The sequence below is a fragment of the Oncorhynchus mykiss genome, chromosome 16 (genome assembly GCF_057628025.1).
Source record: "Oncorhynchus mykiss isolate SJ-2025 chromosome 16, ASM5762802v1, whole genome shotgun sequence".
NCBI lineage: Eukaryota > Metazoa > Chordata > Actinopteri > Salmoniformes > Salmonidae > Oncorhynchus > Oncorhynchus mykiss.
In genome coordinates this window covers 73,634,721-73,755,559 of record NC_143037.1, presented here as the reverse complement: position 1 = coordinate 73,755,559, position 120,839 = coordinate 73,634,721, and the positions used below count along the sequence as shown (strand labels likewise).

The 120,839-nt window shown below is 40.5% G+C and overlaps 37 non-coding genes across 37 annotated transcripts; 33 read left to right on the top strand and 4 right to left on the bottom strand.

Moving 5' to 3' along the window:
* The first annotated feature begins 2,917 nt into the window (after nt 1–2,917).
* trnah-gug (transfer RNA histidin (anticodon GUG)) lies at nt 2,918–2,989 on the top strand. The gene has a single exon. It is a non-coding gene; the product is annotated as a tRNA-His (tRNA).
* A 946-nt stretch (nt 2,990–3,935) lies between these two features.
* On the top strand, nt 3,936–4,009 carry trnat-agu (transfer RNA threonine (anticodon AGU)). The gene has a single exon. It is a non-coding gene; the product is annotated as a tRNA-Thr (tRNA).
* Nucleotides 4,010–5,296: 1,287 nt separating this feature from the next.
* On the top strand, nt 5,297–5,370 carry trnat-agu (transfer RNA threonine (anticodon AGU)). Its single transcript has one exon. It is a non-coding gene; the product is annotated as a tRNA-Thr (tRNA).
* Nucleotides 5,371–5,654: 284 nt separating this feature from the next.
* Nucleotides 5,655–5,726, top strand: trnah-gug (transfer RNA histidin (anticodon GUG)). Its single transcript has one exon. It is a non-coding gene; the product is annotated as a tRNA-His (tRNA).
* A 1,304-nt stretch (nt 5,727–7,030) lies between these two features.
* trnah-gug (transfer RNA histidin (anticodon GUG)) lies at nt 7,031–7,102 on the top strand. Its single transcript has one exon. It is a non-coding gene; the product is annotated as a tRNA-His (tRNA).
* Nucleotides 7,103–8,048: 946 nt separating this feature from the next.
* trnat-agu (transfer RNA threonine (anticodon AGU)) lies at nt 8,049–8,122 on the top strand. The gene has a single exon. It is a non-coding gene; the product is annotated as a tRNA-Thr (tRNA).
* Nucleotides 8,123–8,406: 284 nt separating this feature from the next.
* Nucleotides 8,407–8,478, top strand: trnah-gug (transfer RNA histidin (anticodon GUG)). Its single transcript has one exon. It is a non-coding gene; the product is annotated as a tRNA-His (tRNA).
* A 946-nt stretch (nt 8,479–9,424) lies between these two features.
* trnat-agu (transfer RNA threonine (anticodon AGU)) lies at nt 9,425–9,498 on the top strand. The gene has a single exon. It is a non-coding gene; the product is annotated as a tRNA-Thr (tRNA).
* A 1,287-nt stretch (nt 9,499–10,785) lies between these two features.
* On the top strand, nt 10,786–10,859 carry trnat-agu (transfer RNA threonine (anticodon AGU)). The gene has a single exon. It is a non-coding gene; the product is annotated as a tRNA-Thr (tRNA).
* Nucleotides 10,860–12,146: 1,287 nt separating this feature from the next.
* On the top strand, nt 12,147–12,220 carry trnat-agu (transfer RNA threonine (anticodon AGU)). The gene has a single exon. It is a non-coding gene; the product is annotated as a tRNA-Thr (tRNA).
* Nucleotides 12,221–12,504: 284 nt separating this feature from the next.
* On the top strand, nt 12,505–12,576 carry trnah-gug (transfer RNA histidin (anticodon GUG)). Its single transcript has one exon. It is a non-coding gene; the product is annotated as a tRNA-His (tRNA).
* A 1,304-nt stretch (nt 12,577–13,880) lies between these two features.
* Nucleotides 13,881–13,952, top strand: trnah-gug (transfer RNA histidin (anticodon GUG)). The gene has a single exon. It is a non-coding gene; the product is annotated as a tRNA-His (tRNA).
* A 946-nt stretch (nt 13,953–14,898) lies between these two features.
* trnat-agu (transfer RNA threonine (anticodon AGU)) lies at nt 14,899–14,972 on the top strand. Its single transcript has one exon. It is a non-coding gene; the product is annotated as a tRNA-Thr (tRNA).
* Nucleotides 14,973–15,256: 284 nt separating this feature from the next.
* trnah-gug (transfer RNA histidin (anticodon GUG)) lies at nt 15,257–15,328 on the top strand. Its single transcript has one exon. It is a non-coding gene; the product is annotated as a tRNA-His (tRNA).
* Nucleotides 15,329–16,274: 946 nt separating this feature from the next.
* trnat-agu (transfer RNA threonine (anticodon AGU)) lies at nt 16,275–16,348 on the top strand. Its single transcript has one exon. It is a non-coding gene; the product is annotated as a tRNA-Thr (tRNA).
* A 284-nt stretch (nt 16,349–16,632) lies between these two features.
* Nucleotides 16,633–16,704, top strand: trnah-gug (transfer RNA histidin (anticodon GUG)). The gene has a single exon. It is a non-coding gene; the product is annotated as a tRNA-His (tRNA).
* Nucleotides 16,705–18,007: 1,303 nt separating this feature from the next.
* trnah-gug (transfer RNA histidin (anticodon GUG)) lies at nt 18,008–18,079 on the top strand. Its single transcript has one exon. It is a non-coding gene; the product is annotated as a tRNA-His (tRNA).
* Nucleotides 18,080–19,382: 1,303 nt separating this feature from the next.
* trnah-gug (transfer RNA histidin (anticodon GUG)) lies at nt 19,383–19,454 on the top strand. The gene has a single exon. It is a non-coding gene; the product is annotated as a tRNA-His (tRNA).
* Nucleotides 19,455–20,757: 1,303 nt separating this feature from the next.
* On the top strand, nt 20,758–20,829 carry trnah-gug (transfer RNA histidin (anticodon GUG)). Its single transcript has one exon. It is a non-coding gene; the product is annotated as a tRNA-His (tRNA).
* Nucleotides 20,830–22,132: 1,303 nt separating this feature from the next.
* Nucleotides 22,133–22,204, top strand: trnah-gug (transfer RNA histidin (anticodon GUG)). Its single transcript has one exon. It is a non-coding gene; the product is annotated as a tRNA-His (tRNA).
* A 1,303-nt stretch (nt 22,205–23,507) lies between these two features.
* On the top strand, nt 23,508–23,579 carry trnah-gug (transfer RNA histidin (anticodon GUG)). Its single transcript has one exon. It is a non-coding gene; the product is annotated as a tRNA-His (tRNA).
* A 1,303-nt stretch (nt 23,580–24,882) lies between these two features.
* trnah-gug (transfer RNA histidin (anticodon GUG)) lies at nt 24,883–24,954 on the top strand. The gene has a single exon. It is a non-coding gene; the product is annotated as a tRNA-His (tRNA).
* Nucleotides 24,955–28,643: 3,689 nt separating this feature from the next.
* On the top strand, nt 28,644–28,717 carry trnat-agu (transfer RNA threonine (anticodon AGU)). The gene has a single exon. It is a non-coding gene; the product is annotated as a tRNA-Thr (tRNA).
* Nucleotides 28,718–30,004: 1,287 nt separating this feature from the next.
* trnat-agu (transfer RNA threonine (anticodon AGU)) lies at nt 30,005–30,078 on the top strand. The gene has a single exon. It is a non-coding gene; the product is annotated as a tRNA-Thr (tRNA).
* A 1,287-nt stretch (nt 30,079–31,365) lies between these two features.
* On the top strand, nt 31,366–31,439 carry trnat-agu (transfer RNA threonine (anticodon AGU)). Its single transcript has one exon. It is a non-coding gene; the product is annotated as a tRNA-Thr (tRNA).
* A 284-nt stretch (nt 31,440–31,723) lies between these two features.
* Nucleotides 31,724–31,795, top strand: trnah-gug (transfer RNA histidin (anticodon GUG)). The gene has a single exon. It is a non-coding gene; the product is annotated as a tRNA-His (tRNA).
* A 2,322-nt stretch (nt 31,796–34,117) lies between these two features.
* Nucleotides 34,118–34,191, top strand: trnat-agu (transfer RNA threonine (anticodon AGU)). Its single transcript has one exon. It is a non-coding gene; the product is annotated as a tRNA-Thr (tRNA).
* A 284-nt stretch (nt 34,192–34,475) lies between these two features.
* trnah-gug (transfer RNA histidin (anticodon GUG)) lies at nt 34,476–34,547 on the top strand. The gene has a single exon. It is a non-coding gene; the product is annotated as a tRNA-His (tRNA).
* A 946-nt stretch (nt 34,548–35,493) lies between these two features.
* Nucleotides 35,494–35,567, top strand: trnat-agu (transfer RNA threonine (anticodon AGU)). Its single transcript has one exon. It is a non-coding gene; the product is annotated as a tRNA-Thr (tRNA).
* A 1,287-nt stretch (nt 35,568–36,854) lies between these two features.
* trnat-agu (transfer RNA threonine (anticodon AGU)) lies at nt 36,855–36,928 on the top strand. The gene has a single exon. It is a non-coding gene; the product is annotated as a tRNA-Thr (tRNA).
* Nucleotides 36,929–37,212: 284 nt separating this feature from the next.
* Nucleotides 37,213–37,284, top strand: trnah-gug (transfer RNA histidin (anticodon GUG)). Its single transcript has one exon. It is a non-coding gene; the product is annotated as a tRNA-His (tRNA).
* Nucleotides 37,285–38,588: 1,304 nt separating this feature from the next.
* trnah-gug (transfer RNA histidin (anticodon GUG)) lies at nt 38,589–38,660 on the top strand. The gene has a single exon. It is a non-coding gene; the product is annotated as a tRNA-His (tRNA).
* Nucleotides 38,661–39,606: 946 nt separating this feature from the next.
* trnat-agu (transfer RNA threonine (anticodon AGU)) lies at nt 39,607–39,680 on the top strand. The gene has a single exon. It is a non-coding gene; the product is annotated as a tRNA-Thr (tRNA).
* A 3,443-nt stretch (nt 39,681–43,123) lies between these two features.
* Nucleotides 43,124–43,194, bottom strand: trnan-auu (transfer RNA asparagine (anticodon AUU)). The gene has a single exon. It is a non-coding gene; the product is annotated as a tRNA-Asn (tRNA).
* A 23,563-nt stretch (nt 43,195–66,757) lies between these two features.
* trnap-agg (transfer RNA proline (anticodon AGG)) lies at nt 66,758–66,831 on the bottom strand. Its single transcript has one exon. It is a non-coding gene; the product is annotated as a tRNA-Pro (tRNA).
* A 3,126-nt stretch (nt 66,832–69,957) lies between these two features.
* Nucleotides 69,958–70,031, bottom strand: trnat-cgu (transfer RNA threonine (anticodon CGU)). Its single transcript has one exon. It is a non-coding gene; the product is annotated as a tRNA-Thr (tRNA).
* A 973-nt stretch (nt 70,032–71,004) lies between these two features.
* On the bottom strand, nt 71,005–71,078 carry trnat-cgu (transfer RNA threonine (anticodon CGU)). The gene has a single exon. It is a non-coding gene; the product is annotated as a tRNA-Thr (tRNA).
* Nucleotides 71,079–120,839: the final 49,761 nt, after the last annotated feature.

Here is a 120,839-nt window from a genome sequence, read left to right as displayed (position 1 = left end):
ATATTCCAATGTCACGGAAAAAGGGCACTTTTTGAATGAGAACAAACCTACCGACTGTGTAAAGCTCCACTGTTTCTTCAGTTTATTCATTATCGAGACCAAAATGAAAAGAGTTTAGCCAGCTTGTGCACATCACTTTCACAGCCTATGTAGGCTTTACAAAGCCAGCTCTTGTAGCCGGCCGTGATCGTATAGTGGTTAGTACTCTGCGTTGTGGTCGCACGGTTCGAATCTGGGTCACGGCACTGCAATGTAATTTTAGAAGGGTTGTTTTTTGAATGAGTTAAGACTTACTATGCAAGCTAAGAAACTCAGCAACTCTGCCGTTTGACAAAGTTCCCCACCATATTGTAGGTTAATTACTTACACGAAATGATTCATCTGCTGTTTCAGACGTTTTTACAATTTTTAAGCTTCAGAGCCAAATGAGAAATGCAGTGTCCTCGAACGACCAACATTATGAAGAAATAGTGTATGATTCTGAATGTTCACTCATATCTCGCGACCCACCTATGACATGTTAATAACCGCTTTGGGTCCCAAATCATAGTTTAAGAATTCATGTCAGAGGTTCTTGAGTTTATTCATCTCGAGACCCAAATGAAAAATGTACTGTCCTCGAATGATCATAGTTACGAAGAAATAGTATGTGATTACCATTGATTACTGATATCTCGCTACCCACCTCTCACCAGTGTTGCCAACTTAGCGACTTTGTCGCTATATTTAGTGAGTATTCAGAAAAAAGACAAGAATCGACAGAAGAAAGTTCAATTGTAGTTCTAAACATACTTAGGGTGTTTTTTACTCACTTTTTGTCTCTCCCGAGACGTTATTCCTCTCTCCTACAGCGTCAATCACAATTACATCCACTTGCCAATTATGAAAATTATGTGATGACGTCATTTAGCGACTTCTAGCTACTTTTAGGACCAGCAATAGCTACTTTCCTTCCTGAGGATTTGGCAACACTGCCTCTCACATGCTCAGGCCCACTTTGCGTCCCAAAACGTAGCTTAAGAAACCCTGTTGCTAGACAATTGAAGGTGTCTGTATCGTTTCCAATATTAGTAAAATACATCTCTTTTGTGATGTGATTTTGCTAGACAGAGATGTGGGTTAAATTAATGAGACTGGTTTGATTCAAATAGGTGTTGGTGTTCACATCTGCAACAGATATGACTTTTATGGGTGCTGTGGCTTAGTTGGTTAAAGTGCCTGTCTAGTAAACAGGAGATCCTGAGTTCAAATCTCAGTAGTACCTTTTTATTGTTCACATTGGTGGAGAAGGTCAGAGGGGAGGGCACTCAGGTTTTCTCACCAATGGGTTTAGAGAATTAGAGATGACGTGAGGAGGATGCAATTGAGATATTCCAATGTCACGGAAAAAGGGCACTTTTTGAATGAGAACAAACCTACCGACTGTGTAAAGCTCCACTGTTTCTTCAGTTTATTCATTATCGAGACCAAAATGAAAAGAGTTTAGCCAGCTTGTGCACATCACTTTCACAGCCTATGTAGGCTTTACAAAGCCAGCTCTTGTAGCCGGCCGTGATCGTATAGTGGTTAGTACTCTGCGTTGTGGTCGCACGGTTCGAATCTGGGTCACGGCACTGCAATGTAATTTTAGAAGGGTTGTTTTTTGAATGAGTTAAGACTTACTATGCAAGCTAAGAAACTCAGCAACTCTGCCGTTTGACAAAGTTCCCCACCATATTGTAGGTTAATTACTTACACGAAATGATTCATCTGCTGTTTCAGACGTTTTTACAATTTTTAAGCTTCAGAGCCAAATGAGAAATGCAGTGTCCTCGAACGACCAACATTATGAAGAAATAGTGTATGATTCTGAATGTTCACTCATATCTCGCGACCCACCTATGACATGTTAATAACCGCTTTGGGTCCCAAATCATAGTTTAAGAATTCATGTCAGAGGTTCTTGAGTTTATTCATCTCGAGACCCAAATGAAAAATGTACTGTCCTCGAATGATCATAGTTACGAAGAAATAGTATGTGATTAACATTGATTACTGATATCTCGCTACCCACCTCTCACCAGTGTTGCCAACTTAGCGACTTTGTCGCTATATTTAGTGAGTATTCAGAAAAAAGACAAGAATCGACAGAAGAAAGTTCAATTGTAGTTCTAAACATACTTAGGGTGTTTTTTACTCACTTTTTGTCTCTCCCGAGACGTTATTCCTCTCTCCTACAGCGTCAATCACAATTACATCCACTTGGCCAATTATGAAAATTATGTGATGACGTCATTTAGCGACTTCTAGCTACTTTTAGGACCAGCAATAGCTACTTTCCTTCCTGAGGATTTGGCAACACTGCCTCTCACATGCACAGGCCCACTTTGCGTCCCAAAACGTAGCTTAAGAAACCCTGTTGCTAGACAATTGAAGGTGTCTGTATCGTTTCCAATATTAGTAAAAGACATCTCTTTTGTGATGTGATTTTGCTAGACAGAGATGTGGGTTAAATTAATGAGACTGGTTTGATTCAAATAGGTGTGGGTGTTCACATCTGCAACATATATGACTTTTATGGGTGCTGTGGCTTATTTGGTTAAAGTACCTGTCTAGTAAACAGGAGATCCTGAGTTCAAATCTCAGCAGTACCTTTTTATTGTTCACATTGGTGGAGAAGGTCAGAGGGGAGGGCACTCAGGTTTTCTCACCAATGGGTTTAGAGAATTAGAGATGACGTGAGGAGGATGCAATTGAGATATTCCAATGTCACGGAAAAAGGGCACTTTTTGAATGAGAAAAAACCTACCGACTGTGTAAAGCTCCACTGTTTCTTCAGTTTATTCATTATCGAGACCAAAATGAAAAGAGTTTAGCCAGCTTGTGCACATCACTTTCACAGCCTATGTAGGCTTTACAAAGCCAGATCTTTAAGCCGGCCGTGATCGTATAGTGGTTAGTACTCTGCGTTGTGGTCGCAGCAACCCCGGTTCGAATCCGGGTCACGGCACTGCAATGTAATTTTAGAAGGGTTGTTTTTTGAATGAGTTAAGACTTACTATGCAAGCTAAGAAACTCAGCAACTCTGCCGTTTGACAAAGTTCCCCACCATATTGTAGGTTAATTACTTACACGAAATGATTAATCTGCTGTTTCAGACGTTTTTAAAATTTTTAAGCTCCAGAGCCAAATGAGAAATGCAGTGTCCTCGAACGACCAACATTATGAAGAAATAGTGTATGATTCTGAATGTTCACTCATATCTCGCGACCCACCTATGACATGTTAATAACCGCTTTGGGTCCCAAATCATAGTTTAAGAATTCATGTCAGAGGTTCTTGAGTTTATTCATCTCGAGACCCAAATGAAAAATGTACTGTCCTCGAATGATCATAGTTACGAAGAAATAGTATGTGATTACCATTGATTACTGATATCTCGCTACCCACCTCTCACCAGTGTTGCCAACTTAGCGACTTTGTCGCTATATTTAGGAGGTATTCAGAAAAAAGACAAGAATCGACAGAAGAAAGTTCAATTGTAGTTCTAAACATACTTAGGGTGTTTTTTACTCACTTTTTGTCTCTCCCGAGACGTTATTCCTCTCTCCTACAGCGTCAATCACAATTACATCCACTTGGCCAATTATGAAAATGATGTGATGACGTCATTTAGCGACTTCTAGCTACTTTTAGGACCAGCAATAGCTACTTTCCTTCCTGAGGATTTGGCAACACTGCCTCTCACATGCTCAGGCCCACTTTGCGTCCCAAAACGTAGCTTAAGAAACCCTGTTGCTAGACAATTGAAGGTGTCTGTATCGTTTCCAATATTAGTAAAAGACATCTCTTTTGTGATGTGATTTTGCTAGACAGAGATGTGGGTTAAATTAATGAGACTGGTTTGATTCAAATAGGTGTGGGTGTTCACATCTGCAACATATATGACTTTTATGGGTGCTGTGGCTTAGTTGGTTAAAGTGCCTGTCTAGTAAACAGGAGATCCTGAGTTCAAATCTCAGCAGTACCTTTTTATTGTTCACATTGGTGGAGAAGGTCAGAGGGGAGGGCACTCAGGTTTTCTCACCAATGGGTTTAGAGAATTAGAGATGACGTGAGGAGGATGCAATTGAGATATTCCAATGTCACGGAAAAAGGGCACTTTTTGAATGAGAAAAAACCTACCGACTGTGTAAAGCTCCACTGTTTCTTCAGTTTATTCATTATCGAGACCAAAATGAAAAGAGTTTAGCCAGCTTGTGCACATCACTTTCACAGCTTTACAAAGCCAGCTCTTGAAGCCGGCCGTGATCGTATAGTGGTTAGTACTCTGCGTTGTGGTCGCAGCAACCCCGGTTCGAATCCGGGTCAAGGCAATGTAACTTTAGAAGGGTTGTTTTTTGAATGAGTTAATACTTACTATGCAAGCTAAGAAACTCAGCAACTCTGCCGTTTGACAAAGTTCCCCACCATATTGTAGGTTAATTACTTACACGAAATGATTCATCTGCTGTTTCAGACGTTTTTACAATTTTTAAGCTCCAGAGCCAAATGAGAAATGCAGTGTCCTCGAACGACCAACATTATGAAGAAATAGTGTATGATTCTGAATGTTCACTCATATCTCGCGACCCACCTATGACATGTTAATAACCGCTTTGGGTCCCAAATCATAGTTTAAGAATTCATGTCAGAGGTTCTTGAGTTTATTCATCTCGAGACCCAAATGAAAAATGTACTGTCCTCGAATGATCATAGTTACGAAGAAATAGTATGTGATTACCATTGATTACTGATATCTCGCTACCCACCTCTCACCAGTGTTGCCAACTTAGCGACTTTGTCGCTATATTTAGGAGGTATTCAGAAAAAAGACAAGAATCGACAGAAGAAAGTTCAATTGTAGTTCTAAACATACTTAGGGTGTTTTTTACTCACTTTTTGTCTCTCCCGAGACGTTATTCCTCTCTCCTACAGCGTCAATCACAATTACATCCACTTGGCCAATTATGAAAATGATGTGATGACGTCATTTAGCGACTTCTAGCTACTTTTAGGACCAGCAATAGCTACTTTCCTTCCTGAGGATTTGGCAACACTGCCTCTCACATGCTCAGGCCCACTTTGCGTCCCAAAACGTAGCTTAAGAAACCCTGTTGCTAGACAATTGAAGGTGTCTGTATCGTTTCCAATATTAGTAAAAGACATCTCTTTTGTGATGTGATTTTGCTAGACAGAGATGTGGGTTAAATTAATGAGACTGGTTTGATTCAAATAGGTGTGGGTGTTCACATCTGCAACATATATGACTTTTATGGGTGCTGTGGCTTAGTTGGTTAAAGTGCCTGTCTAGTAAACAGGAGAACCTGAGTTCAAATCTCAGCAGTACCTTTTTATTGTTCACATTGGTGGAGAAGGTCAGAGGGGAGGGCACTCAGGTTTTCTCACCAATGGGTTTAGAGAATTAGAGATGACGTGAGGAGGATGCAATTGAGATATTCCAATGTCACGGAAAAAGGGCACTTTTTGAATGAGAAAAAACCTACCGACTGTGTAAAGCTCCACTGTTTCTTCAGTTTATTCATTATCGAGACCAAAATGAAAAGAGTTTAGCCAGCTTGTGCACATCACTTTCACAGCCTATGTAGGCTTTACAAAGCCAGCTCTTGTAGCCGGCCGTGATCGTATAGTGGTTAGTACTCTGCGTTGTGGTCGCAGCAACCCCGGTTCGAATCCGGGTCACGGCACTGCAATGTAATTTTAGAAGGGTTGTTTTTTGAATGAGTTAAGACTTACTATGCAAGCTAAGAAACTCAGCAACTCTGCCGTTTGACAAAGTTCCCCACCATATTGTAGGTTAATTACTTACACGAAATGATTAATCTGCTGTTTCAGACGTTTTTACAATTTTTAAGCTCCAGAGCCAAATGAGAAATGCAGTGTCCTCGAACGACCAACATTATGAAGAAATAGTGTATGATTCTGAATGTTCACTCATATCTCGCGACCCACCTATGACATGTTAATAACCGCTTTGGGTCCCAAATCATAGTTTAAGAATTCATGTCAGAGGTTCTTGAGTTTATTCATCTCGAGACCCAAATGAAAAATGTACTGTCCTCGAATGATCATAGTTACGAAGAAATAGTATGTGATTACCATTGATTACTGATATCTCGCTACCCACCTCTCACCAGTGTTGCCAACTTAGCGACTTTGTCGCTATATTTAGGAGGTATTCAGAAAAAAGACAAGAATCGACAGAAGAAAGTTCAATTGTAGTTCTAAACATACTTAGGGTGTTTTTTACTCACTTTTTGTCTCTCCCGAGACGTTATTCCTCTCTCCTACAGCGTCAATCACAATTACATCCACTTGGCCAATTATGAAAATGATGTGATGACGTCATTTAGCGACTTCTAGCTACTTTTAGGACCAGCAATAGCTACTTTCCTTCCTGAGGATTTGGCAACACTGCCTCTCACATGCTCAGGCCCACTTTGCGTCCCAAAACGTAGCTTAAGAAACCCTGTTGCTAGACAATTGAAGGTGTCTGTATCGTTTCCAATATTAGTAAAAGACATCTCTTTTGTGATGTGATTTTGCTAGACAGAGATGTGGGTTAAATTAATGAGACTGGTTTGATTCAAATAGGTGTGGGTGTTCACATCTGCAACATATATGACTTTTATGGGTGCTGTGGCTTAGTTGGTTAAAGTACCTGTCTAGTAAACAGGAGATCCTGAGTTCAAATCTCAGCAGTACCTTTTTATTGTTCACATTGGTGGAGAAGGTCAGAGGGGAGGGCACTCAGGTTTTCTCACCAATGGGTTTAGAGAATTAGAGATGACGTGAGGAGGATGCAATTGAGATATTCCAATGTCACGGAAAAAGGGCACTTTTTGAATGAGAAAAAACCTACCGACTGTGTAAAGCTCCACTGTTTCTTCAGTTTATTCATTATCGAGACCAAAATGAAAAGAGTTTAGCCAGCTTGTGCACATCACTTTCACAGCCTATGTAGGCTTTACAAAGCCAGATCTTGAAGCCGGCCGTGATCGTATAGTGGTTAGTACTCTGCGTTGTGGTCGCAGCAACCCCGGTTCGAATCCGGGTCACGGCACTGCAATGTAATTTTAGAAGGGTTGTTTTTTGAATGAGTTAAGACTTACTATGCAAGCTAAGAAACTCAGCAACTCTGCCGTTTGACAAAGTTCCCCACCATATTGTAGGTTAATTACTTACACGAAATGATTAATCTGCTGTTTCAGACGTTTTTACAATTTTTAAGCTCCAGAGCCAAATGAGAAATGCAGTGTCCTCGAACGACCAACATTATGAAGAAATAGTGTATGATTCTGAATGTTCACTCATATCTCGCGACCCACCTATGACATGTTAATAACCGCTTTGGGTCCCAAATCATAGTTTAAGAATTCATGTCAGAGGTTCTTGAGTTTATTCATCTCGAGACCCAAATGAAAAATGTACTGTCCTCGAATGATCATAGTTACGAAGAAATAGTATGTGATTACCATTGATTACTGATATCTCGCTACCCACCTCTCACCAGTGTTGCCAACTTAGCGACTTTGTCGCTATATTTAGGAGGTATTCAGAAAAAAGACAAGAATCGACAGAAGAAAGTTCAATTGTAGTTCTAAACATACTTAGGGTGTTTTTTACTCACTTTTTGTCTCTCCCGAGACGTTATTCCTCTCTCCTACAGCGTCAATCACAATTACATCCACTTGGCCAATTATGAAAATTATGTGATGACGTCATTTAGCGACTTCTAGCTACTTTTAGGACCAGCAATAGCTACTTTCCTTCCTGAGGATTTGGCAACACTGCCTCTCACATGCTCAGGCCCACTTTGCGTCCCAAAACGTAGCTTAAGAAACCCTGTTGCTAGACAATTGAAGGTGTCTGTATCGTTTCCAATATTAGTAAAAGACATCTCTTTTGTGATGTGATTTTGCTAGACAGAGATGTGGGTTAAATTAATGAGACTGGTTTGATTCAAATAGGTGTGGGTGTTCACATCTGCAACATATATGACTTTTATGGGTGCTGTGGCTTAGTTGGTTAAAGTGCCTGTCTAGTAAACAGGAGATCCTGAGTTCAAATCTCAGCAGTACCTTTTTATTGTTCACATTGGTGGAGAAGGTCAGAGGGGAGGGCACTCAGGTTTTCTCACCAATGGATTTAGAGAATTAGAGATGACGTGAGGAGGATGCAATTGAGATATTCCAATGTCACGGAAAAAGGGCACTTTTTGAATGAGAAAAAACCTACCGACTGTGTAAAGCTCCACTGTTTCTTCAGTTTATTCATTATCGAGACCAAAATGAAAAGAGTTTAGCCAGCTTGTGCACATCACTTTCACAGCCTATGTAGGCTTTACAAAGCCAGCTCTTGTAGCCGGCCGTGATCGTATAGTGGTTAGTACTCTGCGTTGTGGTCGCAGCAACCCCGGTTCGAATCCGGGTCACGGCACTGCAATGTAATTTTAGAAGGGTTGTTTTTTGAATGAGTTAAGACTTACTATGCAAGCTAAGAAACTCAGCAACTCTGCCGTTTGACAAAGTTCCCCACCATATTGTAGGTTAATTACTTACACGAAATGATTCATCTGCTGTTTCAGACGTTTTTACAATTTTTAAGCTCCAGAGCCAAATGAGAAATGCAGTGTCCTCGAACGACCAACATTATGAAGAAATAGTATATGATTCTGAATGTTCACTCATATCTCGCGACCCACCTATGACATGTTAATAACCGCTTTGGGTCCCAAATCATAGTTTAAGAATTCATGTCAGAGGTTCTTGAGTTTATTCATCTCGAGACCCAAATGAAAAATGTACTGTCCTCGAATGATCATAGTTACGAAGAAATAGTATGTGATTACCATTGATTACTGATATCTCGCTACCCACCTCTCACCAGTGTTGCCAACTTAGCGACTTTGTCGCTATATTTAGTGAGTATTCAGAAAAAAGACAAGAATCGACAGAAGAAAGTTCAATTGTAGTTCTAAACATACTTAGGGTGTTTTTTACTCACTTTTTGTCTCTCCCGAGACGTTATTCCTCTCTCCTACAGCGTCAATCACAATTACATCCACTTGGCCAATTATGAAAATGATGTGATGACGTCATTTAGCGACTTCTAGCTACTTTTAGGACCAGCAATAGCTACTTTCCTTCCTGAGGATTTGGCAACACTGCCTCTCACATGCTCAGGCCCACTTTGCGTCCCAAAACGTAGCTTAAGAAACCCTGTTGCTAGACAATTGAAGGTGTCTGTATCGTTTCCAATATTAGTAAAAGACATCTCTTTTGTGATGTGATTTTGCTAGACAGAGATGTGGGTTAAATTAATGAGACTGGTTTGATTCAAATAGGTGTGGGTGTTCACATCTGCAACATATATGACTTTTATGGGTGCTGTGGCTTAGTTGGTTAAAGTGCCTGTCTAGTAAACAGGAGATCCTGAGTTCAAATCTCAGCAGTACCTTTTTATTGTTCACATTGGTGGAGAAGGTCAGAGGGGAGGGCACTCAGGTTTTCTCACCAATGGGTTTAGAGAATTAGAGATGACGTGAGGAGGATGCAATTGAGATATTCCAATGTCACGGAAAAAGGGCACTTTTTGAATGAGAAAAAACCTACCGACTGTGTAAAGCTCCACTGTTTCTTCAGTTTATTCATTATCGAGACCAAAATGAAAAGAGTTTAGCCAGCTTGTGCACATCACTTTCACAGCTTTACAAAGCCAGCTCTTGAAGCCGGCCGTGATCGTATAGTGGTTAGTACTCTGCGTTGTGGTCGCAGCAACCCCGGTTCGAATCCGGGTCATGGCAATGTAACTTTAGAAGGGTTGTTTTTTGAATGAGTTAATACTTACTATGCAAGCTAAGAAACTCAGCAACTCTGCCGTTTGACAAAGTTCCCCACCATATTGTAGGTTAATTACTTACACGAAATGATTCATCTGCTGTTTCAGACGTTTTTACAATTTTTAAGCTCCAGAGCCAAATGAGAAATGCAGTGTCCTCGAACGACCAACATTATGAAGAAATAGTGTATGATTCTGAATGTTCACTCATATCTCGCGACCCACCTATGACATGTTAATAACCGCTTTGGGTCCCAAATCATAGTTTAAGAATTCATGTCAGAGGTTCTTGAGTTTATTCATCTCGAGACCCAAATGAAAAATGTACTGTCCTCGAATGATCATAGTTACGAAGAAATAGTATGTGATTACCATTGATTACTGATATCTCGCTACCCACCTCTCACCAGTGTTGCCAACTTAGCGACTTTGTCGCTATATTTAGGAGGTATTCAGAAAAAAGACAAGAATCGACAGAAGAAAGTTCAATTGTAGTTCTAAACATACTTAGGGTGTTTTTTACTCACTTTTTGTCTCTCCCGAGACGTTATTCCTCTCTCCTACAGCGTCAATCACAATTACATCCACTTGGCCAATTATGAAAATGATGTGATGACGTCATTTAGCGACTTCTAGCTACTTTTAGGACCAGCAATAGCTACTTTCCTTCCTGAGGATTTGGCAACACTGCCTCTCACATGCTCAGGCCCACTTTGCGTCCCAAAACGTAGCTTAAGAAACCCTGTTGCTAGACAATTGAAGGTGTCTGTATCGTTTCCAATATTAGTAAAAGACATCTCTTTTGTGATGTGATTTTGCTAGACAGAGATGTGGGTTAAATTAATGAGACTGGTTTGATTCAAATAGGTGTGGGTGTTCACATCTGCAACATATATGACTTTTATGGGTGCTGTGGCTTAGTTGGTTAAAGTGCCTGTCTAGTAAACAGGAGATCCTGAGTTCAAATCTCAGCAGTACCTTTTTATTGTTCACATTGGTGGAGAAGGTCAGAGGGGAGGGCACTCAGGTTTTCTCACCAATGGGTTTAGAGAATTAGAGATGACGTGAGGAGGATGCAATTGAGATATTCCAATGTCACGGAAAAAGGGCACTTTTTGAATGAGAAAAAACCTACCGACTGTGTAAAGCTCCACTGTTTCTTCAGTTTATTCATTATCGAGACCAAAATGAAAAGAGTTTAGCCAGCTTGTGCACATCACTTTCACAGCTTTACAAAGCCAGCTCTTGAAGCCGGCCGTGATCGTATAGTGGTTAGTACTCTGCTTTGTGGTCGCAGCAACCCTGGTTCGAATCCGGGTCAAGGCAATGTAACTTTAGAAGGGTTGTTTTTTGAATGAGTTAATACTTACTATGCAAGCTAAGAAACTCAGCAACTCTGCCGTTTGACAAAGTTCCCCACCATATTGTAGGTTAATTACTTACACGAAATGATTCATCTGCTGTTTCAGACGTTTTTACAATTTTTAAGCTCCAGAGCCAAATGAGAAATGCAGTGTCCTCGAACGACCAACATTATGAAGAAATAGTGTATGATTCTGAATGTTCACTCATATCTCGCGACCCACCTATGACATGTTAATAACCGCTTTGGGTCCCAAATCATAGTTTAAGAATTAATGTCAGAGGTTCTTGAGTTTATTCATCTCGAGACCCAAATGAAAAATGTACTGTCCTCGAATGATCATAGTTACGAAGAAATAGTATGTGATTACCATTGATTACTGATATCTCGCTACCCACCTCTCACCAGTGTTGCCAACTTAGCGACTTTGTCGCTATATTTAGGAGGTATTCAGAAAAAAGACAAGAATCGACAGAAGAAAGTTCAATTGTAGTTCTAAACATACTTAGGGTGTTTTTTACTCACTTTTTGTCTCTCCCGAGACGTTATTCCTCTCTCCTACAGCGTCAATCACAATTACATCCACTTGGCCAATTATGAAAATTATGTGATGACGTCATTTAGCGACTTCTAGCTACTTTTAGGACCAGCAATAGCTACTTTCCTTCCTGAGGATTTGGCAACACTGCCTCTCACATGCTCAGGCCCACTTTGCGTCCCAAAACGTAGCTTAAGAAACCCTGTTGCTAGACAATTGAAGGTGTCTGTATCGTTTCCAATATTAGTAAAATACATCTCTTTTGTGATGTGATTTTGCTAGACAGAGATGTGGGTTAAATTAATGAGACTGGTTTGATTCAAATAGGTGTGGGTGTTCACATCTGCAACATATATGACTTTTAAGGGTGCTGTGGCTTAGTTGGTTAAAGTGCCTGTCTAGTAAACAGGAGATCCTGAGTTCAAATCTCAGCAGTACCTTTTTATTGTTCACATTGGTGGAGAAGGTCAGAGGGGAGGGCACTCAGGTTTTCTCACCAATGGGTTTAGAGAATTAGAGATGACGTGAGGAGGATGCAATTGAGATATTCCAATGTCACGGAAAAAGGGCACTTTTTGAATGAGAAAAAACCTACCGACTGTGTAAAGCTCCACTGTTTCTTCAGTTTATTCATTATCGAGACCAAAATGAAAAGAGTTTAGCCAGCTTGTGCACATCACTTTCACAGCCTATGTAGGCTTTACAAAGCCAGCTCTTGAAGCCGGCCGTGATCGTATAGTGGTTAGTACTCTGCGTTGTGGTCGCAGCAACCCCGGTTCGAATCCGGGTCACGGCACTGCAATGTAATTTTAGAAGGGTTGTTTTTTGAATGAGTTAAGACTAACTATGCAAGCTAAGAAACTCAGCAACTCTGCCGTTTGACAAAGTTCCCCACCATATTGTAGGTTAATTACTTACACGAAATGATTCATCTGCTGTTTCAGACGTTTTTAAAATTTTTAAGCTCCAGAGCCAAATGAGAAATGCAGTGTCCTCGAACGACCAACATTATGAAGAAATAGTATATGATTCTGAATGTTCACTCATATCTCGCGACCCACCTATGACATGTTAATAACCGCTTTGGGTCCCAAATCATAGTTTAAGAATTCATGTCAGAGGTTCTTGAGTTTATTCATCTCGAGACCCAAATGAAAAATGTACTGTCCTCGAATGATCATAGTTACGAAGAAATAGTATGTGATTAACATTGATTACTGATATCTCGCTACCCACCTCTCACCAGTGTTGCCAACTTAGCGACTTTGTCGCTATATTTAGTGAGTATTCAGAAAAAAGACAAGAATCGACAGAAGAAAGTTCAATTGTAGTTCTAAACATACTTAGGGTGTTTTTTACTCACTTTTTGTCTCTCCCGAGACGTTATTCCTCTCTCCTACAGCGTCAATCACAATTACATCCACTTGGCCAATTATGAAAATTATGTGATGACGTCATTTAGCGACTTCTAGCTACTTTTAGGACCAGCAATAGCTACTTTCCTTCCTGAGGATTTGGCAACACTGCCTCTCACATGCTCAGGCCCACTTTGCGTCCCAAAACGTAGCTTAAGAAACCCTGTTGCTAGACAATTGAAGGTGTCTGTATCGTTTCCAATATTAGTAAAAGACATCTCTTTTGTGATGTGATTTTGCTGGACAGAGATGTGGGTTAAATTAATGAGACTGGTTTGATTCAAATAGGTGTGGGTGTTCACATCTGCAACATATATGACTTTTATGGGTGCTGTGGCTTAGTTGGTTAAAGTACCTGTCTAGTAAACAGGAGATACTGAGTTCAAATCTCAGCAGTACCTTTTTATTGTTCACATTGGTGGAGAAGGTCAGAGGGGAGGGCACTCAGGTTTTCTCACCAATGGGTTTAGAGAATTAGAGATGACGTGAGGAGGATGCAATTGAGATATTCCAATGTCACGGAAAAAGGGCACTTTTTGAATGAGAAAAAACCTACCGACTGTGTAAAGCTCCACTGTTTCTTCAGTTTATTCATTATCGAGACCAAAATGAAAAGAGTTTAGCCAGCTTGTGCACATCACTTTCACAGCCTATGTAGGCTTTACAAAGCCAGATCTTGAAGCCGGCCGTGATCGTATAGTGGTTAGTACTCTGCGTTGTGGTCGCAGCAACCCCGGTTCGAATCCGGGTCACGGCACTGCAATGTAATTTTAGAAGGGTTGTTTTTTGAATGAGTTAAGACTTACTATGCAAGCTAAGAAACTCAGCAACTCTGCCGTTTGACAAAGTTCCCCACCATATTGTAGGTTAATTACTTACACGAAATGATTAATCTGCTGTTTCAGACGTTTTTACAATTTTTAAGCTCCAGAGCCAAATGAGAAATGCAGTGTCCTCGAACGACCAACATTATGAAGAAATAGTGTATGATTCTGAATGTTCACTCATATCTCGCGACCCACCTATGACATGTTAATAACCGCTTTGGGTCCCAAATCATAGTTTAAGAATTCATGTCAGAGGTTCTTGAGTTTATTCATCTCGAGACCCAAATGAAAAATGTACTGTCCTCGAATGATCATAGATACGAAGAAATAGTATGTGATTACCATTGATTACTGATATCTCGCTACCCACCTCTCACCAGTGTTGCCAACTTAGCGACTTTGTCGCTATATTTAGTGAGTATTCAGAAAAAAGACAAGAATCGACAGAAGAAAGTTCAATTGTAGTTCTAAACATACTTAGGGTGTTTTTTACTCACTTTTTGTCTCTCCCGAGACGTTATTCCTCTCTCCTACAGCGTCAATCACAATTACATCCACTTGGCCAATTATGAAAATTATGTGATGACGTCATTTAGCGACTTCTAGCTACTTTTAGGACCAGCAATAGCTACTTTCCTTCCTGAGGATTTGGCAACACTGCCTCTCACATGCTCAGGCCCACTTTGCGTCCCAAAACGTAGCTTAAGAAACCCTGTTGCTAGACAATTGAAGGTGTCTGTATCGTTTCCAATATTAGTAAAAGACATCTCTTTTGTGATGTGATTTTGCTAGACAGAGATGTGGGTTAAATTAATGAGACTGGTTTGATTCAAATAGGTGTGGGTGTTCACATCTGCAACATATACGACTTTTATGGGTGCTGTGGCTTAGTTGGTTAAAGTGCCTGTCTAGTAAACAGGAGATCCTGAGTTCAAATCTCAGCAGTACCTTTTTATTGTTCACATTGGTGGAGAAGGTCAGAGGGGAGGGCACTCAGGTTTTCTCACCAATGGGTTTAGAGAATTAGAGATGACGTGAGGAGGATGCAATTGAGATATTCCAATGTCACGGAAAAAGGGCACTTTTTGAATGAGAACAAACCTACCGACTGTGTAAAGCTCCATGGTTTCTTCAGTTTATTCATTATCGAGACCAAAATGAAAAGAGTTTAGCCAGCTTGTGCACATCACTTTCACAGCCTATGTAGGCTTTACAAAGCCAGCTCTTGAAGCCGGCCGTGATCGTATAGTGGTTAGTACTCTGCGTTGTGGTCGCAGCAACCCCGGTTCGAATCCGGGTCACGGCACTGCAATGTAATTTTAGAAGGGTTGTTTTTTGAATGAGTTAAGACTTACTATGCAAGCTAAGAAACTCAGCAACTCTGCCGTTTGACAAAGTTCCCCACCATATTGTAGGTTAATTACTTACACGAAATGATTCATCTGCTGTTTCAGACGTTTTTACCATTTTTAAGCTCCAGAGCCAAATGAGAAATGCAGTGTCCTCGAACGACCAACATTATGAAGAAATAGTGTATGATTCTGAATGTTCACTCATATCTCGCGACCCACCTATGACATGTTAATAACCGCTTTGGGTCCCAAATCATAGTTTAAGAATTCATGTCAGAGGTTCTTGAGTTTATTCATCTCGAGACCCAAATGAAAAATGTACTGTCCTCGAATGATCATAGTTACGAAGAAATAGTATGTGATTACCATTGATTACTGATATCTCGCTACCCACCTCTCACCAGTGTTGCCAACTTAGCGACTTTGTCGCTATATTTAGTGAGTATTCAGAAAAAAGACAAGAATCGACAGAAGAAAGTTCAATTGTAGTTCTAAACATACTTAGGGTGTTTTTTACTCACTTTTTGTCTCTCCCGAGACGTTATTCCTCTCTCCTACAGCGTCAATCACAATTACATCCACTTGGCCAATTATGAAAATTATGTGATGACGTCATTTAGCGACTTCTAGCTACTTTTAGGACCAGCAATAGCTACTTTCCTTCCTGAGGATTTGGCAACACTGCCTCTCACATGCTCAGGCCCACTTTGCGTCCCAAAACGTAGCTTAAGAAACCCTGTTGCTAGACAATTGAAGGTGTCTGTATCGTTTCCAATATTAGTAAAAGACATCTCTTTTGTGATGTGATTTTGCTAGACAGAGATGTGGGTTAAATTAATGAGACTGGTTTGATTCAAATAGGTGTGGGTGTTCACATCTGCAACATATACGACTTTTATGGGTGCTGTGGCTTAGTTGGTTAAAGTGCCTGTCTAGTAAACAGGAGATCCTGAGTTCAAATCTCAGCAGTACCTTTTTATTGTTCACATTGGTGGAGAAGGTCAGAGGGGAGGGCACTCAGGTTTTCTCACCAATGGGTTTAGAGAATTAGAGATGACGTGAGGAGGATGCAATTGAGATATTCCAATGTCACGGAAAAAGGGCACTTTTTGAATGAGAACAAACCTACCGACTGTGTAAAGCTCCATGGTTTCTTCAGTTTATTCATTATCGAGACCAAAATGAAAAGAGTTTAGCCAGCTTGTGCACATCACTTTCACAGCCTATGTAGGCTTTACAAAGCCAGCTCTTGAAGCCGGCCGTGATCGTATAGTGGTTAGTACTCTGCGTTGTGGTCGCAGCAACCCCGGTTCGAATCCGGGTCACGGCACTGCAATGTAATTTTAGAAGGGTTGTTTTTTGAATGAGTTAAGACTTACTATGCAAGCTAAGAAACTCAGCAACTCTGCCGTTTGACAAAGTTCCCCACCATATTGTAGGTTAATTACTTACACGAAATGATTCATCTGCTGTTTCAGACGTTTTTACCATTTTTAAGCTCCAGAGCCAAATGAGAAATGCAGTGTCCTCGAACGACCAACATTATGAAGAAATAGTGTATGATTCTGAATGTTCACTCATATCTCGCGACCCACCTATGACATGTTAATAACCGCTTTGGGTCCCAAATCATAGTTTAAGAATTCATGTCAGAGGTTCTTGAGTTTATTCATCTCGAGACCCAAATGAAAAATGTACTGTCCTCGAATGATCATAGTTACGAAGAAATAGTATGTGATTACCATTGATTACTGATATCTCGCTACCCACCTCTCACCAGTGTTGCCAACTTAGCGACTTTGTCGCTATATTTAGTGAGTATTCAGAAAAAAGACAAGAATCGACAGAAGAAAGTTCAATTGTAGTTCTAAACATACTTAGGGTGTTTTTTACTCACTTTTTGTCTCTCCCGAGACGTTATTCCTCTCTCCTACAGCGTCAATCACAATTACATCCACTTGCCAATTATGAAAATTATGTGATGACGTCATTTAGCGACTTCTAGCTACTTTTAGGACCAGCAATAGCTACTTTCCTTCCTGAGGATTTGGCAACACTGCCTCTCACATGCTCAGGCCCACTTTGCGTCCCAAAACGTAGCTTAAGAAACCCTGTTGCTAGACAATTGAAGGTGTCTGTATCGTTTCCAATATTAGTAAAAGACATCTCTTTTGTGATGTGATTTTGCTAGACAGAGATGTGGGTTAAATTAATGAGACTGGTTTGATTCAAATAGGTGTTGGTGTTCACATCTGCAACATATATGACTTTTATGGGTGCTGTGGCTTAGTTGGTTAAAGTGCCTGTCTAGTAAACAGGAGATCCTGAGTTCAAATCTCAGTAGTACCTTTTTATTGTTCACATTGGTGGAGAAGGTCAGAGGGGAGGGCACTCAGGTTTTCTCACCAATGGGTTTAGAGAATTAGAGATGACGTGAGGAGGATGCAATTGAGATATTCCAATGTCACGGAAAAAGGGCACTTTTTGAATGAGAACAAACCTACCGACTGTGTAAAGCTCCATGGTTTCTTCAGTTTATTCATTATCGAGACCAAAATGAAAAGAGTTTAGCCAGCTTGTGCACATCACTTTCACAGCCTATGTAGGCTTTACAAAGCCAGCTCTTGAAGCCGGCCGTGATCGTATAGTGGTTAGTACTCTGCGTTGTGGTCGCAGCAACCCCGGTTCGAATCCGGGTCACGGCACTGCAATGTAATTTTAGAAGGGTTGTTTTTTGAATGAGTTAAGACTTACTATGCAAGCTAAGAAACTCAGCAACTCTGCCGTTTGACAAAGTTCCCCACCATATTGTAGGTTAATTACTTACACGAAATGATTCATCTGCTGTTTCAGACGTTTTTACCATTTTTAAGCTCCAGAGCCAAATGAGAAATGCAGTGTCCTCGAACGACCAACATTATGAAGAAATAGTGTATGATTCTGAATGTTCACTCATATCTCGCGACCCACCTATGACATGTTAATAACCGCTTTGGGTCCCAAATCATAGTTTAAGAATTCATGTCAGAGGTTCTTGAGTTTATTCATCTCGAGACCCAAATGAAAAATGTACTGTCCTCGAATGATCATAGTTACGAAGAAATAGTATGTGATTACCATTGATTACTGATATCTCGCTACCCACCTCTCACCAGTGTTGCCAACTTAGCGACTTTGTCGCTATATTTAGTGAGTATTCAGAAAAAAGACAAGAATCGACAGAAGAAAGTTCAATTGTAGTTCTAAACATACTTAGGGTGTTTTTTACTCACTTTTTGTCTCTCCCGAGACGTTATTCCTCTCTCCTACAGCGTCAATCACAATTACATCCACTTGCCAATTATGAAAATTATGTGATGACGTCATTTAGCGACTTCTAGCTACTTTTAGGACCAGCAATAGCTACTTTCCTTCCTGAGGATTTGGCAACACTGCCTCTCACATGCTCAGGCCCACTTTGCGTCCCAAAACGTAGCTTAAGAAACCCTGTTGCTAGACAATTGAAGGTGTCTGTATCGTTTCCAATATTAGTAAAAGACATCTCTTTTGTGATGTGATTTTGCTAGACAGAGATGTGGGTTAAATTAATGAGACTGGTTTGATTCAAATAGGTGTTGGTGTTCACATCTGCAACATATATGACTTTTATGGGTGCTGTGGCTTAGTTGGTTAAAGTGCCTGTCTAGTAAACAGGAGATCCTGAGTTCAAATCTCAGTAGTACCTTTTTATTGTTCACATTGGTGGAGAAGGTCAGAGGGGAGGGCACTCAGGTTTTCTCACCAATGGGTTTAGAGAATTAGAGATGACGTGAGGAGGATGCAATTGAGATATTCCAATGTCACGGAAAAAGGGCACTTTTTGAATGAGAACAAACCTACCGACTGTGTAAAGCTCCATGGTTTCTTCAGTTTATTCATTATCGAGACCAAAATGAAAAGAGTTTAGCCAGCTTGTGCACATCACTTTCACAGCCTATGTAGGCTTTACAAAGCCAGCTCCTGAAGCCGGCCGTGATCGTATAGTGGTTAGTACTCTGCGTTGTGGTCGCAGCAACCCCGGTTCGAATCCGGGTCACGGCACTGCAATGTAATTTTAGAAGGGTTGTTTTTTGAATGAGTTAAGACTTACTATGCAAGCTAAGAAACTCAGCAACTCTGCCGTTTGACAAAGTTCCCCACCATATTGTAGGTTAATTACTTACACGAAATGATTCATCTGCTGTTTCAGACGTTTTTACCATTTTTAAGCTCCAGAGCCAAATGAGAAATGCAGTGTCCTCGAACGACCAACATTATGAAGAAATAGTGTATGATTCTGAATGTTCACTCATATCTCGCGACCCACCTATGACATGTTAATAACCGCTTTGGGTCCCAAATCATAGTTTAAGAATTCATGTCAGAGGTTCTTGAGTTTATTCATCTCGAGACCCAAATGAAAAATGTACTGTCCTCGAATGATCATAGTTACGAAGAAATAGTATGTGATTACCATTGATTACTGATATCTCGCTACCCACCTCTCACCAGTGTTGCCAACTTAGCGACTTTGTCGCTATATTTAGTGAGTATTCAGAAAAAAGACAAGAATCGACAGAAGAAAGTTCAATTGTAGTTCTAAACATACTTAGGGTGTTTTTTACTCACTTTTTGTCTCTCCCGAGACGTTATTCCTCTCTCCTACAGCGTCAATCACAATTACATCCACTTGCCAATTATGAAAATTATGTGATGACGTCATTTAGCGACTTCTAGCTACTTTTAGGACCAGCAATAGCTACTTTCCTTCCTGAGGATTTGGCAACACTGCCTCTCACATGCTCAGGCCCACTTTGCGTCCCAAAACGTAGCTTAAGAAACCCTGTTGCTAGACAATTGAAGGTGTCTGTATCGTTTCCAATATTAGTAAAATACATCTCTTTTGTGATGTGATTTTGCTAGACAGAGATGTGGGTTAAATTAATGAGACTGGTTTGATTCAAATAGGTGTTGGTGTTCACATCTGCAACATATATGACTTTTATGGGTGCTGTGGCTTAGTTGGTTAAAGTGCCTGTCTAGTAAACAGGAGATCCTGAGTTCAAATCTCAGTAGTACCTTTTTATTGTTCACATTGGTGGAGAAGGTCAGAGGGGAGGGCACTCAGGTTTTCTCACCAATGGGTTTAGAGAATTAGAGATGACGTGAGGAGGATGCAATTGAGATATTCCAATGTCACGGAAAAAGGGCACTTTTTGAATGAGAACAAACCTACCGACTGTGTAAAGCTCCATGGTTTCTTCAGTTTATTCATTATCGAGACCAAAATGAAAAGAGTTTAGCCAGCTTGTGCACATCACTTTCACAGCCTATGTAGGCTTTACAAAGCCAGCTCTTGAAGCCGGCCGTGATCGTATAGTGGTTAGTACTCTGCGTTGTGGTCGCAGCAACCCCGGTTCGAATCCGGGTCACGGCACTGCAATGTAATTTTAGAAGGGTTGTTTTTTGAATGAGTTAAGACTTACTATGCAAGCTAAGAAACTCAGCAACTCTGCCGTTTGACAAAGTTCCCCACCATATTGTAGGTTAATTACTTACACGAAATGATTCATCTGCTGTTTCAGACGTTTTTACCATTTTTAAGCTCCAGAGCCAAATGAGAAATGCAGTGTCCTCGAACGACCAACATTATGAAGAAATAGTGTATGATTCTGAATGTTCACTCATATCTCGCGACCCACCTATGACATGTTAATAACCGCTTTGGGTCCCAAATCATAGTTTAAGAATTCATGTCAGAGGTTCTTGAGTTTATTCATCTCGAGACCCAAATGAAAAATGTACTGTCCTCGAATGATCATAGTTACGAAGAAATAGTATGTGATTACCATTGATTACTGATATCTCGCTACCCACCTCTCACCAGTGTTGCCAACTTAGCGACTTTGTCGCTATATTTAGTGAGTATTCAGAAAAAAGACAAGAATCGACAGAAGAAAGTTCAATTGTAGTTCTAAACATACTTAGGGTGTTTTTTACTCACTTTTTGTCTCTCCCGAGACGTTATTCCTCTCTCCTACAGCGTCAATCACAATTACATCCACTTGCCAATTATGAAAATTATGTGATGACGTCATTTAGCGACTTCTAGCTACTTTTAGGACCAGCAATAGCTACTTTCCTTCCTGAGGATTTGGCAACACTGCCTCTCACATGCTCAGGCCCACTTTGCGTCCCAAAACGTAGCTTAAGAAACCCTGTTGCTAGACAATTGAAGGTGTCTGTATCGTTTCCAATATTAGTAAAAGACATCTCTTTTGTGATGTGATTTTGCTAGACAGAGATGTGGGTTAAATTAATGAGACTGGTTTGATTCAAATAGGTGTTGGTGTTCACATCTGCAACATATATGACTTTTATGGGTGCTGTGGCTTAGTTGGTTAAAGTGCCTGTCTAGTAAACAGGAGATCCTGAGTTCAAATCTCAGTAGTACCTTTTTATTGTTCACATTGGTGGAGAAGGTCAGAGGGGAGGGCACTCAGGTTTTCTCACCAATGGGTTTAGAGAATTAGAGATGACGTGAGGAGGATGCAATTGAGATATTCCAATGTCACGGAAAAAGGGCACTTTTTGAATGAGAACAAACCTACCGACTGTGTAAAGCTCCATGGTTTCTTCAGTTTATTCATTATCGAGACCAAAATGAAAAGAGTTTAGCCAGCTTGTGCACATCACTTTCACAGCCTATGTAGGCTTTACAAAGCCAGCTCTTGAAGCCGGCCGTGATCGTATAGTGGTTAGTACTCTGCGTTGTGGTCGCAGCAACCCCGGTTCGAATCCGGGTCACGGCACTGCAATGTAATTTTAGAAGGGTTGTTTTTTGAATGAGTTAAGACTTACTATGCAAGCTAAGAAACTCAGCAACTCTGCCGTTTGACAAAGTTCCCCACCATATTGTAGGTTAATTACTTACACGAAATGATTAATCTGCTGTTTCAGACGTTTTTACCATTTTTAAGCTCCAGAGCCAAATGAGAAATGCAGTGTCCTCGAACGACCAACATTATGAAGAAATAGTGTATGATTCTGAATGTTCACTCATATCTCGCGACCCACCTATGACATGTTAATAACCGCTTTGGGTCCCAAATCATAGTTTAAGAATTCATGTCAGAGGTTCTTGAGTTTATTCATCTCGAGACCCAAATGAAAAATGTACTGTCCTCGAATGATCATAGTTACGAAGAAATAGTATGTGATTACCATTGATTACTGATATCTCGCTACCCACCTCTCACCAGTGTTGCCAACTTAGCGACTTTGTCGCTATATTTAGTGAGTATTCAGAAAAAAGACAAGAATCGACAGAAGAAAGTTCAATTGTAGTTCTAAACATACTTAGGGTGTTTTTTACTCACTTTTTGTCTCTCCCGAGACGTTATTCCTCTCTCCTACAGCGTCAATCACAATTACATCCACTTGCCAATTATGAAAATTATGTGATGACGTCATTTAGCGACTTCTAGCTACTTTTAGGACCAGCAATAGCTACTTTCCTTCCTGAGGATTTGGCAACACTGCCTCTCACATGCTCAGGCCCACTTTGCGTCCCAAAACGTAGCTTAAGAAACCCTGTTGCTAGACAATTGAAGGTGTCTGTATCGTTTCCAATATTAGTAAAATACATCTCTTTTGTGATGTGATTTTGCTAGACAGAGATGTGGGTTAAATTAATGAGACTGGTTTGATTCAAATAGGTGTTGGTGTTCACATCTGCAACATATATGACTTTTATGGGTGCTGTGGCTTAGTTGGTTAAAGTGCCTGTCTAGTAAACAGGAGATCCTGAGTTCAAATCTCAGTAGTACCTTTTTATTGTTCACATTGGTGGAGAAGGTCAGAGGGGAGGGCACTCAGGTTTTCTCACCAATGGGTTTAGAGAATTAGAGATGACGTGAGGAGGATGCAATTGAGATATTCCAATGTCACGGAAAAAGGGCACTTTTTGAATGAGAACAAACCTACCGACTGTGTAAAGCTCCATGGTTTCTTCAGTTTATTCATTATCGAGACCAAAATGAAAAGAGTTTAGCCAGCTTGTGCACATCACTTTCACAGCCTATGTAGGCTTTACAAAGCCAGCTCTTGAAGCCGGCCGTGATCGTATAGTGGTTAGTACTCTGCGTTGTGGTCGCAGCAACCCCGGTTCGAATCCGGGTCACGGCACTGCAATGTAATTTTAGAAGGGTTGTTTTTTGAATGAGTTAAGACTTACTATGCAAGCTAAGAAACTCAGCAACTCTGCCGTTTGACAAAGTTCCCCACCATATTGTAGGTTAATTACTTACACGAAATGATTCATCTGCTGTTTCAGACGTTTTTACCATTTTTAAGCTCCAGAGCCAAATGAGAAATGCAGTGTCCTCGAACGACCAACATTATGAAGAAATAGTGTATGATTCTGAATGTTCACTCATATCTCGCGACCCACCTATGACATGTTAATAACCGCTTTGGGTCCCAAATCATAGTTTAAGAATTCATGTCAGAGGTTCTTGAGTTTATTCATCTCGAGACCCAAATGAAAAATGTACTGTCCTCGAATGATCATAGTTACGAAGAAATAGTATGTGATTACCATTGATTACTGATATCTCGCTACCCACCTCTCACCAGTGTTGCCAACTTAGCGACTTTGTCGCTATATTTAGTGAGTATTCAGAAAAAAGACAAGAATCGACAGAAGAAAGTTCAATTGTAGTTCTAAACATACTTAGGGTGTTTTTTACTCACTTTTTGTCTCTCCCGAGACGTTATTCCTCTCTCCTACAGCGTCAATCACAATTACATCCACTTGCCAATTATGAAAATTATGTGATGACGTCATTTAGCGACTTCTAGCTACTTTTAGGACCAGCAATAGCTACTTTCCTTCCTGAGGATTTGGCAACACTGCCTCTCACATGCTCAGGCCCACTTTGCGTCCCAAAACGTAGCTTAAGAAACCCTGTTGCTAGACAATTGAAGGTGTCTGTATCGTTTCCAATATTAGTAAAATACATCTCTTTTGTGATGTGATTTTGCTAGACAGAGATGTGGGTTAAATTAATGAGACTGGTTTGATTCAAATAGGTGTTGGTGTTCACATCTACAACATATATGACTTTTATGGGTGCTGTGGCTTAGTTGGTTAAAGTGCCTGTCTAGTAAACAGGAGATCCTGAGTTCAAATCTCAGTAGTACCTTTTTATTGTTCACATTGGTGGAGAAGGTCAGAGGGGAGGGCACTCAGGTTTTCTCACCAATGGGTTTAGAGAATTAGAGATGACGTGAGGAGGATGCAATTGAGATATTCCAATGTCACGGAAAAAGGGCACTTTTTGAATGAGAACAAACCTACCGACTGTGTAAAGCTCCATGGTTTCTTCAGTTTATTCATTATCGAGACCAAAATGAAAAGAGTTTAGCCAGCTTGTGCACATCACTTTCACAGCCTATGTAGGCTTTACAAAGCCAGCTCTTGAAGCCGGCCGTGATCGTATAGTGGTTAGTACTCTGCGTTGTGGTCGCAGCAACCCCGGTTCGAATCCGGGTCACGGCACTGCAATGTAATTTTAGAAGGGTTGTTTTTTGAATGAGTTAAGACTTACTATGCAAGCTAAGAAACTCAGCAACTCTGCCGTTTGACAAAGTTCCCCACCATATTGTAGGTTAATTACTTACACGAAATGATTCATCTGCTGTTTCAGACGTTTTTACCATTTTTAAGCTCCAGAGCCAAATGAGAAATGCAGTGTCCTCGAACGACCAACATTATGAAGAAATAGTGTATGATTCTGAATGTTCACTCATATCTCGCGACCCACCTATGACATGTTAATAACCGCTTTGGGTCCCAAATCATAGTTTAAGAATTCATGTCAGAGGTTCTTGAGTTTATTCATCTCGAGACCCAAATGAAAAATGTACTGTCCTCGAATGATCATAGTTACGAAGAAATAGTATGTGATTACCATTGATTACTGATATCTCGCTACCCACCTCTCACCAGTGTTGCCAACTTAGCGACTTTGTCGCTATATTTAGTGAGTATTCAGAAAAAAGACAAGAATCGACAGAAGAAAGTTCAATTGTAGTTCTAAACATACTTAGGGTGTTTTTTACTCACTTTTTGTCTCTCCCGAGACGTTATTCCTCTCTCCTACAGCGTCAATCACAATTACATCCACTTGCCAATTATGAAAATTATGTGATGACGTCATTTAGCGACTTCTAGCTACTTTTAGGACCAGCAATAGCTACTTTCCTTCCTGAGGATTTGGCAACACTGCCTCTCACATGCTCAGGCCCACTTTGCGTCCCAAAACGTAGCTTAAGAAACCCTGTTGCTAGACAATTGAAGGTGTCTGTATCGTTTCCAATATTAGTAAAATACATCTCTTTTGTGATGTGATTTTGCTAGACAGAGATGTGGGTTAAATTAATGAGACTGGTTTGATTCAAATAGGTGTTGGTGTTCACATCTGCAACAGATATGACTTTTATGGGTGCTGTGGCTTAGTTGGTTAAAGTGCCTGTCTAGTAAACAGGAGATCCTGAGTTCAAATCTCAGTAGTACCTTTTTATTGTTCACATTGGTGGAGAAGGTCAGAGGGGAGGGCACTCAGGTTTTCTCACCAATGGGTTTAGAGAATTAGAGATGACGTGAGGAGGATGCAATTGAGATATTCCAATGTCACGGAAAAAGGGCACTTTTTGAATGAGAACAAACCTACCGACTGTGTAAAGCTCCACTGTTTCTTCAGTTTATTCATTATCGAGACCAAAATGAAAAGAGTTTAGCCAGCTTGTGCACATCACTTTCACAGCCTATGTAGGCTTTACAAAGCCAGCTCTTGTAGCCGGCCGTGATCGTATAGTGGTTAGTACTCTGCGTTGTGGTCGCACGGTTCGAATCTGGGTCACGGCACTGCAATGTAATTTTAGAAGGGTTGTTTTTTGAATGAGTTAAGACTTACTATGCAAGCTAAGAAACTCAGCAACTCTGCCGTTTGACAAAGTTCCCCACCATATTGTAGGTTAATTACTTACACGAAATGATTCATCTGCTGTTTCAGACGTTTTTACAATTTTTAAGCTTCAGAGCCAAATGAGAAATGCAGTGTCCTCGAACGACCAACATTATGAAGAAATAGTGTATGATTCTGAATGTTCACTCATATCTCGCGACCCACCTATGACATGTTAATAACCGCTTTGGGTCCCAAATCATAGTTTAAGAATTCATGTCAGAGGTTCTTGAGTTTATTCATCTCGAGACCCAAATGAAAAATGTACTGTCCTCGAATGATCATAGTTACGAAGAAATAGTATGTGATTACCATTGATTACTGATATCTCGCTACCCACCTCTCACCAGTGTTGCCAACTTAGCGACTTTGTCGCTATATTTAGTGAGTATTCAGAAAAAAGACAAGAATCGACAGAAGAAAGTTCAATTGTAGTTCTAAACATACTTAGGGTGTTTTTTACTCACTTTTTGTCTCTCCCGAGACGTTATTCCTCTCTCCTACAGCGTCAATCACAATTACATCCACTTGCCAATTATGAAAATTATGTGATGACGTCATTTAGCGACTTCTAGCTACTTTTAGGACCAGCAATAGCTACTTTCCTTCCTGAGGATTTGGCAACACTGCCTCTCACATGCTCAGGCCCACTTTGCGTCCCAAAACGTAGCTTAAGAAACCCTGTTGCTAGACAATTGAAGGTGTCTGTATCGTTTCCAATATTAGTAAAATACATCTCTTTTGTGATGTGATTTTGCTAGACAGAGATGTGGGTTAAATTAATGAGACTGGTTTGATTCAAATAGGTGTTGGTGTTCACATCTGCAACAGATATGACTTTTATGGGTGCTGTGGCTTAGTTGGTTAAAGTGCCTGTCTAGTAAACAGGAGATCCTGAGTTCAAATCTCAGTAGTACCTTTTTATTGTTCACATTGGTGGAGAAGGTCAGAGGGGAGGGCACTCAGGTTTTCTCACCAATGGGTTTAGAGAATTAGAGATGACGTGAGGAGGATGCAATTGAGATATTCCAATGTCACGGAAAAAGGGCACTTTTTGAATGAGAACAAACCTACCGACTGTGTAAAGCTCCACTGTTTCTTCAGTTTATTCATTATCGAGACCAAAATGAAAAGAGTTTAGCCAGCTTGTGCACATCACTTTCACAGCCTATGTAGGCTTTACAAAGCCAGCTCTTGTAGCCGGCCGTGATCGTATAGTGGTTAGTACTCTGCGTTGTGGTCGCAGCAACCCCGGTTCGAATCTGGGTCACGGCACTGCAATGTAATTTTAGAAGGGTTGTTTTTTGAATGAGTTAAGACTTACTATGCAAGCTAAGAAACTCAGCAACTCTGCCGTTTGACAAAGTTCCCCACCATATTGTAGGTTAATTACTTACACGAAATGATTAATCTGCTGTTTCAGACGTTTTTACAATTTTTAAGCTCCAGAGCCAAATGAGAAATGCAGTGTCCTCGAACGACCAACATTATGAAGAAATAGTGTATGATTCTGAATGTTCACTCATATCTCGCGACCCACCTATGACATGTTAATAACCGCTTTGGGTCCCAAATCATAGTTTAAGAATTCATGTCAGAGGTTCTTGAGTTTATTCATCTCGAGACCCAAATGAAAAATGTACTGTCCTCGAATGATCATAGTTACGAAGAAATAGTATGTGATTACCATTGATTACTGATATCTCGCTACCCACCTCTCACCAGTGTTGCCAACTTAGCGACTTTGTCGCTATATTTAGGAGGTATTCAGAAAAAAGACAAGAATCGACAGAAGAAAGTTCAATTGTAGTTCTAAACATACTTAGGGTGTTTTTTACTCACTTTTTGTCTCTCCCGAGACGTTATTCCTCTCTCCTACAGCGTCAATCACAATTACATCCACTTGGCCAATTATGAAAATGATGTGATGACGTCATTTAGCGACTTCTAGCTACTTTTAGGACCAGCAATAGCTACTTTCCTTCCTGAGGATTTGGCAACACTGCCTCTCACATGCTCAGGCCCACTTTGCGTCCCAAAACGTAGCTTAAGAAACCCTGTTGCTAGACAATTGAAGGTGTCTGTATCGTTTCCAATATTAGTAAAAGACATCTCTTTTGTGATGTGATTTTGCTAGACAGAGATGTGGGTTAAATTAATGAGACTGGTTTGATTCAAATAGGTGTGGGTGTTCACATCTGCAACATATATGACTTTTATGGGTGCTGTGGCTTAGTTGGTTAAAGTGCCTGTCTAGTAAACAGGAGATCCTGAGTTCAAATCTCAGCAGTACCTTTTTATTGTTCACATTGGTGGAGAAGGTCAGAGGGGAGGGCACTCAGGTTTTCTCACCAATGGGTTTAGAGAATTAGAGATGACGTGAGGAGGATGCAATTGAGATATTCCAATGTCACGGAAAAAGGGCACTTTTTGAATGAGAAAAAACCTACCGACTGTGTAAAGCTCCACTGTTTCTTCAGTTTATTCATTATCGAGACCAAAATGAAAAGAGTTTAGCCAGCTTGTGCACATCACTTTCACAGCTTTACAAAGCCAGCTCTTGAAGCCGGCCGTGATCGTATAGTGGTTAGTACTCTGCGTTGTGGTCGCAGCAACCCCGGTTCGAATCCGGGTCAAGGCAATGTAACTTTAGAAGGGTTGTTTTTTGAATGAGTTAATACTTACTATGCAAGCTAAGAAACTCAGCAACTCTGCCGTTTGACAAAGTTCCCCACCATATTGTAGGTTAATTACTTACACGAAATGATTAATCTGCTGTTTCAGACGTTTTTACAATTTTTAAGCTCCAGAGCCAAATGAGAAATGCAGTGTCCTCGAACGACCAACATTATGAAGAAATAGTGTATGATTCTGAATGTTCACTCATATCTCGCGACCCACCTATGACATGTTAATAACCGCTTTGGGTCCCAAATCATAGTTTAAGAATTCATGTCAGAGGTTCTTGAGTTTATTCATCTCGAGACCCAAATGAAAAATGTACTGTCCTCGAATGATCATAGTTACGAAGAAATAGTATGTGATTACCATTGATTACTGATATCTCGCTACCCACCTCTCACCAGTGTTGCCAACTTAGCGACTTTGTCGCTATATTTAGGAGGTATTCAGAAAAAAGACAAGAATCGACAGAAGAAAGTTCAATTGTAGTTCTAAACATACTTAGGGTGTTTTTTACTCACTTTTTGTCTCTCCCGAGACGTTATTCCTCTCTCCTACAGCGTCAATCACAATTACATCCACTTGGCCAATTATGAAAATGATGTGATGACGTCATTTAGCGACTTCTAGCTACTTTTAGGACCAGCAATAGCTACTTTCCTTCCTGAGGATTTGGCAACACTGCCTCTCACATGCTCAGGCCCACTTTGCGTCCCAAAACGTAGCTTAAGAAACCCTGTTGCTAGACAATTGAAGGTGTCTGTATCGTTTCCAATATTAGTAAAAGACATCTCTTTTGTGATGTGATTTTGCTAGACAGAGATGTGGGTTAAATTAATGAGACTGGTTTGATTCAAATAGGTGTGGGTGTTCACATCTGCAACATATATGACTTTTATGGGTGCTGTGGCTTAGTTGGTTAAAGTGCCTGTCTAGTAAACAGGAGATCCTGAGTTCAAATCTCAGCAGTACCTTTTTATTGTTCACATTGGTGGAGAAGGTCAGAGGGGAGGGCACTCAGGTTTTCTCACCAATGGGTTTAGAGAATTAGAGATGACGTGAGGAGGATGCAATTGAGATATTCCAATGTCACGGAAAAAGGGCACTTTTTGAATGAGAAAAAACCTACCGACTGTGTAAAGCTCCACTGTTTCTTCAGTTTATTCATTATCGAGACCAAAATGAAAAGAGTTTAGCCAGCTTGTGCACATCACTTTCACAGCTTTACAAAGCCAGCTCTTGAAGCCGGCCGTGATCGTATAGTGGTTAGTACTCTGCGTTGTGGTCGCAGCAACCCCGGTTCGAATCCGGGTCAAGGCAATGTAACTTTAGAAGGGTTGTTTTTTGAATGAGTTAATACTTACTATGCAAGCTAAGAAACTCAGCAACTCTGCCGTTTGACAAAGTTCCCCACCATATTGTAGGTTAATTACTTACACGAAATGATTCATCTGCTGTTTCAGACGTTTTTACAATTTTTAAGCTCCAGAGCCAAATGAGAAATGCAGTGTCCTCGAACGACCAACATTATGAAGAAATAGTGTATGATTCTGAATGTTCACTCATATCTCGCGACCCACCTATGACATGTTAATAACCGCTTTGGGTCCCAAATCATAGTTTAAGAATTCATGTCAGAGGTTCTTGAGTTTATTCATCTCGAGACCCAAATGAAAAATGTACTGTCCTCGAATGATCATAGTTACGAAGAAATAGTATGTGATTACCATTGATTACTGATATCTCGCTACCCACCTCTCACCAGTGTTGCCAACTTAGCGACTTTGTCGCTATATTTAGGAGGTATTCAGAAAAAAGACAAGAATCGACAGAAGAAAGTTCAATTGTAGTTCTAAACATACTTAGGGTGTTTTTTACTCACTTTTTGTCTCTCCCGAGACGTTATTCCTCTCTCCTACAGCGTCAATCACAATTACATCCACTTGGCCAATTATGAAAATGATGTGATGACGTCATTTAGCGACTTCTAGCTACTTTTAGGACCAGCAATAGCTACTTTCCTTCCTGAGGATTTGGCAACACTGCCTCTCACATGCTCAGGCCCACTTTGCGTCCCAAAACGTAGCTTAAGAAACCCTGTTGCTAGACAATTGAAGGTGTCTGTATCGTTTCCAATATTAGTAAAAGACATCTCTTTTGTGATGTGATTTTGCTAGACAGAGATGTGGGTTAAATTAATGAGACTGGTTTGATTCAAATAGGTGTGGGTGTTCACATCTGCAACATATATGACTTTTATGGGTGCTGTGGCTTAGTTGGTTAAAGTGCCTGTCTAGTAAACAGGAGAACCTGAGTTCAAATCTCAGCAGTACCTTTTTATTGTTCACATTGGTGGAGAAGGTCAGAGGGGAGGGCACTCAGGTTTTCTCACCAATGGGTTTAGAGAATTAGAGATGACGTGAGGAGGATGCAATTGAGATATTCCAATGTCACGGAAAAAGGGCACTTTTTGAATGAGAAAAAACCTACCGACTGTGTAAAGCTCCACTGTTTCTTCAGTTTATTCATTATCGAGACCAAAATGAAAAGAGTTTAGCCAGCTTGTGCACATCACTTTCACAGCCTATGTAGGCTTTACAAAGCCAGCTCTTGTAGCCGGCCGTGATCGTATAGTGGTTAGTACTCTGCGTTGTGGTCGCAGCAACCCCGGTTCGAATCCGGGTCACGGCACTGCAATGTAATTTTAGAAGGGTTGTTTTTTGAATGAGTTAAGACTTACTATGCAAGCTAAGAAACTCAGCAACTCTGCCGTTTGACAAAGTTCCCCACCATATTGTAGGTTAATTACTTACACGAAATGATTAATCTGCTGTTTCAGACGTTTTTACAATTTTTAAGCTCCAGAGCCAAATGAGAAATGCAGTGTCCTCGAACGACCAACATTATGAAGAAATAGTGTATGATTCTGAATGTTCACTCATATCTCGCGACCCACCTATGACATGTTAATAACCGCTTTGGGTCCCAAATCATAGTTTAAGAATTCATGTCAGAGGTTCTTGAGTTTATTCATCTCGAGACCCAAATGAAAAATGTACTGTCCTCGAATGATCATAGTTACGAAGAAATAGTATGTGATTACCATTGATTACTGATATCTCGCTACCCACCTCTCACCAGTGTTGCCAACTTAGCGACTTTGTCGCTATATTTAGGAGGTATTCAGAAAAAAGACAAGAATCGACAGAAGAAAGTTCAATTGTAGTTCTAAACATACTTAGGGTGTTTTTTACTCACTTTTTGTCTCTCCCGAGACGTTATTCCTCTCTCCTACAGCGTCAATCACAATTACATCCACTTGGCCAATTATGAAAATGATGTGATGACGTCATTTAGCGACTTCTAGCTACTTTTAGGACCAGCAATAGCTACTTTCCTTCCTGAGGATTTGGCAACACTGCCTCTCACATGCTCAGGCCCACTTTGCGTCCCAAAACGTAGCTTAAGAAACCCTGTTGCTAGACAATTGAAGGTGTCTGTATCGTTTCCAATATTAGTAAAAGACATCTCTTTTGTGATGTGATTTTGCTAGACAGAGATGTGGGTTAAATTAATGAGACTGGTTTGATTCAAATAGGTGTGGGTGTTCACATCTGCAACATATATGACTTTTATGGGTGCTGTGGCTTAGTTGGTTAAAGTACCTGTCTAGTAAACAGGAGATCCTGAGTTCAAATCTCAGCAGTACCTTTTTATTGTTCACATTGGTGGAGAAGGTCAGAGGGGAGGGCACTCAGGTTTTCTCACCAATGGGTTTAGAGAATTAGAGATGACGTGAGGAGGATGCAATTGAGATATTCCAATGTCACGGAAAAAGGGCACTTTTTGAATGAGAAAAAACCTACCGACTGTGTAAAGCTCCACTGTTTCTTCAGTTTATTCATTATCGAGACCAAAATGAAAAGAGTTTAGCCAGCTTGTGCACATCACTTTCACAGCCTATGTAGGCTTTACAAAGCCAGATCTTGAAGCCGGCCGTGATCGTATAGTGGTTAGTACTCTGCGTTGTGGTCGCAGCAACCCCGGTTCGAATCCGGGTCACAGCACTGCAATGTAATTTTAGAAGGGTTGTTTTTTGAATGAGTTAAGACTTACTATGCAAGCTAAGAAACTCAGCAACTCTGCCGTTTGACAAAGTTCCCCACCATATTGTAGGTTAATTACTTACACGAAATGATTAATCTGCTGTTTCAGACGTTTTTACAATTTTTAAGCTCCAGAGCCAAATGAGAAATGCAGTGTCCTCGAACGACCAACATTATGAAGAAATAGTGTATGATTCTGAATGTTCACTCATATCTCGCGACCCACCTATGACATGTTAATAACCGCTTTGGGTCCCAAATCATAGTTTAAGAATTCATGTCAGAGGTTCTTGAGTTTATTCATCTCGAGACCCAAATGAAAAATGTACTGTCCTCGAATGATCATAGTTACGAAGAAATAGTATGTGATTACCATTGATTACTGATATCTCGCTACCCACCTCTCACCAGTGTTGCCAACTTAGCGACTTTGTCGCTATATTTAGGAGGTATTCAGAAAAAAGACAAGAATCGACAGAAGAAAGTTCAATTGTAGTTCTAAACATACTTAGGGTGTTTTTTACTCACTTTTTGTCTCTCCCGAGACGTTATTCCTCTCTCCTACAGCGTCAATCACAATTACATCCACTTGGCCAATTATGAAAATTATGTGATGACGTCATTTAGCGACTTCTAGCTACTTTTAGGACCAGCAATAGCTACTTTCCTTCCTGAGGATTTGGCAACACTGCCTCTCACATGCTCAGGCCCACTTTGCGTCCCAAAACGTAGCTTAAGAAACCCTGTTGCTAGACAATTGAAGGTGTCTGTATCGTTTCCAATATTAGTAAAAGACATCTCTTTTGTGATGTGATTTTGCTAGACAGAGATGTGGGTTAAATTAATGAGACTGGTTTGATTCAAATAGGTGTGGGTGTTCACATCTGCAACATATATGACTTTTATAGGTGCTGTGGCTTAGTTGGTTAAAGTGCCTGTCTAGTAAACAGGAGATCCTGAGTTCAAATCTCAGCAGTACCTTTTTATTGTTCACATTGGTGGAGAAGGTCAGAGGGGAGGGCACTCAGGTTTTCTCACCAATGGATTTAGAGAATTAGAGATGACGTGAGGAGGATGCAATTGAGATATTCCAATGTCACGGAAAAAGGGCACTTTTTGAATGAGAAAAAACCTACCGACTGTGTAAAGCTCCACTGTTTCTTCAGTTTATTCATTATCGAGACCAAAATGAAAAGAGTTTAGCCAGCTTGTGCACATCACTTTCACAGCCTATGTAGGCTTTACAAAGCCAGCTCTTGTAGCCGGCCGTGATCGTATAGTGGTTAGTACTCTGCGTTGTGGTCGCAGCAACCCCGGTTCGAATCCGGGTCACGGCACTGCAATGTAATTTTAGAAGGGTTGTTTTTTGAATGAGTTAAGACTTACTATGCAAGCTAAGAAACTCAGCAACTCTGCCGTTTGACAAAGTTCCCCACCATATTGTAGGTTAATTACTTACACGAAATGATTCATCTGCTGTTTCAGACGTTTTTACAATTTTTAAGCTCCAGAGCCAAATGAGAAATGCAGTGTCCTCGAACGACCAACATTATGAAGAAATAGTATATGATTCTGAATGTTCACTCATATCTCGCGACCCACCTATGACATGTTAATAACCGCTTTGGGTCCCAAATCATAGTTTAAGAATTCATGTCAGAGGTTCTTGAGTTTATTCATCTCGAGACCCAAATGAAAAATGTACTGTCCTCGAATGATCATAGTTACGAAGAAATAGTATGTGATTACCATTGATTACTGATATCTCGCTACCCACCTCTCACCAGTGTTGCCAACTTAGCGACTTTGTCGCTATATTTAGTGAGTATTCAGAAAAAAGACAAGAATCGACAGAAGAAAGTTCAATTGTAGTTCTAAACATACTTAGGGTGTTTTTTACTCACTTTTTGTCTCTCCCGAGACGTTATTCCTCTCTCCTACAGCGTCAATCACAATTACATCCACTTGGCCAATTATGAAAATGATGTGATGACGTCATTTAGCGACTTCTAGCTACTTTTAGGACCAGCAATAGCTACTTTCCTTCCTGAGGATTTGGCAACACTGCCTCTCACATGCTCAGGCCCACTTTGCGTCCCAAAACGTAGCTTAAGAAACCCTGTTGCTAGACAATTGAAGGTGTCTGTATCGTTTCCAATATTAGTAAAAGACATCTCTTTTGTGATGTGATTTTGCTAGACAGAGATGTGGGTTAAATTAATGAGACTGGTTTGATTCAAATAGGTGTGGGTGTTCACATCTGCAACATATATGACTTTTATGGGTGCTGTGGCTTAGTTGGTTAAAGTGCCTGTCTAGTAAACAGGAGATCCTGAGTTCAAATCTCAGCAGTACCTTTTTATTGTTCACATTGGTGGAGAAGGTCAGAGGGGAGGGCACTCAGGTTTTCTCACCAATGGGTTTAGAGAATTAGAGATGACGTGAGGAGGATGCAATTGAGATATTCCAATGTCACGGAAAAAGGGCACTTTTTGAATGAGAAAAAACCTACCGACTGTGTAAAGCTCCACTGTTTCTTCAGTTTATTCATTATCGAGACCAAAATGAAAAGAGTTTAGCCAGCTTGTGCACATCACTTTCACAGCTTTACAAAGCCAGCTCTTGAAGCCGGCCGTGATCGTATAGTGGTTAGTACTCTGCGTTGTGGTCGCAGCAACCCCGGTTCGAATCCGGGTCAAGGCAATGTAACTTTAGAAGGGTTGTTTTTTGAATGAGTTAATACTTACTATGCAAGCTAAGAAACTCAGCAACTCTGCCGTTTGACAAAGTTCCCCACCATATTGTAGGTTAATTACTTACACGAAATGATTCATCTGCTGTTTCAGACGTTTTTACAATTTTTAAGCTCCAGAGCCAAATGAGAAATGCAGTGTCCTCGAACGACCAACATTATGAAGAAATAGTGTATGATTCTGAATGTTCACTCATATCTCGCGACCCACCTATGACATGTTAATAACCGCTTTGGGTCCCAAATCATAGTTTAAGAATTCATGTCAGAGGTTCTTGAGTTTATTCATCTCGAGACCCAAATGAAAAATGTACTGTCCTCGAATGATCATAGTTACGAAGAAATAGTATGTGATTACCATTGATTACTGATATCTCGCTACCCACCTCTCACCAGTGTTGCCAACTTAGCGACTTTGTCGCTATATTTAGGAGGTATTCAGAAAAAAGACAAGAATCGACAGAAGAAAGTTCAATTGTAGTTCTAAACATACTTAGGGTGTTTTTTACTCACTTTTTGTCTCTCCCGAGACGTTATTCCTCTCTCCTACAGCGTCAATCACAATTACATCCACTTGGCCAATTATGAAAATGATGTGATGACGTCATTTAGCGACTTCTAGCTACTTTTAGGACCAGCAATAGCTACTTTCCTTCCTGAGGATTTGGCAACACTGCCTCTCACATGCTCAGGCCCACTTTGCGTCCCAAAACGTAGCTTAAGAAACCCTGTTGCTAGACAATTGAAGGTGTCTGTATCGTTTCCAATATTAGTAAAAGACATCTCTTTTGTGATGTGATTTTGCTAGACAGAGATGTGGGTTAAATTAATGAGACTGGTTTGATTCAAATAGGTGTGGGTGTTCACATCTGCAACATATATGGCTTTAATGGGTGCTGTGGCTTAGTTGGTTAAAGTGCCTGTCTAGTAAACAGGAGATCCTGAGTTCAAATCTCAGCAGTACCTTTTTATTGTTCACATTGGTGGAGAAGGTCAGAGGGGAGGGCACTCAGGTTTTCTCACCAATGGGTTTAGAGAATTAGAGATGACGTGAGGAGGATGCAATTGAGATATTCCAATGTCACGGAAAAAGGGCACTTTTTGAATGAGAAAAAACCTACCGACTGTGTAAAGCTCCACTGTTTCTTCAGTTTATTCATTATCGAGACCAAAATGAAAAGAGTTTAGCCAGCTTGTGCACATCACTTTCACAGCCTATGTAGGCTTTACAAAGCCAGCTCTTGAAGCCGGCCGTGATCGTATAGTGGTTAGTACTCTGCGTTGTGGTCGCAGCAACCCCGGTTCGAATCCGGGTCACGGCACTGCAATGTAATTTTAGAAGGGTTGTTTTTTGAATGAGTTAAGACTAACTATGCAAGCTAAGAAACTCAGCAACTCTGCCGTTTGACAAAGTTCCCCACCATATTGTAGGTTAATTACTTACACGAAATGATTCATCTGCTGTTTCAGACGTTTTTAAAATTTTTAAGCTCCAGAGCCAAATGAGAAATGCAGTGTCCTCGAACGACCAACATTATGAAGAAATAGTATATGATTCTGAATGTTCACTCATATCTCGCGACCCACCTATGACATGTTAATAACCGCTTTGGGTCCCAAATCATAGTTTAAGAATTCATGTCAGAGGTTCTTGAGTTTATTCATCTCGAGACCCAAATGAAAAATGTACTGTCCTCGAATGATCATAGTTACGAAGAAATAGTATGTGATTAACATTGATTACTGATATCTCGCTACCCACCTCTCACCAGTGTTGCCAACTTAGCGACTTTGTCGCTATATTTAGTGAGTATTCAGAAAAAAGACAAGAATCGACAGAAGAAAGTTCAATTGTAGTTCTAAACATACTTAGGGTGTTTTTTACTCACTTTTTGTCTCTCCCGAGACGTTATTCCTCTCTCCTACAGCGTCAATCACAATTACATCCACTTGGCCAATTATGAAAATTATGTGATGACGTCATTTAGCGACTTCTAGCTACTTTTAGGACCAGCAATAGCTACTTTCCTTCCTGAGGATTTGGCAACACTGCCTCTCACATGCTCAGGCCCACTTTGCGTCCCAAAACGTAGCTTAAGAAACCCTGTTGCTAGACAATTGAAGGTGTCTGTATCGTTTCCAATATTAGTAAAAGACATCTCTTTTGTGATGTGATTTTGCTGGACAGAGATGTGGGTTAAATTAATGAGACTGGTTTGATTCAAATAGGTGTGGGTGTTCACATCTGCAACATATATGACTTTTATGGGTGCTGTGGCTTAGTTGGTTAAAGTACCTGTCTAGTAAACAGGAGATACTGAGTTCAAATCTCAGCAGTACCTTTTTATTGTTCACATTGGTGGAGAAGGTCAGAGGGGAGGGCACTCAGGTTTTCTCACCAATGGGTTTAGAGAATTAGAGATGACGTGAGGAGGATGCAATTGAGATATTCCAATGTCACGGAAAAAGGGCACTTTTTGAATGAGAAAAAACCTACCGACTGTGTAAAGCTCCACTGTTTCTTCAGTTTATTCATTATCGAGACCAAAATGAAAAGAGTTTAGCCAGCTTGTGCACATCACTTTCACAGCCTATGTAGGCTTTACAAAGCCAGATCTTGAAGCCGGCCGTGATCGTATAGTGGTTAGTACTCTGCGTTGTGGTCGCAGCAACCCCGGTTCGAATCCGGGTCACGGCACTGCAATGTAATTTTAGAAGGGTTGTTTTTTGAATGAGTTAAGACTTACTATGCAAGCTAAGAAACTCAGCAACTCTGCCGTTTGACAAAGTTCCCCACCATATTGTAGGTTAATTACTTACACGAAATGATTAATCTGCTGTTTCAGACGTTTTTACAATTTTTAAGCTCCAGAGCCAAATGAGAAATGCAGTGTCCTCGAACGACCAACATTATGAAGAAATAGTGTATGATTCTGAATGTTCACTCATATCTCGCGACCCACCTATGACATGTTAATAACCGCTTTGGGTCCCAAATCATAGTTTAAGAATTCATGTCAGAGGTTCTTGAGTTTATTCATCTCGAGACCCAAATGAAAAATGTACTGTCCTCGAATGATCATAGATACGAAGAAATAGTATGTGATTACCATTGATTACTGATATCTCGCTACCCACCTCTCACCAGTGTTGCCAACTTAGCGACTTTGTCGCTATATTTAGGAGGTATTCAGAAAAAAGACAAGAATCGACAGAAGAAAGTTCAATTGTAGTTCTAAACATACTTAGGGTGTTTTTTACTCACTTTTTGTCTCTCCCGAGACGTTATTCCTCTCTCCTACAGCGTCAATCACAATTACATCCACTTGGCCAATTATGAAAATTATGTGATGACGTCATTTAGCGACTTCTAGCTACTTTTAGGACCAGCAATAGCTACTTTCCTTCCTGAGGATTTGGCAACACTGCCTCTCACATGCTCAGGCCCACTTTGCGTCCCAAAACGTAGCTTAAGAAACCCTGTTGCTAGACAATTGAAGGTGTCTGTATCGTTTCCAATATTAGTAAAAGACATCTCTTTTGTGATGTGATTTTGCTAGACAGAGATGTGGGTTAAATTAATGAGACTGGTTTGATTCAAATAGGTGTGGGTGTTCACATCTGCAACATATATGACTTTTATGGGTGCTGTGGCTTAGTTGGTTAAAGTGCCTGTCTAGTAAACAGGAGATCCTGAGTTCAAATCTCAGCAGTACCTTTTTATTGTTCACATTGGTGGAGAAGGTCAGAGGGGAGGGCACTCAGGTTTTCTCACCAATGGGTTTAGAGAATTAGAGATGACGTGAGGAGGATGCAATTGAGATATTCCAATGTCACGGAAAAAGGGCACTTTTTGAATGAGAAAAAACCTACCGACTGTGTAAAGCTCCACTGTTTCTTCAGTTTATTCATTATCGAGACCAAAATGAAAAGAGTTTAGCCAGCTTGTGCACATCACTTTCACAGCCTATGTAGGCTTTACAACGCCAGCTCTTGTAGCTGGCCGTGATCGTATAGTGGTTAGTACTCTGTGTTGTGGTCGCAGCAACCCCGGTTCGAATCCGTGTCACGGCACTGCAATGTAATTTTAGAAGGGTTGTTTTTTGAATGAGTTAAGACTTACTATGCAAGCTAAGAAACTCAGCAACTCTGCCGTTTGACAAAGTTCCCCACCATATTGTAGGTTAATTACTTACACGAAATGATTCATCTGCTGTTTCAGACGTTTTTACAATTTTTAAGCTCGAGAGCCAAATGAGAAATGTCCTCGAATGACCAACATTATGAAGAAATAGTGTATGATTCTGAATGTTCACTCATATCTCGCGACCCACCTATGACAATTTTTAAGCTCGAGAGCCAAATGAGAAATGTCCTCGAACGACCAACATTATGAAGAAATAGTGTATGATTCTGAATGTTCACTCATATCTCGCGACCCACCTATGACATGTTAATAACCGCTTTGGGTCCCAAATCATAGTTTAAGAATTCATGTCAGAGATTAAAAATGGTAAAAACCTAAGAAAAAGCAGATGAATCAGTTAATGTAAGTAATTAACCTACCATGAGATGGGGACTTTGTCAAATGGAAGAGTTATTGAGTTTCTTAGCTCACACAGGAGGTTTCAACTCATTCAAAATGCAACCCTTTTGAAATGGCAATTCTTTGCCGTGACCCGGATTCAGACCGGGGTTCCTGCGGCCACAACGCAGAGTACTAAACACTATACGATCACAGCGAGCTACCAAATATTGCTTGTAAAGCCTACTCATGCTCTGACAGAGACCTGTAAAAGCTGTCTGAACTCTTCATTTAGCGCTCGAAATGAATCAACTGAAGAACCAGCTGAACTTGAGACAGTTGGTACGTTGCAATTCTTTGAAAAACTTCCCTTTTTCCGTGAAATTGGAATATCTCAATTGCATCCTCCTCACATCTTTTATCCTCTCATCACTCCAAATTCTCAAGACTCATTGGTTGAGAAAAGCAGAACACTCTCCACCAATGTGTTCAATGACATGTTTGAAAAGGCTCTGCTGAGATTCGAACTCAGGATCTCCTGTTTACTAGACAGGCGCTTTAACCAACTAAGCCACAGCGCCTGCAGATGCCAAGTATGTTGCAGGTAAGAAACCGCCACACGTATTTATATCAAACATGTCTCATTCATTTAACCCATATCTCTGTCTTGCAAAATCACGTCACAAAACAGATGTTATTTACTAATATTGGAATCGATATGGACTCCTTCAATTGTCTAGCAACAGGGTTTCTTAAGCTATGTTTTGGGACCCAAAGTGGGCCTGAGTATGTGAGAGGTGGGCAGCGCGATATCATTAAACATTTTGAGTCACAAGCTATTTCTTCTTAATTTCGGTCATCCGAGGACAGTACATTTTTCATTTGGGTCTCGAACTGAATAAACTCAAGATACTCTGACATGGATTCTTAAACTATGGTTTGGGACCCAAAGTGGGAATATCGCGAGATATGAGTAAACATTCAGAATCATACACAATTTCTTCATCATTTTGGTTGTTTCGGGGAAACTACATTTTTCAGTTGGATCTCGAGATTAAAAGTTGTAAAAACCTAAGAAAAAGCAGATGAATCAGTTAATGTAAGTAATTAACCTACCATGAGATGGGGACTTTGTCAAATGGAAGAGTTATTGAGTTTCTTAGCTCACACAGGAGGTTTCAACTCATTCAAAATACAACCCTTTTGAAATGGCAATTCTTTGCCGTGACCCGGATTCAGACCGGGGTTCCTGCGGCCACAACGCAGAGTACTAAACACTATACGATCACAGCGAGCTACCAAATATTGCTTGTAAAGCCTACTCATGCTCTGACAGAGAACTGTAAAAGCTGGCTGAACTCTTCATTTAGCGCTCGAAATGAATCAACTGAAGAACCAGCTGAACTTGAGACAGTTGGTACGTTGCAATTCTTTGAAAAACTTCCCTTTTTCCGTGAAATTGGAATATCTCAATTGCATCCTCCTCACATCTTTTATCCTCTCATCACTCCAAATTCTCAAGACTCATTGGTTGAGAAAAGCAGAACACTCTCCACCAATGTGTTCAATGACATGTTTGAAAAGGCTCTGCTGAGATTCGAACTGTTTACTAGACAGGCGCTTTAACCAACTAAGCCACAGCGCCTGCAGATGCCAAGTATGTTGCAGGTAAGAAACCGCCACACGTATTTATATCAAACATGTCTCATTCATTTAACCCATATCTCTGTCTTGCAAAATCACGTCACAAAACAGATGTTATTTACTAATATTGGAATCGATATGGACTCCTTCAATTGTCTAGCAACAGGGTTTCTTAAGCTATGTTTTGAGACCCAAAGTGGGCCTGAGTATGTGAGAGGTGGGCAGCGCGATATCATTAAACATTTTGAGTCACAAGCTATTTCTTCTTAATTTCGGTCATCCGAGGACAGTACATTTTTCATTTGGGTCTCGAACTGAATAAACTCAAGATACTCTGACATGGATTCTTAAACTATGGTTTGGGACCCAAAGTGGGAATATCGCGAGATATGAGTAAACATTCAGAATCATACACAATTTCTTCATCATTTTGGTCGTTTCGGGGAAACTACATTTTTCAGTTGGATCTCGAGATTAAAAATTGTAAAAACCTAAGAAAAAGCAGATGAATCAGTTAATGTAAGTAATTAACCTACCATGAGATGGAGACTTTGTCAAATGGAAGAGTTATTGAGTTTCTTAGCTCACACAGGAGGTTTCAACTCATTCAAAATACAACCCTTTTGAAATGGCAATTCTTTGCCGTGACCCGGATTCAGACCGGGATTCCTGCGGCCACAACGCAGAGTACTAAACACTATACGATCACAGCGAGCTACCAAAGATTGCTTGTAAAGCTTACTCATGCTCTGACAGAGAGCTGTACAAGCTGGCTGAACTCTTCATTTAGCGCTCAAAATGAATCAACTGAAGAACCAGCTGAACTTGAGACGGTTAGTACGTTGTAATTCTGTGAAAAAGGTCCCTTTTTCCGTGAAATTGGAATATCTCAATTGCATCCTCCTCACATCACTCCAAATTCTCAAGACTCATTGGTTGAGAAAAGCAGAACAGTCTCCACTCTGACCTTTCCACCAATGACATGTTTGAAAAGGATCTGCTGAGATTCGAACTCAGGATCTCCTGTTTAATAGACAGGAGCTTTAACCAACTAAGCCACAGCGCCTGCAGCTGCCAAGTATGTTCCAGGTAAGAACACCGCCACACGTATTTATATCAAACATGTCTCATTCATTTAACCCATATCTCTGTCTTGCAAAATCACGTCACAAAACAGATGTTATTTACTAATATTGGAATCGATATGGACTCCTTCAATTGTCTAGCAACAGGGTTTCTTAAGCTATGTTTTGGGACCCAAAGTGGGCCTGAGTATGTGAGAGGTGGGCAGCGCGATATCATTAAACATTTTGAGTCACAAGCTATTTCTTCTTAATTTCGGTCATCCGAGGACAGTACATTTTTCATTTGGGTCTCGAACTGAATAAACTCAAGATACTCTGACATGGATTCTTAAACTATGGTTTGGGACCCAAAGTGGGAATATCGCGAGATATGAGTAAACATTCAGAATCATACACAATTTCTTCATCATTTTGGTTGTTTCGGGGAAACTACATTTTTCCGTTGGATCTCGAGATTAAAAGTTGTAAAAACCTAAGAAAAAGCAGATGAATCAGTTAATGTAAGTAATTAACCTACCATGAGATGGGGACTTTGTCAAATGGAAGAGTTATTGAGTTTCTTAGCTCACACAGGAGGTTTCAACTCATTCAAAATACAACCCTTTTGAAATGGCAATTCTTTGCCGTGACCCGGATTCAGACCGGGGTTCCTGCGGCCACAACGCAGAGTACTAAACACTATACGATCACAGCGAGCTACCAAATATTGCTTGTAAAGCCTACTCATGCTCTGACAGAGACCTGTAAAAGCTGGCTGAACTCTTCATTTAGCGCTCGAAATGAATCAACTGAAGAACCAGCTGAACTTGAGACAGTTGGTACGTTGCAATTCTTTGAAAAACTTCCCTTTTTCCGTGAAATTGGAATATCTCAATTGCATCCTCCTCACATCTTTTATCCTCTCATCACTCCAAATTCTCAAGACTCATTGGTTGAGAAAAGCAGAACACTCTCCACCAATGTGTTCAATGACATGTTTGAAAAGGCTCTGCTGAGATTCGAACTGTTTACTAGACAGGCGCTTTAACCAACTAAGCCACAGCGCCTGCAGATGCCAAGTATGTTGCAGGTAAGAAACCGCCACACGTATTTATATCAAACATGTCTCATTCATTTAACCCATATCTCTGTCTTGCAAAATCACGTCACAAAACAGATGTTATTTACTAATATTGGAATCGATATGGACTCCTTCAATTGTCTAGCAACAGGGTTTCTTAAGCTATGTTTTGAGACCCAAAGTGGGCCTGAGTATGTGAGAGGTGGGCAGCGCGATATCATTAAACATTTTGAGTCACAAGCTATTTCTTCTTAATTTCGGTCATCCGAGGACAGTACATTTTTCACTTGGGTCTCGAACTGAATAAACTCAAGATACTCTGACATGGATTCTTAAACTATGGTTTGGGACCCAAAGTGGGAATATCGCGAGATATGAGTAAACATTCAGAATCATACACAATTTCTTCATCATTTTGGTCGTTTCGGGGAAACTACATTTTTCAGTTGGATCTCGAGATTAAAAATTGTAAAAACCTAAGAAAAAGCAGATGAATCAGTTAATGTAAGTAATTAACCTACCATGAGATGGAGACTTTGTCAAATGGAAGAGTTATTGAGTTTCTTAGCTCACACAGGAGGTTTCAACTCATTCAAAATACAACCCTTTTGAAATGGCAATTCTTTGCCGTGACCCGGATTCAGACCGGGATTCCTGCGGCCACAACGCAGAGTACTAAACACTATACGATCACAGCGAGCTACCAAAGATTGCTTGTAAAGCTTACTCATGCTCTGACAGAGACCTGTACAAGCTGGCTGAACTCTTCATTTAGCGCTCAAAATGAATCAACTGAAGAACCAGCTGAACTTGAGACGGTTAGTACGTTGTAATTCTGTGAAAAAGGTCCCTTTTTCCGTGAAATTGGAATATCTCAATTGCATCCTCCTCACATCACTCCAAATTCTCAAGACTCATTGGTTGAGAAAAGCAGAACAGTCTCCACTCTGACCTTTCCACCAATGACATGTTTGAAAAGGATCTGCTGAGATTCGAACTCAGGATGTCCTGTTTACTAGACAGGCGCTTTAACCAACTAAGCCACAGCGCCTGCATACTGCAAGTATGTTGCAGGTAAGAACACCGCCACACGTATTTATATCAAACATGTCTCATTCATTTAACCCATATCTCTGTCTTGCAAAATCACGTCACAAAACAGATGTTATTTACTAATATTGGAATCGATATGGACTCCTTCAATTGTCTAGCAACAGGGTTTCTTAAGCTATGTTTTGGGACCCAAAGTGGGCCTGAGTATGTGAGAGGTGGGCAGCGCGATATCAGTAAACATTTTGAGTCACAAGCTATCTCTTCTTAATTTCGGTCATCCGAGGACAGTACATTTTTCATTTGGGTCTCGAACTGAATAAACTCAAGATACTCTGACATGGATTCTTAAACTATGGTTTGGGACCCAAAGTGGGAATATCGCGAGATATGAGTAAACATTCAGAATCATACACGATTTCTTCATCATCTTGGTCGTTTCGGGGAAACTACATTTCTCAGTTGGATCTCGAGATTAAAAATGGTAAAAACCTAAGAAAAAGCAGATGAATCAGTTAATGTAAGTAATTAACCTAGCATGAGATGGGGACTTTGTCAAATGGAAGAGTTATTGAGTTTCTTAGCTCACACAAGAGGTTTCAACTCATTCAAAATACAACCCTTTTGAAATGGCAATTCTTTGTCGTGACCCGGATTCAGACCGGGGTTCCTGTGGCCACAACGCAGAGTACTAAACACTATACGATCACAGCGAGCTACCAAAGATTGCTTGTAAAGCCTACTCATGCTCTGACAGAGACCTGTACAAGCTGGCTGAAATCTTCATTTAGCGCTCAAAATGATTCAACTGAAGAACCAGTTGAAGTTGAGACAGTTGGTACGTTGTAATTCTTTGAAAAAGTTCCCTTTTTCCGATTAATTGGAATATCTCAATTGCATCCTCCTCACATATTTTCTCCTCTCTCCAAATTCTCAAGACTCATTGGTTGAGAAAAGCAGAACACTCTCCACCAATGTGTTCAATGACATGTTTGAAAAGGCTCTGCTGAGATTCGAACTCAGGATCTCCTGTTTACTAGACAGGCGCTTTAACCAACTAAGCCACAGCGCCTGCAGCTGCAAATTATGCTGCAGGTAAGAACACCGCCACACGTATTTATATCAAACATGTCTCATTCATTTAACCCATATCTCTGTCTTGCAAAATCACGTCACAAAACAGATGTTATTTACTAATATTGGAATCGATATGGACTCCTTCAATTGTCTAGCAACAGGGTTTCTTAAGCTATGTTTTGGGACCCAAAGTGGGCCTGAGTATGTGAGAGGTGGGCAGCGCGATATCAGTAAACATTTTGAGTCACAAGCTATCTCTTCTTAATTTCGGTCATCCGAGGACAGTACATTTTTCATTTGGGTCTCGAACTGAATAAACTCAAGATACTCTGACATGGATTCTTAAACTATGGTTTGGGACCCAAAGTGGGAATATCGCGAGATATGAGTAAACATTCAGAATCATACACGATTTCTTCATCATCTTGGTCGTTTCGGGGAAACTACATTTCTCAGTTGGATCTCGAGATTAAAAATGGTAAAAACCTAAGAAAAAGCAGATGAATCAGTTAATGTAAGTAATTAACCTAGCATGAGATGGGGACTTTGTCAAATGGAAGAGTTATTGAGTTTCTTAGCTCACACAAGAGGTTTCAACTCATTCAAAATACAACCCTTTTGAAATGGCAATTCTTTGTCGTGACCCGGATTCAGACCGGGGTTCCTGTGGCCACAACGCAGAGTACTAAACACTATACGATCACAGCGAGCTACCAAAGATTGCTTGTAAAGCCTACTCATGCTCTGACAGAGACCTGTACAAGCTGGCTGAAATCTTCATTTAGCGCTCAAAATGATTCAACTGAAGAACCAGTTGAAGTTGAGACAGTTGGTACGTTGTAATTCTTTGAAAAAGTTCCCTTTTTCCGATTAATTGGAATATCTCAATTGCATCCTCCTCACATATTTTCTCCTCTCTCCAAATTCTCAAGACTCATTGGTTGAGAAAAGCAGAACACTCTCCACCAATGTGTTCAATGACATGTTTGAAAAGGCTCTGCTGAGATTCGAACTCAGGATCTCCTGTTTACTAGACAGGCGCTTTAACCAACTAAGCCACAGCGCCTGCAGCTGCAAATTATGCTGCAGGTAAGAACACCGCCACACGTATTTATATCAAACATGTCTCATTCATTTAACCCATATCTCTGTCTTGCAAAATCACGTCACAAAACAGATGTTATTTACTAATATTGGAATCGATATGGACTCCTTCAATTGTCTAGCAACAGGGTTTCTTAAGCTATGTTTTGGGACCCAAAGTGGGCCTGAGTATGTGAGAGGTGGGCAGCGCGATATCAGTAAGCATTTTGAGTCACAAGCTATTTCTTCTTAATTTCGGTCATCCGAGGACAGTACATTTTTCATTTGGGTCTCGAACTGAATAACCTCAAGATACTCTGACATGGATTCTTAAACTATGGTTTGGGACCCAAAGTGGGAATATCGCGAGATATGAGTAAACATTCAGAATCATACACGATTTCTTCATCATTTTGGTCGTTTCGGGGAAACTACATTTCTCAGTTGGATCTCGAGATTAAAAGTTGTAAAAACCTAAGAAAAAGCAGATGAATCAGTTAATGTAAGTAATTAACCTACCATGAGATGGGGACTTTGTCAAATGGAAGAGTTATTGAGTTTCTTAGCTCACACAGGAGGTTTCAACTCATTCAAAATACAACCCTTTTGAAATGGCAATTCTTTGCCGTGACCCGGATTCAGACCGGGGTTCCTGCGGCCACAACGCAGAGTACTAAACACTATACTATCACAGCGAGCTACCAAAGATTGCTTGTAAAGCCTACTCATGTTCTGACAGAGACCTGTACAAGCTGGCTGAACTCATCATTTAGCGCTCGAAATGAATCAACTGAAGAACCAGCTGAACTTGAGACAGTTGGTACGTTGCAATTCTTTGAAAAACTTCCCTTTTTCCGTGAAATTGGAATATCTCCATTGCATCCTCCTCACATCTTTTCTCCTCTCATCACTCCAAATTCTCAAGACTCATTGGTTGAGAAAAGCAGAACACTCTCCACCAATGTGTTCAACGACATGTTTGAAAAGGCTCTGCTGAGATTCGAACTCAGGATCTCCTGTTTACTAGACAGGCGCTTTAACCAACTAAGCCACGGCGCCTGCAGCTGCCAAGTATGCTGCAGGTAAGAACACCGCCACACGTATTTATATCAAACATGTCTCATTCATTTAACCCATATCTCTGTCTTGCAAAATCACGTCACAAAACAGATGTTATTTACTAATATTGGAATCGATATGGACTCCTTCAATTGTCTAGCAACAGGGTTTCTTAAGCTATGTTTTGGGACCCAAAGTGGGCCTGAGTATGTGAGAGGTGGGCAGCGCGATATCAGTAAACATTTTGAGTCACAAGCTATCTCTTCTTAATTTCGGTCATCCGAGGACAGTACATTTTTCATTTGGGTCTCGAACTGAATAAACTCAAGATACTCTGACATGGATTCTTAAACTATGGTTTGGGACCCAAAGTGGGAATATCGCGAGATATGAGTAAACATTCAGAATCATACACGATTTCTTCATCATCTTGGTCGTTTCGGGGAAACTACATTTCTCAGTTGGATCTCGAGATTAAAAATGGTAAAAACCTAAGAAAAAGCAGATGAATCAGTTAATGTAAGTAATTAACCTAGCATGAGATGGGGACTTTGTCAAATGGAAGAGTTATTGAGTTTCTTAGCTCACACAAGAGGTTTCAACTCATTCAAAATACAACCCTTTTGAAATGGCAATTCTTTGTCGTGACCCGGATTCAGACCGGGGTTCCTGTGGCCACAACGCAGAGTACTAAACACTATACGATCACAGCGAGCTACCAAAGATTGCTTGTAAAGCCTACTCATGCTCTGACAGAGACCTGTACAAGCTGGCTGAAATCTTCATTTAGCGCTCAAAATGATTCAACTGAAGAACCAGTTGAAGTTGAGACAGTTGGTACGTTGTAATTCTTTGAAAAAGTTCCCTTTTTCCGATTAATTGGAATATCTCAATTGCATCCTCCTCACATATTTTCTCCTCTCTCCAAATTCTCAAGACTCATTGGTTGAGAAAAGCAGAACACTCTCCACCAATGTGTTCAATGACATGTTTGAAAAGGCTCTGCTGAGATTCGAACTCAGGATCTCCTGTTTACTAGACAGGCGCTTTAAGCAACTAAGCCACAGCGCCTGCAGCTGCAAATTATGCTGCAGGTAAGAACACCGCCACACGTATTTATATCAAACATGTCTCATTCATTTAACCCATATCTCTGTCTTGCAAAATCACGTCACAAAACAGATGTTATTTACTAATATTGGAATCGATATGGACTCCTTCAATTGTCTAGCAACAGGGTTTCTTAAGCTATGTTTTGGGACCCAAAGTGGGCCTGAGTATGTGAGAGGTGGGCAGCGCGATATCAGTAAGCATTTTGAGTCACAAGCTATTTCTTCTTAATTTCGGTCATCCGAGGACAGTACATTTTTCATTTGGGTCTCGAACTGAATAACCTCAAGATACTCTGACATGGATTCTTAAACTATGGTTTGGGACCCAAAGTGGGAATATCGCGAGATATGAGTAAACATTCAGAATCATACACGATTTCTTCATCATTTTGGTCGTTTCGGGGAAACTACATTTCTCAGTTGGATCTCGAGATTAAAAGTTGTAAAAACCTAAGAAAAAGCAGATGAATCAGTTAATGTAAGTAATTAACCTACCATGAGATGGGGACTTTGTCAAATGGAAGAGTTATTGAGTTTCTTAGCTCACACAGGAGGTTTCAACTCATTCAAAATACAACCCTTTTGAAATGGCAATTCTTTGCCGTGACCCGGATTCAGACCGGGGTTCCTGCGGCCACAACTATACGATCACAGCGAGCTACCAAAGATTGCTTGTAAAGCCTACTCATGCTCTGACAGAGACCTGTACAAGCTGGCTGAACTCTTCATTTAGCACTCGAAATGAATCAACTGAAGTACCAGCTGAACTTGAGACAGTTGGTACGTTGTAATTCTTTGAAAAAGTTCCCTTTTTCCGCTTTAACCAACTAAGCCACAGCGCCTGCAGCTGCAAATTATGCTGCAGGTAAGAACACCGCCACACGTATTTATATCAAACATGTCTCATTCATTTAACCCATATCTCTGTCTTGCAAAATCACGTCACAAAACAGATGTTATTTACTAATATTGGAATCGATATGGACTCCTTCAATTGTCTAGCAACAGGGTTTCTTAAGCTATGTTTTGGGACCCAAAGTGGGCCTGAGTATGTGAGAGGTGGGCAGCGCGATATCAGTAAGCATTTTGAGTCACAAGCTATTTCTTCTTAATTTCGGTCATCCGAGGACAGTACATTTTTCATTTGGGTCTCGAACTGAATAACCTCAAGATACTCTGACATGGATTCTTAAACTATGGTTTGGGACCCAAAGTGGGAATATCGCGAGATATGAGTAAACATTCAGAATCATACACGATTTCTTCATCATTTTGGTCGTTTCGGGGAAACTACATTTCTCAGTTGGATCTCGAGATTAAAAGTTGTAAAAACCTAAGAAAAAGCAGATGAATCAGTTAATGTAAGTAATTAACCTACCATGAGATGGGGACTTTGTCAAATGGAAGAGTTATTGAGTTTCTTAGCTCACACAGGAGGTTTCAACTCATTCAAAATACAACCCTTTTGAAATGGCAATTCTTTGCCGTGACCCGGATTCAGACCGGGGTTCCTGCGGCCACAACTATACGATCACAGCGAGCTACCAAAGATTGCTTGTAAAGCCTACTCATGCTCTGACAGAGACCTGTACAAGCTGGCTGAACTCTTCATTTAGCACTCGAAATGAATCAACTGAAGTACCAGCTGAACTTGAGACAGTTGGTACGTTGTAATTCTTTGAAAAAGTTCCCTTTTTCCGCTTTAACCAACTAAGCCACAGCGCCTGCAGCTGCAAATTATGCTGCAGGTAAGAACACCGCCACACGTATTTATATCAAACATGTCTCATTCATTTAACCCATATCTCTGTCTTGCAAAATCACGTCACAAAACAGATGTTATTTACTAATATTGGAATCGATATGGACTCCTTCAATTGTCTAGCAACAGGGTTTCTTAAGCTATGTTTTGGGACCCAAAGTGGGCCTGAGTATGTGAGAGGTGGGCAGCGCGATATCAGTAAGCATTTTGAGTCACAAGCTATTTCTTCTTAATTTCGGTCATCCGAGGACAGTACATTTTTCATTTGGGTCTCGAACTGAATAACCTCAAGATACTCTGACATGGATTCTTAAACTATGGTTTGGGACCCAAAGTGGGAATATCGCGAGATATGAGTAAACATTCAGAATCATACACGATTTCTTCATCATTTTGGTCGTTTCGGGGAAACTACATTTCTCAGTTGGATCTCGAGATTAAAAGTTGTAAAAACCTAAGAAAAAGCAGATGAATCAGTTAATGTAAGTAATTAACCTACCATGAGATGGGGACTTTGTCAAATGGAAGAGTTATTGAGTTTCTTAGCTCACACAGGAGGTTTCAACTCATTCAAAATACAACCCTTTTGAAATGGCAATTCTTTGCCGTGACCCGGATTCAGACCGGGGTTCCTGCGGCCACAACGCAGAGTACTAAACACTATACTATCACAGCGAGCTACCAAAGATTGCTTGTAAAGCCTACTCATGTTCTGACAGAGACCTGTACAAGCTGGCTGAACTCATCATTTAGCGCTCGAAATGAATCAACTGAAGAACCAGCTGAACTTGAGACAGTTGGTACGTTGCAATTCTTTGAAAAACTTCCCTTTTTCCGTGAAATTGGAATATCTCCATTGCATCCTCCTCACATCTTTTCTCCTCTCATCACTCCAAATTCTCAAGACTCATTGGTTGAGAAAAGCAGAACACTCTCCACCAATGTGTTCAACGACATGTTTGAAAAGGCTCTGCTGAGATTCGAACTCAGGATGTCCTGTTTACTAGACAGGCGCTTTAACCAACTAAGCCACAGCGCCTGCATACTGCAAGTATGTTGCAGGTAAGAACACCGCCACACGTATTTATATCAAACATGTCTCATTCATTTAACCCATATCTCTGTCTTGCAAAATCACGTCACAAAACAGATGTTATTTACTAATATTGGAATCGATATGGACTCCTTCAATTGTCTAGCAACAGGGTTTCTTAAGCTATGTTTTGGGACCCAAAGTGGGCCTGAGTATGTGAGAGGTGGGCAGCGCGATATCAGTAAACATTTTGAGTCACAAGCTATCTCTTCTTAATTTCGGTCATCCGAGGACAGTACATTTTTCATTTGGGTCTCGAACTGAATAAACTCAAGATACTCTGACATGGATTCTTAAACTATGGTTTGGGACCCAAAGTGGGAATATCGCGAGATATGAGTAAACATTCAGAATCATACACGATTTCTTCATCATCTTGGTCGTTTCGGGGAAACTACATTTCTCAGTTGGATCTCGAGATTAAAAATGGTAAAAACCTAAGAAAAAGCAGATGAATCAGTTAATGTAAGTAATTAACCTAGCATGAGATGGGGACTTTGTCAAATGGAAGAGTTATTGAGTTTCTTAGCTCACACAAGAGGTTTCAACTCATTCAAAATACAACCCTTTTGAAATGGCAATTCTTTGTCGTGACCCGGATTCAGACCGGGGTTCCTGTGGCCACAACGCAGAGTACTAAACACTATACGATCACAGCGAGCTACCAAAGATTGCTTGTAAAGCCTACTCATGCTCTGACAGAGACCTGTACAAGCTGGCTGAAATCTTCATTTAGCGCTCAAAATGATTCAACTGAAGAACCAGTTGAAGTTGAGACAGTTGGTACGTTGTAATTCTTTGAAAAAGTTCCCTTTTTCCGATTAATTGGAATATCTCAATTGCATCCTCCTCACATATTTTCTCCTCTCTCCAAATTCTCAAGACTCATTGGTTGAGAAAAGCAGAACACTCTCCACCAATGTGTTCAATGACATGTTTGAAAAGGCTCTGCTGAGATTCGAACTCAGGATCTCCTGTTTACTAGACAGGCGCTTTAAGCAACTAAGCCACAGCGCCTGCAGCTGCAAATCATGCTGCAGGTAAGAACACCGCCACACGTATTTATATCAAACATGTCTCATTCATTTAACCCATATCTCTGTCTTGCAAAATCACGTCACAAAACAGATGTTATTTACTAATATTGGAATCGATATGGACTCCTTCAATTGTCTAGCAACAGGGTTTCTTAAGCTATGTTTTGGGACCCAAAGTGGGCCTGAGTATGTGAGAGGTGGGCAGCGCGATATCAGTAAGCATTTTGAGTCACAAGCTATTTCTTCTTAATTTCGGTCATCCGAGGACAGTACATTTTTCATTTGGGTCTCGAACTGAATAACCTCAAGATACTCTGACATGGATTCTTAAACTATGGTTTGGGACCCAAAGTGGGAATATCGCGAGATATGAGTAAACATTCAGAATCATACACGATTTCTTCATCATTTTGGTCGTTTCGGGGAAACTACATTTCTCAGTTGGATCTCGAGATTAAAAGTTGTAAAAACCTAAGAAAAAGCAGATGAATCAGTTAATGTAAGTAATTAACCTACCATGAGATGGGGACTTTGTCAAATGGAAGAGTTATTGAGTTTCTTAGCTCACACAGGAGGTTTCAACTCATTCAAAATACAACCCTTTTGAAATGGCAATTCTTTGCCGTGACCCGGATTCAGACCGGGGTTCCTGCGGCCACAACTATACGATCACAGCGAGCTACCAAAGATTGCTTGTAAAGCCTACTCATGCTCTGACAGAGACCTGTACAAGCTGGCTGAACTCTTCATTTAGCACTCGAAATGAATCAACTGAAGTACCAGCTGAACTTGAGACAGTTGGTACGTTGTAATTCTTTGAAAAAGTTCCCTTTTTCCGCTTTAACCAACTAAGCCACAGCGCCTGCAGCTGCAAATTATGCTGCAGGTAAGAACACCGCCACACGTATTTATATCAAACATGTCTCATTCATTTAACCCATATCTCTGTCTTGCAAAATCACGTCACAAAACAGATGTTATTTACTAATATTGGAATCGATATGGACTCCTTCAATTGTCTAGCAACAGGGTTTCTTAAGCTATGTTTTGGGACCCAAAGTGGGCCTGAGTATGTGAGAGGTGGGCAGCGCGATATCAGTAAGCATTTTGAGTCACAAGCTATTTCTTCTTAATTTCGGTCATCCGAGGACAGTACATTTTTCATTTGGGTCTCGAACTGAATAACCTCAAGATACTCTGACATGGATTCTTAAACTATGGTTTGGGACCCAAAGTGGGAATATCGCGAGATATGAGTAAACATTCAGAATCATACACGATTTCTTCATCATTTTGGTCGTTTCGGGGAAACTACATTTCTCAGTTGGATCTCGAGATTAAAAGTTGTAAAAACCTAAGAAAAAGCAGATGAATCAGTTAATGTAAGTAATTAACCTACCATGAGATGGGGACTTTGTCAAATGGAAGAGTTATTGAGTTTCTTAGCTCACACAGGAGGTTTCAACTCATTCAAAATACAACCCTTTTGAAATGGCAATTCTTTGCCGTGACCCGGATTCAGACCGGGGTTCCTGCGGCCACAACTATACGATCACAGCGAGCTACCAAAGATTGCTTGTAAAGCCTACTCATGCTCTGACAGAGACCTGTACAAGCTGGCTGAACTCTTCATTTAGCACTCGAAATGAATCAACTGAAGTACCAGCTGAACTTGAGACAGTTGGTACGTTGTAATTCTTTGAAAAAGTTCCCTTTTTCCGCTTTAACCAACTAAGCCACAGCGCCTGCAGCTGCAAATTATGCTGCAGGTAAGAACACCGCCACACGTATTTATATCAAACATGTCTCATTCATTTAACCCATATCTCTGTCTTGCAAAATCACGTCACAAAACAGATGTTATTTACTAATATTGGAATCGATATGGACTCCTTCAATTGTCTAGCAACAGGGTTTCTTAAGCTATGTTTTGGGACCCAAAGTGGGCCTGAGTATGTGAGAGGTGGGCAGCGCGATATCAGTAAGCATTTTGAGTCACAAGCTATTTCTTCTTAATTTCGGTCATCCGAGGACAGTACATTTTTCATTTGCGTCTCGAACTGAATAACCTCAAGATACTCTGACATGGATTCTTAAACTATGGTTTGGGACCCAAAGTGGGAATATCGCGAGATATGAGTAAACATTCAGAATCATTCACGATTTCTTCATCATTTTGGTAGTTTCGGGGAAACTACATTTCTCAGTTGGATCTCGAGATTAAAAGTTGTAAAAACCTAAGAAAAAGCAGATGAATCAGTTAATGTAAGTAATTAACCTACCATGAGATGGGGACTTTGTCAAATGGAAGAGTTATTGAGTTTCTTAGCTCACACAGGAGGTTTCAACTCATTCAAAATACAACCCTTTTGAAATGGCAATTCTTTGCCGTGACCCGGATTCAGACCGGGGTTCCTGCGGCCACAACTATACGATCACAGCGAGCTACCAAAGATTGCTTGTAAAGCCTACTCATGCTCTGACAGAGACCTGTACAAGCTGGCTGAACTCTTCATTTAGCACTCGAAATGAATCAACTGAAGTACCAGCTGAACTTGAGAAAGTTGGTACGTTGTAATTCTTTGAAAAAGTTCCCTTTTTCCGTGAAATTGGAATATCTCAATTGCATCCTCCTCACATCTTTTCTCCTCTCATCACTCCAAATTCTCAAGACTCATTGGTTGAGAAAAGCAGAACACTCTCCACTCTGACCTTTCCACCAATGACATGTTTGAAAAGGCTCTGCTGAGATTCGAACTCAGGATCTCCTATTTACTAGACAGGCGCTTTAACCAACTAAGCCACAGCGCCTGTAGATGCCAAGTATGTTCCAGGTAAGAACACCGCCACATGTATTTATATCAAACATGTCTCATTAATTTAACCCATATCTCTGTCTTGCAAAATCACGTCACAAAACAGATGTTATTTACTAATATTGGAATCGATATGGACTCCTTCAATTGTCTAGCAACAGGGTTTCTTAAACTATGTTTTGGGACCCAAAGTGGGCCTGAGTATGTGAGAGGTGGGCAGCGCGATGTCAGTAAACATTTTGAGTCACAAGCTATTTCTTCTTAATTTCGGTCATCCGAGGACAGTACATTTTTCATTTGGGTCTCGAACTGAATAAACTCAAGATACTCTGACATGGATTCTTAAACTATGGTTTGGGACCCAAAGTGGGAATATCGCGAGATATGAGTAAACATTCAGAATCATACACGATTTCTTCATCATTTTGGTCGTTTCGGGGAAACTACATTTCTCAGTTGGATCTCGAGATTAAAAATGGTAAAAACCTAAGAAAAAGCAGATGAATCAGTTAATGTAAGTAATTAACCTAGCATGAGATGGGGACTTTGTCAAATGGAAGAGTTATTGAGTTTCTTAGCTCACACAGGAGGTTTCAACTCATTCAAAATACAAACCTTTTGAAATTTGCAATTCTTTGTCGTGACCCGGATTCAGACCGGGGTTCCTGCGGCCACAATGCAGAGTACTAAACACTATACGATCACAGCGAGCTACCAAAGATTGCTTGTAAAGCCTACTCATGTTCTGACAGAGACCTGTACAAGCTGGCTGAACTCTTCATTTAGCGCTCGAAATGAATCAACTGAAGAACCAGCTGAACTTGATACAGTGGTACGTTGCAATTCTTTGAAAAACTTCCCTTTTTCCGTGAAATTGGAATATCTCAATTGCATCCTCCTCACATATTTTCTCCTCTCTCCAAATTCTCAAGACTCATTGGTTGAGAAAAGCAGAACACTCTCCACCAATGTGTTCAATGACATGTTTGAAAAGGCTCTGCTGAGATTCGAACTCAGGATCTCCTGTTTACTAGACAGGCGCTTTAACCAACTAAGCCACAGCGCCTGCAGCTGCAAATTATGCTGCAGGTAAGAACACCGCCACACGTATTTATATCAAACATGTCTCATTCATTTAACCCATATCTCTGTCTTGCAAAATCACGTCACAAAACAGATGTTATTTACTAATATTGGAATCGATATGGACTCCTTCAATTGTCTAGCAACAGGGTTTCTTAAGCTATGTTTTGGGACCCAAAGTGGGCCTGAGTATGTGAGAGGTGGGCAGCGCGATATCAGTAAGCATTTTGAGTCACAAGCTATTTCTTCTTAATTTCGGTCATCCGAGGACAGTACATTTTTCATTTGGGTCTCGAACTGAATAACCTCAAGATACTCTGACATGGATTCTTAAACTATGGTTTGGGACCCAAAGTGGGAATATCGCGAGATATGAGTAAACATTCAGAATCATACACGATTTCTTCATCATTTTGGTCGTTTCGGGGAAACTACATTTCTCAGTTGGATCTCGAGATTAAAAGTTGTAAAAACCTAAGAAAAAGCAGATGAATCAGTTAATGTAAGTAATTAACCTACCATGAGATGGGGACTTTGTCAAATGGAAGAGTTATTGAGTTTCTTAGCTCACACAGGAGGTTTCAACTCATTCAAAATACAACCCTTTTGAAATGGCAATTCTTTGCCGTGACCCGGATTCAGACCGGGGTTCCTGCGGCCACAACTATACGATCACAGCGAGCTACCAAAGATTGCTTGTAAAGCCTACTCATGCTCTGACAGAGACCTGTACAAGCTGGCTGAACTCTTCATTTAGCACTCGAAATGAATCAACTGAAGTACCAGCTGAACTTGAGACAGTTGGTACGTTGTAATTCTTTGAAAAAGTTCCCTTTTTCCGCTTTAACCAACTAAGCCACAGCGCCTGCAGCTGCAAATTATGCTGCAGGTAAGAACACCGCCACACGTATTTATATCAAACATGTCTCATTCATTTAACCCATATCTCTGTCTTGCAAAATCACGTCACAAAACAGATGTTATTTACTAATATTGGAATCGATATGGACTCCTTCAATTGTCTAGCAACAGGGTTTCTTAAGCTATGTTTTGGGACCCAAAGTGGGCCTGAGTATGTGAGAGGTGGGCAGCGCGATATCAGTAAGCATTTTGAGTCACAAGCTATTTCTTCTTAATTTCGGTCATCCGAGGACAGTACATTTTTCATTTGCGTCTCGAACTGAATAACCTCAAGATACTCTGACATGGATTCTTAAACTATGGTTTGGGACCCAAAGTGGGAATATCGCGAGATATGAGTAAACATTCAGAATCATACACGATTTCTTCATCATTTTGGTAGTTTCGGGGAAACTACATTTCTCAGTTGGATCTCGAGATTAAAAGTTGTAAAAACCTAAGAAAAAGCAGATGAATCAGTTAATGTAAGTAATTAACCTACCATGAGATGGGGACTTTGTCAAATGGAAGAGTTATTGAGTTTCTTAGCTCACACAGGAGGTTTCAACTCATTCAAAATACAACCCTTTTGAAATGGCAATTCTTTGCCGTGACCCGGATTCAGACCGGGGTTCCTGCGGCCACAACTATACGATCACAGCGAGCTACCAAAGATTGCTTGTAAAGCCTACTCATGCTCTGACAGAGACCTGTACAAGCTGGCTGAACTCTTCATTTAGCACTCGAAATGAATCAACTGAAGTACCAGCTGAACTTGAGAAAGTTGGTACGTTGTAATTCTTTGAAAAAGTTCCCTTTTTCCGTGAAATTGGAATATCTCAATTGCATCCTCCTCACATCTTTTCTCCTCTCATCACTCCAAATTCTCAAGACTCATTGGTTGAGAAAAGCAGAACACTCTCCACTCTGACCTTTCCACCAATGACATGTTTGAAAAGGCTCTGCTGAGATTCGAACTCAGGATCTCCTATTTACTAGACAGGCGCTTTAACCAACTAAGCCACAGCGCCTGTAGATGCCAAGTATGTTCCAGGTAAGAACACCGCCACATGTATTTATATCAAACATGTCTCATTAATTTAACCCATATCTCTGTCTTGCAAAATCACGTCACAAAACAGATGTTATTTACTAATATTGGAATCGATATGGACTCCTTCAATTGTCTAGCAACAGGGTTTCTTAAACTATGTTTTGGGACCCAAAGTGGGCCTGAGTATGTGAGAGGTGGGCAGCGCGATATCAGTAAACATTTTGAGTCACAAGCTATTTCTTCTTAATTTCGGTCATCCGAGGACAGTACATTTTTCATTTGGGTCTCGAACTGAATAAACTCAAGATACTCTGACATGGATTCTTAAACTATGGTTTGGGACCCAAAGTGGGAATATCGCGAGATATGAGTAAACATTCAGAATCATACACGATTTCTTCATCATTTTGGTCGTTTCGGGGAAACTACATTTCTCAGTTGGATCTCGAGATTAAAAATGGTAAAAACCTAAGAAAAAGCAGATGAATCAGTTAATGTAAGTAATTAACCTAGCATGAGATGGGGACTTTGTCAAATGGAAGAGTTATTGAGTTTCTTAGCTCACACAGGAGGTTTCAACTCATTCAAAATACAAACCTTTTGAAATTTGCAATTCTTTGTCGTGACCCGGATTCAGACCGGGGTTCCTGCGGCCACAATGCAGAGTACTAAACACTATACGATCACAGCGAGCTACCAAAGATTGCTTGTAAAGCCTACTCATGTTCTGACAGAGACCTGTACAAGCTGGCTGAACTCTTCATTTAGCGCTCGAAATGAATCAACTGAAGAACCAACTGAACTTGATACAGTGGTACGTTGTAATTCTTTGAAAAACTTCCCTTTTTCCGTGAAATTGGAATATCTCAATTGCATCCTCCTCACATCTTTTATCCTCTCATCACTCCAAATTCTCAAGACTCATTGGTTGAGAAAAGCAAAACACTCTCCACCAATGTGTTCAATGACATGTTTGAAAAGGCTCTGCTGAGGTTCGAACTCAGGATGTCCTGTTTACTAGACAGGCGCTTTAACCAACTAAGCCACAGCGCCTGTAGATGCCAAGTATGTTCCAGGTAAGAACACCGCCACATGTATTTATATCAAACATGTCTCATTCATTTAACCCATATCTCTGTCTTGCAAAATCACGTCACAAAACAGATTTTATATACTAATATTGGAATCGATATGGACTCCTTCAATTGTCTAGCAACAGGGTTTCTTAAGCTATGTTTTGGGACCCAAAGTGGGCCTGAGTATGTGAGAGGTGGGCAGCGCGATATCAGTAAGCATTTTGAGTCACAAGCTATTTCTTCTTAATTTCGGTCATCCGCGGACAGTACATTTTTCATTTGGGTCTCGAACTGAATAACCTCAAGATACTCTGACATGGATTCTTAAACTATGGTTTGGGACCCAAAGTGGGAATATCGCGAGATATGAGTAAACATTCAGAATCATACACGATTTCTTCATCATTTTGGTCGTTTCGGGGAAACTACATTTCTCAGTTGGATCTCGAGATTAAAAGTTGTAAAAACCTAAGAAAAAGCAGATGAATCAGTTAATGTAAGTAATTAACCTACCATGAGATGGGGACTTTGTCAAATGGAAGAGTTATTGAGTTTCTTAGCTCACACAGGAGGTTTCAACTCATTCAAAATACAACCCTTTTGAAATGGCAATTCTTTGCCGTGACCCGGATTCAGACCGGGGTTCCTGCGGCCACAACACAGAGTACTAAACACTATACGATCACAGCGAGCTACCAAAGATTGCTTGTAAAGCCTACTCATGCTCTGACAGAGACCTGTACAAGCTGGCTGAACTCTTCATTTAGCTCTCGAAATGAATCAACTGAAGAACCAGTTGAAGTTGAGACATTTGGTACCTTGTAATTCTTTGAAAAAGTCCCCTTTTCCGTGAAATTGGAATATCTCAATTGCATCCTCCTCACATATTTTCTCCTCTCTCCAAATTCTCAAGACTCATTGGTTGAGAAAGCAGAACACCAATGTGTTCAATGACATGTTTGAAAAGGCTCTGCTGAGATTCGAACTCAGGATCTCCTGTTTACTAGACAGGCGCTTTAACCAACTAAGCCACAGCGCCTGTAGATACCAAGTATGTTCCAGGTAAGAACACCGCCACATGTATTTATATCAAACATGTCTCATTCATTTAACCCATATCTCTGTCTTGCAAAATCACGTCACAAAACAGATTTTATATACTAATATTGGAATCGATATGGACTCCTTCAATTGTCTAGCAACAGGGTTTCTTAAGCTATGTTTTGGGACCCAAAGTGGGCCTGAGTATGTGAGAGGTGTGCAGCGCGATATCAGTAAGCATTTTGAGTCACAAGCTATTTCTTCTTAATTTCGGTCATCCGAGGACAGTACATTTTTCATTTGGGTCTCGAACTGAATAACCTCAAGATACTCTGACATGGATTCTTAAACTATGGTTTGGGACCCAAAGTGGGAATATCGCGAGATATGAGTAAACATTCAGAATCATACACGATTTCTTCATCATTTTGGTCGTTTCGGGGAAACTACATTTCTCAGTTGGATCTCGAGATTAAAAGTTGTAAAAACCTAAGAAAAAGCAGATGAATCAGTTAATGTAAGTAATTAACCTACCATGAGATGGGGACTTTGTCAAATGGAAGAGTTATTGAGTTTCTTAGCTCACACAGGAGGTTTCAACTCATTCAAAATACAACCCTTTTGAAATGGCAATTCTTTGCCGTGACCCGGATTCAGACCGGGGTTCCTGCGGCCACAACGCAGAGTACTAAACACTATACGATCACAGCGAGCTACCAAAGATTGCTTGTAAAGCCTACTCATGCTCTGACAGAGACCTGTACAAGCTGGCTGAACTCTTCATTTAGCTCTCGAAATGAATCAAATGAAGAACCAGTTGAAGTTGAGACATTTGGTACCTTGTAATTCTTTGAAAAAGTCCCCTTTTCCGTGAAATTGGAATATCTCAATTGCATCCTCCTCACATATTTTCTCCTCTCTCCAAATTCTCAAGACTCATTGGTTGAGAAAGCAGAACACTCTCCACCAATGTGTTCAATGACATGTTTGAAAAGGCTCTGCTGAGATTCGAACTCAGGATCTCCTGTTTACTAGACAGGCGCTTTAACCAACTAAGCCACAGCGCCTGTAGATGCCAAGTATGTTCCAGGTAAGAACACCGCCACATGTATTTATATCAAACATGTCTCATTCATTTAACCCATATCTCTGTCTTGCAAAATCACGTCACAAAACAGATTTTATATACTAATATTGCAATCGATATGGACTCCTTCAATTGTCTAGCAACAGGGTTTCTTAAGCTATGTTTTGGGACCCAAAGTGGGCCTGAGTATGTGAGAGGTGGGCAGCGCGATATCAGTAAGCATTTTGAGTCACAAGCTATTTCTTCTTAATTTCGGTCATCCGAGGACAGTACATTTTTAATTTGGGTCTCGAACTGAATAAACTCAAGATACTCTGACATGGATTCTTAAACTATGGTTTGGGACCCAAAGTGGGAATATCGCGAGATATGAGTAAACATTCAGAATCATACGCGATTTCTTCATCATCTTGGTCGTTTCGGGGAAACTACATTTCTCAGTTGGATCTCGAGATTAAAAATGGTAAAAACCTAAGAAAAAGCAGATTAATCAGTTAATGTAAGTAATTAACCTAGCATGAGATGGGGACTTTGTCAAATGGAAGAGTTATTGAGTTTCTTAGCTCACACAAGAGGTTTCAACTCATTCAAAATGCAACCCTTTTGAAATGGCAATTCTTTGTCGTGACCCGGATTCAGACCGGGGTTCCTGCGGCCACAACGCAGAGTACTAAACACTATACGATCACAGCGAGCTACCAAAGATTGCTTGTAAAGCCTACTCATGCTCTGACAGAGACCTGTACAAGCTGGCTGAAATCTTCATTTAGCGCTCGAAATGATTCAACTGAAGAACCAGTTGAAGTTGAGACAGTTGGTACGTTGTAATTCTTTGAAAAAGTTCCCTTTTTCCGATAAATTGGAATATCTCAATTGCATCCTCCTCACATATTTTCTCCTCTCATCACTCCAAATTCTCAAGACTCATTGGTTGAGAAAGCAGAACACTCTCCACCAATGTGTTCAATGACATGTTTGAAAAGGCTCTGCTGAGATTCGAACTCAGGATCTCCTGTTTACTAGACAGGCGCTTTAACCAACTAAGCCACAGCGCCTGTAGATGCCATGTATGTTCCAGGTAAGAACACCGCCACATGTATTTATATCAAACATGTCTCATTCATTTAACCCATATCTCTGTCTTGCAAAATCACGTCACAAAACAGATTTTATATACTAATATTGGAATCGATATGGACTCCTTCAATTGTCTAGCAACAGGGTTTCTTAAGCTATGTTTTGGGACCCAAAGTGGGCCTGAGTATGTGAGAGGTGGGCAGCGCGATATCAGTAAGCATTTTGAGTCACAAGCTATTTCTTCTTAATTTCGGTCATCCGAGGACAGTACATTTTTCATTTGGGTCTCGAACTGAATAACCTCAAGATACTCTGACATGGATTCTTAAACTATGGTTTGGGACCCAAAGTGGGAATATCGCGAGATATGAGTAAACATTCAGAATCATACACGATTTCTTCATCATTTTGGTCGTTTCGGGGAAACTACATTTCTCAGTTGGATCTCGAGATTAAAAGTTGTAAAAATCTAAGAAAAAGCAGATGAATCAGTTAATGTAAGTAATTAACCTACCATGAGATGGGGACTTTGTCAAATGGAAGAGTTATTGAGTTTCTTAGCTCACACAGGAGGTTTCAACTCATTCAAAATACAACCCTTTTGAAATGGCAATTCTTTGCCGTGACCCGGATTCAGACCGGGGTTCCTGCGGCCACAACGCAGAGTACTAAACACTATACGATCACAGCGAGCTACCAAAGATTGCTTGTAAAGCCTACTCATGCTCTGACAGAGACCTGTACAAGCTCTCGAAATGAATCAACTGAAGAACCAGTTGAAGTTGAGACATTTGGTACCTTGTAATTCTTTGAAAAAGTCCCCTTTTCTGTGAAATTGGAATATCTCAATTGCATCCTCCTCACATATTTTCTCCTCTCTCCAAATTCTCCAGACTCACTGGTTGAGAAAGCAGAACACTCTCCACCAATGTGTTCAATGACATGTTTGAAAAGGCTCTGCTGAGATTCGAACTCAGGATCTCCTGTTTACTAGACAGGCGCTTTAACCAACTAAGCCACAGCGCCTGTAGATGCCAAGTATGTTCCAGGTAAGAACACCGCCACATGTATTTATATCAAACATGTCTCATTAATTTAACCCATATCTCTGTCTTGCAAAATCACGTCACAAAACAGATTGTATATACTAATATTGCAATCGATATGGACTCCTTCAATTGTCTAGCAACAGGGTTTCTTAAGCTATGTTTTGGGACCCAAAGTGGGCCTGAGTATGTGAGAGGTGGGCAGCGCGATATCAGTAAGCATTTTGAGTCACAAGCTATTTCTTCTTAATTTCGGTCATCCGAGGACAGTACATTTTTCATTTGGGTCTCGAACTGAATAACCTCAAGATACTCTGACATGGATTCTTAAACTATGGTTTGGGACCCAAAGTGGGAATATCGCGAGATATGAGTAAACATTCAGAATCATACACGATTTCTTCATCATTTTGGTCGTTTCGGGGAAACTACATTTCTCAGTTGGATCTCGAGATTAAAAGTTGTAAAAACCTAAGAAAAAGCAGATGAATCAGTTAATGTAAGTAATTAACCTACCATGAGATGGGGACTTTGTCAAATGGAAGAGTTATTGAGTTTCTTAGCTCACACAGGAGGTTTCAACTCATTCAAAATACAACCCTTTTGAAATGGCAATTCTTTGCCGTGACCCGGATTCAGACCGGGGTTCCTGCGGCCACAACGCAGAGTACTAAACACTATACGATCACAGCGAGCTACCAAAGATTGCTTGTAAAGCCTACTCATGCTCTGACAGAGACCTGTACAAGCTGGCTGAACTCTTCATTTAGCTCTCGAAATGAATCAACTGAAGAACCAGTTGAAGTTGAGACATTTGGTACCTTGTAATTCTTTGAAAAAGTCCCCTTTTCCGTGAAATTGGAATATCTCAATTGCATCCTTCTCACATATTTTCTCCTCTCATCACTCCAAATTCTCAAGACTCATTGGTTGAGAAAGCAGAACACTCTCCACCAATGTGTTCAATGACATGTTTGAAAAGGCTCTGCTGAGATTCGAACTCAGGATCTCCTGTTTACTAGACAGGCGCTTTAACCAACTAAGCCACAGCGCCTGTAGATGCCATGTATGTTCCAGGTAAGAACACCGCCACATGTATTTATATCAAACATGTCTCATTCATTTAACCCATATCTCTGTCTTGCAAAATCACGTCACAAAACAGATTTTATATACTAATATTGGAATCGATATGGACTCCTTCAATTGTCTAGCAACAGGGTTTCTTAAGCTATGTTTTGGGACCCAAAGTGGGCCTGAGTATGTGAGAGGTGGGCAGCGCGATATCAGTAAGCATTTTGAGTCACAAGCTATTTCTTCTTAATTTCGGTCATCCGAGGACAGTACATTTTTCATTTGGGTCTCGAACTGAATAACCTCAAGATACTCTGACATGGATTCTTAAACTATGGTTTGGGACCCAAAGTGGGAATATCGCGAGATATGAGTAAACATTCAGAATCATACACGATTTCTTCATCATTTTGGTCGTTTCGGGGAAACTACATTTCTCAGTTGGATCTCGAGATTAAAAGTTGTAAAAACCTAAGAAAAAGCAGATGAATCAGTTAATGTAAGTAATTAACCTACCATGAGATGGGGACTTTGTCAAATGGAAGAGTTATTGAGTTTCTTAGCTCACACAGGAGGTTTCAACTCATTCAAAATACAACCCTTTTGAAATGGCAATTCTTTGCCGTGACCCGGATTCAGACCGTGGTTCCTGCGGCCACAACGCAGAGTACTAAACACTATACGATCACAGCGAGCTACCAAAGATTGCTTGTAAAGCCTACTCATGCTCTGACAGAGACCTGTACAAGCTCTCGAAATGAATCAACTGAAGAACCAGTTGAAGTTGAGACATTTGGTACCTTGTAATTCTTTGAAAAAGTCCCCTTTTCTGTGAAATTGGAATATCTCAATTGCATCGTCCTCACATATTTTCTCCTCTCTCCAAATTCTCAAGACTCATTGGTTGAGAAAGCAGAACACTCTCCACCAATGTGTTCAATGACATGTTTGAAAAGGCTCTGCTGAGATTCGAACTCAGGATCTCCTGTTTCCTAGACAGGCGCTTTAACCAACTAAGCCACAGCGCCTGTAGATGCCAAGTATGTTCCAGGTAAGAACACCGCCACATGTATTTATATCAAACATGTCTCATTAATTTAACCCATATCTCTGTCTTGCAAAATCACGTCACAAAACAGATTTTATATACTAATATTGCAATCGATATGGACTCCTTCAATTGTCTAGCAACAGGGTTTCTTAAGCTATGTTTTGGGACCCAAAGTGGGCCTGAGTATGTGAGAGGTGGGCAGCGCGATATCAGTAAGCATTTTGAGTCACAAGCTATTTCTTCTTAATTTCGGTCATCCGAGGACAGTACATTTTTCATTTGGGTCTCGAACTGAATAACCTCAAGATACTCTGACATGGATTCTTAAACTATGGTTTGGGACCCAAAGTGGGAATATCGCGAGATATGAGTAAACATTCAGAATCATACACGATTTCTTCATCATTTTGGTCGTTTCGGGGAAACTACATTTCTCAGTTGGATCTCGAGATTAAAAGTTGTAAAAACCTAAGAAAAAGCAGATGAATCAGTTAATGTAAGTAATTAACCTACCATGAGATGGGGACTTTGTCAAATGGAAGAGTTATTGAGTTTCTTAGCTCACACAGGAGGTTTCAACTCATTCAAAATACAACCCTTTTGAAATGGCAATTCTTTGCCGTGACCCGGATTCAGACCGGGGTTCCTGCGGCCACAACGCAGAGTACTAAACACTATACGATCACAGCGAGCTACCAAAGATTGCTTGTAAAGCCTACTCATGCTCTGACAGAGACCTGTACAAGCTGGCTGAACTCTTCATTTAGCTCTCGAAATGAATCAACTGAAGAACCAGTTGAAGTTGAGACATTTGGTACCTTGTAATTCTTTGAAAAAGTCCCCTTTTCCGTGAAATTGGAATATCTCAATTGCATCCTCCTCACATATTTTCTCCTCTCATCACTCCAAATTCTCAAGACTCATTGGTTGAGAAAGCAGAACACTCTCCACCAATGTGTTCAATGACATGTTTGAAAAGGCTCTGCTGAGATTCGCACTCAGGATCTCCTGTTTACTAGACAGGCGCTTTAACCAACTAAGCCACAGCGCCTGTAGATGCCAAGTATGTTCCAGGTAAGAACACCGCCACATGTATTTATATCAAACATGTCTCATTAATTTAACCCATATCTCTGTCTTGCAAAATCACGTCACAAAACAGATTTTATATACTAATATTGGAATCGATATGGACTCCTTCAATTGTCTAGCAACAGGGTTTCTTAAGCTATGTTTTGGGACCCAAAGTGGGCCTGAGTATGTGAGAGGTGGGCAGCGCGATATCAGTAAGCATTTTGAGTCACAAGCTATTTCTTCTTAATTTCGGTCATCCGAGGACAGTACATTTTTCATTTGGGTCTCGAACTGAATAACCTCAAGATACTCTGACATGGATTCTTAAACTATGGTTTGGGACCCAAAGTGGGAATATCGCGAGATATGAGTAAACATTCAGAATCATACACGATTTCTTCATCATTTTGGTCGTTTCGGGGAAACTACATTTCTCAGTTGGATCTCGAGATTAAAAGTTGTAAAAACCTAAGAAAAAGCAGATGAATCAGTTAATGTAAGTAATTAACCTACCATGAGATGGGGACTTTGTCAAATGGAAGAGTTATTGAGTTTCTTAGCTCACACAGGAGGTTTCAACTCATTCAAAATACAACCCTTTTGAAATGGCAATTCTTTGCCGTGACCCGGATTCAGACCGGGGTTCCTGCGGCCACAACGCAGAGTACTAAACACTATACGATCACAGCGAGCTACCAAAGATTGCTTGTAAAGCCTACTCATACTCTGACAGAGACCTGTACAAGCTGGCTGAACTCTTCATTTAGCTCTCGAAATGAATAAACTGAAGAACCAGTTGAAGTTGAGACATTTGGTACCTTGTAATTCTTTGAAAAAGTTCCCTTTTCCATGAAATTGGAATATCTCAATTGCATCCTCCTCACGTCTTTTCTCCTCTCATCACTCATTGGTTGAGAAAGCAGAACACTCTCCACCAATGTGTTCAATGACATGTTTGAAAAGGCTCTGCTGAGATTCGAACTCAGGATCTCCTGTTTACTAGACAGGCGCTTTAACCAACTAAGCCACAGCGCCTGTAGATGCCAAGTATGTTCCAGGTAAGAACAGCGTCACATGTATTTATATCAAACATGTCTCATTCATTTAACCCATATCTCTGTCTTGCAAAATCACGTCACAAAACAGATGTTATTTACTAATATTGGAATCGATATGGACTCCTTCAATTGTCTAGCAACAGGGTTTCTTAAACTATGTTTTGGGACCCAAAGTGGGCCTGAGTATGTGAGAGGTGGGCAGCGCGATATCAGTAAGCATTTTGAGTCACAAGCTATTTCTTCTTAATTTCGGTCATCCGAGGACAGTACATTTTTCATTTGGGTCTCGAACTGAATAAACTCAAGATACTCTGACATGGATTCTTAAACTATGGTTTGGGACCCAAAGTGGGAATATCGCGAGATATGAGTAAACATTCAGAATCATACACGATTTCTTCATCATTTTGGTCGTTTCGGGGAAACTACATTTCTCAGTTGGATCTCGAGATTAAAAGTTGTAAAAACCTAAGAAAAAGCAGATGAATCAGTTAATGTAAGTAATTAACCTACCATGAGATGGGGACTTTGTCAAATGGAAGAGTTATTGAGTTTCTTAGCTCACACAGGAGGTTTCAACTCATTCAAAATACAACCCTTTTGAAATGGCAATTCTTTGCCGTGACCCGGATTCAGACCGGGGTTCCTGCGGCCACAACGCAGAGTACTAAACACTATACGATCACAGCGAGCTACCAAAGATTGCTTGTAAAGCCTACTCATACTCTGACAGAGACCTGTACAAGCTGGCTGAACTCTTCATTTAGCTCTCGAAATGAATCAACTGAAGAACCAGTTGAAGTTGAGACATTTGGTACCTTGTAATTCTTTGAAAAAGTTCCCTTTTCCGTGAAATATCTCAATTGCATCCTCCTCACATATTTTCTCCTCTCATCACTCCAAATTCTCAAGACTCATTGGTTGAGAAAGCAGAACACTCTCCACCAATGTGTTCAATGACATGTTTGAAAAGGCTCTGCTGAGATTCGAACTCAGGATCTCCTGTTTACGAGACAGGCGCTTTAACCAACTAAGCCAGAGCGCCTGTAGATGCTAAGTATGTTCCAGGTAAGAACACCGCCACACGTATTTATATCAAACATGTCTCATTCATTTAACCCATATCTCTGTCTTGCAAAATCACGTCACAAAACAGATGTTATTTACTAATATTGGAATCGATATGGACTCCTTCAATTGTCTAGCAACAGGGTTTCTTAAGCTATGTTTTGGGACCCAAAGTGGGCCTGAGTATGTGAGAGGTGGGCAGCGCGATATCAGTAAACATTTTGAGTCACAAGCGATTTCTTCTTAATTTCGGTCATCCGAGGACAGTACATTTTTCATTTGGGTCTCGAACTGAATAAACTCAAGATACTCTGACATGGATTCTTAAACTATGGTTTGGGACCCAAAGTGGGAATATCGCGAGATATGAGTAAACATTCAGAATCATACACGATTTCTTCATCATTTTGGTCGTTTCGGGGAAACTACATCTCTCAGTTGGATCTCGAGATTAAAAATGGTAAAAACCTAAGAAAAAGCAGATGAATCAGTTAATGTAAGTAATTAACCTACCATGAGATGGGGACTTTGTCAAATGGAAGAGTTATTGAGTTTCTTAGCTCACACAGGAGGTTTCAACTCATTCAAAATACAACCCTTTTGAAATGGCAATTCTTTGCCGTGACCCGGATTCAGACCGGGGTTCCTGCGGCCACAACGCAGAGTACTAAACACTATACGATCACAGCGAGCTACCAAAGATTGCTTGTAAAGCCTACTCATGCTCTGACAGAGACCTGTACAAGCTGGCTGAACTCTTCATTTAGCACTCGAAATGAATCAACTGAAGAACCAGCTGAACATGAGATAGTTGGTACGTTGTAATTCTTTGAAAAAGTTCCCTTTTTCCGTGAAATTGGAATATCTCAATTGCATCCTCCTCACATCACTCCAAATTCTCAAGACTCATTGGTTGAGAAAAGCAGAACACTCTCCACCAATGTTTGAAAAGGCTCTGCTGAGATTTGAACTCAGGATCTCCTGTTTACGAGACAGGCGCTTTAACCAACTAAGCCAGAGCGCCTGTAGATGCCAAGTATGTTCCAGGTAAGAACACCGCCACACGTATTTATATCAAACATGTCTCATTCATTTAACCCATATCTCTGTCTTGCAAAATCACGTCACAAAACAGATGTTATTTACTAATATTGGAATCGATATGGACTCCTTCAATTGTCTAGCAACAGGGTTTCTTAAGCTATGTTTTGGGACCCAAAGTGGGCCTGAGTATGTGAGAGGTGGGCAGCGCGATATCAGTAAACATTTTGAGTCACAAGCGATTTCTTCTTAATTTCGGTCATCCGAGGACAGTACATTTTTCATTTGGGTCTCGAACTGAATAAACTGAAGATACTCTGACATGGATTCTTAAACTATGGTTTGGGACCCAAAGTGGGAATATCGCGAGATATGAGTAAACATTCAGAATCATACACGATTTCTTCATCATTTTGGTCGTTTCGGGGAAACTACATTTCTCAGTTGGATCTCGAGATTAAAAATGGTAAAAACCTAAGAAAAAGCAGATGAATCAGTTAATGTAAGTAATTAACCTACCATGAGATGGGGACTTTGTCAAATGGAAGAGTTATTGAGTTTCTTAGCTCACACAGGAGGTTTCAACTCATTCAAAATACAACCCTTTTGAAATGGCAATTCTTTGCCGTGACCCGGATTCAGACCGGGGTTCCTGCGGCCACAACGCAGAGTACTAAACACTATACGATCACAGCGAGCTACCAAAGATTGCTTGTAAAGCCTACTCATGCTCTGACAGAGACCTGTACAAGCTGGCTGAACTATTCATTTAGCACTCGAAATGAATCAACTGAAGAACCAGCTGAACTTGAGATAGTTGGTACGTTGTAATTCTTTGAAAAAGTTCCCTTTTTCCATGAAATTGGAATATCTCAATTGCATCCTCCTCACGTCTTTTCTCCTCTCATCACTCCAAATTCTCAAGACTCATTGGTTGAGAAATGCAGAACACTCTCCACCAATGTTTGAAAATGCTCTGCTGAGATTCGAACTCAGGATCTCCTGTTTACTAGACAGGCACTTTAACCAACTAAGCCACAGCACATGTAGATGCCAAGTATGTTCCAGGTAAGAACACCGCCACACGTATTTATATCAAACATGTCTCATTCATTTAACCCATATCTCTGTCTTGCAAAATCACGTCACAAAACAGATGTTATTTACTAATATTGGAATCGATAGGGACTCCTTCAATTGTCTAGCAACAGGGTTTCTTAAACTATGTTTTGGGACCCAAAGTGGGCCTGAGTATGTGAGAGGTGGGCAGCGCGATATCAGTAAACATTTTGAGTCACAAGCTATTTCTTCTTAATTTCGGTCATCCGAGGACAGTACATTTTTCATTTGGGTCTCGAACTGAATAAACTCAAGATACTCTGACATGGATTCTTAAACTATGATCTTGGACCCAAAGTGGGAATATCGCGAGATATGAGTAAACATTCAGAATCATACACGATTTCTTTATCATTTTGGTCGTTTCGGGGAAACTACATTTCTCAGTTGGATCTCGAGATTAAAAATGGTAAAAACCTAAGAAAAAGCAGATGAATCAGTTAATGTAAGTAATTAACCTACCATGAGATGGGGACTTTGTCAAATGGAAGAGTTATTGAGTTTCTTAGCTCACACAGGAGGTTTCAACTCATTCAAAATACAACCCTTTTGAAATGGCAATTCTTTGCCGTGACCCGGATTCAGACCGGGGTTCCTGCGGCCACAACACAGAGTACTAAACACTATACGATCACAGCGAGCTACCAAAGATTGCTTGTAAGCCTACTCATGCTCTGACAGAGACCTGTACAAGCTGGCTGAACTCTTCATTTAGCACTCGAAATGAATCAACTGAAGAACCAGCTGAACTTGAGATAGTTGGTACGTTGTAATTCTTTGAAAAAGTTCCCTTTTTCCATGAAATTGGAATATCTCAATCGCATCCTCCTCACATCTTTTCTCCTCTCATCACTCCAAATTCTCAAGACTCATTGGTTGAGAAAAGCAGAACACTCTCCACCAATGTTTGAAAAGGCTCTGCTGAGATTCGAACTCAGGATCTCCTGTTTACTAGACAGGCGCTTTAACCAACTAAGCCACAGCGCCTGTAGATGCCAAGTATGTTCCAGGTAAGAACACCGCCACACGTATTTATATCAAACATGTCTCATTCATTTAACCCATATCTCTGTCTTGCAAAATCACGTCACAAAACAGATGTTATTTACTAATATTGGAATCGATATGGACTCCTTCAATTGTCTAGCAACAGGGTTTCTTAAGCTATGTTTTGGGACCCAAAGTGGGCCTGAGTATGTGAGAGGTGGGCAGCGCGATATCAGTAAACATTTTGAGTCACAAGCTATTTCTTCTTAATTTCGGTCATCCGAGGACAGTACATTTTTCATTTGGGTCTCGAACTGAATAAACTCAAGATACTCTGACATGGATTCTTAAACTATGGTTTGGGACCCAAAGTGGGAATATCGCGAGATATGAGTAAACATTCAGAATCATACACGATTTCTTCATCATTTTGGTCGTTTCGGGGAAACTACATTTCTCAGTTGGATCTCGAGATTAAAAATGGTAAAAACCTAAGAAAAAGCAGATGAATCAGTTAATGTAAGTAATTAACCTACCATGAGATGGAGACTTTGTCAAATTGAAGAGTTATTGAGTTTCTTAGCTCACACAGGAGGTTTCAACTCATTCAAAATACAACCCTTTTGAAATGGCAATTCTTTGCCGTGACCCGGATTCAGACCGGGGTTCCTGCGGCCACAACGCAGAGTACTAAACACTATACGATCACAGCGAGCTACCAAAGATTGCTTGTAAAAGCCTACTCATGTTCTGACAGAGACCTGTACAAGCTGGCTGAACTCTTCATTTAGCACTCGAAATGAATCAACTGAAGAACCAGCTGAACTTGAGACAGTTGGTACGTTGTAATTCTTTGAAAAAGTTCCCTTTTTCCATGAAATTGGAATATCTCAATTGCATCCTCCTCACATCTTTTCTCCTCTCATCACTCCAAATTCTCAAGACTCATTGGTTGAGAAAAGCAGAACACTCTCCACTCTGACCTTTCCACCAATGACATGTTTGAAAAGGTTCTGCTGAGATTCGAACTCAGGATCTCCTGTTTACTAGACAGGCGCTTTAACCAACTAAGCCACAGCGCCTGTAGATGCCAAGTATGTTCCAGGTAAGAACACCGCCACACGTATTTATATCAAACATGTCTCATTAATTTAACCCATATCTCTGTCTTGCAAAATCACGTCACAAAACATATGTTATTTACTAATATTGGAATCGATATGGACTCCTTCAATTGTCTAGCAACAGGGTTTCTTAAGCTATGTTTTGGGACCCAAAGTGGGCCTGAGTATGTGAGAGGTGGGCAGCGCGATATCAGTAAACATTTTGAGTCACAAGCTATTTCTTCTTAATTTCGGTCATCCGAGGACAGTACATTTTTCATTTGGGTCTCGAACTGAATAAACTCAAGATACTCTGACATGGATTCTTAAACTATGGTTTGGGACCCAAAGTGGGAATATCGCGAGATATGAGTAAACATTCAGAATCATACACGATTTCTTCATCATTTTGGTCGTTTCGGGGAAACTACATTTCTCAGTTGGATCTCGAGATTAAAAATGGTAAAAACCTAAGAAAAAGCAGATGAATCAGTTAATGTAAGTAATTAACCTACCATGAGATGGAGACTTTGTCAAATGGAAGAGTTATTGAGTTTCTTAGCTCACACAGGAGGTTTCAACTCATTCAAAATACAACCCTTTTGAAATGGCAATTCTTTGCCGTGACCCGGATTCAGACCGGGGTTCCTGCGGCCACAACGCAGAGTACTAAACACTATACGATCACAGCGAGCTACCAAAGATTGCTTGTAAAGCCTACTCATGCTCTGACAGAGACCTGTACAAGCTGGCTGAACTCTTCATTTAGCACTCGAAATGAATCAACTGAAGAACCAGCTGAACTTGAGATAGTTGGTACGTTGTAATTCTTTGAAAAAGCTCCCTTTTTCCGTGAAATTGGAATATCTCAATTGCATCCTCCTCATGTCTTTTCTCCTCTCATCACTCCAAATTCTCAAGACTCATTGGTTGAGAAAAGCAGAACACTCTCCACCAATGTTTGAAAAGGCTCTGCTGAGATTCGAACTCAGGATCTCCTGTTTACTAGACAGGCGCTTTAACCAACTAAGCCACAGCGCCTGTAGATGGCAAGTATGTTCCAGGTAAGAACACCGCTACACGTATTTATATCAAACATGTCTCATTCATTTAACCCATATCTCTGTCTTGCAAAATCACGTCACAAAACATATGTTATTTACTAATATTGGAATCGATATGGACTCCTTCAATTGTCTAGCAACAGGGTTTCTTAAGCTATGTTTTGGGACCCAAAGTGGGCCTGAGTATGTGAGACGTGGGCAGCGCGATATCAGTAAACATTTTGAGTCACAAGCTATTTCTTCTTAATTTCGGTCATCCGAGGACAGTACATTTTTCATTTGGGTCTCGAACTGAATAAACTCAAGATACTCTGACATGGATTCTTAAACTATGGTTTGGGACCCAAAGTGGGAATATCGCGAGATATGAGTAAACATTCAGAATCATACACGATTTCTTCATCATTTTGGTCGTTTCGGGGAAACTACATTTCTCAGTTGGATCTCGAGATTAAAAATGGTAAAAACCTAAGAAAAAGCAGATGAATCAGTTAATGTAAGTAATTAACCTACCATGAGATGGGGACTTTGTCAAATGGAAGAGTTATTGAGTTTCTTAGCTCACACAGGAGGTTTCAACTCATTCAAAATACAACCCTTTTGAAATGGCAATTCTTTGCCGTGACCCGGATTCAGACCGGGGTTCCTGCGGCCACAACGCAGAGTACTAAACACTATACGATCACAGCGAGCTACCAAAGATTGCTTGTAAAGCCTACTCATGTTCTGACAGAGACCTGTACAAGCTGGCTGAACTCTTCATTTAGCACTCGAAATGAATCAACTGAAGAACCAGCTGAACTTGAGACAGTTGGTACGTTGTAATTCTTTGAAAAAGTTCCCTTTTTCCGTGAAATTGGAATATCTCAATTGCATCCTCCTCACGTCTTTTCTCCTCTCATCACTCCAAATTCTCAAGACTCATTGGTTGAGAAAAGCAGAACACTCTCCACCAATGTTTGAAAAGGCTCTGCTGAGATTCGAACTCAGGATCTCCTGTTTACTAGACAGGCGCTTTAACCAACTAAGCCACAGCGCCTGTAGATGCCAAGTATGTTCCAAGTAAGAACACCGCCACACGTATTTATATCAAACATGTCTCATTCATTTAACCCATATCTCTGTCTTGCAAAATCACGTCACAAAACAGATGTTATTTACTAATATTGGAATCGATATGGACTCCTTCAATTGTCTAGCAACAGGGTTTCTTAAGCTATGTTTTGGGACCCAAAGTGGGCCTGAGTATGTGAGAGGTGGGCAGCGCGATATCAGTAAACATTTTGAGTCACAAGCTATTTCTTCTTAATTTCGGTCATCCGAGGACAGTACATTTTTCATTTGGGTCTCGAACTGAATAAACTCAAGATACTCTGACATGGATTCTTAAACTATGGTTTGGGACCCAAAGTGGGAATATCGCGAGATATGGGTAAACATTCAGAATCATACACGATTTCTTCATCATTTTGGTCGTTTCGGGGAAACTACATTTCTCAGTTGGATCTCGAGATTAAAAATGGTAAAAACCTAAGAAAAAGCAGATGAATCAGTTAATGTAAGTAATTAACCTACCATGAGATGGAGACTTTGTCAAATGGAAGAGTTATTGAGTTTCTTAGCTCACACAGGAGGTTTCAACTCATTCAAAATACAACCCTTTTGAAATGGCAATTCTTTGCCGTGACCCGGATTCAGACCGGGGTTCCTGCGGCCACAACGCAGAGTACTAAACACTATACGATCACAGCGAGCTACCAAAGATTGCTTGTAAAGCCTACTCATGTTCTGACAGAGACCTGTACAAGCTGGCTGAACTCTTCATTTAGCACTCGAAATGAATCAACTGAAGAACCAGCTGAACTTGAGACAGTTGGTACGTTGTAATTCTTTGAAAAAGTTCCCTTTTTCCGTGAAAATGGAATATCTCAATTGCATCCTCCTCACGTCTTTTCTCCTCTCATCACTCCAAATTCTCAAGACTCATTGGTTGAGAAAAGCAGAACACTCTCCACCAATGTTTGAAAAGGCTCTGCTGAGATTTGAACTCAGGATCTCCTGTTTACTAGACAGGCACTTTAACCAACTAAGCCACAGCGCCTGTAGATGCCTAGTATGTTCCAGGTAAGAACACCGCCACACGTATTTATATCAAACATGTCTCATTCATTTAACCCATATCTCTGTCTTGCAAAATCACGTCACAAAACATATGTTATTTACTAATATTGGAATCGATATGGACTCCTTCAATTGTCTAGCAACAGGGTTTCTTAAGCTATGTTTTGGGACCCAAAGTGGGCCTGAGTATGTGAGAGGTGGGCAGCGCGATATCAGTAAACATTTTGAGTCACAAGCTATTTCTTCTTAATTTCGGTCATCCGAGGACAGTACATTTTTCATTTGGGTCTCGAACTGAATAAACTCAAGATACTCTGACATGGATTCTTAAACTATGGTTTGGGACCCAAAGTGGGAATATCGCGAGATATGGGTAAACATTCAGAATCATACACGATTTCTTCATCATTTTGGTCGTTTCGGGGAAACTACATTTCTCAGTTGGATCTCGAGATTAAAAATGGTAAAAACCTAAGAAAAAGCAGATGAATCAGTTAATGTAAGTAATTAACCTACCATGAGATGGAGACTTTGTCAAATGGAAGAGTTATTGAGTTTCTTAGCTCACACAGGAGGTTTCAACTCATTCAAAATACAACCCTTTTGAAATGGCAATTCTTTGCCGTGACCCGGATTCAGACCGGGGTTCCTGCGGCCACAACGCAGAGTACTAAACACTATACGATCACAGCGAGCTACCAAAGATTGCTTGTAAAGCCTACTCATGTTCTGACAGAGACCTGTACAAGCTGGCTGAACTCTTCATTTAGCACTCGAAATGAATCAACTGAAGAACCAGCTGAACTTGAGATAGTTGGTACGTTGTAATTCTTTGAAAAAGTTCCCTTTTTCCGTGAAAATGGAATATCTCAATTGCATCCTCCTCACGTCTTTTCTCCTCTCATCACTCCAAATTCTCAAGACTCATTGGTTGAGAAAAGCAGAACACTCTCCACCAATGTTTGAAAAGGCTCTGCTGAGATTTGAACTCAGGATCTCCTGTTTACTAGACAGGCGCTTTAACCAACTAAGCCACAGCGCCTGTAGATGCCAAGTATGTTCCAGGTAAGAACACCGCCACACGTATTTATATCAAACATGTCTCATTCATTTAACCCATATCTCTGTCTTGCAAAATCACGTCACAAAACAGATGTTATTTACTAATATTGGAATCGATATGGACTCCTTCAATTGTCTAGCAACAGGGTTTCTTAAGCTATGTTTTGGGACCCAAAGTGGGCCTGAGTATGTGAGAGGTGGGCAGCGCGATATCAGTAAACATTTTGAGTCACAAGCTATTTCTTCTTAATTTTGGTCATCCGAGGACAGTACATTTTTCATTTGGGTCTCGAACTGAATAAACTCAAGATACTCTGACATGGATTCTTAAACTATGGTTTGGGACCCAAAGTGGGAATATCGCGAGATATGAGTAAACATTCAGAATCATACACGATTTCTTCATCATTTTGGTCGTTTCGGGGAAACTACATTTCTCAGTTGGATCTCGAGATTAAAAATGGTAAAAACCTAAGAAAAAGCAGATGAATCAGTTAATGTAAGTAATTAACCTACCATGAGATGGAGACTTTGTCAAATGGAAGAGTTATTGAGTTTCTTAGCTCACACAGGAGGTTTCAACTCATTCAAAATACAACCCTTTTGAAATGGCAATTCTTTGCCGTGACCCGGATTCAGACCGGGGTTCCTGCGGCCACAACGCAGAGTACTAAACACTATACGATCACAGCGAGCTACCAAAGATTGCTTGTAAAGCCTACTCATGCTCTGACAGAGACCTGTACAAGCTGGCTGAACTCTTCATTTAGCACTCGAAATGAATCAACTGAAGAACCAGTTGAACTTGAGATAGTTGGTACGTTGTAATTCTTTGAAAAAGTTCCCTTTTTCCGTGAAATTGGAATATCTCAATTGCATCCTCCTCACGTCTTTTCTCCTCTCATCACTCCAAATTCTCAAGACTCATTGGTTGAGAAAAGCAGAACACTCTCCACCAATGTCTGAAAAGGCTCTGCTGAGATTCGATCTCAGGATCTCCTGTTTACTAGACAGGCGCTTTAACCAACTAAGCCACAGCGCCTGTAGATGCCAAGTATGTTTCAGGTAAGAACACCGCCACACGTATTTATATCAAACATGTCTCATTCATTTAACCCATATCTCTGTCTTGCAAAATCACGTCACAAAACAGATGTTATTTACTAATATTGGAATCGATATGGACTCCTTCAATTGTCTAGCAACAGGGTTTCTTAAGCTATGTTTTGGGACCCAAAGTGGGCCTGAGTATGTGAGAGGTGGGCAGCGCGATATCAGTAAACATTTTGAGTCACAAGCTATTTCTTCTTAATTTCGGTCATCCGAGGACAGTACATTTTTCATTTGGGTCTCGAACTGAATAAACTCAAGATACTCTGACATGGATTCTTAAACTATGGTTTGGGACCCAAAGTGGGAATATCGCGAGATATGGGTAAACATTCAGAATCATACACGATTTCTTCATCATTTTGGTCGTTTCGGGGAAACTACATTTCTCAGTTGGATCTCGAGATTAAAAATGGTAAAAACCTAAGAAAAAGCAGATGAATCAGTTAATGTAAGTAATTAACCTACCATGAGATGGAGACTTTGTCAAATGGAAGAGTTATTGAGTTTCTTAGCTCACACAGGAGGTTTCAACTCATTCAAAATACAACCCTTTTGAAATGGCAATTCTTTGCCGTGACTCAAGATACTCTGACATGGATTCTTAAACTATGGTTTGGGACCCAAAGTGGGAATATCGCGAGATATGGGTAAACATTCAGAATCATACACGATTTCTTCATCATTTTGGTCGTTTCGGGGAAACTACATTTCTCAGTTGGATCTCGAGATTAAAAATGGTAAAAACCTAAGAAAAAGCAGATTAATCAGTTAATGTAAGTAATTAACCGACCATGAGATGGAGACTTTGTCAAATGGAAGAGTTATTGAGTTTCTTAGCTCACACAGGAGGTTTCAACTCATTCAAAATACAACCCTTTTGAAATGGCAATTCAAATGGAAGAGTTATTGAGTTTCTTAGCTCACACAGGAGGTTTCAACTCATTCAAAATACAACCCTTTTGAAATGGCAATTCTTTGCCGTGACCCGGATTCAGACCGGGGTTCCTGCGGCCACAACGCAGAGTACTAAACACTATACGATCACAGCGAGCTACCAAAGATTGCTTGTAAAGCCTACTCATGCTCTGACAGAGACCTGTACAAGCTGGCTGAACTCTTCATTTAGCACTCGAAATGAATCAACTGAAGAACCAGCTGAACTTGAGACAGTTGGTACGTTGTAATTCTTTGAAAAAGTTCCCTTTTTCCGTGAAAATGGAATATCTCAATTGCATCCTCCTCACGTCTTTTCTCCTCTCATCACTCCAAATTCTCAAGACTCATTGGTTGAGAAAAGCAGAACACTCTCCACCAATGTTTGAAAAGGCTCTGCTGAGATTCGAACTCAGGATCTCCTGTTTACTAGACAGGCGCTTTAACCAACTAAGCCACAGCACCTGTAGATGCCTAGTATGTTCCAGGTAAGAACACCGCCACACGTATTTATATCAAACATGTCTCATTCATTTAACCCATATCTCTGTCTTGCAAAATCACGTCACAAAACAGATGTTATTTACTAATATTGGAATCGATATGGACTCCTTCAATTGTCTAGCAACAGGGTTTCTTAAGCTATGTTTTGGGACCCAAAGTGGGCCTGAGTATGTGAGAGGTGGGCAGCGCGATATCAGTAAACATTTTGAGTCACAAGCTATTTCTTCTTAATTTCGGTCATCCGAGGACAGTACATTTTTCATTTGGGTCTCGAACTGAATAAACTCAAGATACTCTGACATGGATTCTTAAACTATGGTTTGGGACCCAAAGTGGGAATATCGCGAGATATGGGTAAACATTCAGAATCATACACGATTTCTTCATCATTTTGGTCGTTTCGGGGAAACTACATTTCTCAGTTGGATCTCGAGATTAAAAATTGTAAAAACCTAAGAAAAAGCAGATGAATCAGTTAATGTAAGTAATTAACCTACCATGAGATGGAGACTTTGTCAAATGGAAGAGTTATTGAGTTTCTTAGCTCACACAGGAGGTTTCAACTCATTCAAAATACAACCCTTTTGAAATGGCAATTCTTTGCCGTGACCCGGATTCAGACCGGGGTTCCTGCGGCCACAACGCAGAGTACTAAACACTATACGATCACAGCGAGCTACCAAAGATTGCTTGTAAAGCCTACTCATGCTCTGACAGAGACCTGTACAAGCTGGCTGAACTCTTCATTTAGCACTCAAAATGAATCAACTGAAGAACCAGTTGAACTTGAGATAGTTGGTACGTTGTAATTCTTTGAAAAAGTTCCCTTTTTCCGTGAAATTGGAATATCTCAATTGCATCCTCCTCACGTCTTTTCTCCTCTTATCACTCCAAATTCTCAAGACTCATTGGTTGAGAAAAGCAGAACACTCTCCACCAATGTTTGAAAAGGCTCTGCTGAGATTCGAACTCAGGATCTCCTGTTTACTAGACAGGCGCTTTAACCAACTAAGCCACAGCGCCTGTAGATGCCAAGTATGTTCCAGGTAAGAACACCGCCACACGTATTTATATCAAACATGTCTCATTCATTTAACCCATATCTCTGTCTTGCAAAATCACGTCACAAAACAGATGTTATTTACTAATATTGGAATCGATATGGACTCCTTCAATTGTCTAGCAACAGGGTTTCTTAAGCTATGTTTTGGGACCCAAAGTGGGCCTGAGTATGTGAGAGGTGGGCAGCGCGATATCAGTAAACATTTTGAGTCACAAGCTATTTCTTCTTAATTTCGGTCATCCGAGGACAGTACATTTTTCATTTGGGTCTCGAACTGAATAAACTCAAGATACTCTGACATGGATTCTTAAACTATGGTTTGGGACCCAAAGTGGGAATATCGCGAGATATGAGTAAACATTCAGAATCATACACGATTTCTTCATCATTTTGGTCGTTTCGGGGAAACTACATTTCTCAGTTGGATCTCGAGATTAAAAATGGTAAAAACCTAAGAAAAAGCAGATGAATCAGTTAATGTAAGTAATTAACCTACCATGAGATGGGGACTTTGTCAAATGGAAGAGTTATTGAGTTTCTTAGCTCACACAGGAGGTTTCAACTCATTCAAAATACAACCCTTTTGAAATGGCAATTCTTTGCCGTGACCCGGATTCAGACCGGGGTTCCTGCGGCAACAACGCAGAGTACTAAACACTATACGATCACAGCGAGCTACCAAAGATTGCTTGTAAAGCCTACTCATGTTCTGACAGAGACCTGTACAAGCTGGCTGAACTCTTCATTTAGCACTCGAAATGAATCAACTGAAGAACCAGCTGAACTTGAGACAGTTGGTACGTTGTAATTCTTTGAAAAAGTTCCCTTTTTCCGTGAAATTGGAATATCTCAATTGCATCCTCCTCACGTCTTTTCTCCTCTCATCACTCCAAATTCTCAAGACTCATTGGTTGAGAAAAGCAGAACACTCTCCACCAATTTTTGAAAAGGCTCTGCTGAGATTCGAACTCAGGATCTCCTGTTTACTAGACAGGCGCTTTAACCAACTAAGCCACAGTGCCTGTAGATGCCAAGTATGTTCCAGGTAAGAACACCGCCACACGTATTTATATCAAACATGTCTCATTCATTTAACCCATATCTCTGTCTTGCAAAATCACGTCACAAAACAGATGTTATTTACTAATATTGGAATCGATATGGACTCCTTCAATTGTCTAGCAACAGGGTTTCTTAAACTATGTTTTGGGACCCAAAGTGGGCCTGAGTATGTGAGAGGTGGGCAGCGCGATATCAGTAAACATTTTGAGTCACAAGCTATTTCTTCTTAATTTTGGTCATCCGAGGACAGTACATTTTTCATTTGGGTCTCGAACTGAATAAACTCAAGATACTCTGACATGGATTCTTAAACTATGGTTTGGGACCCAAAGTGGGAATATCGCGAGATATGAGTAAACATTCAGAATCATACACGATTTCTTCATCATTTTGGTCGTTTCGGGGAAACTACATTTCTCAGTTGGATCTCGAGATTAAAAATGGTAAAAACCTAAGAAAAAGCAGATGAATCAGTTAATGTAAGTAATTAACCTACCATGAGATGGAGACTTTGTCAAATGGAAGAGTTATTGAGTTTCTTAGCTCACACAGGAGGTTTCAACTCATTCAAAATACAACCCTTTTGAAATGGCAATTCTTTGCCGTGACCCGGATTCAGACCGGGGTTCCTGCGGCCACAACGCAGAGTACTAAACACTATACGATCACAGCGAGCTACCAAAGATTGCTTGTAAAGCCTACTCATGCTCTGACAGAGACCTGTACAAGCTGGCTGAACTCTTCATTTAGCACTCGAAATGAATCAACTGAAGAACCAGTTGAACTTGAGATAGTTGGTACGTTGTAATTCTTTGAAAAAGTTCCCTTTTTCCGTGAAATTGGAATATCTCAATTGCATCCTCCTCACGTCTTTTCTCCTCTCATCACTCCAAATTCTCAAGACTCATTGGTTGAGAAAAGCAGAACACTCTCCACCAATGTCTGAAAAGGCTCTGCTGAGATTCGATCTCAGGATCTCCTGTTTACTAGACAGGCGCTTTAACCAACTAAGCCACAGCGCCTGTAGATGCCAAGTATGTTTCAGGTAAGAACACCGCCACACGTATTTATATCAAACATGTCTCATTCATTTAACCCATATCTCTGTCTTGCAAAATCACGTCACAAAACAGATGTTATTTACTAATATTGGAATCGATATGGACTCCTTCAATTGTCTAGCAACAGGGTTTCTTAAGCTATGTTTTGGGACCCAAAGTGGGCCTGAGTATGTGAGAGGTGGGCAGCGCGATATCAGTAAACATTTTGAGTCACAAGCTATTTCTTCTTAATTTCGGTCATCCGAGGACAGTACATTTTTCATTTGGGTCTCGAACTGAATAAACTCAAGATACTCTGACATGGATTCTTAAACTATGGTTTGGGACCCAAAGTGGGAATATCGCGAGATATGGGTAAACATTCAGAATCATACACGATTTCTTCATCATTTTGGTCGTTTCGGGGAAACTACATTTCTCAGTTGGATCTCGAGATTAAAAATGGTAAAAACCTAAGAAAAAGCAGATGAATCAGTTAATGTAAGTAATTAACCTACCATGAGATGGAGACTTTGTCAAATGGAAGAGTTATTGAGTTTCTTAGCTCACACAGGAGGTTTCAACTCATTCAAAATACAACCCTTTTGAAATGGCAATTCTTTGCCGTGACTCAAGATACTCTGACATGGATTCTTAAACTATGGTTTGGGACCCAAAGTGGGAATATCGCGAGATATGGGTAAACATTCAGAATCATACACGATTTCTTCATCATTTTGGTCGTTTCGGGGAAACTACATTTCTCAGTTGGATCTCGAGATTAAAAATGGTAAAAACCTAAGAAAAAGCAGATGAATCAGTTAATGTAAGTAATTAACCGACCATGAGATGGAGACTTTGTCAAATGGAAGAGTTATTGAGTTTCTTAGCTCACACAGGACGTTTCAACTCATTCAAAATACAACCCTTTTGAAATGGCAATTCAAATGGAAGAGTTATTGAGTTTCTTAGCTCACACAGGAGGTTTCAACTCATTCAAAATACAACCCTTTTGAAATGGCAATTCTTTGCCGTGACCCGGATTCAGACCGGGGTTCCTGCGGCCACAACGCAGAGTACTAAACACTATACGATCACAGCGAGCTACCAAAGATTGCTTGTAAAGCCTACTCATGCTCTGACAGAGACCTGTACAAGCTGGCTGAACTCTTCATTTAGCACTCGAAATGAATCACCTGAAGAACCAGTTGAACTTGAGATAGTTGGTACGTTGTAATTCTTTGAAAAAGTTCCCTTTTTCCGTGAAATTGGAATATCTCAATTGCATCCTCCTCACGTCTTTTCTCCTCTCATCACTCCAAATTCTCAAGACTCATTGGTTGAGAAAAGCAGAACACTCTCCACCAATGTTTGAAAAGGCTCTGCTGAGATTCGATCTCAGGATCTCCTGTTTACTAGACAGGCGCTTTAACCAACTAAGCCACAGCGCCTGTAGATGCCAAGTATGTTTCAGGTAAGAACACCGCCACACGTATTTATATCAAACATGTCTCATTCATTTAACCCATATCTCTGTCTTGCAAAATCACGTCACAAAACAGATGTTATTTACTAATATTGGAATCGATATGGACTCCTTCAATTGTCTAGCAACAGGGTTTCTTAAGCTATGTTTTGGGACCCAAAGTGGGCCTGAGTATGTGAGAGGTGGGCAGCGCGATATCAGTAAACATTTTGAGTCACAAGCTATTTCTTCTTAATTTCGGTCATCCGAGGACAGTACATTTTTCATTTGGGTCTCGAACTGAATAAACTCAAGATACTCTGACATGGATTCTTAAACTATGGTTTGGGACCCAAAGTGGGAATATCGCGAGATATGGGTAAACATTCAGAATCATACACGATTTCTTCATCATTTTGGTCGTTTCGGGGAAACTACATTTCTCAGTTGGATCTCGAGATTAAAAATGGTAAAAACCTAAGAAAAAGCAGATGAATCAGTTAATGTAAGTAATTAACCTACCATGAGATGGGGACTTTGTCAAATGGAAGAGTTATTGAGTTTCTTAGCTCACACAGGAGGTTTCAACTCATTCAAAATACAACCCTTTTGAAATGGCAATTCTTTGCCGTGACCCGGATTCAGACCGGGGTTCCTGCGGCCACAACGCAGAGTACTAAACACTATACGATCACAGCGAGCTACCAAAGATTGCTTGTAAAGCCTACTCATGCTCTGACAGAGACCTGTACAAGCTGGCTGAACTCTTCATTTAGCACTCGAAATGAATCAACTGAAGAACCAGTTGAACTTGAGATAGTTGGTACGTTGTAATTCTTTGAAAAAGTTCCCTTTTTCCGTGAAATTGGAATATCTCAATTGCATCCTCCTCACGTCTTTTCTCCTCTTATCACTCCAAATTCTCAAGACTCATTGGTTGAGAAAAGCAGAACACTCTCCACCAATGTTTGAAAAGGCTCTGCTGAGATTCGAACTCAGGATCTGCTGTTTACTAGACAGGCGCTTTAACCAACTAAGCCACAGCGCCTGTAGATGCCAAGTATGTTCCAGGTAAGAACACCGCCACACGTATTTATATCAAACATGTCTCATTCATTTAACCCATATCTCTGTCTTGCAAAATCACGTCACAAAACAGATGTTATTTACTAATATTGGAATCGATATGGACTCCTTCAATTGTCTAGCAACAGGGTTTCTTAAGCTATGTTTTGGGACCCAAAGTGGGCCTGAGTATGTGAGAGGTGGGCAGCGCGATATCAGTAAACATTTTGAGTCACAAGCTATTTCTTCTTAATTTCGGTCATCCGAGGACAGTACATTTTTCATTTGGGTCTCGAACTGAATAAACTCAAGATACTCTGACATGGATTCTTAAACTATGGTTTGGGACCCAAAGTGGGAATATCGCGAGATATGGGTAAACATTCAGAATCATACACGATTTCTTCATCATTTTGGTCGTTTCGGGGAAACTACATTTCTCAGTTGGATCTCGAGATTAAAAATGGTAAAAACCTAAGAAAAAGCAGATGAATCAGTTAATGTAAGTAATTAACCTACCATGAGATGGGGACTTTGTCAAATGGAAGAGTTATTGAGTTTCTTAGCTCACACAGGAGGTTTCAACTCATTCAAAATACAACCCTTTTGAAATGGCAATTCTTTGCCGTGACCCGGATTCAGACCGGGGTTCCTGCGGCCACAACGCAGAGTACTAAACACTATACGATCACAGCGAGCTACCAAAGATTGCTTGTAAAGCCTACTCATGTTCTGACAGAGACCTGTACAAGCTGGCTGAACTCTTCATTTAGCACTCGAAATGAATCAACTGAAGAACCAGCTGAACTTGAGATAGTTGGTACGTTGTAATTCTTTGAAAAAGTTCCCTTTTTCCGTGAAATTGGAATATCTCAATTGCATCCTCCTCACGTCTTTTCTCCTCTCATCACTCCAAATTCTCAAGACTCATTGGTTGAGAAAAGCAGAACACTCTCCACCAATTTTTGAAAAGGCTCTGCTGAGATTCGAACTCAGGATCTCCTGTTTACTAGACAGGCGCTTTAACCAACTAAGCCACAGCGCCTGTAGATGCCAAGTATGTTCCAGGTAAGAACACCGCCACACGTATTTATATCAAACATGTCTCATTCATTTAACCCATATCTCTGTCTTGCAAAATCACGTCACAAAACAGATGTTATTTACTAATATTGGAATCGATATGGACTCCTTCAATTGTCTAGCAACAGGGTTTCTTTCAGCGCGATATCAGTAAACATTTTGAGTCACAAGCTATTTCTTCTTAATTTTGGTCATCCGAGGACAGTACATTTTTCATTTGGGTCTCGAACTGAATAAACTCAAGATACTCTGACATGGATTCTTAAACTATGGTTTGGGACCCAAAGTGGGAATATCGCGAGATATGAGTAAACATTCAGAATCATACACGATTTCTTCATCATTTTGGTCGTTTCGGGGAAACTACATTTCTCAGTTGGATCTCGAGATTAAAAATGGTAAAAACCTAAGAAAAAGCAGATGAATCAGTTAATGTAAGTAATTAACCTACCATGAGACGGAGACTTTGTCAAATGGAAGAGTTATTGAGTTTCTTAGCTCACACAGGAGGTTTCAACTCATTCAAAATACAACCCTTTTGAAATGGCAATTCTTTGCCGTGACCCGGATTCAGACCGGGGTTCCTGCGGCCACAACGCAGAGTACTAAACACTATACGATCACAGCGAGCTACCAAAGATTGCTTGTAAAGCCTACTCATGCTCTGACAGAGACCTGTACAAGCTGGCTGAACTCTTCATTTAGCACTCGAAATGAATCAACTGAAGAACCAGTTGAACTTGAGATAGTTGGTACGTTGTAATTCTTTGAAAAAGTTCCCTTTTTCCGTGAAATTGGAATATCTCAATTGCATCCTCCTCACGTCTTTTCTCCTCTCATCACATCACTCCAAATTCTCAAGACTCATTGGTTGAGAAAAGCAGAACACTCTCCACCAATGTCTGAAAAGGCTCTGCTGAGATTCGATCTCAGGATCTCCTGTTTACTAGACAGGCGCTTTAACCAACTAAGCCACAGCGCCTGTAGATGCCAAGTATGTTTCAGGTAAGAACACCGCCACACGTATTTATATCAAACATGTCTCATTCATTTAACCCATATCTCTGTCTTGCAAAATCACGTCACAAAACAGATGTTATTTACTAATATTGGAATCGATATGGACTCCTTCAATTGTCTAGCAACAGGGTTTCTTAAGCTATGTTTTGGGACCCAAAGTGGGCCTGAGTATGTGAGAGGTGGGCAGCGCGATATCAGTAAACATTTTGAGTCACAAGCTATTTCTTCTTAATTTCGGTCATCCGAGGACAGTACATTTTTCATTTGGGTCTCGAACTGAATAAACTCAAGATACTCTGACATGGATTCTTAAACTATGGTTTGGGACCCAAAGTGGGAATATCGCGAGATATGGGTAAACATTCAGAATCATACACGATTTCTTCATCATTTTGGTCGTTTCGGGGAAACTACATTTCTCAGTTGGATCTCGAGATTAAAAATGGTAAAAACCTAAGAAAAAGCAGATGAATCAGTTAATGTAAGTAATTAACCTACCATGAGATGGAGACTTTGTCAAATGGAAGAGTTATTGAGTTTCTTAGCTCACACAGGAGGTTTCAACTCATTCAAAATACAACCCTTTTGAAATGGCAATTCTTTGCCGTGACTCAAGATACTCTGACATGGATTCTTAAACTATGGTTTGGGACCCAAAGTGGGAATATCGCGAGATATGGGTAAACATTCAGAATCATACACGATTTCTTCATCATTTTGGTCGTTTCGGGGAAACTACATTTCTCAGTTGGATCTCGAGATTAAAAATGGTAAAAACCTAAGAAAAAGCAGATGAATCAGTTAATGTAAGTAATTAACCGACCATGAGATGGAGACTTTGTCAAATGGAAGAGTTATTGAGTTTCTTAGCTCACACAGGAGGTTTCAACTCATTCAAAATACAACCCTTTTGAAATGGCAATTCAAATGGAAGAGTTATTGAGTTTCTTAGCTCACACAGGAGGTTTCAACTCATTCAAAATACAACCCTTTTGAAATGGCAATTCTTTGCCGTGACCCGGATTCAGACCGGGGTTCCTGCGGCCACAACGCAGAGTACTAAACACTATACGATCACAGCGAGCTACCAAAGATTGCTTGTAAAGCCTACTCATGCTCTGACAGAGACCTGTACAAGCTGGCTGAACTCTTCATTTAGCACTCGAAATGAATCAACTGAAGAACCAGTTGAACTTGAGATAGTTGGTACGTTGTAATTCTTTGAAAAAGTTCCCTTTTTCCGTGAAATTGGAATATCTCAATTGCATCCTCCTCACGTCTTTTCTCCTCTCATCACTCCAAATTCTCAAGACTCATTGGTTGAGAAAAGCAGAACACTCTCCACCAATGTTTGAAAAGGCTCTGCTGAGATTCGATCTCAGGATCTCCTGTTTACTAGACAGGCGCTTTAACCAACTAAGCAACAGCGCCTGTAGATGCCAAGTATATTTCAGGTAAGAACACCGCCACACGTATTTATATCAAACATGTCTCATTCATTTAACCCATATCTCTGTCTTGCAAAATCACGTCACAAAACAGATGTTATTTACTAATATTGGAATCGATATGGACTCCTTCAATTGTCTAGCAACAGGGTTTCTTAAGCTATGTTTTGGGACCCAAAGTGGGCCTGAGTATGTGAGAGGTGGGCAGCGCGATATCAGTAAACATTTTGAGTCACAAGCTATTTCTTCTTAATTTCGGTCATCCGAGGACAGTACATTTTTCATTTGGGTCTCGAACTGAATAAACTCAAGATACTCTGACATGGATTCTTAAACTATGGTTTGGGACCCAAAGTGGGAATATCGCGAGATATGGGTAAACATTCAGAATCATACACGATTTCTTCATCATTTTGGTCGTTTCGGGGAAACTACATTTCTCAGTTGGATCTCGAGATTAAAAATGGTAAAAACCTAAGAAAAAGCAGATGAATCAGTTAATGTAAGTAATTAACCTACCATGAGATGGGGACTTTGTCAAATGGAAGAGTTATTGAGTTTCTTAGCTCACACAGGAGGTTTCAACTCATTCAAAATACAACCCTTTTGAAATGGCAATTCTTTGCCGTGACCCGGATTCAGACCGGGGTTCCTGCGGCCACAACGCAGAGTACTAAACACTATACGATCACAGCGAGCTAGCAAAGATTGCTTGTAAAGCCTACTCATGCTCTGACAGAGACCTGTACAAGCTGGCTGAACTCTTCATTTAGCACTCGAAATGAATCAACTGAAGAACCAGCTGAACTTGAGATAGTTGGTACGTTGTAATTCTTTGAAAAAGCTCCCTTTTTCCGTGAAATTGGAATATCTCAATTGCATCCTCCTCACGTCTTTTCTCCTCTCATCACTCCAAATTCTCAAGACTCATTGGTTGAGAAAAGCAGAACACTCTCCACCAATTTTTGAAAAGGCTCTGCTGAGATTCGAACTCAGGATCTCCTGTTTACTAGACAGGCGCTTTAACCAACTAAGCCACAGCGCCTGTAGATGCCAAGTATGTTCCAGGTAAGAACACCGCCACACGTATTTATATCAAACATGTCTCATTCATTTAACCCATATCTCTGTCTTGCAAAATCACGTCACAAAACAGATGTTATTTACTAATATTGGAATCGATATGGACTCCTTCAATTGTCTAGCAACAGGGTTTCTTAAACTATGTTTTGGGACCCAAAGTGGGCCTGAGTATGTGAGAGGTGGGCAGCGCGATATCAGTAAACATTTTGAGTCACAAGCTATTTCTTCTTAATTTTGGTCATCCGAGGTCAGTACATTTTTCATTTGGGTCTCGAACTGAATAAACTCAAGATACTCTGACATGGATTCTTAAACTATGGTTTGGGACCCAAAGTGGGAATATCGCGAGATATGAGTAAACATTCAGAATCATACACGATTTCTTCATCATTTTGGTCGTTTCGGGGAAACTACATTTCTCAGTTGGATCTCGAGATTAAAAATGGTAAAAACCTAAGAAAAAGCAGATGAATCAGTTAATGTAAGTAATTAACCTACCATGAGATGGAGACTTTGTCAAATGGAAGAGTTATTGAGTTTCTTAGCTCACACAGGAGGTTTCAACTCATTCAAAATACAACCCTTTTGAAATGGCAATTCTTTGCCGTGACCCGGATTCAGACCGGGGTTCCTGCGGCCACAACGCAGAGTACTAAACACTATACGATCACAGCGAGCTACCAAAGATTGCTTGTAAAGCCTACTCATGCTCTGACAGAGACCTGTACAAGCTGGCTGAACTCTTCATTTAGCACTCGAAATGAATCAACTGAAGAACCAGTTGAACTTGAGATAGTTGGTACGTTGTAATTCTTTGAAAAAGTTCCCTTTTTCCGTGAAATTGGAATATCTCAATTGCATCCTCCTCACGTCTTTTCTCCTCTCATCACTCCAAATTCTCAAGACTCATTGGTTGAGAAAAGCAGAACACTCTCCACCAATGTCTGAAAAGGCTCTGCTGAGATTCGATCTCAGGATCTCCTGTTTACTAGACAGGGGCTTTAACCAACTAAGCCACAGCGCCTGTAGATGCCAAGTATGTTTCAGGTAAGAACACCGCCACACGTATTTATATCAAACATGTCTCATTCATTTAACCCATATCTCTGTCTTGCAAAATCACGTCACAAAACAGATGTTATTTACTAATATTGGAATCGATATGGACTCCTTCAATTGTCTAGCAACAGGGTTTCTTAAGCTATGTTTTGGGACCCAAAGTGGGCCTGAGTATGTGAGAGGTGGGCAGCGCGATATCAGTAAACATTTTGAGTCACAAGCTATTTCTTCTTAATTTCGGTCATCCGAGGACAGTACATTTTTCATTTGGGTCTCGAACTGAATAAACTCAAGATACTCTGACATGGATTCTTAAACTATGGTTTGGGACCCAAAGTGGGAATATCGCGAGATATGGGTAAACATTCAGAATCATACACGATTTCTTCATCATTTTGGTCGTTTCGGGGAAACTACATTTCTCAGTTGGATCTCGAGATTAAAAATGGTAAAAACCTAAGAAAAAGCAGATGAATCAGTTAATGTAAGTAATTAACCTACCATGAGATGGAGACTTTGTCAAATGGAAGAGTTATTGAGTTTCTTAGCTCACACAGGAGGTTTCAACTCATTCAAAATACAACCCTTTTGAAATGGCAATTCTTTGCCGTGACTCAAGATACTCTGACATGGATTCTTAAACTATGGTTTGGGACCCAAAGTGGGAATATCGCGAGATATGGGTAAACATTCAGAATCATACACGATTTCTTCATCATTTTGGTCGTTTCGGGGAAACTACATTTCTCAGTTGGATCTCGAGATTAAAAATGGTAAAAACCTAAGAAAAAGCAGATGAATCAGTTAATGTAAGTAATTAACCGACCATGAGATGGAGACTTTGTCAAATGGAAGAGTTATTGAGTTTCTTAGCTCACACAGGAGGTTTCAACTCATTCAAAATACAACCCTTTTGAAATGGCAATTCAAATGGAAGAGTTATTGAGTTTCTTAGCTCACACAGGAGGTTTCAACTCATTCAAAATACAACCCTTTTGAAATGGCAATTCTTTGCCGTGACCCGGATTCAGACCGGGGTTCCTGCGGCCACAACGCAGAGTACTAAACACTATACGATCACAGCGAGCTACCAAAGATTGCTTGTAAAGCCTACTCATGCTCTGACAGAGACCTGTACAAGCTGGCTGAACTCTTCATTTAGCACTCGAAATGAATCAACTGAAGAACCAGTTGAACTTGAGATAGTTGGTACGTTGTAATTCTTTGAAAAAGTTCCCTTTTTCCGTGAAATTGGAATATCTCAATTGCATCCTCCTCACGTCTTTTCTCCTCTCATCACTCCAAATTCTCAAGACTCATTGGTTGAGAAAAGCAGAACACTCTCCACCAATGTTTGAAAAGGCTCTGCTGAGATTCGATCTCAGGATCTCCTGTTTACTAGACCGGCGCTTTAACCAACTAAGCCACAGCGCCTGTAGATGCCAAGTATGTTTCAGGTAAGAACACCGCCACACGTATTTATATCAAACATGTCTCATTCATTTAACCCATATCTCTGTCTTGCAAAATCACGTCACAAAACAGATGTTATTTACTAATATTGGAATCGATATGGACTCCTTCAATTGTCTAGCAACAGGGTTTCTTAAGCTATGTTTTGGGACCCAAAGTGGGCCTGAGTATGTGAGAGGTGGGCAGCGCGATATCAGTAAACATTTTGAGTCACAAGCTATTTCTTCTTAATTTCGGTCATCCGAGGACAGTACATTTTTCATTTGGGTCTCGAACTGAATAAACTCAAGATACTCTGACATGGATTCTTAAACTATGGTTTGGGACCCAAAGTGGGAATATCGCGAGATATGGGTAAACATTCAGAATCATACACGATTTCTTCATCATTTTGGTCGTTTCGGGGAAACTACATTTCTCAGTTGGATCTCGAGATTAAAAATGGTAAAAACCTAAGAAAAAGCAGATGAATCAGTTAATGTAAGTAATTAACCTACCATGAGATGGAGACTTTGTCAAATGGAAGAGTTATTGAGTTTCTTAGCTCACACAGGAGGTTTCAACTCATTCAAAATACAACCCTTTTGAAATGGCAATTCTTTGCCGTGACTCAAGATACTCTGACATGGATTCTTAAACTATGGTTTGGGACCCAAAGTGGGAATATCGCGAGATATGGGTAAACATTCAGAATCATACACGATTTCTTCATCATTTTGGTCGTTTCGGGGAAACTACATTTCTCAGTTGGATCTCGAGATTAAAAATGGTAAAAACCTAAGAAAAAGCAGATGAATCAGTTAATGTAAGTAATTAACCGACCATGAGATGGAGACTTTGTCAAATGGAAGAGTTATTGAGTTTCTTAGCTCACACAGGAGGTTTCAACTCATTCAAAATACAACCCTTTTGAAATGGCAATTCAAATGGAAGAGTTATTGAGTTTCTTAGCTCACACAGGAGGTTTCAACTCATTCAAAATACAACCCTTTTGAAATGGCAATTCTTTGCCGTGACCCGGATTCAGACCGGGGTTCCTGCGGCCACAACGCAGAGTACTAAACACTAGACGATAACAGCGAGCTACCAAAGATTGCTTGTAAAGCCTACTCATGCTCTGACAGAGACCTGTACAAGCTGGCTGAACTCTTCATTTAGCACTCGAAATGAATCAACTGAAGAACCAGTTGAACTTGAGATAGTTGGTACGTTGTAATTCTTTGAAAAAGTTCCCTTTTTCCGTGAAATTGGAATATCTCAATTGCATCCTCCTCACGTCTTTTCTCCTCTCATCACTCCAAATTCTCAAGACTCATTGGTTGAGAAAAGCAGAACACTCTCCACCAATGTTTGAAAAGGCTCTGCTGAGATTCGAACTCAGGATCTCCTGTTTACTAGACAGGCGCTTTAACCAACTAAGCCACAGCGCCTGTAGATGTCAAGTATGTTCCAGGTAAGAACACCGCCACACGTATTTATATCAAACATGTCTCATTCATTTAACCCATATCTCTGTCTTGCAAAATCACGTCACAAAACAGATGTTATTTACTAATATTGGAATCGATATGGACTCCTTCAATTGTCTAGCAACAGGGTTTCTTAAACTATGTTTTGGGACCCAAAGTGGGCCTGAGTATGTGAGAGGTGGGCAGCGCGATATCAGTAAACATTTTGAGTCACAAGCTATTTCTTCTTAATTTTGGTCATCCGAGGACAGTACATTTTTCATTTGGGTCTCGAACTGAATAAACTCAAGATACTCTGACATGGATTCTTAAACTATGGTTTGGGACCCAAAGTGGGAATATCGCGAGATATGAGTAAACATTCAGAATCATACACGATTTCTTCATCATTTTGGTCGTTTCGGGGAAACTACATTTCTCAGTTGGATCTCGAGATTAAAAATGGTAAAAACCTAAGAAAAAGCAGATGAATCAGTTAATGTAAGTAATTAACCTACCATGAGATGGAGACTTTGTCAAATGGAAGAGTTATTGAGTTTCTTAGCTCACACAGGAGGTTTCAACTCATTCAAAATACAACCCTTTTGAAATGGCAATTCTTTGCCGTGACCCGGATTCAGACCGGGGTTCCTGCGGCCACAACGCAGAGTACTAAACACTATACGATCACAGCGAGCTACCAAAGATTGCTTGTAAAGCCTACTCATGCTCTGACAGAGACCTGTACAAGCTGGCTGAACTCTTCATTTAGCACTCGAAATTAATCAACTGAAGAACCAGTTGAACTTGAGATAGTTGGTACGTTGTAATTCTTTGAAAAAGTTCCCTTTTTCCGTGAAATTGGAATATCTCAATTGCATCCTCCTCACGTCTTTTCTCCTCTCATCACTCCAAATTCTCAAGACTCATTGGTTGAGAAAAGCAGAACACTCTCCACCAATGTTTGAAAAGGCTCTGCTGAGATTCGATCTCAGGATCTCCTGTTTACTAGACAGGCGCTTTAACCAACTAAGCCACAGCGCCTGTAGATGCCAAGTATGTTTCAGGTAAGAACACCGCCACACGTATTTATATCAAACATGTCTCATTCATTTAACCCATATCTCTGTCTTGCAAAATCACGTCACAAAACAGATGTTATTTACTAATATTGGAATCGATATGGACTCCTTCAATTGTCTAGCAACAGGGTTTCTTAAGCTATGTTTTGGGACCCAAAGTGGGCCTGAGTATGTGAGAGGTGGGCAGCGCGATATTAGTAAACATTTTGAGTCACAAGCTATTTCTTCTTAATTTCGGTCATCCGAGGACAGTACATTTTTCATTTGGGTCTCGAACTGAATAAACTCAAGATACTCTGACATGGATTCTTAAACTATGGTTTGGGACCCAAAGTGGGAATATCGCAAGATATGAGTAAACATTCAGAATCATACACGATTTCTTCATCATTTTGGTCGTTTCGGGGAAACTACATTTCCCAGTTGGATCTCGAGATTAAAAATGGTAAAAACCTAAGAAAAAGCAGATGAATCAGTTAATGTAAGTAATTAACCTACCATGAGATGGGGACTTTGTCAAATGGAAGAGTTATTGAGTTTCTTAGCTCACACAGGAGGTTTCAACTCATTCAAAATACAACCCTTTTGAAATGGCAATTCTTTGCCGTGACCCGGATTCAGACCGGGGTTCCTGCGGCCACAACGCAGAGTACTAAACACTATACGATCACAGCGAGCTACCAAAGATTGCTTGTAAAGCCTACTCATGCTCTGACAGAGACCTGTACAAGCTGGCTGAACTCTTCATTTAGCACTCGAAATGAATCAACTGAAGAACCAGCTGAACTTGAGATAGTTGGTACGTTGTAATTCTTTGAAAAAGTTCCCTTTTTCCATGAAATTGGAATATCTCAATTGCATCCTCCTCACGTCTTTTCTCCTCTCATCACTCCAAATTCTCAAGACTCATTGGTTGAGAAAAGCAGAACACTCTCCACCAATGTTTGAAAAGGCTCTGCTGAGATTCGAACTCAGGATCTCCTGTTTACTAGACAGGCGCTTTAACCAACTAAGCCACAGCGCCTGTAGATGCCAAGTATGTTCCAGGTAAGAACACCGCCACACGTATTTATATCAAACATGTCTCATTCATTTAACCCATATCTCTGTCTTGCAAAATCACGTCACAAAACAGATGTTATTTACTAATATTGGAATCGATATGGACTCCTTCAATTGTCTAGCAACAGGGTTTCTTAAGCTATGTTTTGGGACTCAAAGTGGGCCTGAGTATGTGAGAAGTGGGCAGCGCGATATCAGTAAACATTTTGAGTCACAAGCTATTTCTTCTTAATTTCGGTCATCCGAGGACAGTACATTTTTCATTTGGGTCTCGAACTGAATAAACTCAAGATACTCTGACATGGATTCTTAAACTATGGTTTGGGACCCAAAGTGGGAATATCGCAAGATATGAGTAAACATTCAGAATCATACACGATTTCTTCATCATTTTGGTCGTTTCGGGGAAACTACATTTCCCAGTTGGATCTCGAGATTAAAAATGGTAAAAACCTAAGAAAAAGCAGATGAATCAGTTAATGTAAGTAATTAACCTACCATGAGATGGGGACTTTGTCAAATGGAAGAGTTATTGAGTTTCTTAGCTCACACAGGAGGTTTCAACTCATTCAAAATACAACCCTTTTGAAATGGCAATTCTTTGCCGTGACCCGGATTCAGACCGGGGTTCCTGCGGCCACAACGCAGAGTACTAAACACTATACGATCACAGCGAGCTACCAAAGATTGCTTGTAAAGCCTACTCATGCTCTGACAGAGACCTGTACAAGCTGGCTGAACTCTTCATTTAGCACTCGAAATGAATCAACTGAAGAACCAGCTGAACTTGAGATAGTTGGTACGTTGTAATTCTTTGAAAAAGTTCCCTTTTTCCATGAAATTGGAATATCTCAATTGCATCCTCCTCACGTCTTTTCTCCTCTCATCACTCCAAATTCTCAAGACTCATTGGTTGAGAAAAGCAGAACACTCTCCACCAATGTTTGAAAAGGCTCTGCTGAGATTCGAACTCAGGATCTCCTGTTTACTAGACAGGCGCTTTAACCAACTAAGCCACAGCGCCTGTAGATGCCAAGTATGTTCCAGGTAAGAACACCGCCACACGTATTTATATCAAACATGTCTCATTCATTTAACCCATATCTCTGTCTTGCAAAATCACGTCACAAAACAGATGTTATTTACTAATATTGGAATCGATATGGACTCCTTCAATTGTCTAGCAACAGGGTTTCTTAAGCTATGTTTTGGGACCCAAAGTGGGCCTGAGTATGTGAGAGGTGGGCAGCGCGATATCAGTAAACATTTTGAGTCACAAGCTATTTCTTCTTAATTTCGGTCATCCGAGGACAGTACATTTTTCATTTGGGTCTCGAACTGAATAAACTCAAGATACTCTGACATGGATTCTTAAACTATGGTTTGGGACCCAAAGTGGGAATATCGCAAGATATGAGTAAACATTCAGAATCATACACGATTTCTTCATCATTTTGGTCGTTTCGGGGAAACTACATTTCCCAGTTGGATCTCGAGATTAAAAATGGTAAAAACCTAAGAAAAAGCAGATGAATCAGTTAATGTAAGTAATTAACCTACCATGAGATGGGGACTTTGTCAAATGGAAGAGTTATTGAGTTTCTTAGCTCACACAGGAGGTTTCAACTCATTCAAAATACAACCCTTTTGAAATGGCAATTCTTTGCCGTGACCCGGATTCAGACCGGGGTTCCTGCGGCCACAACGCAGAGTACTAAACACTATACGATCACAGCGAGCTACCAAAGATTGCTTGTAAAGCCTACTCATGCTCTGACAGAGACCTGTACAAGCTGGCTGAACTCTTCATTTAGCACTCGAAATGAATCAACTGAAGAACCAGCTGAACTTGAGATAGTTGGTACGTTGTAATTCTTTGAAAAAGTTCCCTTTTTCCATGAAATTGGAATATCTCAATTGCATCCTCCTCACGTCTTTTCTCCTCTCATCACTCCAAATTCTCAAGACTCATTGGTTGAGAAAAGCAGAACACTCTCCACCAATGTTTGAAAAGGCTCTGCTGAGATTCGAACTCAGGATCTCCTGTTTACTAGACAGGCGCTTTAACCAACTAAGCCACAGCGCCTGTAGATGCCAAGTATGTTCCAGGTAAGAACACCGCCACACGTATTTATATCAAACATGTCTCATTCATTTAACCCATATCTCTGTCTTGCAAAATCACGTCACAAAACAGATGTTATTTACTAATATTGGAATCGATATGGACTCCTTCAATTGTCTAGCAACAGGGTTTCTTAAGCTATGTTTTGGGACCCAAAGTGGGCCTGAGTATGTGAGAGGTGGGCAGCGCGATATCAGTAAACATTTTGAGTCACAAGCTATTTCTTCTTAATTTCGGTCATCCGAGGACAGTACATTTTTCATTTGGGTCTCGAACTGAATAAACTCAAGATACTCTGACATGGATTCTTAAACTATGGTTTGGGACCCAAAGTGGGAATATCGCAAGATATGAGTAAACATTCAGAATCATACACGATTTCTTCATCATTTTGGTCGTTTCGGGGAAACTACATTTCCCAGTTGGATCTCGAGATTAAAAATGGTAAAAACCTAAGAAAAAGCAGATGAATCAGTTAATGTAAGTAATTAACCTACCATGAGATGGGGACTTTGTCAAATGGAAGAGTTATTGAGTTTCTTAGCTCACACAGGAGGTTTCAACTCATTCAAAATACAACCCTTTTGAAATGGCAATTCTTTGCCGTGACCCGGATTCAGACCGGGGTTCCTGCGGCCACAACGCAGAGTACTAAACACTATACGATCACAGCGAGCTACCAAAGATTGCTTGTAAAGCCTACTCATGCTCTGACAGAGACCTGTACAAGCTGGCTGAACTCTTCATTTAGCACTCGAAATGAATCAACTGAAGAACCAGCTGAACTTGAGATAGTTGGTACGTTGTAATTCTTTGAAAAAGTTCCCTTTTTCCATGAAATTGGAATATCTCAATTGCATCCTCCTCACGTCTTTTCTCCTCTCATCACTCCAAATTCTCAAGACTCATTGGTTGAGAAAAGCAGAACACTCTCCACCAATGTTTGAAAAGGATCTGCTGAGATTCGAACTCAGGATCTCCTGTTTACTAGACAGGCGCTTTAACCAACTAAGCCACAGCGCCTGTAGATGCCAAGTATGTTCCAGGTAAGAACACCGCCACACGTATTTATATCAAACATGTCTCATTCATTTAACCCATATCTCTGTCTTGCAAAATCACGTCACAAAACAGATGTTATTTACTAATATTGGAATCGATATGGACTCCTTCAATTGTCTAGCAACAGGGTTTCTTAAGCTATGTTTTGGGACCCAAAGTGGGCCTGAGTATGTGAGAGGTGGGCAGCGCGATATCAGTAAACATTTTGAGTCACAAGCTATTTCTTCTTAATTTCGGTCATCCGAGGACAGTACATTTTTCATTTGGGTCTCGAACTGAATAAACTCAAGATACTCTGACATGGATTCTTAAACTATGGTTTGGGACCCAAAGTGGGAATATCGCAAGATATGAGTAAACATTCAGAATCATACACGATTTCTTCATCATTTTGGTCGTTTCGGGGAAACTACATTTCCCAGTTGGATCTCGAGATTAAAAATGGTAAAAACCTAAGAAAAAGCAGATGAATCAGTTAATGTAAGTAATTAACCTACCATGAGATGGGGACTTTGTCAAATGGAAGAGTTATTGAGTTTCTTAGCTCACACAGGAGGTTTCAACTCATTCAAAATACAACCCTTTTGAAATAGCAATTCTTTGCCGTGACCCGGATTCAGACCGGGGTTCCTGCGGCCACAACGCAGAGTGCTAAACACTATACGATCACAGCGAGCTACCAAAGATTGCTTGTAAAGCCTACTCATGCTCTGACAGAGACCTGTACAAGCTGGCTGAACTCTTCATTTAGCACTCGAAATGAATCAACTGAAGAACCAGCTGAACTTGAGATAGTTGGTACGTTGTAATTCTTTGAAAAAGTTCCCTTTTTCCGTGAAATTGGAATATCTCAATTGCATCCTCCTCACGTCTTTTCTCCTCTCATCACTCCAAATTCTCAAGACTCATTGGTTGAGAAAAGCAGAACACTCTCCACCAATGTTTGAAAAGGCTCTGCTGAGATTCGAACTCAGGATCTCCTGTTTACTAGACAGGCGCTTTAACCAACTAAGCCACAGCGCCTGTAGATGCAAAGTATGTTCCAGGTAAGAACACCGCCACACGTATTTATATCAAACATGTCTCATTCATTTAACCCATATCTCTGTCTTGCAAAATCACGTCACAAAACAGATGTCATTTACTAATATTGGAATCGATATGGACTCCTTCAATTGTCTAGCAACAGGGTTTCTTAAGCTATGTTTTGGGACTCAAAGTGGGCCTGAGTATGTGAGAGGTGGGCAGCGCGATATCAGTAAACATTTTGAGTCACAAGCTATTTCTTCTTAATTTCGGTCATCCGAGGACAGTACATTTTTCATTTGGGTCTCGAACTGAATAAACTCAAGATACTCTGACATGGATTCTTAAACTATGGTTTGGGACCCAAAGTGGGAATATCGCGAGATATGAGTAAACATTCAGAATCATACACGATTTCTTCATCATTTTGGTCGTTTCGGGGAAACTAGATTTCTCAGTTGGATCTCGAGATTAAAAATGGTAAAAACCTAAGAAAAATCAGATGAATCAGTTAATGTAAGTAATTAACCTACCATGAGATGGGGACTTTGTCAAATGGAAGAGTTATTGAGTTTCTTAGCTCACACAGGAGGTTTCAACTCATTCAAAATACAACCCTTTTGAAATGGCAATTCTTTGCCGTGACCCGGATTCAGACCGGGGTTCCTGCGGCCACAACGCAGAGTACTAAACACTATACGATCACAGCGAGCTACCAAAGATTGCTTGTAAAGCCTACTCATGCTCTGACAGAGACCTGTACAAGCTGGCTGAACTCTTCATTTAGCACTCGAAATGAATCAACTGAAGAACCAGCTGAACTTGAGATAGTTGGTACGTTGTAATTCTTTGAAAAAGTTCCCTTTTTCCGTGAAATTGGAATATCTCAATTGCATCCTCCTCACGTCTTTTCTCCTCTCATCACTCCAAATTCTCAAGACTCATTGGTTGAGAAAAGCAGAACACTCTCCACCAATGTTTGAAAAGGCTCTGCTGAGATTCGAACTCAGGATCTCCTGTTTACTAGACAGGCGCTTTAACCAACTAAGCCACAGCGCCTGTAGATGCCAAGTATGTTCCAGGTAAGAACACCGCCACACGTATTTATATCAAACATGTCTCATTCATTTAACCCATATCTCTGTCTTGCAAAATCACGTCACAAAACAGATGTTATTTACTAATATTGGAATCGATATGGACTCCTTCAATTGTCTAGCAACAGGGTTTCTTAAGCTATGTTTTGGGACCCAAAGTGGGCCTGAGTATGTGAGAGGTGGGCAGCGCGATATCAGTAAACATTTTGAGTCACAAGCTATTTCTTCTTAATTTCGGTCATCCGAGGACAGTACATTTTTCATTTGGGTCTCGAACTGAATAAACTCAAGATACTCTGACATGGATTCTTAAACTATGGTTTGGGACCCAAAGTGGGAATATCGCGAGATATGAGTAAACATTCAGAATCATACACGATTTCTTCATCATTTTGGTCGTTTCGGGGAAACTAGATTTCTCAGTTGGATCTCGAGATTAAAAATGGTAAAAACCTAAGAAAAAGCAGATGAATCAGTTAATGTAAGTAATTAACCTACCATGAGATGGGGACTTTGTCAAATGGAAGAGTTATTGAGTTTCTTAGCTCACACAGGAGGTTTCAACTCATTCAAAATACAACCCTTTTGAAATGGCAATTCTTTGCCGTGACCCGGATTCAGACCGGGGTTCCTGCGGCCACAACGCAGAGTACTAAACACTATACGATCACAGCGAGCTACCAAAGATTGCTTGTAAAGCCTACTCATGCTCTGACAGAGACCTGTACAAGCTGGCTGAACTCTTCATTTAGCACTCGAAATGAATCAACTGAAGAACCAGCTGAACTTGAGATAGTTGGTACGTTGTAATTCTTTGAAAAAGTTCCCTTTTTCCGTGAAATTGGAATATCTCAATTGCATCCTCCTCACGTCTTTTCTCCTCTCATCACTCCAAATTCTCAAGACTCATCGGTTGAGAAAAGCAGATCACTCTCCACCAATTTTTGAAAAGGCTCTGCTGAGATTCGAACTCAGGATCTCCTGTTTACTAGACAGGCGCTTTAACCAACTAAGCCACAGCGCCTGTAGATGCCAAGTATGTTCCAGGTAAGAACACCGCCACACGTATTTATATCAAACATGTCTCATTCATTTAACCCATATCTCTGTCTTGCAAAATCACGTCACAAAACAGATGTTATTTACTAATATTGGAATCGATATGGACTCCTTCAATTGTCTAGCAACAGGGTTTCTTAAACTATGTTTTGGGACCCAAAGTGGGCCTGAGTATGTGAGAGGTGGGCAGCGCGATATCAGTAAACATTTTGAGTCACAAGCTATTTCTTCTTAATTTCGGTCATCCGAGGACAGTACATTTTTCATTTGGGTCTCGAACTGAATAAACTCAAGATACTCTGACATGGATTCTTAAACTATGGTTTGGGACCCAAAGTGGGAATATCGCAAGATATGAGTAAACATTCAGAATCATACACGATTTCTTCATCATTTTGGTCGTTTCGGGGAAACTACATTTCCCAGTTGGATCTCGAGATTAAAAATGGTAAAAACCTAAGAAAAAGCAGATGAATCAGTTAATGTAAGTAATTAACCTACCATGAGATGGGGACTTTGTCAAATGGAAGAGTTATTGAGTTTCTTAGCTCACACAGGAGGTTTCAACTCATTCAAAATACAACCCTTTTGAAATGGCAATTCTTTGCCGTCACCCGGATTCAGACCTGGGTTTCCATTTCGGCCACAACGCAGAGTACTAAACACTATACGATCACAGCGAGCTACCAAAGATTGCTTGTAAAGCCTACTCATGCTCTGACAGAGACCTGTACAAGCTGGCTGAACTCTTCATTTAGCACTCGAAATGAATCAACTGAAGAACCAGCTGAACTTGAGATAGTTGGTACGTTGTAATTCTTTGAAAAAGTTCCCTTTTTCCGTGAAATTGGAATATCTCAATTGCATCCTCCTCACGTCTTTTCTCCTCTCATCACTCCAAATTCTCAAGACTCATTGGTTGAGAAAAGCAGAACACTCTCCACCAATGTTTGAAAAGGCTCTGCTGAGATTCGAACTCAGGATCTCCTGTTTACTAGACAGGCGCTTTAACCAACTAAGCCACAGCGCCTGTAGATGCCAAGTATGTTCCAGGTAAGAACACCGCCACACGTATTTATATCAAACATGTCTCATTCATTTAACCCATATCTCTGTCTTGCAAAATCACGTCACAAAACAGATGTTATTTACTAATATTGGAATCGATATGGACTCCTTCAATTGTCTAGCAACAGGGTTTCTTAAGCTATGTTTTGGGACCCAAAGTGGGCCTGAGTATGTGAGAGGTGGGCAGCGCGATATCAGTAAACATTTTGAGTCACAAGCTATTTCTTCTTAATTTCGGTCATCCGAGGACAGTACATTTTTCATTTGGGTCTCGAACTGAATAAACTCAAGATACTCTGACATGGATTCTTAAACTATGGTTTGGGACCCAAAGTGGGAATATCGCGAGATATGAGTAAACATTCAGAATCATACACGATTTCTTCATCATTTTGGTCGTTTCGGGGAAACTACATTTCTCAGTTGGATCTCGAGATTAAAAATGGTAAAAACCTAAGAAAAAGCAGATGAATCAGTTAATGTAAGTAATTAACCTACCATGAGATGGGGACTTTGTCAAATGGAAGAGTTATTGAGTTTCTTAGCTCACACAGGAGGTTTCAACTCATTCAAAATACAACCCTTTTGAAATGGCAATTCTTTGCCGTGACCCGGATTCAGACCGGGGTTCCTGCGGCCACAACGCAGAGTACTAAACACTATACGATCACAGCGAGCTACCAAAGATTGCTTGTAAAGCCTACTCATGCTCTGACAGAGACCTGTACAAGCTGGCTGAGCTCTTCATTTAGCACTCGAAATGAATCAACTGAAGAACCAGCTGAACTTGAGATAGTTGGTACGTTGTAATTCTTTGAAAAAGTTCCCTTTTTCCGTGAAATTGGAATATCTCAATTGCATCCTCCTCACGTCTTTTCTCCTCTCATCACTCCAAATTCTCAAGACTCATTGGTTGAGAAAAGCAGAACACTCTCCACCAATGTTTGAAAAGGCTCTGCTGAGATTCGAACTCAGGATCTCCTGTTTACTAGGCAGGCGCTTTAACCAACTAAGCCACAGCGCCTGTAGATGCCAAGTATGTTCCAGGTAAGAACACCGCCACACGTATTTATATCAAACATGTCTCATTCATTTAACCCATATCTCTGTCTTGCAAAATCACGTCACAAAACAGATGTTATTTACTAATATTGGAATCGATATGGACTCCTTCAATTGTCTAGCAACAGGGTTTCTTAAGCTATGTTTTGGGACCCAAAGTGGGCCTGAGTATGTGAGAGGTGGGCAGCGCGATATCAGTAAACATTTTGAGTCACAAGCTATTTCTTCTTAATTTCGGTCATCCGAGGACAGTACATTTTTCATTTGGGTCTCGAACTGAATAAACTCAAGATACTCTGACATGGATTCTTAAACTATGGTTTGGGACCCAAAGTGGGAATATCGCGAGATATGAGTAAACATTCAGAATCATACACGATTTCTTCATCATTTTGGTCGTTTCGGGGAAACTAGATTTCTCAGTTGGATCTCGAGATTAAAAATGGTAAAAACCTAAGAAAAAGCAGATGAATCAGTTAATGTAAGTAATTAACCTACCATGAGATTGGGACTTTGTCAAATGGAAGAGTTATTGAGTTTCTTAGCTCACACAGGAGGTTTCAACTCATTCAAAATACAACCCTTTTGAAATGGCAATTCTTTGCCGTGACCCGGATTCAGACCGGGGTTCCTGCGGCCACAACGCAGAGTACTAAACACTATACGATCACAGCGAGCTACCAAAGATTGCTTGTAAAGCCTACTCATGCTCTGACAGAGACCTGTACAAGCTGGCTGAACTCTTCATTTAGCACTCGAAATGAATCAACTGAAGAACCAGCTGAACTTGAGATAGTTGGTACGTTGTAATTCTTTGAAAAAGTTCCCTTTTTCCGTGAAATTGGAATATCTCAATTGCATCCTCCTCACGTCTTTTCTCCTCTCATCACTCCAAATTCTCAAGACTCATCGGTTGAGAAAAGCAGATCACTCTCCACCAATTTTTGAAAAGGCTCTGCTGAGATTCGAACTCAGGATCTCCTGTTTACTAGACAGGCGCTTTAACCAACTAAGCCACAGCGCCTGTAGATGCCAAGTATGTTCCAGGTAAGAACACCGCCACACGTATTTATATCAAACATGTCTCATTCATTTAACCCATATCTCTGTCTTGCAAAATCACGTCACAAAACAGATGTTATTTACTAATATTGGAATCGATATGGACTCCTTCAATTGTCTAGCAACAGGGTTTCTTAAGCTATGTTTTGGGACCCAAAGTGGGCCTGAGTATGTGAGAGGTGGGCAGCGCGATATCAGTAAACATTTTGAGTCACAAGCTATTTCTTCTTAATTTCGGTCATCCGAGGACAGTACATTTTTCATTTGGGTCTCGAACTGAATAAACTCAAGATACTCTGACATGGATTCTTAAACTATGGTTTGGGACCCAAAGTGGGAATATCGCGAGATATGAGTAAACATTCAGAATCATACACGATTTCTTCATCATTTTGGTCGTTTCGGGGAAACTAGATTTCTCAGTTGGATCTCGAGATTAAAAATGGTAAAAACCTAAGAAAAAGCAGATGAATCAGTTAATGTAAGTAATTAACCTACCATGAGATGGGGACTTTGTCAAATGGAAGAGTTATTGAGTTTCTTAGCTCACACAGGAGGTTTCAACTCATTCAAAATACAACCCTTTTGAAATGGCAATTCTTTGCCGTGACCCGGATTCAGACCGGGGTTCCTGCGGCCACAACGCAGAGTACTAAACACTATACGATCACAGCGAGCTACCAAAGATTGCTTGTAAAGCCTACTCATGCTCTGACAGAGACCTGTACAAGCTGGCTGAACTCTTCATTTAGCACTCGAAATGAATCAACTGAAGAACCAGCTGAACTTGAGATAGTTGGTACGTTGTAATTCTTTGAAAAAGTTCCCTTTTTCCGTGAAATTGGAATATCTCAATTGCATCCTCCTCACGTCTTTTCTCCTCTCATCACTCCAAATTCTCAAGACTCATCGGTTGAGAAAAGCAGATCACTCTCCACCAATTTTTGAAAAGGCTCTGCTGAGATTCGAACTCAGGATCTCCTGTTTACTAGACAGGCGCTTTAACCAACTAAGCCACAGCGCCTGTAGATGCCAAGTATGTTCCAGGTAAGAACACCGCCACACGTATTTATATCAAACATGTCTCATTCATTTAACCCATATCTCTGTCTTGCAAAATCACGTCACAAAACAGATGTTATTTACTAATATTGGAATCGATATGGACTCCTTCAATTGTCTAGCAACAGGGTTTCTTAAACTATGTTTTGGGACCCAAAGTGGGCCTGAGTATGTGAGAGGTGGGCAGCGCGATATCAGTAAACATTTTGAGTCACAAGCTATTTCTTCTTAATTTCGGTCATCCGAGGACAGTACATTTTTCATTTGGGTCTCGAACTGAATAAACTCAAGATACTCTGACATGGATTCTTAAACTATGGTTTGGGACCCAAAGTGGGAATATCGCAAGATATGAGTAAACATTCAGAATCATACACGATTTCTTCATCATTTTGGTCGTTTCGGGGAAACTACATTTCCCAGTTGGATCTCGAGATTAAAAATGGTAAAAACCTAAGAAAAAGCAGATGAATCAGTTAATGTAAGTAATTAACCTACCATGAGATGGGGACTTTGTCAAATGGAAGAGTTATTGAGTTTCTTAGCTCACACAGGAGGTTTCAACTCATTCAAAATACAACCCTTTTGAAATGGCAATTCTTTGCCGTCACCCGGATTCAGACCTGGGTTTCCATTTCGGCCACAACGCAGAGTACTAAACACTATACGATCACAGCGAGCTACCAAAGATTGCTTGTAAAGCCTACTCATGCTCTGACAGAGACCTGTACAAGCTGGCTGAACTCTTCATTTAGCACTCGAAATGAATCAACTGAAGAACCAGCTGAACTTGAGATAGTTGGTACGTTGTAATTCTTTGAAAAAGTTCCCTTTTTCCGTGAAATTGGAATATCTCAATTGCATCCTCCTCACGTCTTTTCTCCTCTCATCACTCCAAATTCTCAAGACTCATTGGTTGAGAAAAGCAGAACACTCTCCACCAATGTTTGAAAAGGCTCTGCTGAGATTCGAACTCAGGATCTCCTGTTTACTAGACAGGCGCTTTAACCAACTAAGCCACAGCGCCTGTAGATGCCAAGTATGTTCCAGGTAAGAACACCGCCACACGTATTTATATCAAACATGTCTCATTCATTTAACCCATATCTCTGTCTTGCAAAATCACGTCACAAAACAGATGTTATTTACTAATATTGGAATCGATATGGACTCCTTCAATTGTCTAGCAACAGGGTTTCTTAAGCTATGTTTTGGGACCCAAAGTGGGCCTGAGTATGTGAGAGGTGGGCAGCGCGATATCAGTAAACATTTTGAGTCACAAGCTATTTCTTCTTAATTTCGGTCATCCGAGGACAGTACATTTTTCATTTGGGTCTCGAACTGAATAAACTCAAGATACTCTGACATGGATTCTTAAACTATGGTTTGGGACCCAAAGTGGGAATATCGCGAGATATGAGTAAACATTCAGAATCATACACGATTTCTTCATCATTTTGGTCGTTTCGGGGAAACTACATTTCTCAGTTGGATCTCGAGATTAAAAATGGTAAAAACCTAAGAAAAAGCAGATGAATCAGTTAATGTAAGTAATTAACCTACCATGAGATGGGGACTTTGTCAAATGGAAGAGTTATTGAGTTTCTTAGCTCACACAGGAGGTTTCAACTCATTCAAAATACAACCCTTTTGAAATGGCAATTCTTTGCCGTGACCCGGATTCAGACCGGGGTTCCTGCGGCCACAACGCAGAGTACTAAACACTATACGATCACAGCGAGCTACCAAAGATTGCTTGTAAAGCCTACTCATGCTCTGACAGAGACCTGTACAAGCTGGCTGAGCTCTTCATTTAGCACTCGAAATGAATCAACTGAAGAACCAGCTGAACTTGAGATAGTTGGTACGTTGTAATTCTTTGAAAAAGTTCCCTTTTTCCGTGAAATTGGAATATCTCAATTGCATCCTCCTCACGTCTTTTCTCCTCTCATCACTCCAAATTCTCAAGACTCATTGGTTGAGAAAAGCAGAACACTCTCCACCAATGTTTGAAAAGGCTCTGCTGAGATTCGAACTCAGGATCTCCTGTTTACTAGACAGGCGCTTTAACCAACTAAGCCACAGCGCCTGTAGATGCCAAGTATGTTCCAGGTAAGAACACCGCCACACGTATTTATATCAAACATGTCTCATTCATTTAACCCATATCTCTGTCTTGCAAAATCACGTCACAAAACAGATGTTATTTACTAATATTGGAATCGATATGGACTCCTTCAATTGTCTAGCAACAGGGTTTCTTAAGCTATGTTTTGGGACCCAAAGTGGGCCTGAGTATGTGAGAGGTGGGCAGCGCGATATCAGTAAACATTTTGAGTCACAAGCTATTTCTTCTTAATTTCGGTCATCCGAGGACAGTACATTTTTCATTTGGGTCTCGAACTGAATAAACTCAAGATACTCTGACATGGATTCTTAAACTATGGTTTGGGACCCAAAGTGGGAATATCGCGAGATATGAGTAAACATTCAGAATCATACACGATTTCTTCATCATTTTGGTCGTTTCGGGGAAACTAGATTTCTCAGTTGGATCTCGAGATTAAAAATGGTAAAAACCTAAGAAAAAGCAGATGAATCAGTTAATGTAAGTAATTAACCTACCATGAGATTGGGACTTTGTCAAATGGAAGAGTTATTGAGTTTCTTAGCTCACACAGGAGGTTTCAACTCATTCAAAATACAACCCTTTTGAAATGGCAATTCTTTGCCGTGACCCGGATTCAGACCGGGGTTCCTGCGGCCACAACGCAGAGTACTAAACACTATACGATCACAGCGAGCTACCAAAGATTGCTTGTAAAGCCTACTCATGCTCTGACAGAGACCTGTACAAGCTGGCTGAACTCTTCATTTAGCACTCGAAATGAATCAACTGAAGAACCAGCTGAACTTGAGATAGTTGGTACGTTGTAATTCTTTGAAAAAGTTCCCTTTTTCCGTGAAATTGGAATATCTCAATTGCATCCTCCTCACGTCTTTTCTCCTCTCATCACTCCAAATTCTCAAGACTCATTGGTTGAGAAAAGCAGATCACTCTCCACCAATTTTTGAAAAGGCTCTGCTGAGATTCGAACTCAGGATCTCCTGTTTACTAGACAGGCGCTTTAACCAACTAAGCCACAGCGCCTGTAGATGCCAAGTATGTTCCAGGTAAGAACACCGCCACACGTATTTATATCAAACATGTCTCATTCATTTAACCCATATCTCTGTCTTGCAAAATCACGTCACAAAACAGATGTTATTTACTAATATTGGAATCGATATGGACTCCTTCAATTGTCTAGCAACAGGGTTTCTTAAACTATGTTTTGGGACCCAAAGTGGGCCTGAGTATGTGAGAGGTGGTTAGCGCGATATCAGTAAACATTTTGAGTCACAAGCTATTTCTTCTTAATTTCAGTCATCCGAGGACAGTACATTTTTCATTTGGGTCTCGAACTGAATAAACTCAAGATACTCTGACATGGATTCTTAAACTATGGTTTGGGACCCAAAGTGGGAATATCGCGAGATATGAGTAAACATTCAGAATCATACACGATTTCTTCATCATTTTGGTCGTTTCGGGGAAACTACATTTCTCAGTTGGATCTCGAGATTAAAAATGGTAAAAACCTAAGAAAAAGCAGATGAATCAGTTAATGTAAGTAATTAACCTACCATGAGATGGGGACTTTGTCAAATGGAAGAGTTATTGAGTTTCTTAGCTCACACAGGAGGTTTCAACTCATTCAAAATACAACCCTTTTGAAATGGCAATTCTTTGCCGTGACCCGGATTCAGACCGGGGTTCCTGCGGCCACAACGCAGAGTACTAAACACTATACGATCACAGCGAGCTACCAAAGATTGCTTGTAAAGCCTACTCATGCTCTGACAGAGACCTGTACAAGCTGGCTGAACTCTTCATTTAGCACTCGAAATGAATCAACTGAAGAACCAGCTGAACTTGAGATAGTTGGTACGTTGTAATTCTTTGAAAAAGTTCCCTTTTTCCGTGAAATTGGAATATCTCAATTGCATCCTCCTCACGTCTTTTCTCCTCTCATCACTCCAAATTCTCAAGACTCATTGGTTGAGAAAAGCAGAACACTCTCCACCAATGTTTGAAAAGGCTCTGCTGAGATTCGAACTCAGGATCTCCTGTTTACTAGACAGGCGCTTTAACCAACTAAGCCACAGCGCCTGTAGATGCCAAGTATGTTCCAGGTAAGAACACCGCCACACGTATTTATATCAAACATGTCTCATTCATTTAACCCATATCTCTGTCTTGCAAAATCACGTCACAAAACAGATGTTATTTACTAATATTGGAATCGATATGGACTCCTTCAATTGTCTAGCAACAGGGTTTCTTAAGCTATGTTTTGGGACCCAAAGTGGGCCTGAGTATGTGAGAGGTGGGCAGCGCGATATCAGTAAACATTTTGAGTCACAAGCTATTTCTTCTTAATTTCGGTCATCCGAGGACAGTACATTTTTCATTTGGGTCTCGAACTGAATAAACTCAAGATACTCTGACATGGATTCTTAAACTATGGTTTGGGACCCAAAGTGGGAATATCGCGAGATATGAGTAAACATTCAGAATCATACACGATTTCTTCATCATTTTGGTCGTTTCGGGGAAACTAGATTTCTCAGTTGGATCTCGAGATTAAAAATGGTAAAAACCTAAGAAAAAGCAGATGAATCAGTTAATGTAAGTAATTAACCTACCATGAGATGGGGACTTTGTCAAATGGAAGAGTTATTGAGTTTCTTAGCTCACACAGGAGGTTTCAACTCATTCAAAATACAACCCTTTTGAAATGGCAATTCTTTGCCGTGACCCGGATTCAGACCGGGGTTCCTGCGGCCACAACGCAGAGTACTAAACACTATACGATCACAGCGAGCTACCAAAGATTGCTTGTAAAGCCTACTCATGCTCTGACAGAGACCTGTACAAGCTGGCTGAACTCTTCATTTAGCACTCGAAATGAATCAACTGAAGAACCAGCTGAACTTGAGATAGTTGGTACGTTGTAATTCTTTGAAAAAGTTCCCTTTTTCCGTGAAATTGGAATATCTCAATTGCATCCTCCTCACGTCTTTTCTCCTCTCATCACTCCAAATTCTCAAGACTCATTGGTTGAGAAAAGCAGATCACTCTCCACCAATTTTTGAAAAGGCTCTGCTGAGATTCGAACTCAGGATCTCCTGTTTACTAGACAGGTGCTTTAACCAACTAAGCCACAGCGCCTGTAGATGCAAAGTATGTTCCAGGTAAGAACACCGCCACACGTATTTATATCAAACATGTCTCATTCATTTAACCCATATCTCTGTCTTGCAAAATCACGTCACAAAACAGATGTTATTTACTAATATTGGAATCGATATGGACTCCTTCAATTGTCTAGCAACAGGGTTTCTTAAACTATGTTTTGGGACCCAAAGTGGGCCTGAGTATGTGAGAGGTGGGCAGCGCGATATCAGTAAACATTTTGAGTCACAAGCTATTTCTTCTTAATTTCGGTCATCCGAGGACAGTACATTTTTCATTTGGGTCTCGAACTGAATAAACTCAAGATACTCTGACATGGATTCTTAAACTATGGTTTGGGACCCAAAGTGGGAATATCGCGAGATATGAGTAAACATTCAGAATCATACACGATTTCTTCATCATTTTGGTCGTTTCGGGGAAACTAGATTTCTCAGTTGGATCTCGAGATTAAAAATGGTAAAAACCTAAGAAAAAGCAGATGAATCAGTTAATGTAAGTAATTAACCTACCATGAGATGGGGACTTTGTCAAATGGAAGAGTTATTGAGTTTCTTAGCTCACACAGGAGGTTTCAACTCATTCAAAATACAACCCTTTTGAAATGGCAATTCTTTGCCGTGACCCGGATTCAGACCGGGGTTCCTGCGGCCACAACGCAGAGTACTAAACACTATACGATCACAGCGAGCTACCAAAGATTGCTTGTAAAGCCTACTCATGCTCTGACAGAGACCTGTACAAGCTGGCTGAACTCTTCATTTAGCACTCGAAATGAATCAACTGAAGAACCAGCTGAACTTGAGATAGTTGGTACGTTGTAATTCTTTGAAAAAGTTCCCTTTTTCCGTGAAATTGGAATATCTCAATTGCATCCTCCTCACGTCTTTTCTCCTCTCATCACTCCAAATTCTCAAGACTCATTGGTTGAGAAAAGCAGAACACTCTCCACCAATGTTTGAAAAGGCTCTGCTGAGATTCGAACTCAGGATCTCCTGTTTACTAGACAGGCGCTTTAACCAACTAAGCCACAGCGCCTGTAGATGCCAAGTATGTTCCAGGTAAGAACACCGCCACACGTATTTATATCAAACATGTCTCATTCATTTAACCCATATCTCTGTCTTGCAAAATCACGTCACAAAACAGATGTTATTTACTAATATTGGAATCGATATGGACTCCTTCAATTGTCTAGCAACAGGGTTTCTTAAACTATGTTTTGGGACCCAAAGTGGGCCTGAGTATGTGAGAGGTGGGCAGCGCGATATCAGTAAACATTTTGAGTCACAAGCTATTTCTTCTTAATTTCGGTCATCCGAGGACAGTACATTTTTCATTTGGGTCTCGAACTGAATAAACTCAAGATACTCTGACATGGATTCTTAAACTATGGTTTGGGACCCAAAGTGGGAATATCGCGAGATATGAGTAAACATTCAGAATCATACACGATTTCTTCATCATTTTGGTCGTTTCGGGGAAACTAGATTTCTCAGTTGGATCTCGAGATTAAAAATGGTAAAAACCTAAGAAAAAGCAGATGAATCAGTTAATGTAAGTAATTAACCTACCATGAGATGGGGACTTTGTCAAATGGAAGAGTTATTGAGTTTCTTAGCTCACACAGGAGGTTTCAACTCATTCAAAATACAACCCTTTTGAAATGGCAATTCTTTGCCGTGACCCGGATTCAGACCGGGGTTCCTGCGGCCACAACGCAGAGTACTAAACACTATACGATCACAGCGAGCTACCAAAGATTGCTTGTAAAGCCTACTCATGCTCTGACAGAGACCTGTACAAGCTGGCTGAACTCTTCATTTAGCACTCGAAATGAATCAACTGAAGAACCAGCTGAACTTGAGATAGTTGGTACGTTGTAATTCTTTGAAAAAGTTCCCTTTTTCCGTGAAATTGGAATATCTCAATTGCATCCTCCTCACGTCTTTTCTCCTCTCATCACTCCAAATTCTCAAGACTCATTGGTTGAGAAAAGCAGAACACTCTCCACCAATGTTTGAAAAGGCTCTGCTGAGATTCGAACTCAGGATCTCCTGTTTACTAGACAGGCGCTTTAACCAACTAAGCCACAGCGCCTGTAGATGCCAAGTATGTTCCAGGTAAGAACACCGCCACACGTATTTATATCAAACATGTCTCATTCATTTAACCCATATCTCTGTCTTGCAAAATCACGTCACAAAACAGATGTTATTTACTAATATTGGAATCGATATGGACTCCTTCAATTGTCTAGCAACAGGGTTTCTTAAACTATGTTTTGGGACCCAAAGTGGGCCTGAGTATGTGAGAGGTGGTTAGCGCGATATCAGTAAACATTTTGAGTCACAAGCTATTTCTTCTTAATTTCAGTCATCCGAGGACAGTACATTTTTCATTTGGGTCTCGAACTGAATAAACTCAAGATACTCTGACATGGATTCTTAAACTATGGTTTGGGACCCAAAGTGGGAATATCGCGAGATATGAGTAAACATTCAGAATCATACACGATTTCTTCATCATTTTGGTCGTTTCGGGGAAACTACATTTCTCAGTTGGATCTCGAGATTAAAAATGGTAAAAACCTAAGAAAAAGCAGATGAATCAGTTAATGTAAGTAATTAACCTACCATGAGATGGGGACTTTGTCAAATGGAAGAGTTATTGAGTTTCTTAGCTCACACAGGAGGTTTCAACTCATTCAAAATACAACCCTTTTGAAATGGCAATTCTTTGCCGTGACCCGGATTCAGACCGGGGTTCCTGCGGCCACAACGCAGAGTACTAAACACTATACGATCACAGCGAGCTACCAAAGATTGCTTGTAAAGCCTACTCATGCTCTGACAGAGACCTGTACAAGCTGGCTGAACTCTTCATTTAGCACTCGAAATGAATCAACTGAAGAACCAGCTGAACTTGAGATAGTTGGTACGTTGTAATTCTTTGAAAAAGTTCCCTTTTTCCGTGAAATTGGAATATCTCAATTGCATCCTCCTCACGTCTTTTCTCCTCTCATCACTCCAAATTCTCAAGACTCATTGGTTGAGAAAAGCAGAACACTCTCCACCAATGTTTGAAAAGGCTCTGCTGAGATTCGAACTCAGGATCTCCTGTTTACTAGACAGGCGCTTTAACCAACTAAGCCACAGCGCCTGTAGATGCCAAGTATGTTCCAGGTAAGAACACCGCCACACGTATTTATATCAAACATGTCTCATTCATTTAACCCATATCTCTGTCTTGCAAAATCACGTCACAAAACAGATGTTATTTACTAATATTGGAATCGATATGGACTCCTTCAATTGTCTAGCAACAGGGTTTCTTAAGCTATGTTTTGGGACCCAAAGTGGGCCTGAGTATGTGAGAGGTGGGCAGCGCGATATCAGTAAACATTTTGAGTCACAAGCTATTTCTTCTTAATTTCGGTCATCCGAGGACAGTACATTTTTCATTTGGGTCTCGAACTGAATAAACTCAAGATACTCTGACATGGATTCTTAAACTATGGTTTGGGACCCAAAGTGGGAATATCGCGAGATATGAGTAAACATTCAGAATCATACACGATTTCTTCATCATTTTGGTCGTTTCGGGGAAACTAGATTTCTCAGTTGGATCTCGAGATTAAAAATGGTAAAAACCTAAGAAAAAGCAGATGAATCAGTTAATGTAAGTAATTAACCTACCATGAGATGGGGACTTTGTCAAATGGAAGAGTTATTGAGTTTCTTAGCTCACACAGGAGGTTTCAACTCATTCAAAATACAACCCTTTTGAAATGGCAATTCTTTGCCGTGACCCGGATTCAGACCGGGGTTCCTGCGGCCACAACGCAGAGTACTAAACACTATACGATCACAGCGAGCTACCAAAGATTGCTTGTAAAGCCTACTCATGCTCTGACAGAGACCTGTACAAGCTGGCTGAACTCTTCATTTAGCACTCGAAATGAATCAACTGAAGAACCAGCTGAACTTGAGATAGTTGGTACGTTGTAATTCTTTGAAAAAGTTCCCTTTTTCCGTGAAATTGGAATATCTCAATTGCATCCTCCTCACGTCTTTTCTCCTCTCATCACTCCAAATTCTCAAGACTCATTGGTTGAGAAAAGCAGATCACTCTCCACCAATTTTTTAAAAGGCTCTGCTGAGATTCGAACTCAGGATCTCCTGTTTACTAGACAGGCGCTTTAACCAACTAAGCCACAGCGCCTGTAGATGCCAAGTATGTTCCAGGTAAGAACACCGCCACACGTATTTATATCAAACATGTCTCATTCATTTAACCCATATCTCTGTCTTGCAAAATCACGTCACAAAACAGATGTTATTTACTAATATTGGAATCGATATGGACTCCTTCAATTGTCTAGCAACAGGGTTTCTTAAGCTATGTTTTGGGACCCAAAGTGGGCCTGAGTATGTGAGAGGTGGGCAGCGCGATATCAGTAAACATTTTGAGTCACAAGCTATTTCTTCTTAATTTCGGTCATCCGAGGACAGTACATTTTTCATTTGGGTCTCGAACTGAATAAACTCAAGATACTCTGACATGGATTCTTAAACTATGGTTTGGGACCCAAAGTGGGAATATCGCGAGATATGAGTAAACATTCAGAATCATACACGATTTCTTCATCATTTTGGTCGTTTCGGGGAAACTAGATTTCTCAGTTGGATCTCGAGATTAAAAATGGTAAAAACCTAAGAAAAAGCAGATGAATCAGTTAATGTAAGTAATTAACCTACCATGAGATGGGGACTTTGTCAAATGGAAGAGTTATTGAGTTTCTTAGCTCACACAGGAGGTTTCAACTCATTCAAAATACAACCCTTTTGAAATGGCAATTCTTTGCCGTGACCCGGATTCAGACCGGGGTTCCTGCGGCCACAACGCAGAGTACTAAACACTATACGATCACAGCGAGCTACCAAAGATTGCTTGTAAAGCCTACTCATGCTCTGACAGAGACCTGTACAAGCTGGCTGAACTCTTCATTTAGCACTCGAAATGAATCAACTGAAGAACCAGCTGAACTTGAGATAGTTGGTACGTTGTAATTCTTTGAAAAAGTTCCCTTTTTCCGTGAAATTGGAATATCTCAATTGCATCCTCCTCACGTCTTTTCTCCTCTCATCACTCCAAATTCTCAAGACTCATTGGTTGAGAAAAGCAGATCACTCTCCACCAATTTTTGAAAAGGCTCTGCTGAGATTCGAACTCAGGATCTCCTGTTTACTAGACAGGCGCTTTAACCAACTAAGCCACAGCGCCTGTAGATGCCAAGTATGTTCCAGGTAAGAACACCGCCACACGTATTTATATCAAACATGTCTCATTCATTTAACCCATATCTCTGTCTTGCAAAATCACGTCACAAAACAGATGTTATTTACTAATATTGGAATCGATATGGACTCCTTCAATTGTCTAGCAACAGGGTTTCTTAAACTATGTTTTGGGACCCAAAGTGGGCCTGAGTATGTGAGAGGTGGGCAGCGCGATATCAGTAAACATTTTGAGTCACAAGCTATTTCTTCTTAATTTCGGTCATCCGAGGACAGTACATTTTTCATTTGGGTCTCGAACTGAATAAACTCAAGATACTCTGACATGGATTCTTAAACTATGGTTTGGGACCCAAAGTGGGAATATCGCAAGATATGAGTAAACATTCAGAATCATACACGATTTCTTCATCATTTTGGTCGTTTCGGGGAAACTAGATTTCTCAGTTGGATCTCGAGATTAAAAATGGTAAAAACCTAAGAAAAAGCAGATGAATCAGTTAATGTAAGTAATTAACCTACCATGAGATGGGGACTTTGTCAAATGGAAGAGTTATTGAGTTTCTTAGCTCACACAGGAGGTTTCAACTCATTCAAAATACAACCCTTTTGAAATGGCAATTCTTTGCCGTGACCCGGATTCAGACCGGGGTTCCTGCGGCCACAACGCAGAGTACTAAACACTATACGATCACAGCGAGCTACCAAAGATTGCTTGTAAAGCCTACTCATGCTCTGACAGAGACCTGTACAAGCTGGCTGAACTCTTCATTTAGCACTCGAAATGAATCAACTGAAGAACCAGCTGAACTTGAGATAGTTGGTACGTTGTAATTCTTTGAAAAAGTTCCCTTTTTCCGTGAAATTGGAATATCTCAATTGCATCCTCCTCACGTCTTTTCTCCTCTCATCACTCCAAATTCTCAAGACTCATTGGTTGAGAAAAGCAGATCACTCTCCACCAATTTTTGAAAAGGCTCTGCTGAGATTCGAACTCAGGATCTCCTGTTTACTAGACAGGCGCTTTAACCAACTAAGCCACAGCGCCTGTAGATGCCAAGTATGTTCCAGGTAAGAACACCGCCACACGTATTTATATCAAACATGTCTCATTAATTTAACCCATATCTCTGTCTTGCAAAATCACGTCACAAAACAGATGTTATTTACTAATATTGGAATCGATATGGACTCCTTCAATTGTCTAGCAACAGGGTTTCTTAAACTATGTTTTGGGACCCAAAGTGGGCCTGAGTATGTGAGAGGTGGGCAGCGCGATATCAGTAAACATTTTGAGTCACAAGCTATATCTTCTTAATTTCAGTCATCCGAGGACAGTACATTTTTCATTTGGGTCTCGAACTGAATAAACTCAAGATACTCTGACATGGATTCTTAAACTATGGTTTGGGACCCAAAGTGGGAATATCGCGAGATATGAGTAAACATTCAGAATCATACACGATTTCTTCATCATTTTGGTCGTTTCGGGGAAACTACATTTCTCAGTTGGATCTCGAGATTAAAAATGGTAAAAACCTAAGAAAAAGCAGATGAATCAGTTAATGTAAGTAATTAACCTACCATGAGATGGGGACTTTGTCAAATGGAAGAGTTATTGAGTTTCTTAGCTCACACAGGAGGTTTCAACTCATTCAAAATACAACCCTTTTGAAATGGCAATTCTTTGCCGTGACCCGGATTCAGACCGGGGTTCCTGCGGCCACAACGCAGAGTACTAAACACTATACGATCACAGCGAGCTACCAAAGATTGCTTGTAAAGCCTACTCATGCTCTGACAGAGACCTGTACAAGCTGGCTGAACTCTTCATTTAGCACTCGAAATGAATCAACTGAAGAACCAGCTGAACTTGAGATAGTTGGTACGTTGTAATTCTTTGAAAAAGTTCCCTTTTTCCGTGAAATTGGAATATCTCAATTGCATCCTCCTCACATCTTTTCTCCTCCCATCACTCCAAATTCTCAAGACTCATTGGTTGAGAAAAGCAGAACAGTCTCCACTCTGACCTTTCCACCAATGACATGTTTGAAAAGGCTCTG